Source organism: Streptopelia decaocto (genome assembly GCF_964273445.1).
Source record: "Streptopelia decaocto genome assembly, chromosome: 8".
NCBI lineage: Eukaryota > Metazoa > Chordata > Aves > Columbiformes > Columbidae > Streptopelia > Streptopelia decaocto.
In genome coordinates, this window is record NC_138662.1 from 21,747,200 (window position 1) to 21,853,425 (window position 106,226).

The window sequence follows — 106,226 nt, forward strand, 5'->3', positions numbered from 1 at the left end:
CCACCATCTGCCCGAACAGCCTGTCAGACCAACGCGAGGTGACCGGGACAAGGGTGGCCCAGGATGTCACCAAACCCAGCACCCGTCCTCTCCCGACTGAACCAAAGGTGCAGCATCGGTTCAGAGCCGGCGGCAACACAGAGCATGGTCTTTTTGCAGTAAGCAGTTTTAGCTAAAACACAATAACACCTGAACACATCAGTAATTTACACTTGGTCCTGTTTCTGCTTGCCAAGCTTTGTAAGCAGTCAAGATGACGAGCTACAAATATTTATGTATATTTTAATCAACACCTACAAACTTTTTCATTCAGCAAGTCACAAGGGTTCGAACAGAGGGGCTTTAAATCACGTCATTGCTGGAGGCAGCGGGGGGTGTTCGCCATGCCCAGGGACACGTTTCTACCCTGGATCCCACTTTACTTGACTCTCAAACGCAGCCGGGACACGGGCTGCGTTAGCAGCCGGTGACACTGAGCAGGTTCCTTTCAGCACGACTGGCCGAGCTGCCGTGACCTCACGCTCCCCATCTGAAGCACATTGCCAGCGCTTCTGAACAGCTCTGCTGTTGAGTGCTCCGGGAGAGGAGTGCACAAAGCTGGGCTCAAAGGCCTCTCTAGAGTGCACTCAATTTGCCTGCCTTAATCTTCTAATTATAGTCACTATTACCCAGATTGTCATTTAAGAACTCCTATAGACTGTTAGAAGAAAATGTAGACTTCTCAGGCACGAAGCTGAAGAGCTTAAATGAGACATGTAAATTACCGTACTGAAAGCTCACTCTGCAAGCACGGTGTTGTTTGACCAGGCTGGATCTCCCACGCCCACGCAGGGACGGGTAAGAGCACAACTACCCCAGCGCGGCACGGACGGTTCTGCCTTCAGACACTTTTCCACGACCTCCCCAGCACCTGCTGCAGCCCACAGGCTGGTGACGCCTCGCGAGACCAGGACGGCAATATTTGAAACACTGCACGAATATCAGTGCATTTATCCTCTTAATATTCCTGCAACAGAGACAGCATTTTCTGTTTGCACGGGCAGGAAAACTGGGCCACTCCTGTGCTCACTGTCAGCATCTAATTCCTACCAAATGCCTAGTACTCGTGCCCAAATTCTCTTTTCCGAGAGAAATTTTCCAAGGAAATTTTATCCTTTTTCCCCTTCCCACTTCAAGGCACAATCTCAAATGGTTCATTAAAAAGGACGGCATTAGTCTAACAAGATATGCGGTATTGCTTTCTCTCATATCCTTTTCAGAGACAGGACACACTGAAGAAATGTCACATTTCTACTTCAGGGGCGTCTCCGGTGATGAGGTGATGCGGTTGTAGCGCTTGGGGCAGACGCTGCGGCCACGCGGTGACGATGCGGCTGTAGCGCTCAGAGCAGGCGCTGCAGCCACGCGGTGACACCGAGCGCGACTCGGCCGGTCCCACCTCGTGCGGTCAAGGAGCAGAACACGTGTGACACGGGTCAGCGCGGGCGGGTGGCGCCACCAGCGCCACAAGGAAGGGACCCGCTGTCCAGTGTGTGCTGCTTCGCTGGCGAGTGCTTCAGCTGAGAACAGTGTGTAGTGGAGAACAGCATGGAATAAAATGTGCCTACATTGGTATAGAATACCCTGCTCAGCCTTTTTAATTTAAAGAAAGCAAAGGTTTTTTTAAAAAGTAATTAAATACATAAATAACATATCTGGAGATTGAGGTACGTTACCGTGAACTTGAGGTGCTATGTCCTGAGCAAACAGAGAATGAGCTCACGTGGGGCTTTTCACCCAGGAAAGAGCTGTGGGTTGTGGCACAAGCAGCCGATCCGGGGGGACGGGGCAGCGCGGGCGGTCGGAGCCGTGGCGGGGGGTGCACGGGGCAGACGGAGCCAGCGGCTCTGGCAGAGCCTCGTCCTGCAGCAACGGGCGAGGGCACGAGGCTCCAGCGCTGCAGGCAGCGCTCGGCTGCGGAGCTCCCTTCCTAAACAAGAGAAATGCCTTCTGAAATAAATACAAGACTTGTCATGAGATCATATGTTAGATGAAAACCAACAAGCCTTTCCACCAAGTGTTTACAGCCTCTAGCTGTTGATTAAGTAGTTTGGTTCCTCTATAGCACTGCTGGCAAAGGGGACGGTGCCCAAACAAGCTATTTAGTGTGGCAGAGGCAGAGAGGGGCTGCTTGCCTGGGTAACCTAACGCTGCCCTCTGCTCCCACCATCCGTCTGGTGATCTCTAATTGGTGTAATTAAGCTGTGAAGTAATGGGGCAGAACAGGAAGTTAAACTTTGTGAGTGCTACTTATTTGTTTCCTCGCAGTGGCTGTCGGGAAATGCTTCTGTCCCACATCTTCGATGCCGTCTGGTTCAGTACGCTAACCTGACCAAAATCACTGTGCTCTCTGTGCTTCGCCCTGGGAACTGCACAGCAGGGCTGGGCACCCCTGGCACCTGGACGTTTGTCCTGTGCTCCCGTCGCTCCCTCGCAGAGCGTGAGCCGGGCAGCTTTGAGCATCGCGAGCAAACAGATTGGCCAGAACGCACCGATGGCCCCTCTGGGCCACACGGCACCGGGGCGACATGCACGACCAGGCACTTTATAATGGAGACGGCGTTGTGTGCCAAGATGTTTTATGGCTGCTCTTACAAAATCCAATTTAAACTGCAATTCATCTTGAGCGGCAGTTTACAAATCAATGATCGGCATTTCCAGCTGACACCGGGGCCCTGGGAGACACTGGTGCACTTTGCAGCATCTTTCCTTCCGCAGGTCTGTGTGCTGCAGCACTGCCCCTGCTCTGCTGGGGCTGCGGATGCCGCAGGGACCCACGTCCCGCTGCGTTCGCGTCCCCCGTCCCTCCCCAGCCCCGTCTGTCCACACCGGGACCCGCTGCTGCCCCGTGTTTCAGTGCCCCCCGCGCCCCCCGGACCGCACACCGGAGCAGCTCTCGCAGGCGTCGCTGCTGTCGGTTGTCACTTGTCCTGTCGCTCGCCGGTGACAGCCCTGGCTCTGCTCAGCCGTGCATCTCGGGGCAGTCTGGTCTGTTCCCAGCTCCAAACCCAGCGGTTTGAGCCCGGCCGGGAGCTCCGCTGCGCCTCGCTGTCCTGAGAGGGCTGGGAACTCGGCTGCGGAGCCGAGCGCCTGCTCCGGTGTTCCCCAGCTCTAGTGCTGGTTTTGCCATGGCTGAAAATGCAACCAGAACACATCATACAACATCTCATGCATTGCCCACCCATCAAAAGTTCTCCTGATGTATATTTTTCCATTTCAAAAGGAATAAAATTTGATTTACTGCTGTAACATCTCTTTGAGAGGCCAAAAGATATGATCTTCAAAATCAAGGTAAGGAGCAAGCTGTATATTTGGATTATGATCCATATCATAGGCCAGTCACATGGAACACAAATAAATGAATCCCTGCTCTGCATGGGACACAAAGACCCATAATCTAGGGGAGTTCTTTTTAATTACCCCTCGCGTTTTCTTCGCAGGACAAAGGAGCATTGGCTGCTGCCTTCGGGGCACTGGGGACCAGAGGGAGCTCAGAGCCTCCCCAGTCGCAGCGCTCACAGCTGTGACCATGGCGGGGGTTCCGCGGGCCGGTGACACGCGAGCGGCCGGTGACACGCGAGCGGATGGTGACACGCGAGCGGATGGTGACATGCGAGCGGATGGTGACACGCGAGCGGCCGGTGACACGCGAGCGGCCGGTGACACGCGAGCGGATGGTGACATGCGAGCGGATGGTGACACGCGAGTGGATGGTGACACGCGAGCGGATGGTGACACGCGAGCGGCCGGTGACACGCGAGCGGCCGCCGCCCTGTTCGTGCCACAGGCCCCCAGGGGCTGCTCCTTCATGCAGAAACGCCTTGAAAGCATAAACTAAATCCTTTCACGTTTTTTTTTCAGTCTATTTCAATGTGTTTAGGGCAATGTAAATCAGCGGAAAAACATCTTACGTTTTTGCAGAGCAGCATGGAAACTTCCATGAAAAAACTGTTAGCGGCTGAGGGAGCCAGAAATAATATTTAGACTTTCTCTTGAACTGTTTTGAGATCGACACAATGAGTAAAATCACTCTGGGCATTTCATAATAAACCGATGCTGATCGAGTTAGACCTGACCTAAGGGCAGCATGAAATGCCAGTGACTGCTTGACGGGCAGCTCATCGCAGCCCTGGCTCGAGACAGGGACACAGCTCAAATAATAAGGCATCGATGAATTAGCCTTTGCTGGTTTTGGTCCCTGGCCACAGCAGATGCTGGTTGACGTTAGAAAGCCGTTGTTCTAGCACATGCGATACCTCCCATTTGGACACTGATGCTGATCCAATAAACATTATGAAAATCGTGACTAATCTCACTAGCTCCGAGTTATTCCAATATAAAAACTACGGCACTGATAAGCTGGGCACAGTCAGATGCATTGCTGCGTCTGTAATATTTTCCATTCTATTTGATCATCTCCAACAGCCCGTTCTCTCGCCAGCTTTTTGGCTCAGGCCTGTTTGGCTGCCTGGTTCTCAGACTAGGTGCGATTCCTTTTTTCCCCCCAAAAAAGCTGAACAAAATTAATTCAGCTCCTTATGGAAAAGCGAGGATGCTGGGTGCTTTGAAATAGTGCCAGCAACCCCCATAGCTGGCGTCCCAGCCCCCGCAGGCAGCGCTCAGCCCCTTGTTCCTCAGCATTTTGCATGGCCATGCAGAGGAAAAATGGGTGAAATAGGTGAAATACAAAGGCAAAAACGTCGATACGTTAATTGAAGTGTTTCTCAGTTGATATTTCAGCTTTCCTGCACAGATGAAGCTGTTTTCAGTGGAGGACTTGGGAGCACAGTCAATGCTCCTGCGCCTCCGCTGCAGACGTGTGTTACGCTTCCCGAGCGGTGGGTTCGACCCCGTGCTCAGCGAATCCTCGCGTCACCCACCGCACGTTTATCTCTTCATTCCGTGTCACCCACCGCACGTTTATCTCTTCATTCCGTGTCACCCACCGCACGTTTATCTCTTCATTCCGTGTCACCCACCGCACGTTTATCTCTTCATTCCGTGTCACCCACCACGTGTTTATCTCTTCATTCCGCCGGCTTAACCGCTGCTCATCAAATCAATGGGCTGTAAAATGGCTGCAACAAGAGAACACTGCGAACAGGCAATTTTGGCTCCCAGTCAACTCAGCCTATTTATGCCTGGATTTATTTATCAGCAGTGAAACTAAACAGGAAGGAGCAATTTAGAAGCAGAGCACCTGCAGAAATACCAGCTGGTGGTACGGCCAGGGCAGAGCCAAAGCTGCTGTGTGGCTGCTGATCAACAGCCGCCCCATCGGAGCCTGCAGAGCGTGGTCTGCCCGCGGCGCAGCTGCGACCCCGCGACCAGATCCAGATCCAATGGGACCGAATTGTGCAGCTCTGGGGGGGAATCTGCAGTTTTTAGTAAGGGTTGGTTCACATTAACCAGATATGGCCACAATAAGGTAAAGCACTTCTACTGCTGCCTCTGGTTTGCCTTTTCCCCCTAGAGTTCAGTCCTCTGAGAAGGGCTCTCACAGCAAACAGTGAGGACGTTTCCATTTGATACATCTAAAATAGGGTGTTCTTTTAATTCAGTGTCCAATGTCAGTGACTCCCCTTCCTGTAAAACTTAATAGATGGTTAATAGTTGTTTAATGTTTAATAGATGGTTAACAGTTGCTTCCCCACCAAAAATTTCACTGAAAAATTTTGTTCAGCTTTACCTGCAAAAATCAGGATACAGGAACTCTTGTGATATTTGCCCTTCTTTAATTTGCAATTTAGTCAGACATCCCCGCTAATTCATTAGCTACAAATTAACAAGCAGCAAATACATTCACACACTACCATGTGACCTAACAGTGAGGTGCTATAATTGATGTCCCTGTCCCCGGCTTTAGTGTGCCACTGTCTAATTGCAGGAGAAAGCTCTTCCGTACACTGTTACATTTATGGACCATGAGCCGTGGTGGCCCTGGACGTGCTGCTCTGAGGGACCCAGGTCCCTCCGGCCTTCCTGGGACAAACAGGGCTGAGAAGAAACCAAGAGAGAGTTATAGGAAGTTGGTACTTCTGAGGCTCCCAAGTGTCACCACCAGCCGGGTCCCCGGGCCGCTCTGCCCGCAGCCGCTGCGGAAAGGAGGAACATAACGGTACTAATTACAAACCTTTTGGAAGCATCATTCAGCGGACGCTCAGCGCGGCAGATGGTCACAGAGGTCATGCCCAAGTGTTCTTGTTCATTCCATAATGTCGCCATAAATTTGCACCTACTGAGCTGTGTTTCCTTCTCTGCATGAACACAGTGTGAGAAAAATGGCATTTTTTACTTAAACCGGTTTTCTGCATATTGCTCAGAGCTTCTCACTAAAAGGAAAAGCTGTTCCTGTGGTTGCTCCACAACAGAAAACTGCACCAGCCTCCGAGAAACCACCCGGGTCCTTCCCGCGGAGCAGACCTGAGCGCTCGCGACGCCCGCGGCACCGCGGGGCGTCATCCACATCCAGAGGGGCTCCGGGTAACTGAGCACGGAAACTGGATATAGGAGTCATCCCCCTCCCCGCTCTGAGATTCATCTGCCGCCGGGGAGCAATAGCGGAGCTGCTCAGGAGCGGCGCTGGAGCGTTGGATAGCGGGGCGAGCGGCGGGGACCGGGATGCGCGGGCACGGAGCCGGTGGAGAGCGGGAGCAGGACGAGGGTCAGGGGTCGCTTGGCTGCGCACACGCTGCCCGGGCACCGCGGGCGCCGAGCAGCGCCCCGGCCCAGCCGCGCAACGGGCAGCGCGAGGAGGACGAGGATGAGGAGCCGGGAGCGCGGGCAGGGCCGGAGCCGAGCGGCGTGTCCAGCGCCCTGTGACGCTGCTCCCTCGGCACCACCAGAGACCATCCCCGCAAACCCTTTCTCAATTTTTTTCCCAATCAATGCCGTCTGGGTCATTCAAAATGAACTCACAACTAACTGGGGGCTGATAGAAACAGCTTGTGGGTGAAGCTGTGGTTTGCTAAAAACACCTAAGACCAGAAAACCCACGTGAGTTGTTTTCTAACATTTCTTCAGTAGGTACTTGCAGCGCTGGCTCCAAGTTGCGCCAGGGTCGCTGCAGACGCCGGAGTCCACCGGGATGCGACCAAGCCAGGCAGCTGCAGCCAGCGCACCAACCCCGGCAGCATGGGGAGGAATTACCGTCACACTATGGAAAATTCCTGCAGCGCCTTTTGCAGCGAACCCCTTGGTGCTGCTGCGGGCCCTGCGGCTCACGCGGCCGGGGGTCCCAGCCCCACTGCCCGGTGTCACAGCCGCAAACCTCGGTTTCCCATCAGGAGGGTGAGACAGTCTCCAAGCACCAATCCCCAGCCTCTGACATCTTTTATAACAAAATGGGCTCTGCTTGGACCTTTGCAACAAGATGCAAACAGCTCACGCTTCCGACAGCTTGGCCTTTCATCGTGGCTAATTTGCACATTTGTATTTTGAATAACGCGGTGCCTGGCTGCTCAGTAATGAGATTTTCCACCATCGCGCTCAGCGGCTGACACGTTCTCTAGATTGCAGGATTTATTGTGGTTAATCAACCTCACTACTGGTGCTTCTCGTTTCATTCATCAGCTCACTTGTAGCAGTCAGAGCATGTTCTCTGCTATAAAACAGTTCGTTATCATACTGAAAGTCCCTTCTGGAGAAGTGAGCTAAGACCAACAAGAAATGGGAAAGCAGGTTCCTTCTCCTTCGCAATGCTCACCCGTGTTTTCTTTTTCCATATAACTTCAGGGAAGAACCAGCGCATTTGAGCGGCGTGTCCAGTGTCACCCCCTCCCAGCCCAGCGGCCGGGGGCAGCCCCGAGGGGCAGGAGGGGCCCCCGCTCCGCACCCCCTCACACATCCACCCGAACCCGTGGTTTGGGTGAATTATCGCTGATGAGTCGGGGTAAAACGCATGGAGGGTTTGACGCCAATGGTAAAAAACAAAGAGCCTCGTGTGTTGACAGCTGAAACACCAGGTAATTACTTAATTGACTCTCCGATTCCTGGCCCGCAGCACTCAGGCTAAAAGCAGCAGTGCATTAGTAACGCCGGCACAACTCCCTCCCCGAGCACGGGAAACAGAAACCGCGAGCGTGTCCTGTGGCAACACGATGTTTGGAAAACAGACGCCGTGTCCATTGGGTTGAGGGAACACGGGTGCTCGGGAAGGGAAAGCAACAACCCGAGCTGGCTGCCCAGCCCGGCTCGGCCCGGCGCGTCCCCAGCCCCAGGACGGGGTTTCGGGTCCCGACTCCATCCACCGGGACCAGTGGTCCCGCCGAGCCGCAGGGATGCTCAGCCCGGGCAGCACCGCGACCGGCAGCGCCGTGACCGGCAGCACCGCGACCGGCAGCACGGGAGCAGCTTTTTGTGCCAGGAAGGTTGTTTTCACGAAAGACACAGAAACCCTGGTGCTGAGGAGCCCCTGCTGGCCCCTCCAGCCTTTCTGCCGCAGACGTGAACTCGCACTGGAATGATACACACCCAGAATGTCCCGAATTGAGACACCCCCTCCCCTCACGGCCCCGGCTCCTGCGCCCCCACACTGCCCAGCGGGACCACTGAAGGTTTAAACGGCAGGAGGCAAACAAGTGAGCAAAGGAGTCAGAAGGGAATTGCAGAGAAGTACTGCCAGAATGGGAAAGTACGGCTTGAATGAAATAGCATCTCCAGGGCAGTTTAGCTGTCAGCTCTTTAAAGCATTTCCTAGCGCTTTTCAGAAGACAAACCACCCATAACATCATTTTCCAGAGCTTGCCAATACACATTGGCTTCTAGGAAGGGGATGAAAAAGAATCAAACAGATACAGCAACAGTTTGAAGGCAGAAATTCATCACAAGTTTCATGTCTTCACCAGCAGCGCGCAAAGGGACGGTCAAAGCTGCTCTGCCAAGAGCATTTATTGCTCAGCCCCATTGGGGGGGCACTGAGCCGCGTCTGGGGCCTGGGCTGGTGGCAGCACCGTCACCCGTCCCTCGGGAGCCCCCGGTGTCACGGGCGCCTGCACCAGCGGCAGAACCGCGGCCACCAGAGGCGGCAGAACCGCGGCCACCAGAGGCGGCAGAACCGCGGCCACCGCGGCCACCAGAGGCGGCAGAACCGCGGCCACCGCGGCCACCAGAGGCGGCAGAACCGCGGCCACCAGAGGCGGCAGAACCGCGGCCACCAGAGGCGGCAGAACCGCGGCCACCAGAGGCTGCTGAGCCCCTGGCAGAGCAGGCAGAGCGTCCCTGCCAAGCTCTGCTCTGCAGCACGGGCTCATCTCATCTTCAAAATCCCCCAGGCAGTTTGTTATCTTAATTAAGATATTTATCCTTGTTAAATAGAACTGAAGACATTTGCATGCCCACAGAGATCTCCTTATCCACACTGATGGCCGCTCCGGGTGGAATTAGGAGCTGCCAGGAGGGTGTCTGGCCTTTGGATGCTGACAACGGGTTTCATTAGATTTAAAGGGCTGGGATGAGTTTTGCTCCAGTGCTGGAGCTTCGTTTCCAAGACACAAACCCCACTGACTCTGCAGCATCCAGTCCTCCAAGCACAAGCCTCGTAAAGATTTCTGGGGATTTCTGGATGAAGTGTCTCTGCAGTGCAAAGCAATACTGGATCACCTACAACAGTTACTCTGATCCCGATGCGTGAGATGTATTTAAAATTCAGTAAATTCCATTTCCTGCACGTTGCTCTCATAAAACACTTAAAGTGAATCACTTCACCAGCTGTTTCCCTCCACCGGCTGGCAAGAGCAGCGATGCCGAGCCCACCAGGAGCGCGGCGCTGCTTTCCGGCCGCGCTGCGTGGCCAAGGGCTCCCGGCTGCACAGAGCCCTGCAGCGGCCGCAGGGCAGGATGAGGCTGCGGTCCGGGGCCGCCGAGCGCCGCCTGCGCTGTGCGTCCATAGCAGCGAGCCTGCAGGGGTTGCTCGGGGCAGGGAGGCGATGCAGCCGCCACACGTCTGCCCTGGAGAGCCAAGGGCTGGAAAAGACCTGCAAGATCACCGAGTCCAACCGTTGGGGCTGCAGTGCCAGGGAGAGCGGGACGTTGTTCTGGCAAACGCCGGAGCAGGGAGGAGACATCCAAAGGAAACATTAACATTAAAACCGCGTGCAGTCCAGCCACAAGTGACACAGGCGCAATTAATATACGTCCTTAGCAATTAATACATACCCTTCTCAACAAAGGCAATGCAAGAGAGCGTCCCCAAGCCAGGGCAGCTCCAGGAGCACCCACAGGGCTGTTGTCAGGGCTGATGGGCTCCCGGAGATGGGACGGGACAGCCACGCACAGCCTGCACCATGGCACGGTGCTCCCTTTTTGTTCCAAATATGGATGGAAAATCTTTACCTCATTTGCTAAAAGCACTTTATTGTCTTTACACAAGAAAAAAAATTAAAATGTATTACTAATTTGGATTATTTAATTCACTCAGCGAGACTGAAAGCACTTGCTGCGCTTCACGTCCAGGTTTGAAGCATTAATCACTCTAAATGCTGCTACCATTTCCTTTACATTTCATTTTTATGTCATTTTTTTCATTCATTAGCTATGAGCATGACAAGTGACAGCCTGCCAGCCTGCCCTCGGGTGCCCTGTTAGAGCACACACAGTGTTCACAGGGTGTCAGGGGTTGAAGGGCCCTGGAAAGCTCATCCAGTGCAATCCCCCCATGGAGCAGGAACACCCAGCTGAGGTTACACAGGAAGGTGTCCAGGGGGTTGGAATGTCTGCACAGAAGGAGACTCCACAACCCCCTGGGCAGCCTGGGCCAGGCTCTGCCACCCTCACCCCCAACAAGTTTCTTATATTTAAGCGGAACCTCCTGTGTTCCAGTTTGCACCCATTGCCCCTTGTCCTGTCACTGGTTGTCACCAGAAGAGCCTGGCTCCATCCTCCTGACACTGCCCCTTTCCATATTGATCCCCATGAATGAGTCCCCCTCAGCCTCCTCTTCTCCAGCTCCCCCAGCCTTTCCTCGCTCGGGAGATGCTCCGCTCCACCATCCGCCCGTGCGCGCCCCCAGCCCGGCGCCTGCTCCCCCAGTTGTCACCCAGCAGCGCGCAGCAGCGCTCGGGCGTTGCTAAAAGGAGCGCCCGCGGGTGTCCGGCGCAGATGGGGACATGAACCTTCACACTCAGGGGCATCATCCAGCTACACGATGGAGACCCCAGAGAGCCACGGGCTCCTCCCGAGCGCAGGCACGGTGGCTGCGGATCGCCGATCCCCGGCAGCACCTGCCGCGGCTGCCGCCACCGAGCGCAGGGGACGGGAACCGGGCCGGCTCGCCCGGCTCGTACTGCGGAGCTGCGGAGCGCGGCCCCGGGAGGAGCCCCCGCACCCGGGACGAGCCCCCGCACCCGGGACGAGCCCCCGCCCCGCCCCGGCCCCCGGCGCTGCGCGGGCGGCTGCTGCCCCCTGCTGGCGGCGGCTGGTTCCTGCGCCCCCTGCTGGCGGCCGCTGGTTCCTGCGCCCCCTGCTGGCGGCTGCCGGCACCGGCCCGCCCGCCCGCGGGGGTGTCCAAGAGTGGGGTAAAAATGACCAAGTGCGGGATTCCGGGGGGTCTGTGGGGAAGCCGTGAGGCGCGGAACGCCCCGGGACGGGACGGGGAGCGCTCCTGCCGCGTACATCTTTTGGTTGCCGACATAGAGTTTGGAACAAAATTCAGATAAGCGTGAGTCCTTAACTAACCTTAGGTAATTATAATACTAAAATACGCACTGCTTTTTGAATAATGACCATGATAATTACGCAACTAAATGTTTTAAACATGAAGCAATATGCATCAACATGACAATGTGCAATCACATGTGGCAAAGAAAACTGTTATTCACCCACATCTGCACCTCGTTACTGTAAATGTGAGCTGAACCGAGCCCAGCGCTGCGCTGGCTGCGTCAGCGCCCAGCTCTGCAGAGCCGAGATGAACCCAAACCCCTCTGCTCTGCGTGGCCTGGCCTGTTGCACCCCGAGGGAAGAACCTGCGCCACAGGGACAACGCCGGGACACGTGGGGAAACACTTACCGCAAGGAGCCAGGCAGCAGCACCGGGGGCTTCAGGCGCAGCCGACGCTGTTCCACAAGGAAACGCTGGCACCGCATGCAGGGCCTGCGCAAAGGGCCCCGCGCAAAGGGCCCCGCGGCCGCTGCCGCCCGGGGCTGCTCCCCCAGGGAAGGCGCCCAGGAGCCTCCCCTGGCACACGGAGCCTCCGAGGGCGAGAGACGGGGCCAGGGTTGGATCCAGCTGCTCCCTGGGGCGCGAGCAGCCCCAGAGCAGCCAGGGCTGTGCCCCAGCTACCTGTAAACCAGGCTCCCACCTGCAGCTGATCAACCCGCTCCCGGTTAACGCCCCATGCAGACACCGCCAGCTCTGCTCCTGCAGCTGCCGCCCATCAGGGGGGGATTGAAGGAATCTGGGTGGAATGAAGGAATCGGGGAGGCCTCTGCTCCTCAGCGCTGCCCGGACGGGGAGGAAAGCAAAGCCACGCACCAGCAGCAGAAAAAACAATGGAAAGAAACATAACACAGTGTCTGAACAAACTGCCAGCAGCAGCCGCCTCTCGTCAGCATGGGCCTGAGTGCACTCTGACTTCACTGGAGCTGTTTATTTAGATAGGCAGCTTTTTATCCGCTCAGCAGCAAGAAACACTGCCCAGCGCCCCGGCTGTCCTGGGGCAGCAACGGTGCTTGTCACTATTTGGGGAAGGGACGGTGTTTGTCACTGTGTGGGGCAGGGACGGCGTTTGTCACTGTTTGGGCAGGGATGGTGTTTGTCACTGTGTGGGGCAGGGATGGTGCTTGTCACTATTTGGGGAAGGGATGGTGTTTGTCACTGTTCAGGCAGGGACGGTGTTTGTCACTATTTGGGGCAGGGACAGCGTTTGTCACTATTTGGGGAAGGGATGGTGTTTGTCACTGTTCGGGCAGGGATGGTGTTTGTCACTGTGTGGGGCAGGGACAGCGTTTGTCACTGTTTGGGCAGGGATGGTGTTCGTCACTGTTTGGGCAGGGATGGTGTTCGTCACTGTTTGGGCAGGGATGGTGTTTGTCACTGTTCGGGCAGGGATGGTGTTTGTCACTGTGTGGGGCAGGGACGGCGTTTGTCACTGTTTGGGCAGGGATGGTGTTTGTCACTGTGTGGGGCAGGGATGGTGTTTGTCACTGTGTGGGGCAGGGACAGCATCTGTCACTGTTTGGGCAGGGATGGTGTTTGTCACTATCCGGGGCAGGGACGGCAGCTCTGGCCATGCAGAAGAGCTTTGCCCCCAGCAGCCCCTGCCGGGAGCCGGGGGGCTGCGGGAGCAGCAGCGGCCAAGGGTCCCCCACGTCCCAGGCCGCAGCGTCACCGCTTCGGGGTGACTCTCGCTGCTCCCCAGGCCGGGCAGCGGGATGGTCTCTGCCTCACCGAGGCCGCTGATGGAGGCTGGAACGTCACGGCTGCAGTGCCAGCGATGTCGCAGTCAGCAAAGTGGCAATCGGTCCGGAAGAATTCTGACAAGGACTGAATTAAGCATGAACAGGGATGGGATGAAATTAATAGTCACTTATCACTCAAGATCGTCTCTCTTGGGCAGCCCGCTTGAGTAAGGCCCTTCAAGACACGTGTCCAAGGCAAACCACTGGCTAAATAACGCTTGCTGGCTCTCTGGACGGCCATGTGCCGCGGTCACGGCCGCGCTCTGGCACAGCTCAGCTGAGCGCGGGCGCCGGCACAGGCTGCTCTGGAGCCCCAGCTGCCGCCAGCTCCGCAGCGACCGTCCCCTCACAGGCCGCGCTTCGTCCTTCATTGTCCTGCTTCTCTCTTCCCTGCGCGTCTGCCCAGGGCTGCGAGGAAAGACCCGTCTGTGCCCCAGCGGTTCCCGGACACGCACACGGCGGCACAGCCGGGCGGTCGCGCTGCGGGACTGCGGGACTGGCTGTGGGTACGGGCAGGGGCAGCCGGGACCCCGATGGCACCGGGCAGGGGCAGCCGGGACCCCGATGGCACCGGGCAGGGGCAGCTGGGACCCCGATGGCACCGGGCAGGGGCCGCCAGGACACGGCACGGGGGCTCCGGCCAACACCGCGGTCAACACCTCCAACCGGGGCTGTGGGGACGGGGGCCGGGGCGCTGCGGGCGCGGGGCTGGTGCAGGCAGGGGTGCTGAGCATCTGGCCCCCAGAGGAAGGAAACACTCTGAAACCACAGCCGGTGTTTTTGAGAAAAGTTAAGCAGTTTTATTCAACGGGATGAGTCCACACCCAACCAGAGGCTTCATCTACACAGCACCATCAGCACGCACGACAGACCCACTCGGACACGCCGGCTGAACGGCGTCCCAGCAGGCGTTACAGAGACAACACGCAGGAGGAGGACGACTGTCCCCGGGGCAGCCAGCGCGGTTCCTACGGCTTCCCGGTCCCCAGACCCTGCCGGACTGCGCCGGCCGGCCCCTCGGCAGCAGATCACGGTCAGGACAGCTACGGCTGCACCGCAAAAACCACAGCGCTGCCGCTTAACAGCCCAGGTTTACACAACGACCTCCCAGGTGCTCCTGCCTCCGAAGAAGCGCACGGCCCCCACCACCCCAGCACCCACGCACCCTGCAGAGCGCGCAGGAGTCTGTACAGAGGGGGCGGCAGCACCAACGGTGACGCTGAGCCCGGGAGGGAGGGGGCACCCAGCTGGCCCTCCAGACCCCGCTCCGGGTCGGGTCGGGGGGCGCAGGGGCCGCTCCTCGCTCTGCACGGCAGAGAAACCGGCTCTGCGCACACACGGCCCCACGGGCACCGCGGCCCCGGGGAGGGGCCGTGCCGGTCCCCGGCCCTCGGGCAGGCACGGGTGGCACTCACGGCGCCACCGGGAAAGCCGCGACCTGTCCCTGCGCCCAGAGGGACCGAGGGTGGGGACAAGTGCCACAGGAGACACAGGCGGGTTCCAGTTCCGCTGCCGTGGACGGGGTCCAGCTTTGTGCCCAGTCAGCTTACAGAAAAATACACTGCTGGCCTTGAATTTACAGTAGTTAAAACTACAGTTTGAATACCGTATTAAAAAGGGGTAGTTCATTCTTCAACAAAATGTCTCGGTTTTCTTTAAAAAAACAAAAAATAAAAAGGACTTCAAGAGCAATCCCGCCCAGCACAACACAACCGCACGCAGGGCGCCGCGGTGCTCCGGGGACACGGCGCCAAGCGGTTGTTCTGGTGCTCAAAAAGGCACTTAAAGATAAGAAAACAATTTTATTAAAAACCAACAACAAAACAAAGGAAACCAAAAGGCAATAATTTAATAGAAAGACACTGGAACTGGTACCGTATCTTCAAAAGTGAGAAGGGAGGAAAAAGAAAACCCTGATAAACGTGGGTTTGCTATCAAGTCATCTTTGAGAGTATATAAAACCAAACGCAACCCAACCCAGCAGACTGGCGATGGGAACGCTCTCCAGGAACTAAATGGACCAAGAAAAACAAATTACTGGCAACGAATCCACAGCTCCTGTGCCAAATGGGTCCTCCCCTCCCCTCCAGGGCGTTTGCTGGATCCTCACCCGCCCACACGGCAGATGTGGAACATCTGCTGCACATCTGCTGCACATCTGCTGCACATCTGCTGCCCACGGCAGCGAGCGCGGGGCAGCGGGCGGAGGCGAGGGACCGTGAGGAACACAAACAGCAACCGGAACCAGCGGCGGGAACTACAAACATCAACAACACGTACAGCAACACCATCTCCCCTCACAGCGTCACACGGAGGAACGAGGACAGGTTCACCACATACAGTACTTCTCCCCCACTGTACACTGAAAGGTTAGCTTTGCTTTTTTATTCCTTTTAATTATTATTATTACTGGGTTTTATTTTTACATTGAGCTACCTATTAAGTGAAAAGTTTTGGTGAGTGGCATTGGCTTTCACCTAATCCTAGCCTATTTTGTACAGTTTACACGTTAGCAGTGATTTCAGCGCGGAAGCGGGTACAGCGGTATTTACAGAGCGGGGCAGGGACACATGCTGCGGGGGGGGCCGGTGTCCCCGTGCACACGCTGCGCGGGACCAGGACGCGGAGGGGCCGCCAGTGCAGCTCCGCTGCGCAGCTGGGACCACGCGGCCCGTTCCACGCCGGCGGGACGGCACCGCGTGGGAGCGAGCAGACGGAACCCCGGTCTGGGACCATGCCGGCCCGTTCCACACCGGCGGGACGGCACCGCGTGGGAGCGAGCAAACGGAACCCCGGTCACTGCACGGAGACCTGCGCGAGGAGGACGAGCTGCAGGAGAAGCACAGAGCGTCTTGAATTCAGTGCTGGCAGGAGAGACTCCGTTATCAGACAAAGTACCATGCAATCCCCAGCGCTTTCTGCATATTTTTTTCTCTGGGTTAAATGTTCAGAGGGAAAAACAAAATGTAGATTATTTTGCATAAACTCAAACTGTTGTATTATATAGTACAGTACAGAAAGTGCAAAATATCGCCCCATCAGAGTGGTTCCGCCCCTGATATGGTCAAATATGGCTCATGCTTTTCATGCAAGAAGAGGCAATCTGAATCAAGACCCTCGTGTACTGCTGTGCAACTCCAAATGAGGGAAGCGCGCTGTACCGGAGCCTCCTCGCCTGTTCGGTCCCATCTGCCGAGATACCAGCAGGTGTTGGTTTTTAAAAAAAGAACAAAAGAAGTGTGTGAGGAACGAGAAACGAAGCGTCTCAAAACTGTACCTATCGATGCTTCCCCACAGGTTTGTCATAGTCCTTGTCCGTTCTGAAATCTTGAGGAAGATGGGGGTTCCGTGGAGCCCGCGCGCAGCAGCCATGTCACAGGCCTCCTGCGCTGTCCCCGCTCCCGCCGGTGCCACCGGCCGGGGTGTCACCGCACACACAACAGCATCCCGGGCTCGGGCTGAAGAGACGCTCCAGCCGCCTGACGCACTGGTGGTGATCGACCACCAGCTCTTCTTCCCCGGCCAGCAGCGAACACAGCCCACTGCATCTCCCCCACACCTTCTTCTTCTTAATGCCAAGAGGTGCAGAAAATAAACTCCAGGATTGGCCTCCTATTGCTCACCGCACAGCTGCTCCAGACCTCGCGCACACGCACGCACACAAACAGCCTGGAAAAACCAAATCTACCAACATCTCTAGAGAGGACATTTCAGAGTCAGTTTCTGAGGTAAATCTACTTTTTAAAAAAAGTCACTGAATTCTGTACACTGTTTTTAACAGATACTTCTACAGAGAGCGCGCACTCTCAGTGCCAGCACGCAGACCCGCTGCCGCCTCCCGCCGCAGCACTGCGAGTGCGGAGTGTTTCTGCATGATGGGTTGTGTGTACACACATATGTACCACACACGTACGCACATGAACACACGTATGTACACACGCACACGTATGTACAGCCATCAGGCCTCGGCCATGCACTTGTTCCCCTTCTGGAGAGTCTCCTCTTGAGCGCAGCTCCGATTCCCCGCTTTGCTGGGCCAGGCTTTGCGGAGCTGCCAGCCGCGCTGCCGCCATGCAGATGCTGGCTCTCCCTGGCCCCGGCTACATGGTGCCCGATTTATCGGCCGCGCCACTGGGGAAGAGCTTCTCGGTGGGGGTGACGGCGGGGCTGCCCACCCCCGAGCTGCTGCTGCTGCTGGAGCGGTGCTGCACCACGGGCCGCACCGGCCGCATGGGCGGGGGCCGCAGCTGGGCCCCCGCCAGCCGCGCCGACAGCGCCGGCTTGAACGTGGTCATCATCTCGGTGGTGGAGCTGCTGCTGCGGCGCATGGCGGCGTCGGGGTCCCGGATCAGGATGGTGTGGAGGGGGCTGGCGGGCTCCGAGTTGGCGGCGCCCAGCGGGGGGTTCTTCATGGGCTCCAGCGTGTCCAGGACCACGTCGGGGGCCTGCTTGGCCGTGTTCTGCCTCTCCAGCTCCCGCAGCTCGTTCAGCGCCGTGCTCATGGTCTTCTCGATGTCCTGTGAACGGCAGCGACAAAGGGATGTCAGCACTGTGCCGCAGCATCGCCCCGCTCCCCTGCACCCCGGGAGAGCCCCCACCCTGGCGTGGGTGTGGGTCTGGGGTCTCTGACCCCCACACAGTGCGAACTGTAGGGTGTCCTGTGCAGGGACAGGAGCTCAACTCCATTATCCTTGTGCATCCCTTCCAACTCAGGACATCCTAGGATTCTGTGACCTGAGATGGAGCCTTGAGACAAAGCAGGAGCTTCAGGAGAAGATGCGAAGCCCAAACTCTGGCCACACAAAGTCACCCGTTGTCTCCCAAGCGGTCTGGTCACCAGCTCCCTAGGGAGCGAACCCCAAACACCACGCGATGGGGTGAGCACCAGCCCGTCCCATCCCCACGGGACAGGCCATCTCCAATCCTCGCCCAGAGCCGAGGCTGCTCCTGCCCAAAACCAGCCGTCCTGCAGCCTCTGCCGGACATACAGACGCCGCTGCCCCCGTGCCCACGAGGCAATGGCACATGTGGGGACCGAAACGCACGTTTCAGGGTGAGCAGCACGACAGCAGCTCACCCTGAATGAAAGAGGCAGCGACGAGGCCGCTCCGCGGGTCTGTCCAGGACATCCCCTGGCAAGTGACCCAGTCAACTACGAGTGTCCATTTAACCGAAATTACCTCATTGCCTACAACTGCAGCACTGAGGGCCTCTTCACAAACACAGGCCCCGGCTTGGCTTCACTTAAATCTGCCTTAACTGAATTAAGGCCACTGGCTCAGAAAGAGACCAGCTGAAAAGTGACTTACGGCAACTGGATCAATTGTTTAAAGAGCAGCTCTAGTTAACTCTCCTCGCTGTCCTTGTGTAGGCGAGTACTTAATCTTATAATGTCTACAAAATGCTCAGTGAGCCTCAGATAATGTTCAGAGGATCAGCAGAAGGGAAATAATTGTAAAGTTAGCTCCAATTAATCCTATTAAGCTGCTCAGATAATGAGTGAAGTTACTCTCCCAGAGCCAGCCCTCAGGGCTACCACATCCAGCAGCCCTACGGACTTCAGGGTGACTATTGATTTATGGCAGCTGAGTGAGCATCTTTTCCAAGGCTTAAAAAAACAACCCACAAGGCCAGGGAATTGTTCGTGTTGTGCTCCATCGCCAGCATCCCCGTCCCTCGGGAGGCTCCAGAGCCCACGGCCGCGCGGCTGCCACCAGCCAGGCCAAGGACTCGGTGCACGCGGTGACCGTCCCCAGGCGGACGTGACACCGTGTCCCTGCTCGGGTCACCGCTCACGGCACCCACTGCGCTACCACCAGAACTTTGTAAACTAATCACCACGAGCGCAAGCTCTTGATGGACAGAGAAGCCGGGCAGAGCGCTGCAGAGCGAGAGGACGAGCAGTGCGGCTGGCGGAAAAGCAAAGAGACAGCGAGAGCTCTTCCTGCCATCATCGTTAACTACCCACTGAAAGCGGCTATTTGACGTGTCACAGCCTGCCGAACGCGGTGGCACGGGTGCGCCAGGTGTGGGCACGGCTGGGACTCCACAGCCCGTTCCACGAGGGACCAGCTCCGAGACGTCTCCAGGTTTGTGTGACCTGACGGACACCTCACGCAGGGACAGACCCGCAGCCCGTGCTGCAGGTACCGCAAATCTAAGTGACGGCCTAGTGCAGCGCTGGTGATGCTGGATGGCTGGAGGCGTCATATCGGGGCCATTTTGAGGTCCTAGCTGCAAACAGCCAGTCACAAACCTGAGGCACTTTTCTCCACACCCTGAGCATCAGTCCAATTGTGATCTGGCAAATCCAGTTTTCTCCTCCTAAGCTCCTTACAGAGCATCAAATGAAGATAATGCGCTTCCCTCCCTGCAGGAGGTAAGAGCTGCCAGTGCATTTTGGTGGTGGATCAAACGTTTCTGGAAACTGTTTTGAAGAAAGGAGGTTTGTGGGAGGAGGCAGCATCCCGTAACGGAGCAGCGGAGGCAGCTGAGAGCTGAGCAGCCGCTGGCTGCTCCTTTTCACCTTTAACTGTCACGGCCCGACCAGCACTGCGGTTCTGAAGTGTTCTGAGATGGAAGCGGCTCTGCGGCACGTCCGCAGGGACTCGATCCCTGGGCACCGAGAGCCACTTCACAACCCCCTTACCTCAGCGAGTGCTTCAGCTTCGAGAGATTTCTGATCTCCGAGACTACTGTGTCTGGTCGATCCACCGGCCGGTCTCAGCGGGTGCCCATCGGACAGGGCCTTCCTGTCCGGGAAATTGATGCTGCCCGCGCTGCCGAATGTCGCCATTCTGCGCTTTTCAGGACTCTCGATCCTGCCCCTGCTCAGCGGGATTTTGTGGGGGCTGCTGGGGCAGGCGGCGGCGCGCGGAGGAGTGTCGATGGCGGGGCCCAGCCCGCGGGGCGGGCTGTGCGTGTCCCCCCCGCTGCGGCGGCGAGGGATGGCTGCGCCGTCAGACCGCAGCCTCACTCTGCAAAGAATCCACCACAAGAGCAGGTCACCGTCTGCGCGACGGAAAGCGTCTGGCTGCATGCTGTAAGACAACGGCTCAGCTCGGGGAGCTCGGATCAAACCGAACTCCAGCCTTTCAGCTCCAGAAGACCAAGGCAAGAGGGAAGACAGACATTTTAGCCAGAGGCAAGAAAAGGGACAGCATTGTAGCTCCTTTGCTTGTTGGGATCTACATTAGCAGAGCACAGGAAAACCTGCAGCATGCTCACATTGTCCTGCAGCACCTACTGGAGCCTTCCCTTCTGCCTTGCCCTGCGCCGTACACCGAGTCCCCACACGAGACAGCGACCACCTCTGTGTGTGCACGAAAACGAGAGTTTCCTTACCGGCCCATCACTCCCCCAAAGCCATAGTCCACAATATGATCTGTTGGAGACTGGATGTCGTTCTTGGAGGAGGCTTTGTCGTCCAGCAGCGGCCCGCTGCTCGCCTCGCTGTCGGCCTTCTGGCTCAGGCTGTCGGAGAACGCGTCGTCCCTGGGAAAGGAGCCGCGTCAGTAGCGGCTCTGCCCCCGGAGAGCGGCCAGGCCAGCCACAGCGCGGGCCGAGCGCCACCGCTGCAGCAGCCCCGGGCCCAGCGCCACCGCTGCAGCAGCCCCGGGCCCAGCGCCACCGCTGCAGCAGGTCCGGGCCGAGCGCCACCGCTGCAGCAGGTCCGGGCCGAGCGCCACCGCTGCAGCAGGTCCGGGCCGAGCGCCACCGCTGCAGCAGCCCCGGGCCCAGCGCCACCGCTGCAGCAGCTCGGGGCTGCGCCACGGCCACCGCTTCGGGCAGCACCCAGAGCTCGGAGAAAGCGAACATCACGTCTCCACGTCCCCCTGTGCTGGAGTGGCCATTTCAAGGAGCGCAGCTGCAGCACTTGTGACAGAAGTGGCATCTGTGAAGGACCCCGGGACCGGCCCACGGGCCAGCGGGGCACCGGACAACACCAGCCCAACGCACACAGGGGACAAGGCCGATATTAAGCCTGGCTCGTGCCACTTTGAGGAGACAACGCCGGATGGGGTTCAGCACGCTCAAGTGCAGCATTTAGTGCTTGGCTTTATCAGCTTGAAGGAGAAACGATCTGAGCCAGCACATGGCGAGGCAGATGTGAGCGGCCCAGACTTCTCGCCAAAGTGGTTGAACCTCAGAAACGTGACCACCTACTGCAGGCGGCTGACGGGGACCCTGCGCAGGCGCGTGACTCACACCCGGATCAACACGCGCCGCTCCACTCACATGTCCTGCACCACGATGTACTGGTGGGGTATGAGCCCGTCCACGCCGTTGTGTCTCCCTTCCCACCAGTCCTCCGACGCCCGGTGGTACAGGAGCAGCGAGGCCCCTTTCTTAAAGGAGAGCTCCCGAGGAGAGCGCCCAACGTAGTCAAACTTCGCTATGGCTTCGATCTGCTCCACTTCTGCAAAGGAGAGAGGCACAGACGGAGAAAGGCTCAGCTCAGCAACCACCAGGGCACAATAAATCCTAGAGACACATCTCAGCAGAACAGCAGCGATGCTGCTGCCCCAGCTTCCTGAGAGCACCTTGCACCGAGTACAAACCATCTTCCATTTAACCTGATCAATTCTTTTTGTTCTTCCAGCCTTCCTGGAATTTCTCACAGACCCACAATCTACCAGCAGTTACAAAAAGCTACAAACCAGATGGGGAGTAGTTGAAATTTCCCTGCATGCATTTGGCACCATCACCAGCACTCCCATCTTCTACCTATATAGTGATTCCTTCGGTTACAGAACCCCATTATACTGCAGACTGAGAGCTCCTCAAGCTGTGTCAGATGCCATGATCAAAGCCCTGTTTACCTCCTCTCCCCTTCCTCATCCTGGAGACAGTCTGGCCTGAATTATTGATGAGTAACAAATTCCCCTTTGGGGATCCCATAGAAACGATGATCCCGGCGCTGGGCGGGCAGCTGCTCGGCATCACCCCCCCGGCCCCGCAGCCCTGCCCGGCGCTCCGCCTCACCGCCCCTCCGCTCTTCTCATTTAAGCTGCACAGACACCAGGGATTCACAGCGCAGGAGCTCAGGCCTGCAGTTCCATAGGGACGAGGCAGGACTCCCCTGCGGAGGCTGGGAGCACAACCCGGGAGGGGGCAGCGTGGCGGGGGCTGCGGGCACCCGCCGAGGGCCCGCGGAGCACCCTGCTCCACCGCAGGTCGGGCGCTCCGGGGGAACCAGGAGGCTCCCCCAGCCCCGGTTCAGCGTTGGGGGTGCATGGGGCGAGGGAGAGGGCCAGAAGGACATGTAAATTCACGAAATAAAGCTGCCCCTCTTCTCCACACTTGCACCACAGTTAATCACCCGGAAACTCCAATTGGAGCCATTAATGTAACCACTGAAGCACAAAATTGGCTAAACGGCAGCTTGCTCTCCATCTTCTAGTCCTGTCAGCTCCTGTCTGGGGCTGAGGGCAGGTCCCGAGCTGCCCGGCCCAGCTGCGCCCGTTGTCCCCCCCGCGGCGTCCCCAGCCGGGACGCTCTCCCGCCACCCTCTGGCCCCGGAAAGCTGCGGTGCTTTGCTGGGCCACACAAACACAGCAGCGCCGAAGCGCCGGACACCGGCGCAGCTGCCGACCCGACCAGGAGCCAAGCGCACGCTGCTCTCCCGCCCCGCCGCCCAGCCCAGCCCCGCTCACCGTCGTCGCTGGTGTGCGGCTCCGTGCCGTTGTCATGGTCGACCTCGTCAATGGTGCCAGGCTCGCTGTGCGGGCTGTCGCTGCAATGAAATACACCCCGCTCTCAAAGAAAGAAGGAGACTCTGTTCCCAAGGCACTCAGCAAACGTAAGGAAACTCTGGCCCCGGTGACACTTGAGAGAGTTATGGTTTTGGCTTTCACAGGACTGAGATGGTCGTTTTAAATCACAGCGGATCTCTGAACGCAGAGGATGGCAGACACTCCACCGCGATCCGCAGGCACAGAACATCACGTTCCGTTGCTCATGCATCTTACTTGTATTTGGAAAAACAAATACAAAGTGATACCAAGTTAAAATGTTCCACTCACTCACTCACAATAAGTTTTAGCATTTCCTCTCCCCTCACACCAGTCAGGACGGCAGCAGGTGATCAGCGCGGGGAAGAGCAAGTCTCACAACTTTACAAAACTTGCACACAAATCAGTTCAAGTCTGTCACAAATACTGGCTTGTTAAACAAAGTCAGATTAGAGTTGCAACATCCTCCAAACAAACGTGTAACATCACTGACACTTCAACATGGGGGTTTGTTCATGGAGTTTTCTATCCTGGTACCCCCAGAAGGGCGAACTGTGCAGCAGCGAGACGCGATGCAGCCGCACAGAGCCGACCCCATCCCTGGCTACCGTGAACTCACCCGCGTTCTCATGCTGGCAAAACAACAGGAACCGGGGGTTGGGGTTAACTCGGGGCTAAGGGATCCCATCAACCAGCAAACTGTGATGGAACTACGGGACTCGGAACTGGGTTAGAATTGACCTAAAATCCTGGTTTGCTCTGAACACACTTCTGTGAATCTGCAGCTAAAAGATTTTTTAATAAATATTAATATTCATATTGGAAACCATTTTCTCCTGAAGTTTCTACTGAGGTGTGTAATGCTGAGAAAAATGAAAACAACAACTGAGTGAAACTGCCTCTGTTTTCACTGGTCAGGCTAAAATGAAAAACAAAATTGATACATGCAAGTAGAAAAGAATTGGTTAAGTGTGCAAAATCCTCTTTGTTTTATGGAAGTATTGGTATCTAAGAACCACGCAGGCAGCCTGGTATGGAGTAAGATTCTTAGCCAGTGTAAAACAGCACAAGCACATCAAATATATGTCACTTGCACACCTAACTCGCAACAGGTATCAGGAATACAGTCCTAAAGGCACGTCCGGTCTGCAGAGGGGCCCATCCGCCCCAGGCTGTGCTCAGCCGCCCCAACACCCAGGCTGCGCCTCCCAAAGCTCAGCTCACAGCCCAGCCCTCGCGGATGTGCCGGGAGCCCCGCACAGCGCGGGTGCTGTCACCGGCTCCCTGTGGCGCACGGGGCCCTGGCTTTGGGTCCTGCCCGCAGTGACGTCCCGCCCCGTCCTTACCAGTACTCCTCCCCGCCTGTCATGCACTTCTCGTAGACGGGTCCTTCCAGCTCTCTGTGGCTGGGGAAGATGCCCTCGTGGTTAATGATGATGGTTTTGATGACCTCGTTGACGTGGGCCTGGCAGGACACGGGATCCTGCCCGTCCGGGATGTGCATCAGGGTGGGCCCGAAGCAGATGGCCAGGTTGTAGGGATCCATCATGTTCTCGTCGCTGTACTGTGACAAGCTGCAACACCAGCGTCAGGGAGCCGGAAACCCCCCCAACAACCCCCACTGCTCCAGAAACCCCAGCTCGGGGCTGGCTGCATCCTCCCCAAACACCCCACGGCTCCGCAGGGCCGAGGGAGCAAACAGCCCCCCCATGGCCATGCCAAAAAGGACTCGTCAGCAAAGATGGGGAAGCCCTGAGAAGAGGGAGGGCAAGGAGAACCTCGGTGAAAGAGGGAACAAAGGACTCACTGATTAAGGAAAGCAAAAAGGTATCTCATGACCACGATGACGGCCCGAGGCAGAGTGACGACGATCTGCTGGATCTGGTGCACCCTCTCGGTGGGGTTCTCGATTTCTGGAACACAGGGACACAAAGTGCATCTTTAAACCTGCTCAGCACAGACAACGCGGCACCAGAGGGGCTGCTCAGAGCCAGCAGCCCCCTCCGAAAGGGAAACAACGGCCCGTTCCCAGGCTTTACCCACTGGTTTGGCACTGAGGTGCAGGCAGAGAACCGAGCACAGTGCTCTTCTGCAGGTGAGTTCGCACGGACGTTCAGATTCAATATAAACAGCAAATAAACACATCTATGTGGTTTTGTTTTTAAAATAACTATTTCTGCATTATTTAGTTCGTTCCTCAACAACCACTGTATTTCTCAAAAGCCTGACTCAACACGGCACAGGAAAAGGCAGCACTGCTTGGCTTTCCAGTGCGGATCTTTCAATGAGGTTTTATTCGCGTTTCTTTTAGGGGTTCACCGGCAGGTCCTGGTGAGCTCTGCTGCTCCAGGCCCCAGCAGGAGCTCAGTGTGAGCGCAAAGCCAGCGCTGCCCACCACGGCAAAGCCAGCGCTGCCCACCGCGGCAAAGCCAGCGCTGCCCACCGCGGCAAAGCCAGCGCTGCCCACCGCGGCAAAGCCAGCGCTGCCCACCGCGGCAAAGCCAGCGCTGCCCACCGCGGCAAAGCCAGCACTGCCCACCGCGGCAAAGCCAGCGCTGCCCACCACGGCAAAGCCAGCGCTGCCCACCACGGCAAAGCCAGCGCTGCCCACCGCGGCAAAGCCAGCGCTGCCCACCACGGCAAAGCCAGCACTGCCCACCACGGCAAAGCCAGCACTGCCCACCACGGCAAAGCCAGCGCCGCCACCAGCAACCGCGGCCCTTCCCCAGGACGGAGGTGACAGAGCAGCCACCAGTGCCACCTCACCCCACAGTTAACGCTGGGCTGTTCATTCACCGGGAGCAGAGTCCCAAAGCCCCTGAGAGCAGCCAGGCTCTGATTTTTCCTCACTGTGCTGGCTCCTTCCTAATCACCATAAAATTCACTGACAACAGGTGGCTGGGCTGCCCTTTCTTCAAAATTCTGAGCAAAATTTGGCTTCAGTACATAGATGGAAATCTTTATAATATTTCATCTGGGAAATTTCTCCTTTTGAGGAATTTATTGATCCAGTGTTATTGCTTACTCTGTTCTCCACTTCTTCAGTTTGGTTTTACTGAAGAGAACACTTGTGAAAAATAAAATCTGGACAAAAACTTACAACAATAGGTATGTTCTGAAAGCCAGAGGAACAAATTGTCGTGAAGCACTTGCCTTTGTGACTTAGCAAAGCGTTTCAACTGGCTGTGATCCAGAGGAAGCAACGCAGCCTCCATCAGCCGCCCCCCAACAGGCACACCCTGAGCCACCGCTGCCAACAAAGCGCCTCCTCGACACGGCCGTTTCGCATGGGCCTTTGAGACGCTTCCAGCGAACTCCCTCCCCAGAGCTGGGATTGCTGGCCTGAGCTCAGAGATGGCTCTGCTGATCCAAAAGAGCCACAGCAAGACGTTTTACCTCTCCCCCGTCTCCAGCACTGCCAACGCACACCCTTCATGTCTTTTCTTACAGCCCTTCATACAGCACAAGCTGCTACCGGCAAAACTCAGGTGTCCTTGCCCCCTGTTTATCGCTTCCCTTGTCCCACCCTATTCCCTGAGAAGAGCTGTCACATGTACTTACTTATAGTAGATATCAAATCTTGAAACCTTTCCTTAGGAAAGAGGGGGTTTTCCAGTCCTCGGAAGTACAGCTTCAAGACTCCAGCCACTGAATTGATGTCACGTTCATTTTGATCGTCAGCAAGGGGATCTTCACCTGCCCAGAGAAGAGTGTTCATTTCCAGCACTACTGTCGAGCTGGACTGACACAGCAAGTGTTTTTCCCAGCTCGGTGGAAAACCAGAACCGTGCACAGTCCCGAGCGCCGTCCCGTGCGCGCGATGGCACCGCGACGCGTCTCGCCAACGAGAGTTCGACAACGTGCTCTGTCACACAGCATCGTGCTGACACACTATAGCCCTGCCTAGAAAACCCAGCATACTGTGGAGGTTTTCAACCTTTCCTGAAGATGAGGATGTTAGTAAGGGGTTCTCCCTCACAGTTTCTAGCCCAGTGAGTTTTGCATCAGAGAGCTGGGCAGATCTGAACCGCGGCAGGTAAGGGCTCAGCTGGAGGATGCACCCACGCCTCTGGAACGGACCAGACGGCTCCGGACAGCATTGCGCCCACTTCAGTCTACAAAAGGCTTCCGAAACCTAAGGGCTCTGGATACTGACTCCTCTTAAACTGGATACACAAATCCTCCAGCCTTTGGCAATCCCACCACTGCCTTCTCCATGGGCCTGGCCACCCGCGCCCTGTTGGACGCTCCGAGATGAAGCGCAGAGGCCGTTACCCCAGCTGGACCGTCCCTTCCGCAGCTCCGGGTGACAGCAGGGGCGTCTGTCATCCCGCCAGCCCTGCGCCCCGGCCGGCTGCTCTCACCAGAGCCACCGCACACCCCGCACCGCCAGCGGCACACGCACAGCTCTGAACGCCCCAAAACCACCGCACACCCCTCACAGCTGCTCCCCAAAACCACCGCACACCCCGCACCGCCAGCGGCACACACACAGCTCTGAACACCCCAAAACCACCGCACACCCCTCACAGCTGCTCCCCAAAACCACCGCACACCCCGCACTGCTGCTCCCCCAAACCACCGCACACCCCGCACTGCTGCTCCCCCAAACCACCGCACACCCCGCACTGCTGCTCCCCCAAACCACCGCACACCCCGCACTGCTGTTCCCCAAAACCACCGCACACCCCGTGCTGCCAGCAGCACACACACAGCTCTGCTACTCCCCAAAACTGCTGCAGCAGGAGGAAAATGGATCCCCAACATTTCATGGCTCTCATCTGAGGCTTTTGTGCCCTCAGTTAACAGGGATCTCTGTACCTCCCTCTACCTCTCACACTCTTTCCCCACGTGATGCTTTGCTACCTCGAGCTACCCAGAAGGGGATAAAAGGTCGTTGTGTCTCTGAGCAGAAGGGCCCTCAGCGCCGGATTTACACCGTGTCTGACCCCCAGCCCCCAGCAGCCCCGCTCCGCTCACGCGGCCACGCACCTCTCTCAAACGAATTCTTGATGTCGTTGACTTCCACCTGGGAGCCGGGGACTCTGAAAATGCCCTGCTGCTGCAGGCCTGGAAAAGAGCAGCGCCTTAGGAAAGGTCCTGTCACCGGCCCGCGACACCTTCTGCTGAACAACAGCAGGAACCAGCAGCCGTGCCCCCGGCCGGGCCCGGAGCACGAGCGGAGACGGGGGCTACAGCTCATTGCTGCTCGTGTTCTCCAGATAGAGCGCTGAAAGGGCTCCCGTTGGCCTGGGGCACGAACAGCAACTTCAGCCTCAGTAAGTGCTGACCAAATGGGAATACCTGCCCGCCACCCAACGCTGCAGCGCAGCCGATGCCATCGTAACGCTGCCCGAGCCCCGCGGCATCTCTGCCGTGCCCGACTGCTAACGGCAAGCATTCCACCTCCTCTGCAGAAACGTGATGTTACTGCATCTACTCACCATACAAATTGATGTAACGAATGCAGCTTTCTACTACAAGCGGAATAGCCTGACCTGAATCCTTCACGAAAGGAAAGAAAAAAGTAAAAAATTACTGGTTTGCTGGCAACAAAGCCCGAGAAATGCATTAAAGATTGCAAAAACAGAGATTTGAAAATCAGTGCCATTGAGTTTAGTAAGAGGACAGGCAAGAAAAGGAGGTGTTACACACATCAAGCCATCAAAAAGTGCTGAGTACACTACGTGCAGTCAGTTATGCACAAGAAGCGTTCACCGCAGTGTGTGACAGCCGCTCGCCGCCCGGCTGAGACCGGACTGATGCAACGGGACCACAGCTAGTCCATCGCAAAGGTGTAACGCGGAGCTGGAACAAAACTTGTGCGATACCTGTCTGACGAAACAAGCTTCCAGTAACAGAGCTTACAACAATATTGCCACCTAAGGAAAGAGCCATTGTCAGCAGATGCTAAAAAACCCCCAAACTCCACAGTACGTGACATGAAGTGCCTGTATCTGAACTGTGACGGGTTCTGGCTTTCGTTCCAAAGCTGCTCCTCTGAGTCCCCCCGTGGAAGGAGCTCCAGGGAACGTGAGCCGTGTCTGCCTAAGCAGACACTGACTCTCCCTGGGGCTTGCTTTGGTTGTGTTTTGCAGCAGAGTACAGCTGCATCTCTCTGGTTAATTTACTCCGCCTTGTAGACGGGCCTGCAGTAAATACCTGATTTCTCGTTCGCGCATTCCTCCTTCCTCTGAGAACACAAAAAAGCAGCAGAGTGGGAAAAAAAGAGAAGATTAAGCAAGGATAAGTTCAGTTAGAGGTAAGCGTCTCTTTCGGAGGCCACGAACGCTCAAATGCAATGGCAGCTCAGCAAGGTCCAGCCCAGGCCCTGGGGCTGCGTCCCCTCCCCACCAAACCCTGTCCCGCACCTGCACCGGAGCCTCGGCGCCAACAGCCTCTCGGGTTTCTGCCCTCCCTGAAAGGCCAAGGCCAAGGCCAGCCCTGCCCTAAGCCCGGTCTCCAGGACAAGCCCAGCAGCTCAGCACGTCCCCGGGAGTCCCTGCTGGGCCAGGACACCCGTCTGCTCAGAGGTTTCCCCCGCAGATAATTCCTCCTCCACAGTGCTGAGCAGGCTGGGCTCTAATGAGCATTACCTTTTTAAAAACCACTTTAAGTAAGGCATAATTACAAGTATTAAAGAGATTACCAGCTTTGTCAGCCCAGCCTGTATATTACTTGTGACTGCGCTGTTTATAAACACTGCCCTTAGGCTTACGCTTGCACTCGAAGAGCCTGTGAGAACAAATCGGAGCCTGACAATGCCTATTAGTTTACCTAATCCAACGGTTTGTCATTCCTGCTTCCTACGGTATTCTCACTAAGGCTTTCTCCAGCGCAGGATTGAACACCCTGAGCAGCGGGAGCGGCATCGCCCCTTTGGGACTCGGGCGGCCAGGCAATAGCGAGGCACTGTGCTTCGGAGAGCCGGCGGTTGGACAGCTGGAGGGATCCCCGCGGACATATCCCACCGCGCCTCTCTGCAGTTTTCTCCTCAAATCTCTCCTGGGTAATTTCCTGGGATGAGCCGGGTCAAATTCCCCCTGCCATCGGGACTGCACTGGTATTAATGGAGTTCATCTGAGTTTACCCCAGCCTGAACGAAGATGGCACTCTGGCCCACGTTGCTGTTATCGCCCGTCTCCCCAGCGGGCTCACCCGGCTGCACCGGCGGCACAGCCACCCCGCGGCTGGCACGGGAGCCGGCTGGGCTGGTCGGTATGGAGACGTTGTGTTTAGCACGCAATGGGTGGCTGTGCTATCTCAGTTCAAGGCTGACGGTCCTCACAGCCAGGAGACACTTTCGGGGACTTCTGAGTCATCTTATCTCCCTCCTCAGCCACGGGGGAAACAACCACCAAAGCGTGTGGACGAGGGTGGGTGGGGGTCTGCTGGTCCCGAGGGGGCCGGGCTGGGCTGTCCTTGCTGCCCAGGACGGGCGGGCGCAGCGCGGGACGATGGGGACGCCGGGCCAGGAGCAGCCTGTGCCGCGCGGCCGATGGCGCCGGCGTCCCCGGCAGCGATGGGGTGACCCGGGGACGCTGGAGGGACAAGGACAGCTACGAGAGAAACCACCACCGAGGCAAAGCAGGCACTGGCCACGCCGGCTGGTGCAGGGCAGAGACCCACGGGACAGGAAAGCCACCATTGCATTCAGAGCGTTCGTGAACTCCTACTGCCGGCCAGCAAGTACCTTAATGAACGTTTCCATATTGCCGTTAAAGAGCTTATGATTATAGACTGAGAGAGGCCTAGGTCTCCTCATTTTCTGTGGCTTAGGGGGAAGACATGGGGGCCTGGGAGAAAATGGAACAAAATAAATCAACAAAACACCAACAGAAATGCAACGACAGGGTGAGATCTCAAAGGTTATGACCGAGGATAACAAATGAACCCAGCAGAGCAGGGCAGGGCCAGCGGAGCCCGGTGCGGCTGCAGGCTGGGGGCACAGAGCGGGGAGCCCAGCTGACCCGGAGCTGCTCCCCACACACCGCACGCACTATCAGGCCAAGGTCAAGACTGCAGCCTTTACTTCACAGTCATAAATTCAAATTCATCTTGATCGTAGAAACATTCAACAGATATGAGCCAAACTACCCATTACTTCCCATCCCCACGATGTTCCAGTGTTTCCCTATCAGACAGACTCACCTCGGCCGCAGCCACCTCCAGCCCCTGACAAGCTGTTGCTGCGGGCCTGCTGAAGAGCCCTAGTTCCCACCATAAAAACCAGTCATCTCCCGAAACCAGACAGCGACAGAGCAGCGGCTGTGCCAACAACCGCCGCTTGAATGAACAACGGGGGGTCGGGAACGCTCTTCACGCAGAACTTGCTTCGCTCCAGCCAGAGAGCGTAGCGCTGCTCAACACGGCGTCACAGCCGCTCCGGTACCCACGATGCACAGATACAATCCTCTCCGAGATGCCAAATACCAAAACTGCTGCTCGGTGTTTGTGATAGTACCAGGGATGACATTTTACAGGTAAACAAAGGCGTTGGTGCTCAGCAGGACTGTTACACCTGCCTCCTACCTCCACCAGCCTGGAAAAGCACCAAGAGCAGCTGAAGAGCTCAACTCATTGCTTGACATACCCACAATAAGCCACAGCTGCCATGGAAAGCAGCGGAGCGTTCCTGTTTATTCCTACACGGCTCTCGTCCTGCTGACAGACGGCCAGACAGAGGGAAGCGGGCACGGTGAGCTCAGTCAACACACACGAGCAAACCCAGCAGCACGTCTGCAGCACAGAAAAGGCAGGTGTGCGCCTTGGTGTGACCCCACCCCTGCCACGAGTCCCCATCGGTCACCGAACAGACCGCAGGCCCCGCTGACGTCAGCACGGTGACAGACACCTATCGCTTCTGCAAAAGAGGCCATGGAAACCGGGACTTAGTGCGGTGACCAGGCCTTTGGAAGGCTCCTTCCTTTAACTCTATTCACAATTTGATTTCTTCTTCCAACAATGAAGGACATTAAGACCAAAGTGCCTAGATCTAGAAAAGCAGCATAAAATCCTTATGTGATTTCTGATCTGTCCTCTACCCCCAGGCTCTACTGATGTCTGCAGAGACGAAATCATGACTGCAAACAAAACCCAGTGCTGGGAGCCTCCATGCACAGTTGTGATCCACTAGTTCTTTAATCAGATGCCTTTAATTAAGCAATCTGGCTCTACAATCCTATGGCTTCTCAGCACTCCCTTGGCTGGTCCCTGGGCCCAGCACCCCGCTGCGGATGGAGCCCCCGGGAGGGGCCGAGCCTGCTCTGCCCACACTGACAGCCCTGCCCGGCACAACAGGGCGATGGTCTCCTTTGTTTTCCTTTCTGAAAGGAAAAGCAACTGCTGAAACCAAAGCAAACAAGCAGCAGGGATCTGTGCCATCACCCCTCCTTGGATCGTTCAGGCCCACGACACCACCGCTCCAGCGGCACCCACTCCTGGTAAACCAAGCGCTCGGGAGCGGACGCTGCCATGACTGCGCGGGGTTTGGTGCGCTCACCTCGCCAGCTCAGCACGCAGCCTGCCTGGCGCTCCGCAGCACCGCGGCTCACCCCGCCAGCTGGGCCCGCGGCCACCTGCCAGCAAACACCCCGGGACACCGCGGCAGGGCCCGGGGACACCGCGGCAGCGCCCGGGGACACCGCGGCAGGGCCGGTGCCACAGTCCCCTGCGGGCAGCAGCCAGAGCGAGCTGTCCTGCCGCCCCGTCCCCTGCTCTGCCCTCACCATCTGCTTCCACGCTTCTCACACAGAATGTTTGTGGTTTTTTTCTGGTATTACAAATTCTATCAAACACTGGAACAGGGTTGTAAAAAGCTAGCACGCAGGGAGGCTGTGCGTATTCTGGGGAGATGTTTGGAGGCTTTGCTGGCCACATCTTGCTGTTAGAAAGCCGGCACGCCCAGAGTAAGCCACCAGAGCTCTGCAGAGATGCATTATGGACTGGGCACAGATCAAAGCCTCCTCCTGGCACACTCACCCCAGCACTATCTCCTGCTGCAGAGCGGTGGAAGTCTGAACACAGGCATGCTCTGCGGGCCAGGCACAGCAGCCAGAGCTGGGAGAGGCTTCTGGGGACAGATCCAGGTCCCCTGATGAACGGGGATGGCAGGGAGCAGGGGGACACGCTGGTGTTGCACTGTCACACAACCCAACTACGTGACAAAGCACCACCCCGTGCTGACACAGCACTGCAGAGCCGCCCAGCTAGAAGTGACAGTGCAGCAAAAACCAGGGCCTGGTCACCATCACCCTAACGAGCCCACTGCAGGCAGCGCAGTTGGGAGCAGGGCAGGGACATGGAGCACAGGCACCACCCCCACGGGCAGCTGGGAGGCCGTGAAATGTGACCCCCCAAGCTGTGGCAGCAGCAAAGCAAAGCAGCCCAGCAAAGCAGCCCAGCAAAGCAGCCCAGCTCGGCGGCAGCGCCGCCTCCTCCCGCCGCAGCCAGCGCGCGCAGGGCAGCGGGAAGGAGCCGCTCACCTGGTTGTTCCGCATTCGGCTCTTTCACCTGTGAAGAAACACAAGTTTCCATCATCTCTGCACATCAGGCACCACCAAACTGTTTGAACACATTCACACAGGAACTCACACTCATTTCTGGTTCTGTAAGCCCCTGTAACGGCTTCTGGCAAAAGGAACGTGCCCGAGGGCCCCACAGGTCGGGCAGATGGATGCTATACAAGCCCCCACCACTAAAAGACGTATTAGAAATCCAAGATTCAGCCACAAGAGAGGGAAAGCATCTTCAGTTCCCACTGATAAAAAAGGTTTATCTGCAATATGAAGCCTGTTTTGTAAGCAAGCAGCTGCAGTGCAGGTCCCCTGCAAGGAGAGCCTACGTGCACCAGCTGGGGCTGGCCAGGGCCGGGGGACAGGGACAAGGGGCGGGGGGACACCCAGGGAGGCCACTGAGATGACGGATTGTCCAGCTGCTTGAGGGAGCCCCAGCAATGGCACCTGAACGCAGCGCAGGGTTCGGTTCCCCAGCTTTCCTGTGAGACAGCAGCCCGTCCCAGCCCAGCAGGCACACTCCACTCTGGCTGTCAATATTCTCATGCCTTCCGTGGACTTTTAGTGCTTGGATTTCATACCACCACTGATAAGGTCTGTTCATTTTTTAAAGTATTTGTCAATCCACTAAGAAAAACCTAAACTGATTTCACATGCTGTTTGTGCCTTTCTCCCAAGGCCAGGAAAGCTGAGTTAGTTTTCCTTTTTCTGAGACACACAAAAGGAAGCACTTGGCTGCACATGCCTCCTTCCTGCTCTCCCTGGCAACTGCGCGAAGCAAGCTGGCAGCAGCTCCGCACCGAGACAGTAAGAGTCCCGGTGCTCCGCAAGCCCAGGCTGCTTCTAATGAGAATCAGCTCATGCTGAAACGCAGTATTTGGTATTTCTGGCCTAAATATTTGCTGAACGCCTACATAGCAGGAGGATGCCGTGGCCCGGGAGAAATTCACAAAGTTTCACGTGAAAATCTTCCAGAGGTGCTTTTGTGCAGATCTAGAGAACTAAAATGCACTCTGAACACCCCCAAAGAAAGGTGGGAGAATAATAATATTCCAGGGAAATAATGATTCTGCAGGTGACTGGTTGAACTCAGCAGCAGCGGCCAACCACCGGCGCCACCGCTCGCACGGCTGAGACGGACAGACACTGGTGCAACGCGGGTTCGTGTGCCGGGAGCTCCCCCCGGACCCAGCCCTGCGACCCACCTTCTCCCAGGGTCTGCTTCAGCAAGTCGTGTTTAGCCTGCAGCTTCGTGATAAGGTTACTGCCATTCAAATACTCCTTAAATTTCTGGAATTACAAATAAAACAAAGAAGGCGTGTTAAGACTGTTGGCAGAAACAGCCCGTAGTTGATGTACACGCTCGCCTGGGGGCTGCTGGCGGGGCCGCCGGGCACACAAAGCGCCGCGGGGCTGAGCGGGTCCCATCCTGCGCCTCCTCGCTGCTGCGCCCCCCGCGGGGAACGCGCCCGGCTCCAAAGAGCCGAGCTCAAAGCGCGCTTGCTGTTGTCAGGCTCCTGGGCACGGCCTGCAACATCAAAGAGGCTTTCCCCGCGCTCTGCTTTGTGCAGACAGCGATGCAGAGCGAGAGCTCCCGCCTGAGAGCCTCCCCGGTCAGGGCCCGTCGGGCGCTTTACGCGCTGGGCGACACGGACTGTGCAGCACAGCTTCTCCTTCATTGTCACACCGCCTGGCACCGGTGACACTCAAGAGCAAGCGATTTCACAGATAAGAAGGAGGAGGGAGACAGAGATGGAAAATGAAAGGCAGACAACGGGAGAGATCAAATTGTTGCAAAAAGCATTAAAAAACCCAAGCACAACTCATAATGAAAACTGCGTTTTCCCCCCAATTTGGAGTAAAAATACTGCTGAGAGAAAGCAGAAGCTTTTTTGTCTATATGTAATATATCACAAGATGCTATTAACTTTAGTCTGTTAACCATGCTACTTCTGCTGACCTGACGGCCCATCACTTCTATTTCCAGTGCCCTCCCAGACCCGGGATCTGCCTGCAAGCGGAGCAGGGATGCGGAGGCAGCAGCGCCGCTGCCTCTCCCGGCACAGCGTGGCACCGCAAACCCGCTTGTTGCGGCTGCCGCCAGCACCCCAGGAGATGTGAATGACTGTTGAGTTCATCCCGCGGCCAAGGGCAGATCTGGCTGCGTGGGCTGGAAAAGGAAGGTTGGTTCAAAACTGCAAAGGCCTCCGGAAGAGGCGCTGCAGGGCCTGTGCCCGGCTCCTGCGGCACTGCCCGGGTTCGGTCACAGCTGCCCGCTCCAGCCGCTCCTCCAGAAGAAGAACGCGGCAGGCGCCGGACTGCCCGTCCCGAGCACTGCCCTGCCTGTCCCTGCCCGTCCCCAGCGCTGCCCTGCCCGTCCCCAGCGCTGCCCTGCCCGTCCCGAGCACTGCCCTGCCTGTCCCTGCCCTGCCCGTCCCGAGCACTGCCCTGCCTGTCCCTGCCCATCCCTGCCCTGCCCGTCCCCAGCACTGCCCTGCCTGTCCCTGCCCATCCCTGCCCTGCCCGTCCCGAGCACTGCCCTGCCTGTCCCTGCCCATCCCCAGCGCTGCCCTGCCTGTCCCTGCCCGTCCCTGCCCGTCCCCAGTGCGGCCCGGCCGCCGAGACAGGCGCTCCAACCCTGACCACACACAGCACAAAGAAATAGGCTGAACCGGTTCTTGCTCTTCACTAATGAGCACTTACAATGGGACTGGGCCCTAGCAATTAGTGCTTTGTGTGCTGTATTGCAGGAGATGAGACTCACTGTAAAATAGAACATTTCGGTTTCCTGCTGGTTGGCTCTCCTCTTGGCGATGTTTATTTTACTCATGTAAGTCTCTGATGCAGCTGATTTGACCGACTCAGTGGAGCGACTATGCTGGAAGGCGTCTGAGACATCAAAATCCTCCACCGTCAGCATGTCCTGCAAAGTCTGCATCGTGGCATCCAGGGTTTTCCGCACCTATCAGAGAGGAGGCAGCACGGTTTGGACGCAGGCTGGGAAAGGGACACATCTGGAGCCAGAACAACTGGCCAAGAGGCAGCTCCCGCTGGCCCCTGCTCCCAGGGGAAGGAGCCCCCACCGGAGCCCCCAGGAACCCCCGCACAACGGGAACGGCTGAGCAACGCTGCCCACGGGGCCAAACGCGACACCCGCGGCAACTCCTCACCTCTTCGTTCTCTATCTTGAGGGTGGCGAGTCGCGACTGCAGCTGGTGGTACCGCATGAGCAGCTCGGTCTGCACAGGCTGCTGCGCGCTGACCTGGCACACCTGAGACGGGACAGCGGGCAGGGGTCACGCACCGACCGGACACACAGTTAAACACCAAAATTATCCTCTCGGGCACCCACAAGCCCCTCGCAGCCTCCAGCCAGGCTGCGTCACCCCCGTTCCAATCAGCAGTGCCTGGACCTGGCCAGCACAAAGCGTTTTCCAGCCGGCACCGCAAAGCTGCCCTCTGAAGTCTCCCAATTACAGCAGGTAAATCAAAGCTCCACGTTACAAATCTGTTGGGCAGTTCTGCTGCGAATCAAACCACAGGCTTCCTAATTGGGAGAGATACGGAGCGAGAGGCAGACTGAGAGGAGGAGTGCTAATGAGCCAAGCGTCTCATTAAGTAAAGAAACACAAACAGCAACATGTGAAGACAGAACAGAGGGGGATAAGGAGTCAGAAATCATTTATCGGGGATGTTAAGGGAGGAGGAAGCCAGCGCAGGCCAGCACGCTACCTCATCCCCCATGTGGGGCTGGAACTCGAACTTCAGCGGCGGGCAGAAGACCTGGTTGCACATGTCCATGATGGTGTGCTTGTCGCTCCGCGCGTCCAGGTTGTCCACGGCATTCTCGATGATGTCCAGGCCCTCGTGGCGGGAGGTTTCCAGGTTGTACTCGGCAGACAGGTACGTCCGGAAGGTCCGAGCGAGGCTGGCGTGGAATCCCAGATCACAGCACTGAGAAACACCGAGGAAGGGTCTGGTCACACAAACGATCCCACCCTCCTTCTGGAGGACCACGCATATGTAAGACATCCAAAAAGACACTGTATGTCCCAGAGAACAGCAGCCCTGTCACACCGGGCTGTATTTAACCGCACAAAGGCAGGCGGACGTTCACACAGATGGCACTGCACGACGTGCCCTGCAGTACACACACATCCTCTTATCCTCGCCGGCACTGCTGCCTCTCTCACAACACAGCAACTTCTCATGCATAACTGATCATTCTCATGTTCACCTTGGGGAAAACGATAAAACTCTGAGCTAATTGCTGCCAAAATACTGTACGTTAGACAAAAGCCTGTTTTTAAACTCTCTTCTCGATATAATTGAGTTTGGCATGTTAAGTACAGCAACGGCACAGGCATTTGCTGCTATGAACGCCTGATCACGGCTGAGCAAAAAGCAACTCTCAGCAACCCCTGCCGGTCCGGAGCGGCGCCCCGGCACAGCACGGACCCGCGGGAGCGGGACAGGCACCCCGGTGCCACCAACGCTCAGAGACGTCGTCTGCGGGGAAAGGAGAGAGGGAGGACGCGGGAGGCAGCAGGAGCGCGGCCCACGGGCTGGGAGGAGAGCGCGGTGAGCACGGGGGCTGCCTCCAGAACCAGCACTTCTGGCTCTGGGACGGAGGAGAGGGCGCGAGCTCCTGAGACAGGATGTAAAGTTGGGTAATTCTGGCTGTAGCCTCTGTGAGGTGTTTCGTAACCCTGTGTCCCCCGCACACCCAGCGCTGCCTGGGGCACAGCCGGGCACCGCAGGCGGGGGCAGTGACACACGGTCCACAGCTCGACCTGCGGAGATGTACCAGGTGCAGGAGGGTTGTGGGTCACAGGGACACCCCGGTGGGACAGGGACACCCGTGAGAAACACCTCCCACAGCGTGCAGCACCACACTGACCAGCGCCAGCAAACTGCTCTTACCACGTGAACCGAGCCCAGGACAGCTTGGATTAGGCAGCTGAGACGCTTTGCTGCCGCGCAGCTTGAAGAGCGACCAAAGCCCTCACCTCACCAAACCCACCCCGGCACGGGGTCAGTGGCTTCAGCCCCAGCAGAACTGCCACCAGGAGCACCAGCGCGGCACAAAAACCTCCAGAAAAGAGCAGGAAGATTGCCAGCATATTCTTATTGACCCCAAATGAGAGCAGGTTTCCACAGCGGCAGAGCGCCGGCTGGGAGCTGGCGTGCCAGAGGAGCCTCCTCCGGCTCCCCAGCACCCACAGGCACGCTGAACCGACGCAGAAAGGCGTAAAAAGTGATTCTGCATCGGAACATCACTACTGATAAACCTGAAGTGAAACACAAAAGCTCAGCTGGTGCTACAAGCAGCTCCAACCGAAGACGTCGTCCTGTGCTTTCTGCCGATCCGAAGAGACAGCCCTCAGCTCAGATCGAGTCACAGAGTCGTCTTTGGTTTAGTCTGTGCGGAAAGCAGCAGTAAAACCACACCGGGCCGGCTCCTGCTCACAGACACTCGAGCACAGCCCCCCCCATCCAGCCTTTTAACGCAGAGAAAACACATGTGCAATAATGAGGATTTTTGCAGGAACTATCAAACAGTCATAATCCACCACTTATCCTGCTTCTATTTAGCTTCTAATCTTATTACTGGAAAATATGGGCAGTTAAGGACTGGTATAGCTCTGCCTTCACAAATCAGCAAGCACCACATAAAACAAGGAATCAGGGCAAATTTCTATTCACCGCTTGAGGAGAAACCTTGTTTTAGCGCGGCGAGCCCCTCCCACGGGACAGCCTTAGTGTGAACGCTTAGTGTGAACGCTTGTGCGAGCGCTCGGGGCTGCACAGAGGAACCCTGAGTTGGGATGCGGCCCCACAGCTGCCCCGGCCCCACGGCCGTGCGGGTGCACCCCTGCCCGCGGGCAGCCCGGGCCGGAGCGGGCAGGGCAGGCTGGGTGCAGGCAGGGCAGGTTGCGGTGTGAGCAGGTTCAGGGTGCAGGCAGGTTCAGGGTGCAGGCAGGGCAGGCTGGGTGCAGGCAGGGCAGGTTGGGGCCCAGCCCCCCGTGCCGACGCCGGGGCAGGACCTGCTCTCCCACCCCAACCCACCGACTGCAGTTCCGAGTCCTGAACACGGGATTGTGCTCGTTTCCCATCACACCTCCCAGCCCCTCGCCGTCGTTCTCCCACCCCCTTGGAAACTGGTGCTATAAAAAGAATTACAGCAGGAGAAAATCACTGCCACCGCTCGAGGCCGGGAGCTCCCGAGGCACACAGGACAACGGCTGAACAGCACAGAATCTGAGGAACTGGGGCTCAGGGTATTGCCAGCTGCTCTGGACGAAAAAAGTCCCTGTGCAAGCTCCCCTTGACCCCGATGCCGACCTCGTGCTGAAACAGCGGGAACCTGCAGTGCCAGACCTTGGCTGCTACCGGGAACCAGGGCAGGCGCTTCGCTCACAGCTGCGGCCCTCGAAGCCGCTGGTGACCAGCACCATGCCAGCTGCTCCACAGCCCGGTGACCAGCGCCGTGCCGGCCGCTCCACAGCCCGGTGACCAGCGCCGTGCCGGCCACTCCACAGCCCGGTGACCAGCGCCATGCCAGCTGCTCCACAGCCCGGTGACCAGCGCCGTGCCGGCCGCTCCACAGCCCGGTGACCAGCGCCGTGCCGGCCGCTCCACAGCCCGGTGACCAGCGCCGTGCCGGCCACTCCACAGCCCGGTGACCAGCGCCATGCCAGCTGCTCCACAGCCCGGTGACCAGCGCCGTGCCGGCCGCTCCACAGCCCGGTGACCAGCGCCGTGCCGGCCGCTCCACAGCCCGGTGCCCAGCGCTGTGCCGGCCGCTCCACAGCCCGGTGACCAGCGCCGTGCCGGCCGCTCCACAGCCAGGTGACCAGCGCCGTGCTGGCTGCTCCACAGCCCGGTGACCAGCGCCGTGCCGGCCGCTCCACAGCCCGGTGACCAGCGCCGTGCCGGCCGCTCCACAGCCCGGTGACCAGCGCCGTGCCGGCTGCTCCACAGCCCGGTGACCAGAGAACAGAGCGGGACTGCCGTGAACTCCCAGAGCAACACACAAAGGGGAGGGGAAATACTTCAAACTCCCGCTCCCAGCTCCAGAACAAATGGCATTTTCTCACCCCTCTCATCCCTTTGATGGAAAATAAATTAGAACCACAAATAACAAGTCTTAGTCCTTCTGCAGCGCCTTTCATCTGGAGAGCTCAAAGCTCTCTGTGCATTAATTCATTCAGCCTGGTAATACCCCTGCAACGGGTGGAAATATTACAGTGTCCAACTGGAGAAGCAAACAGCCCGGAGCTCGAGCAAGCTGGTTTGGGCCCAAACAGCAAGGCCATCACCCACCTGTGCGTGATTCACCCGGCGCAGCGCCGTGCGGAGGGGCCGGGCGCCGACCGCGCCGCCATTCCCCGCAGCCCGACGGCCTCGGGTCTCCTCAAAGCAACCGCCCGGCCCAGCGCTCTGTCCCCAGCGCCCACGACAACATCTCCCCAACAGCGTCCACCCAACAGCCGCGACAGTGCCTCCGGAACCACTCGTCCATTTTCGGCCGAGCGGGGAACGCTGCGTGGATCCCGGCGGGGGGGCAGGATCCTCCCGGCCCTCCCAGCCATCATCCCGTGCCCTGAAGCGTGAGATTGGATTATTTCTAATCAAAGGTTCTTTAACTATAAATATTACAGAGCCAAATATCATGTAGCCCTTTTCAAAATCTAGCCATAGTTAATGAACTCTATGGTCTCTGGAGCACGTTACTTTCTGAAGGATTTTTAACCTGCATTTTATTGTGCTCCTTAGTCTCTCTGCAGCACTTCACTTCCCTTCCCCGTGTATTTTCTTAGGGATGTTTCAATGTTGTTGTTTGCTGGTTTGGGTTTTTGAGGGTCAGGGCTTTTGTTTGTTTGGGGCTGGTGCGTTGGTTTCGTTTTGTTACTATGAACACATTGGTAAATTAACATTTCAAAGGACGTGAGTCAACAGTCAAACAGCTGGGAAAAGCAGCCCAAAGTATCAAGGAGAAATCATTTTTCTAAGGTAAAGCACTGCTGCTTTGTTGTACCAAGCTAATAAAGTTTATCAGACAAAGACTGATTATGGTCTTCAGGCTGTAAAATTTACAGACTGCACGACACTTCTAAATCGTAAAACAATCAGCACGTTTAGTTTAGCAAGGCAATTCAAGCGTCCGTGGAATCCACGAGGGGAACAAATCATTTACTGTGTGCAAACTTTGGCAAAAAAGGTAGTTTTGCCATATTATTAAAGCCAGGACCAGCAACATTTAAGAAACGTGTATTGGATTCTTTCAGTTCAATATAGTACGTCAAAAACAGCTCAGTGTAAATCGGCGTCATTAGTAGAGTGTCATGATTTATGGTTCCTGCTTATGAACAGGTAGCTGTCATTAACAACCTGAGTTCAGAAGAGCAATAGAAGTTCACCAGACCAGGGTACCGGTGTATGAAAAAACGGTGTCCCATTTCTGAATGGAAACCAAGCAAACGCACCAAGCAAACGCAGCACCGCCTTCCCATCGACTCCTCACCCACGGAAGCTCTGCGTTGAAAAAGATCATACAAATGTAATCCTTCTTCTTCTATCTGTTCTCCTAAGACGCATGAAGCTTTTAACGGCATACGGGTATTTGTGGTTTCATCACCCACTTCCCCGCGGTGCTGCAGCACCTCGCCCGTGGTGCCTGCGCCAGGGCTCTGCCGCTCTAGTATGCGCTGCCGCCGCGCGGTGCAGCCGCAGGGCTCGCCATGCACCGCGGCGGCTCAGGGGTTTGCTCTGCCCGGGACCCCGCACTCGGAGCTCTGCACCCTGAGCCTGTCCGGGGGTGTCCGACGGGGGAGCCCCGCAGCAAACACCCGCCCCAGCGCCACCGCTGCCTCCTCGGCCCTGCAAAGCTCCCAGACCCGGAGTGTCACCCCCCCGAGCCTCCTCCTGACCAGCTCAGGTGACATTCCCGAACTGCTGCACCGCGGGACACCCGCAACAAGGACACAGCAGCCCTGCGGTGACGGCACCGAACCCCGAGGCAGCCTCGTTCCTCCCATGGACGGCTCATTCTTTCCGTTGCTGCGCTGCTGAGCTCATTCGCAGTCCCTGCGGCACCGCGGCCGGGGTGGCAGACGCCGCTCCAGGTGCCAGCGCGGTGACCGCACACACCTGGCTCTGGGGCTGGCACAAAGCCCACTCAAAGGACAGCGTGGGAGGAACTGCTGGGCCTTTGTGGAACTGAAAGGCTCTTTATGCTGGAAAAATTGCTTCAAAACAACAGCGCAAGCCCCCGAAAGAGCCCCCCTGCTTGTATAAATCAGCATCTTTTCATCAAAGCCGGTGCTGCCAGGCAGAGCTGCCCAGCCGGCGATGTCCCCTGCAATCACGCGGGGAAAGGCCACGCGAACGCGGCGCTGGCCCGGCAGGCACGGACGTGCCTGGGCAACCAGCCCCGAACACGGGCTGCGGGACCTGCCCCAACAGACCCGAACGACCTGTCACTGGACTCAGCACCTCTGAGTCTCCCCCTTATTCGGGAGGCTGAACCCTGCACACAAACGCTCCCATGGTGCAGGACCGCGGGGGGCAAAACCCGAGCAAAGCCGAGCAAAGCCGAGCAAAGCCGAGCAAAGCCGAGCAGCGCAGCCGGTCCCACCGCCAGCCCGCGGAGCAGGCGGAGCAGCCCGGCTCCCGGCCGCACAGCGCCAGCTGCAAACAGACGCTTCTCACTTGCTCTGCTGTGCTCTCTTTTATCCTCATTTCTTTCTTTGCCCTTTCTCTAACGATACTATGCATTTATACCCATATTTTCCAGCCTCTGCTCTCCTGCCACTGCCGCACAACCTGGAGCTTTACTGTGGGCTGAGTCGAGCCAGCTGCAGATCTTTGATGTAACAATTTTGGCTGCTGCTTCTGCTTCTTAACTTGACCGAGCATCACTTGGCCATGTGAAAAATGGCAATGCCATCTGCCAGGTTTTCTACGGACTGAACAATTTGGCAGTAATGCATAATACTGAATTCCTCGGAATTCTCCTCCTCTCCTTGCTTGTTTGTCTCCGACACGGCACACGCACTAATCCCTCCAGAAGCTGCTGCTCCCAAGGGATGTACCAGAGGCTAAATAAGTTCTGGTGGATCAGTCCGTATTGACACCGCTACATTTCACTCCGCTCCATCTAGAGATCTTTCATGTGGCCACTTCAGAATATTCTGCAGCCATTTCACACTGAAATCCAGAGGGACGGATAAGCAGCTTTATCTCCACTTCACATATGTGGCCAAAGAGATTAACTTGCTCACACAGTTAATAACAGAAATGAGAGACGAACCCAGGCGTTTTAATAGAACACATGGTTCTTTGAGGGAAGAGGCACAACGGCATACTTTAAGCCCAGGTCTAATTTGATCCGTCTCTGTATTCTTCTCTTTGTAAAGGACAAAACAAAAAGGCGGCTGGAGACGGAGGGCGGGACGGACACGCTCTGCGCCGCGTCACGGCTCCTCTGATCGAGTTTTCCATTTCTCATTAAAACCGCAGCCCGGGGAGGACTCTCCGCCCTCCCCAGAGCAGCTGGGACCTTCTTTCTCGCCCGAGCGCGAGATTAGCACGACGGCTTTGTGACAAAGTCACTGCTCCGCGGTGCCGCCGAGGGCACGGGAAATGTCAATGCTGTCCCTGACAGATGACACTGAGCCGCCTGGGATTTGGGGGAAACGCTGCTAAATTAGCTGCTCCAGTGTCCTGACGGTTCGGATTTGCCTACAAATCAAAAACCCGCACACGGCAATTTGTGCTTGATGTGCAGGGTGCGCAGAGCCCCCAGCGCCCCCGCATCCTGACGGACAGCGCGGGCACCGCTCGCCGGCCCCGGGAGCCGCGGGGTCTGCACGGCTGCGACCCCCGGGCACCGCTGCGGCCCGGCCACCCGGAGGGAGCCGAACCCACCCAGGAACCGGCCGGGAGCCGAACCCACCCAGGAACCGGCCGGGAGCCGAACCCACCCAGGAGCCGAACCCACCCAGGAACCGGCCGGGAGCCGAACCCACCCCAGGAACCGGCCGGGAGCCGAACCCGCCCAGGAACCGGCCGGGAGCCGAACCCACCCCAGGAACCGGCCGGGAGCCGAACCCGCCCCAGGAACCGGCCGGGAGCACAGGTGCAATGCCCCAGCCCTGCTCCGAGCCCAGGGAGCTCGTGTCCCGCGCGTCCACAGCCCGGTCTGCAAACAGCGCTGTCCCTGCTGAGAGGCACCGTCGCCTTACCAGTGCTAAACCCACTGACACTGAAACACTCCCTTTAGAACTACATCTAGAAATACCCGCTTTCACTCTCCTTGCTGCGGCTCACGCGCCCACAGGAGGCCCCAGGCCACGGCTGCGCCAGCGCCGCGTCCCCCAGCACCTTCTACCAAACCCCTCTGGCCGTGCTCCTGCCAAATATATTGAATTTGTACAAAAGTCCGTTCAAATAAACTGCTCTTCCTTGTGGAGCTTTAGAATCAGGACACCCGTGTGCAGCTCGCACATCCAACACTTTGTTTTCTCTGGCGAACAGAATACGCAATCAGCGGAATTGAGCCGCGCGGAGCCGAACGTGCTCGAGTCAAAGTCCCCTGGAGGGGCTCCTGGAGCGCGGCACAAATCCATCTGCTGGCTCCAGGGGGAGTGCCAGCCAGGAGAGAACCTTGGGAGGAATAATATAAACAGCCAGAACTAAATGGAACTCGGCAGCTCTCCGGGAAATCAAAGTCCTCACAGCGCCATGAAAATAAGTCATTCTTGCTTAAAAACTAATAAGTGAGAGAGAATATACACAGCAAAAAGCAGAAACCCCACAGATAAATCAAGGTGCTATCATACCTTGCTGTTCAAATGTTTCCATAATCATGTGATTAGTCTTTCATTATGGCTAAATACATCTTAAATAATAAAGAGAACAAAAAGAACATACTGAGAATATTTTATCGTATCTCAAAATCTTGAATCATCAGGGGTTTTGCATCAGACTTACTTTAATTAATGCTTAGAAGAATAAATATACGTTAGTAGCTTAGTAAAGGAGATAAATACTCCGGCTCATTTTTAAATTGTACATTTAGATAATGACGAAGCCAGACTAACTCGGTACTTAGAGATCAGTTATTTATGTGCTTGTTGGAGCAACTCCAGCAGGAGGAAAGCGCACAGCGCAATCCACACCACTGTGAAGACGCCTATTAAAGGAAGAAATGGGAACCTCTTCTCTTGGATCATTTGAAAGCAGTTTGTAGCAGTCGCTGATGCACGCGAGTCCCAGTCCCTGCCGCCGCTGTTTGGTGCGCGAGCCGTGCGGGCACAGCCAGGCGGCGGCTCCACCGCGCTCGGCGGCCGGGACAGCCGGGAGCTGGAAACAAACACCTGCCTTCAACAAGGACAGCGAGGAGCACCTGATCCTCAGAAGAGTTTATCTGTTCCCAACACAGACTAATGGGGAGGCCAGGGGAAGCCCGGCCCCACACTCCAAGAGCTGTGTGCCCGGAGAAGAGCTGCAGGACGCCCGCCGGCGGGAGCCACGCGGGGGAAAGGCCCAGGGCTGCGCGGTCTGCAGGCAGAGCCGGCACCCAGACCCCAGCCTGAAAACGTTCGAGCCACGTCTGGTTTGTAACTGAAACACAGTTCAATCCAGAATCCCCTGTTATGTGCTCAGGAAAGCGTTGGGCTCAGGCTGGTTCATACCCTGCAGTCATAACAAAAAACTGCATCTTTTTTTCCCAGACACGGCTGCAAGAAGTTTATATGTAGCATAAATACGAATCACTGACTTTGCTGTGTGCTCACGTGGCCACCACAAAGCTCCAGAGCGGCTGGCTGAGCGCTGCCCACAGAGGCTGCGGACACCACGTCCCTGAGGCGATGCCGGCCGGCCGGGCTCCGCGCAGCCCGGGGCACCGAACGCGTCCTGCCCGGGGCACCGAACGCGTCCTGCCCGGGGCACCAAACGCGTCCTGCCCGGGGCACCGAACGCGTCCTGCCCGGGGCACCGAACGCGTCCTGCCCGGGGCAGAGGGCCGGACGGGATCGTCCGGAACGGCCCCTCCAGCCCCAACCCTTCTGCGGTTCTGTGACTCCCGCGTAACGGCAGCTCCAGCTCTGCTCACACACCCGCACCAGCGCGTGTGCTGGGGTAAAACACACCACAGGGAAAATATATCCAAATGTACAGCACATTTGCAGGCCCCAGTCAAACCTATTTTAAAGCCCCAACAAATGCCCCTTCATCACCAGCAACTGAGAGCACACTCCGGACCAAACGTGCTCAGGATGCAGCTGTGCGGGGTGCAGGGAGGCAGACTTACATCGATGAGGTCGGAGACGTCATGGATGTAGTATTTACTGACAGCGGCGTTGGTGGCGGCCAGGTTCAGCAGGTAGTCGTTCCGGGCTTTAGTACACTTCAGCTTGTTCTCAGAATATTTGGCTTGTCTCTGAAAAAGCAGAATGGAGCGTCAGAGTACAAACAGGATGCTCCTTTCACAGCTTCCCTTCTGCAGGCCCCGCAGCGCCCTGCAGCCTGGGCGGAACACGTTCACTAATACAATTGGTACTGGGTATGGAAACAGCACCCTTGCCAGGACGGAGCCCGCACCTGAGCGCCCCGGTTCCGCCAGCCCAGGCGCAGCCAGCGCGCCCCAGCACAGCTGCTCTGCCGCTGTCTCTGCGGTCGCGGCGCTTTTGGCATCAATCAAAATTACAGGGCCAAATTTTCCTCCCCAATACGCTGACATACATTTGGACTTGCTCCAGATTCGTGCAGCTGTATCGAAGTGGAGCCTGGCCCAGAGGCCCAAGATACAAAATATAGAATAGGACCCAGAATTCAAAACTCTGCAGGGAAGCGGATGCGCTCAGATCTGGGGCATTTGCTCAGGCAGATCACTGGTCTAAAGGTTCAACCCCTCAAAGCAGCGGCTGCCAGACAGCGTCCCAGCGCTGGGACAGGTGAGCAGAGCCGTCCCGGCTGCCAAAGCTATGGCTTTTTCTCCAAAACTAACAGAAAAGTTACAGTTTTGGAGATGCTGCGATTGTTGAAGCCAGAACGGAGTTAAGTGTTTTGACGAGCAAAGCCAACTAAACGCTGCACTTCACTCCCAGACAGTCTGCAGAGGAAGAATCACAATTATTTCATAGCGCTGACGCTTGTCTCGCCTGCCACGAGCCTCGGGCGGCAGGAGCCCTGGGACAGGAGTCAGGAGCAAACCCGGCCCGGCAGCGGCCGTGTGCGGGCGTGCGGAACCGTGCCGGGGCACACGCCGGTGCGGCGCAGCCTGGGCTCCCAGCTCCCGCGTCCTTCCCTCTCACCCACCTTCTCCTTCATCTTCTCAATCTTCTTGACGGAGCTGCGCCGCTGGGGCCGGTCCTCGTGCCGCAGCAGGTTCACGCTGATGTCCCCTGACTTGTTGAACTGCTTCTCCTCCTGCTTCTCCGCCTCCTTCAGCTTGCTCTCCGCGCTGATGCTCTCCGCGTGGTACATGTGGTAGGTCTTCATCACCTGGGGAGACGGGAGCTGCTGAGCCGCCTGCCCCACGGCCACACGAGACGGTGACAGCCCTGGGCAGCCGGAGCAGCCTCGGCCGTGCCTGGACGGTCTGCGGCCACCGCAGCATTAGGGAACCAGGTGGGAAGAAAAGCCCATAAAGTCAAGCCCACCACTAGCCCTGTTCCCAAACGGCACAGAGCTGGTGCAAGGACCGTCACCCGCCGCAGGGCAGGCTGAGGTGTGCCGCACGGAGCACCGGCATCCTCCTGCACCACCATGCAGGGACAGGACTGCCAGTGCCTGCACCTGGGACAAGGGCTCCATGACAAGAGGCTGCGAGGAGCCCAAAGTCAACCTGAAGTCACTTTTGACCCAACTCTTCTGTTCCTACACTCAAACCTGCTAAGCCAACCCACCAACATAAGCCCTGCTGCACCGTCCTGACAGCAGATCCCATCTGGAAGGTGAAGGAGCTGCAGTTCCCAGGCAGAAATGGAGTTTGTCTCTGATCAGCATTAAATTCTGTTGCTGCTGGGGTAAGCACAGTCAGTGCCAGGGCAGGCTGCAGCGACAGCGAGTCCTTCGCACTCAGGATCACCATCAGTGATGCTGATCCACTGCCAGGAAAACTCCTGCAGGCAAAACCTCCACCGCAGCCTCTCCTTGCAGATACAGAAGCCCAGAGGGCACATTGTGATCATTTTAATGGGACTGGCAAGAGGAACACATCTGCTCTCCTCTCTTTATGCCTTTAGTCACGTTGTCCCCTTTTATCATCTCCCCTGGGGATGAGGATGTTCAGTTTCACATCGCCTTGACAAGGCCGGAGATGCCGGCTCCTCGCTGCGGATCGGCTCACGCGAACTGCCCGGGGTGCAGGGCCCGGGGCACGGGAGCCGCCGGGGCACGGGAGCCGCCGGGGCACGGGAGCCCGCCGGGGCACGGGAGCCCGCCGGGGCACGGGAGCCCGCCGGGGCACGGGAGCCCGCCGGGGCACGGGAGCCCGCCGGGGCACGGGAGCCGCCGGGGCACGGGAGCCCGCCGGGGCACGGGAGCCGCCGGGGCACGGGAGCCCTGCACGAGCCCTGCTGAAGAAAACACAGAGTGTTCCTCGGCTGCAGCTGTCAGCAGGGGCCGGGAGCGTTTCGCTTGGACGAGGCTGGGCTGAACCATATGATCTCTCCTCCTGCCAAGCACAAACGTCAGCACAAACGGGCTCCAAGTGCCGCAGCGAAGCACAAATGTGCCACGGCCGGGAGCCGCGGTTCCAGGCAACTGCAAGGACCGTAAGCAAAGGCTTGTGCCTTGTTCCTGTGCTGCTTTAGTTCAAAATCCTGCGAAATCTAACACTGATTCAAACAGATTTCAGACTGTAGCTTCTGCAGTGCATCACAGGACACACAAAACCATTTCCAGGTTTTTCCTAAGGAGAAAGACAAGTGGATTCGCTGAGCCCTTCTCATCCTCGCTGTCCCCATCTTCTCCTGAAAAGCTCAGAGGAAAAGCCCTGCGCCTGGGTGCAGCGGGGCAGGAACCAGAGAGGCTTCTCCAGCCCCAGAGAGGCTTCGACAGCCCCAGAGAGGCCTCTCCAGCCCCAGAGAGGCCTCTCCAGCCCCAGAGAGGCTTCGCCAGCTCCCAGAGAGGCTTCATCAGCCCCAGAGAGGCTTCATCAGCCCCAGAGAGGCTTCGACAGCCCCCAGAGAGGCTTCTTGAGCACCGTTAATAGGTTGTCTCTGCTCCCCAAGGCAAGCGCAGTGCAGCCGGAGCCGCGGGACCCGCCAGGCAGAGCCACACGACACACCGCGGCCTGGGACCCGCGCCGGCCCCCGATGGCCTGCTGCTCGTGGTCTGGGAGCCGCGCCGGCCCCCAACGACCCACACTGGCCCCCGCCGGCCTGCTGCTCGTGGTCTGGGACCCGCACCAGCCCCTGCCAACCCCGCTGCTCAGGGCCAGAGGAAATGTCCCCAACAAAGGCCCTTTGTCCTCTGTAATTCATCCCTGCTTGAACCTGGAAAGGCAACACAGGAACCAGGTTTAAGACTCCTCGGAAAGTCTCTTTAATAAAGCGCAAAGGACCCAACATGGCCACGCCAAAATACTTTCCCCGGACTCCAGCACCTGTGTTGCTGAAACGGATTAAACAGCTGGCTGTGCCAACACGCTTGGAAATCCGGGGGATATGTCTGTTTGGTTTAATATCTGCCTTAACTTTGCCTGGGCAGCACCTGCACCGCAGCAATCGGCCCCTCGATCCGCAGCTCCCTCGCGCCCTCTCGGCATCGCGATCGAGCCGCACCGTCCCTGTCCCTGTCCCACAGCATCGTGTCAAAGAGAAACTGCCGCAGCTGCGTCCCAGGGACCTTTCTGCAAATAACTTAATTAGCTGCAGTGGAGGCAGAAAAATATGTTCCAATGTTCATTAGTTATTTAACAACACAAGTTGTGTTTTCCAATATTAGTACCAGGTTCTGGATAGAGGCCATTGCTGAAACACCAGCACAAATGGCACGGCCTGCTGCCCTCAGCTAGTGCGCCCGTTTCTAACCAGCTCGTGAGCAGGGCACAGATCAGCCAGCAGCGCTCGTTTCTAACCAGCTCGTGAGCAGGGCACAGATCAGCCAGCAGCGCCCGTTTCTAACCAGCTCGTGAGCAGGGCACAGATCAGCCAGCAGCGCCCGTTTCTAACCAGCTCGTGAGCAGGGCACAGATCAGCCAGCAGCGCTCGTTTCTAACCAGCTCGTGAGCAGGGGCACAGATCAGCCAGCAGCGCCCATTTCTAACCAGCTCGTGAGCAGGGCACAGATCAGCCAGCAGCGCCCGTTTCTAACCAGCTCGTGAGCAGGGCACAGATCAGCCAGCAGCGCCCGTTTCTAACCAGCTCGTGAGCAGGGCACAGATCAGCCAGCAGCGCCCGTTTCTAACCAGCTCGTGAGCAGGGCACAGATCAGCCAGCAGCGCTCGTTTCTAACCAGCTCGTGAGCAGGGCGCAGATCAGCCGGGGTCTGTGCTCACCGCCGAGGGTCCCTCGCGCTGACACCCCGCACAGCGCTCCCCACGGACAGGGAACTTCCCACAGCCCCCTCGTGTCCTGCTGCACAGGGAGCCATGGCTGCTATGGGTAGTTTTAACCTGGATAATGCACCTGTACATATTATTTTAATTAATACAACTGATTTCACAGTTACTAATCCTCTTCAACAACACCTAGCGACCAAGAATCTCCCCGGCTCCCATCACGGGACTCTTATGACGTCTCCACCTGCCTTTGGCTCCAGCCGCGTTATGGCAAACAAAGCCAAACATCACCCAGCGCAGTGTCGTGAACCACACAGCAAACCCCAAAGGGAGCGCTGGGGTCACCGCTGTTGCCACCCGAACCCTGCCTGGCTCCCGCAGAGAGGAACGCGCACGGTGCACAAAGGGACCCGTGAGCAGCGGAACGGACGCCGCAGCTCGGCAGCTGCTGCACTCTGCGAGCAGGAACCAAGAGAACGGAGCTGGCTGCAACTCACAGCCACGCTCTTCTGTGCAGAACTGGTCACAAGCAACTCCTACTTCAGAACGAAAGTCACCTACTTCCTATTTAATTAAAAGCAGTGTGGTTTGGGGTTTGGTTCTTTCCACACTGAGTCCACAGGGTGACTTGCATCAGAACAGCAACAAGGCTGAATTAAAATCAATTTAGGTTTTTTTGGCTTAAGTTTGAGACAGTGAATGCCTGAGAAGCCTGTAAGGATTATATCGTTTCCACATAGTGCACAGAATTCCCCTTTGGAAGGCTGAAAAAGCATCCGAGCCAGGGCACAGTCACACTGTGGATACACAGCTTGGCCATTGGCAGGACAAACGACTTCCTTGCGCTGGCGGCAGATAAATGACATTTGACAAAGAGCAGCTCAGTGTCCCCTCAGCTGGGGTCCCTGTGCCGTACCCGGTCACTGCGGTGACACAGGGACACTCCAGAGCAGGTCAGACCTGGGCTGGGGTCCCTGTGCTGTACCTGGTCCCTGTGCTGTACCTGGTCACTGCGGTGACACAGGGACACTCCGGAGCAGGTCAGACCTGGGCTGGGGTCCCTGTGCTGTACCTGGTCCCTGTGCTGTACCTGGTCACTGCGGTGACACAGGGACACTCCGGAGCAGGTCAGACCTGGGCTGGGGTCCCTGTGCCGTACCTGGTCACTGCGGTGACACAGGGACACTCCAGAGCAGGTCAGTCCCGAGGACGCCCAGCGCTCCCCCAGCACACACCGATCTCCCCACAAGCCCCTGTGCAACTGAGCCCCTTTTCCCTGGTGTCCCAAGGACACCAAACTGCTGTGTCCCACAGGTGACGCTCCTGCCCCGTGTCTGGGTTCTGGGAACACCAGTACACAGGTATTACAGTCAGCCCAGCTCTTGCCAGTCTTCCTTTGTTTTGCACCTGTCATGCTGCTGTTGTAATTAATCTTAATTAGTCACCGCCACTAAAATGGCTTGTGACATTCAGCCATCAACAACGTGCTCCCAAATCCCACGCAGGCTTTTTAACCCGCCCTGGCCGTGCACCCCCACTGCAGGTCTCACCGCACCAACCAGTGCAGAAACAAACCTGTGAAGAGAAGATGTACGGCAGAAATTTCAAATCATATCATTCGTACCCTTCTGTTTAGGCCTATTTTTCCAAAGATGGAATAAAATTATTGTTTAGGAATAAACCTACTGCAGCGTTATTTATGTACCAGTAACAGACACAACCAAAGAAAGCAAACCTATTGTCTCCATTTTCCAGTGCAAGACAGCCTTTATATTGCTTTGGTGATCCTAAACTACAAATAAAATTTAAAAACACAATTGCTACAGGGCAAGAGCCAGAAGCAAACACTGTTAGTGCCCAAAGTGCCCGAAATCCTGCCCGAAGAGCAGCCCTGGATAACGGCGCGTGTCTCACCGGACACGGCAACCGCTCCGCGGGAGGGGCCCCGCGCACACCCCAGCCCAAAGCTCCGCGTGCTCCAGCCCGAGCTCGGTCCAGCCAGCACCCAGAGGCCACCAGCGCCTGGCAGTGACACCAGTGACACCGAACGGGCCTCGAGGCACCGCGGAGCGCTGGGGACACCAGGGATCCCACCGGACCATGCCCAGGACACCTCCTAGGGGACACAGTTACGTGATGCCCGCAGGGTAGGGCCAGCTCAGCACTCACCGTGTAAAGCTCGTTGGTGACTTTCAGGAGCTCTTCGTGCATCTGGAGGCCAATCTCCTTACTCTGGAAGACAACAAGAGGAGTGGTGACTGCTATGCTCACAAGGTGCATTTCTGAGAGGAAAATACATTTTGGAGGCAAAATCATATGACTTCCCAGTACTACAGAAAGAAGAAATGAGGTGACAGGCTTCTCCTGGCCCGCTGCGGTCCCGGCGCTGCCGGGGCGCCGGCCCGTGGCACCGCAGAGCAGGCTGGGGACCCGGCGAGCTGGCGGGACGGCCGCATTTCAATTCTGCGTGTTGTTATACAAGAAACAAGCCTGCAGCGTGAGAAATGCCCCGGGGCCAGAAACCCCATCCAGTATCTTTCCTGCTCTGGGAGCTGAAAAGACATCAGACAGCTGCCAATCCACAATCTGGGGTTTGTTTGTTCCATTTCTAAACATAACACCCCAAACCCAGACGGCCTCCTCTTCCAACAGGCCCGCGACAGTGAGGGTTCAAAGTAAACTAGCGATTTGGTTCCCTTCCATTTTCTACAAATCCTTAACAAAATAGAACGTGTGATTCCAAACACGAACACGTGCAGTACAGCAAATCCTCGCAGCATTTCAGAACGGCTGCGTTTCTGTTTGAGGTCGCTGTTTGTCCATGGATCACCCAGCCGGGGTTTCAGAGACCACGACCAGGAACGCCACCGCATTTCTTGATCCCGCAAGCACAGGGTGAATCCGAACGGCGGGCAGCCCGCTGTGCCCCCGGGCCGGGCTCACTCCGCCCTCGCTCTGTGGATCCCTCCCGCACCTTGGGGGCCGTTTCAGGCTCAGACTCGCAGCGCGCGCAGAAGCCGGGCAGCTCCACGGCCAGAAGCAGTTTACAGCTCGACTCTGCCTGTTCTCAGCAGCACCCGTGTTTCGGGGGCGGGCAGGCGGTCGCTGCGTTCTCCGCACTGAGCTGCTCCGCGTCTGCTGCATTAACTCCTCTGTGCAACCTGAGTTACACAGCAAACATTTGTGGGTGCACAAATCGCTTGGATTTGCGCTCTCCAGTCATACGATCTACCTTGATTTAATAGACTTAAATAAGACACCTGTTGCTGGCCTTGCAACTTCCAGTGCAGTTGGATATTTCAGAACGCAGGTTCCTGGCGCTGCCCAGCCCAAGCATTTCAGGTTTGAGCTTCACCTCGGCCACAACCCGCCCTCCTGATCTGTCGGCAGTAGCTCATTTGCTCTGTTCTGACCTGAGCGAACCAAAGTCTTTCTCGAAAAGGAGATATATTACGAAACAGCTGCACCACAATTATATAATAAAGTTTCCAATTTCACAACCACAAGAGCTCAGCAAGCTCCGGAGAAAGTTCACTGTGAGTGCAAGAGCTCCCAGCACCTTCCTCCCTCCGCCGAAGCCTCCGGCGCCGTCGGGAGCGCCCTGGCAGCCCAGAGGGCAGCGCCCACCCCGCAGGGCAGCCGGGCAGGGGGTGACAGCTCAGCTCTGCCCCACGCTCGCTGCCTCCCCTTTTGTAACAGAAATCGCACGTGTGCGCTTACGGGACACGACGCCAAAACGTCCTTCCCGTTCCCTGGCACCATCCGCAAGCCCCACACGCAGCTTAGCCGCCTGCTTTGTGCCTTCCGCGCCCGCTGCAAACCAGCTACTCGCAGGGACAGCAACGGCTCCGGTTCAGCTGGTCTATTAAAATTCCTGCTGCTGCAGACAAAATAGGGGAAGAGGCAAGACAGACTACTGGCAACAAAAAGCGCCTGTTTTACAGACAAAGGAAAGAACTCCCGTCCAGACAGACACCGCTTCTGCATTAAATCTCCACCCAGGGCACTGCGGTACGGGGTGCAATTAAATTCACTGTCACGGAATGTAATTAAACCTCTCACTGGGGAATAACGCAGCACGGTTGTTTCAGCCGCAGCAACGCGCTCTCCGGTGTGTCATTTCCTGCGCTCCGCGCCTGCGGGAAGCAGCAAACGTCTTGCAGCAGGAGGCAAGAGGGGAGACGTGACCTGCCGGGGTTTGTCCCCGCCGGGGGACACGCTGAGGTGTCCTGGTGACAGCCTCGCTCCGACAACAGATCAAGCCAGGTCTCCGCAGTGACATCTCCCCACATCTCGTTTACTGGCAGCCTATTAGCAGCATTAGCACACCTCAGTAACCTCCTCCTGCGCCAGGACCGTGACTCACGCTGGGAGCTCGGGGAAATGTGCCCGGTTTGAGTTTCTTCCTCTCCCGGCCGGGCCGCAGGACGGGGGCGCTCGGGCCGAGGACGCTGGTGCCACGTGTTTTATCAAAAGGCCCAGTAACGGTGTCACCTGTGGCAGCGGCGGTTTCCGTACCCACCAGAGGACAACTGCCCTTTGTCACTGCAGCTACAACCAGCCGCTGCCACGGGTAAGGGACACCGTCACTGCGCCATTTTTTAAAAGCGCGGAGGCATTCACCGTGGCCGCGGGCGCCACCCTCGCCGCCGCAGCCGCCAGCGGCGCCACCGCAGCCCGTGGCAACAACCAACGCGCTGGACGCGGGGCTGGGCTCCGGCAAACTCCCGCTGTGGAAACCGGCACGGGCGAGAGGTGACAGCAGCGCCACAACACGCGCCCCGCGCCCCCCGGAGCTGCCGCCCCCGCCGCGGCGCCGCCTCAGACGCTGAACTCTGAGCCATTGCCGGAAGGCAGACACGCGGCTGGTTCAACCGCTGGGATAAAACAAGTGAGGGGCTGGATCGCAGCTGTGCACAACTGTATAGCTGCAATGTGCAGGGGCTCAGCGAACAGCACGAGGTCAGAGGGCGAGCCACGTCATACCCTGACGTGCTCACACATCCAAAGCCAGGAATTCCCATGTTCCACATCTGGGAAGGGCAGAAATGGAAGGGGAAGAAAGAAAAGAAACCACTGGATGGGAATAACTGCCCATTTTGTAACAAAAGAACTATTAAAGTCCAAATCCAGATTCCACTCACACTTTGTAAACAGTTCCTGCCCTCACAAACAGCAACTGGGTTCATCTCCGGGCTCTGCCCCGCGACCGCCTGGGAGAAGCCCACAGCCCGGCACGTTTCTGCAGGTAACAACAAGTAACAGCTATGACTGGGATTCCTTCGGAGGCGATTCAGGAATGGACGGGTAACTGACCCCTGTCCCCGAGCAGGGAGCAGCGGCTGCGGGTCCCCAGCACCCGCAGAGCCGCCCTGTCCCCTCCCATCCTGTCCCAGTGTGGGGACCCGGCCCGCAGCGCCCCGCAAACAGGGTCACCAGCGACTCCAGAAACGTGACGTCGCTTCTGCTGCGGCTCTGAGAACCACCCACAGCTCCCACAGGCGGCTGCTGAGGCCGCTGGGAGCCAGGACTGGCTCAGCTGGCCCCAGAGCTGGGCCTGGCTCAGTTAAACGTCTCCAGCTCGCCCCTGAACGCTCGATACCCGCAGCTCCTCCCGTCCCTCTCGTGGATCTGGGGGCTCTCCGGCCGGCGGTGAGGGGCGTCGGAGCGATGTGCGGCCAAACGCGGGGACTGCGCTGCCGGGAGGGGAGCACACCGCCGCGGTACCAACAAACCGCAACTCCCAATTCACTGCCGAACCGCCCCCGGCTGCCAGGGAGCCCAGACACAGCGCAGCACCCGGGTCTTCCCGGCAGAGGACCCTGCGCTGATCAATCGCGTCTCAATTACTCCCATCCCTGCAACTCCAGATCGGAGGTCCCTGCTTCTTTGCTGAGGTTGTTCACATTGACATAACGACAGCACAAAACAAAACCTTCCAGTTCCTCCCTGTACCCACAGCATGTCACAACCCATTAATGGATTCAAGATGGGAGGAATTGAAAGTGACATCTCTGGAAAAAAAATGTTCCCCTAATTTACCATCAAAGAGCAATCTGCACGAGGAGCGAGCAGCTGATCACAACCGCTGACGCCTGTGACGCCCTGGAGCCGCCGCTCGCCCAGCGGTTCCGCACGGCCTGCCCAGGAGCTCCGAGCACCGCGCTCAGCACGCTCGAGCCCGGGCGATTGCAGAGCCAGAGCCACGTCCCCAGCTCCTGAGCAGCGTCCCACCAGCGGCCGGGCTGGGCGGCTCAGAGCCTTTGGGCAGGACGCTGGAGCTCCCACGCTGCACCCAAGGCCTCTCCCCAAACCCTGCGCAACGTGGGGCGCGCGGCCCCGGGTGCCTCTGGGGACAGTGTGCAGCAGGTTACAAAGATAAATAACCTGAGTACCCGCAAAAGCATCAGCCTCCCTGTCCGTATTGCAAGCAAATGATGACACAAAATGGGCCTTTTCTGTGATTCAGCTGTGACTTAGCAGAAAGTCCTTTTACCTTTCTCTGCTTTTTAACAATGTCGGCTTTTTTGTGCCCCTTTAGACTTCCGGGCGGGCACAGTCGTGTAGAGCTCCATAATAACCTTCTGGTTTAGACTAAAAGGCGAGGACGGCTCCTCACGAGCAGAGCCCTCCAGCGCCGCTCCATTACCTTTTTGAAGAGCCTGATGACATCCTCGCTGATCTGCGACAGCCGGACGATGACATTGTTCAGGAAGATGTCGTTGAGGGTGGCGTGATCTCTGCTCTCCCGCCGCGTCTGCGTCAGCACCAGGTACCAGCAGTTCACAGGGGAAAGCAGGTGCTGATCTTTCCTGCGAATTGGGGGTGAATCAAAAAGGTCAAGAGAACAAGTCAAAAAGGAACGTAGTTTTCAAATGAATGCTGTCAGCGTATCAACGCCGCCGGCCTCCCCCGCAGACAGGATCTGTCCTGTGTTAGCCACGCTTAAGACTGTTGTTAAACTGAACGGAGGCTGCTTTCAAAAACTTGCACATATTCACACATTCACACTTATTACAATTTTCAGCACTGGTTTGAGTTTCGCACATCCAGCTCATGCTTCCTATTTCAAAGCTGTGTTTCAAAGCGTTTCCAGCTGGTTTGCCCGCTGCAGCTCCGCACGGCCGCGCACAGAAACACGCGTCCTCTGAAAGCTGCACGAACGGCGCTCCCGGGCTCTGCGTCCGAGCCCGAGCTGCAGGCACATCCACGTGCAGCATCAACGCTGACACGTAGGGACCGGGCTGCACCAGACACCGGGGTTTACAGCACGGGCATCCCTTTATCTGCACAATCAAACCAGTGCCTGGACTCAAGCCTCTTCAAAAATAACATCTAGGGGCTTGACCCTTGAGTCCCTGACTCGTGTTTTTATTGTACTGCCCAGAGAAGCACACAGCGAGTGTAATTCGGGCAGCACAGGTCAGTAACGTTGTGGTGAAAGCCTTGCAAGAAGACATTTCTGGTTCTTTCTGTGAAGCCTGCGCGAGGTCACCATGATGCTGCTCAGTTTGCTGCACTCTGGCTGTGCAGCCCCAAACAGACCCCCCGTGCAGGAGCAGCACCCGGCCCACGGCTCTGCGCCGCTCCGCCCCACAAACACCCGCTTACTTGAACTGGTGCTCCCTGGAGCTGCGGATCTTGGAGGAGAAGCGCTCGGCCAGTTTCTCCAGGCTGCGGGAATACTCCAGCTCGATCTCCGCCTTCCTGCGGAAGAACTCCTGCAGGTCCTGCAGCAGCTGCAGCCGCGACTCCGACTGCTGCTCCAGGCACTTGAACTGCTCCACCAGCTGCGTGCGGATCTCTGCAACGACCAGACACGGGTCAGCCCTGCGCCGTCCCGGCAAACGCTGCGCGCGGCTCCGGCTCCAGCTCCAGCTCCCGCGCCACCCGCGGGGGATTCAACAATTGCTAAAGCAAACACGTTATCTTTCCAAGCGAGAGCTGAAGAATTTCATTCACCAGTCTCATATTAAAACCTTTTTCTTTGTCAAAATAAACAGCTGCGTAAGTGCACGGAGCGCAACCCTCAGAGCTTTTCAATTGCCTTTTTGAAACTAGAAAACGATGCTTCAATTTATCTACAGCACTACTGAGATCCTGTATTCTTCGCATACAAACTGACACATTATTTGTGACATATGATCACTTGCATGCCTACAGGGAGGCTGACAGCACCGTAAATCCACACTCCTCTCACCCACGTCCCCAGCGCCGGGTTCACCAGCAAATCAAGCTCGTATGTAACTCAAAGGCTTAAAAGCCTTTCAGACTCGCCAGGCTCAGCTCACAAAGCACCACGACTTCATCTGTTCTGGGTTTATTGCTTCCTCCTCAGGACACTCAGAGCTGTGACAGGCACAGGGCAGGGAGAGGAGCCCCGGCGGCCCCGCTGGGCCCCCAGCCAACACCCATCCCCAACACCCATCCCCAACACCCATCCCCATCACCCATCCCCAACACCCATCCCACGGGCAGACAGACCCGCTCTCCCGTACCCAGTAACCTCAGCCACTCTAACTCTGCTCAGCATCTTCAAGTTATCAAAAGACTGTTTTACTCCTTCTCCTCTTTCTATGCCAGGGTTGTATTTCGCCTTGACCAGCCTCACGTTAAGGACACTTCTCTCCCACAGTAAAAGACAAATTGCACTTTTTCCAGCTCCCCCCTCTCACCCACAGCAGCCGAGGCTGCAAGAGCAGCAACTGCTACAGGAGGGAACGCTGCTCGTGAGATGCAGGCGGGCCCTTCGCCCTCTGCAGCAGGAGCGGCGCAGCAGGAGCGGTGCAGCACACGGCGCAGCAGGAGTGGTGCAGCAGTGCAGCACACAGCGCAGGAGGAGCAGTGCAGCAGTGCAGCACATGGCGCAGCAGGAGCAGTGCAGCAGTGCAGCACACGGCGCAGCAGGAGTGGTGCAGCAGTGCAGCACACAGCGCAGGAGGAGCAGTGCAGCAGTGCAGCACATGGCGCAGCAGGAGCAGTGCAGTAGTGCAGCACACGGCGCAGCAGGAGCGGCGCAGCAGACGCGCCTCGAGCCGCCCCCGGCGTGAGCAGCGTGCTGCACGCAGCCCTGCGGAGCGCGGCGGGAGGACTCAGCCTGCACAGGAAGGAGGTATCGAAACCGGTAAAGCTCTTTGGCAAGAGGGGCTCGACCTCATCCCCGGTTCCTTCTGCAGGTTGAGCACGGCGAGAGGACAAACCGTAACTCAGCACAGCAAACTGACAACACCTGCGCTGCCCGAGCGCACACACACAACGTCACTGCGGGGGCACTGGGAAGCTCAGTGACCCGAAACGAGACAATACATTGGTGCCATTCTAATGCGCGAAATAATCTTGACTGTGCATATATCTACATAAATCCATATACAAGCACCTCCACAGGCGGGGCAGACCAGCCCCACGGACCCACGGACCCACGGCCGCACCGCGGCCCTACCCAGGCAATCACTGCTCCACACCGGGTGCTGAACCGAGACATTAGTAATGATCATGTGAAGCACGGACGGAAATCACAGAAGACTCATGGACAACGTCAAGGTCTTTACGTTTGTGAGGATCCCACAAGGAGAAGGTTAAAGTTGCCATTCTGAGAATCTAGTGCTTTTCAACACTTCTTCATAGAACAAGCGCCGAGGGAGCCCGGGCCACCCCAGCCCGCCAGGTGAGCTCAGAGCTGCAGGAACGGGGACACCTGCAGCCACCTCGTTAGCAGGTAAATTAACAACGGCAGCAATGGGACTGGAGGCCACAGGCTGCCTGAAGGTCACCACAAAAGCTCCTTGGAAGTAACAAACGCTGAGACCTCCAAAGTTCAGTCACCTGAGGCGGGACCCTCCGTGGGCGCTGCTTTTACAGCACTGCTGGGTGCTACTGGTACTCGGAGAACACAGCACAACTGCTCGTCAAAACGCACCCGAGGCTCACACGGGACCTCGGGGTGGGACTCAACATGCTGCTTTGGCCACCAGCAAAGCCATTTTCCGCTCCCAAAGCCTGCCTGGATAACCGTGTCAAACCAAAGCCTGCTTTGTGACCCACCTCACCCCCGCAGGCGGGGGACGGGGACACGGGGACGGGGACACGGGCAGGACCTGGCTCACAGCTGTGCCGCACAGCACCCTGACACCAAAAACAACCCCGCTAGGTAAAAGAATGGAGCGAAAGAAATTCAAATCCCATTGCAAAAGCGCTCTCAACTAACTGGTGTCAGAGCATCTTGGCCTTTACTCCTTCACCAAAACACGCAGCATCCTGCTCCTGTGGCACCAGGCACCAAAACACGCAGCATCCTGCTCCTGTGGCACCGGGCACCGAAACACGCAGCATCCTGCTCCTGTGGCACCGGGCACCAAACACGCAGCATCCTGCTCCTGTGGCACCGGGCACCGAAACACGCAGCATCCTGCTCCTGTGGCACCGGGCACCAAACACGCAGCATCCTGCTCCTGTGGCACCGGGCACCAAAACACGCAGCATCCTGCTCCTGTGGCACCAGGCACCAAAACACGCAGCATCCTGCTCCTGTGGCACCGGGCACCAAAACACGCAGCATCCTGCTCCTGTGGCACCGGGCACCAAACACGCAGCATCCTGCTCCTGTGGCACCGGGCACCGAAACACGCAGCATCCTGCTCCTGTGGCACCGGGCACCAAACACGCAGCATCCTGCTCCTGTGGCACCGGGCACCAAAACACGCAGCATCCTGCTCCTGTGGCACCAGGCACCAAAACACGCAGCATCCTGCTCCTGTGGCACCGGGCACCAAAACACGCAGCATCCTGCTCCTGTGGCACCGGGCACCAAAACACGCAGCATCCTGCTCCTGTGGCACCGGGCACCACGCGGAGACAGAGCTGCACGCTGGCAAACACCAGTTCTCCATCCCCTCTCCTTCCCCTTCACACTGGTACACAGACATAAATGGATTCACTTCCCTTGCAACAGCACTTTCTACAGGATAGAAAGGTACCAGTTTCGTAACAAAACATTTTTAAAACCTTCACATTCCCCTGCTGACAAGAGTTTCCTTCCCACGCGAGGTCAGTGGAAACTTCATTACACCCCATATGGATCTGACGTGCCCACTCCTGCTGGTGCCAACGCAGGACTCGCTCTACAGCTCTGCCCTCCTGAGCACGTTTGATACACATCTGAAAAACAACAACAGATTTGATCTCCAGTTCTCTTCTCACAGTGGACTACAACCCGAGGCGCTCTCCAGAGCGGCTCTAAACAGCCCTGGCAATGCACAGAAATACAGGCAACATCAATAAGGCTTCTCCAATCTTCTCCATTTTCTACCTCTCCCTATTTTTTTCCCAGATCTGAGCTGCTGCTGCTGCTCATCTGCTCTTTGTACCTGGCCCAAGGTTTGTCCTTGTCTCATACGGGGTCGCTGCGGGCAGCTCAGACAGCAGCAGAGTGCCTGTGGCTGCCGGAGCGCTCACCCGCACCCAGCAACGGGAACTCGCTCTGTGCGGGACCTGCAGCCCCACGCTGAGCTCCCATCACCCGCACGCCCAGCTCCCATCGCCCGCACACCGAGCTCCCATCGCCCGCACACCGAGCTCCCATCGCCCGCACGCCCAGCTCCCGTCGCCCGCACGCCCAGCTCCCGTCGCCCGCACGCCCAGCTCCCGTCGCCCGCACGCCCAGCTCCCATCGCCCGCACGCCCAGCTCCCGTCGCCCGCACGCCCAGCTCCCGTCGCCCGCACGCCCAGCTCCCGTCGCCCGCACGCCAGCTGCGAGCCCCAGCATCCTGGGACAACCCAGGCTCCACGATGGCATGCGGGTCCCACAGTGGCGAGGACGGTCTGGGGCATCCAGGCATCAGAAAGGCACATCCCAATTTTCACCTACGGAATGTCCTTGTTTCCCCCACTCCCGTGACACGTTGCTCGGACACGTTCTCGTCTCCCCAGCCGGGGCAGGAGCAGCTCGGCGCGCAGAGCCCGAGGGCACACGGAGAGCCCACCGGCCCCAAAGCCGCTCAGCCACCCGCCGTCATGCGAACAGACAGGGCCGCTGACCCGGGCGCTGCTGCTGCACGCTAAATGGAAAAGCTTGGCAGCAAAAAACAAAATGAAGGGCTGCTGGCATCATTAATGCAAAGACAGAAGCAATAACGGAGATGTTCTTCAGAGCTCCGAGGTCTCGGTGAGTCAGCGCTCACAAACAGCCCCCCAGCGGCACTGTCGCCCCGGCTCCTGCCCGGCTCCGCTGCTGTGTCCGCAGGCACCTCCTCTCCATTAACGCGAACCTGCTCTTAAGGAGCCTTTCCAGATAATCATGGAAACGCACGGGCAGGCAGAAAAGCCTTTTTCAGCACTTGGGGCTGGCTGCCCAGGGACAGGCAGGAGCACTCAGGACACCGTGTTCTCCCGCCCGCACAGGGCGCTGCAGACCAGCCCCACCAGTGCTGTGTGAGCCCACCCCTCCCTCCCCCAGCCCCTCTGACCCCCCAGCGGTGTGAGCCCACCCCTCCCTCCTCCAGCCCAGCTGTGTGAGCCCACCCCTCCCTCCCCCAGCCCCTCTGACCCCCAGCGGTGTGAGCCCACCCCTCCCTCCCCCAGCCCCTCTGACCCCCAGCGGTGTGAGCCCACCCCTCCCTCCTCCAGCCCCTCTGACCCCCAGCGGTGTGAGCCCACCCCTCCCTCCTCCAGCCCCTCTGACCCCCAGCTGTGTGAGCCCACCCCTCCTTCCCCCAGCCCCTCTGACCCCCAGCGGTGTGAGCCCACCCCTCCCTCCTCCAGCCCCTCTGACCCCCAGCGGTGTGAGCCCACCCCTCCCTCCCCCAGCCCCTCTGACCCCCAGCGGTGTGAGCCCACCCCTCCCTCCTCCAGCCCCTCTGACCCCCAGCGGTGTGAGCCCACCCCTCCCTCCCCCAGCCCCTCTCCCTCCTGCGCTCCAGACCCAGGAGCGGGGTCCCAGGACCCCACCCCGGGCTCCTGCCGCGGCCCGGGCTGCACCTCCATGGGCGCCAGTGGAATCCAGACCAGAACCCACATCTTCACCAGCGCTGCTTGCAGCAATGTTCTGGCCAGCAGCACCGCTGTGAGCTGCAGCAGTCCCGTCCGTCATGGAGCAATTAACAGGCCTTTAATTACAACCTTCAACCAAGCACCAACTACATTTCCTGTGTTTGACAAGTATCTCTGCAGTGCCTGACCCCAAACTCTTAAACTTGGGAAGACAGAGCTAGAAAGCGAAGGGCCCTCATGGGAAGAGATCACCCATTGTGACCAGTAACTGCAGGGAGGGGTTCGAAGCGTCAGGCACTGCTCCTCCCCGACACAGGAAGATCCGCAGCTGCTCAGACGGTGTTTTCCAGCAGCCCCCGGTGTCAGCGCCCGACAGCAGAGCAGCCCTGCAAAAAGGGCCAGGAACGCCTCCAGGGAAGGCTGTGATTTGGCCACTTTCCCATGTAAGTGTCACCTGCAGACCCACAGCTCTGTGCCAGTGGGGACGGGGGTGCTGCGCCCGGTGCCACCGTCCCACCGGCCACGCTGAGCTGCAGCACGAGACCAGCGCAACGACCAGCACCCCGGGATTACGGCACAAAGAGGCTCCCCAGGAGCAGCCCACGCGAGGCACCGAGATGAGACGAGACTCGGGGGCACTTCCATTGAAGTTCTGGCAACACGGACCTTCGGAGATCCCAGCGCTGGTGCAACCACCACCCCAGCAAGACCAGCCCCTGCGCCCCAGGGAGCTCTGTATTCAACGTCCCCGTGTGCCACGGAACCTCCCCAGATTTTGTCCTGACCTCAGGAAAGTGCTGCTTGGGCTGATGTTGACACCTTGGCCAGGACATGTTTTCCCCTCCTCGGCTGCTGACCTCGTGCGCTCTGAGCGAGGACGATGCTGGCAGCCCCGCGGCGGCCGTGCGCAGCCGGAGCGCACACCCTGACACACCGTGACGCAGTGCTTTACAAACAACAAAGTTATTTGGGACGCACCGTGGCCAATTCCAGCACTCACCAGAGGAAACGTGCCGATGGGGAGAGGTCAGCAGGAAGACAGCAGCCCAGCGCCAGCTCCTAACACGCCGCTTCTTCAACCCGTCCCACCCTCGGCTTACCGAAGGATATTTTCCATATGGTCTCATTTTTTTAAATATAACAATTAAACTCTAGATGAATGCCACTAGATGAACGCAACTTTTACCAGAGATATTCCTTATTATTATTCACTTATTCCTTGTGTCCTCACACAGTTCACATATTCTCCTGGGCAGGAGAATCTCTGCATTTCAGGTGTTTACAAACACCATGTTGAAATCCCAGTCCCAGCTGAGGCAGCGGCCAAACTCCCACAGCTGCAAGGGAGCTGGCGCTTCATCCCTTGGCAGCACGGGAGTGAGACAAGCTTGTTCTCCAGCAGGGATTTTGCAAGTCTGCACAGTGAGCCCTGGCTCCAGCGCCGCGTCCCCCAGGCGCTGGCGAGGGCCGCGCTCCCCCCTGGCACCAACCACGGCGGGCGCCAGCACAGCGCCCCGGGAACCCCGCACAGCCCAGCGCCCGGGAACCCCGCACAGCCCAGCACCCGGGAACCCCGCACAGCCCAGCGCCCCGGGAACCCCGCACACCCCAGCGCCCCGGGAACCCCGCACAGCCCAGCGCCCCGGAACCCCGCACAGCCCAGCGCCCGGGAACCCCGCACAGCCCAGCGCCCCGGGAACCCCGCACACCCCAGCGCCCCGGGAACCCCGCACACCCCAGCGCCCCGGGAACCCCGCACAGCCCAGCGCCTGGGAACCTCACACACCCCAGCGCCCCGGAACCCCGCACAGCCCAGCGCCCCGGGAACCCCGCACAGCCCAGCGCCCCGGGAACCCCGCACAGCCCAGCGCCCCGGGAACCCCGCAGACCCCCACCCCCCAGCTGCAGCCTGTGGCTGGTTCCCCACAAGCAAACACCCCCCGCTGGAGGCACTGGCGGTTCTGGCACACCACGCCAGCCCCGGCACGGGGTCCCGCGGGGCCCGGGCCAGGCTCCGGCTGCTCAGACAGGGCCAGACAAAGCAGAGGTTTCTCCAGCAACAGGCTGCGATGAAGGCTTTCCCAGACCTGCTCCTCCTCCTCGCCCACGCGCTCCCCGTGCCCGGGCACGCGGGACAGCAGCGCCCGCTGCCCCCAGCACCCCGGCTGGCCCGGGGCAGCGCTGGGGATGCCGAACCGCCCGTCCAGAACAACGCCACGGCGGATCCTCCCAACAGGGACAGCCCTGCCTCCAGCATATGGTTCACCCCACTGATTTGTGACAAGTGAGAAAATGTGCTTGGCAACAAAAGCCATTATTTGTCTCACAACTGGGATTAGACCCAATAGTTTATTGCAAATATAGCACAGCAAGTCAGGCTCACAGGAGAATCCAATTCTTCTACAAACACGGAACATACTAAGAATACCATTTGACTCACAATTTCTTTTATTCCCCCGTCAGACTACTCATGTGCTGTCTCACTAAAAGCCCAGCCCTCTTCACCACACAATTACCTCTCGTGCATTTTCTAGTGCTTTGTCATCCTGTTTTTCGAGGGAAAGCAGCGTTCCCCTTGGGAGGGCCCTTGCACACACATCTCGCGCACCGCGAGCCCGCACTCGTCATTAAAACCCCAAGTGTGCTGTGACACCAGCCAAAGCCACCTGCCCCAGGCCAGGCAGCGCCAGCGCGGCCAGAGCCCCAGGGAGCTCAGCCCCACGGACACCGCGGCTGGATGGAGAGGGGCTCCAGTCTCCAGCCCCCGCACCCCAAGCAGTAACCGACAGCAGAACCAGTCCAGTTCATGTACCCCAAACGCTATCACTTTGGAAGGAGAAACTGTCCTGGAAACACAAGGTTTTGCTCAAACCCACGTGTTGGGACTGAGCCCCAGCACGGACAAGGCCGAGTTATCCTGAGCGTGCAGCCGGTGCTGCACTGTGCTGCACAGCCGGTGCACCCCGAGCCCCGCAGCCCCATCTCCAAAGCAGCAGGATCCATCCCACCGGCCCCTCCCAGCACAGACAGCACCCGCCCAGCAGCGCCAGAACAGCCACGCTCCCCTGCAGGGTCGGCCCCTCACCTGGGAGAACCCCCTCGCCCGAGCCCCGCGCTCTGTGCAGGGAGCAAAGACACGGGCAGCTTCTCCATGTCTGAGAACACAGACCAAAGGTGAGGAGGCGGCAGTCGAAATAATGAAAACTAAGCCGGGCGAGCACTTCAGACCGAACGAGCCGAGGCTCTCCTGCCAGACCCCGCAGGAGTGGACCTCGCGGGGCTCTTCACGCGCTCCACGCACACGACTGCGGCACCTGTCACGGGGGACTGTGACCCCAACCTACCGAGGTCACCGCCAGCCTGTTTCCCTACAAACCGCCTCTGGATGCGGCCGGGGAGCAGCCGGCACCACCAGCAGCTGGGAGGAACAGGCGCTCTGGGTGCAGCAGAGCACCCGCTTCTCTTCCACGGGCAGAGCCGTGCCAAGCGCCGCAGCTCTGCCCTGTGCCAAGCGCCGCAGCTCTGCCCTGTGCCAAGCGCCGGCAGCTCTGCCCTGTGCCAAGCGCCGGCAGCTCTGCCCTGTGCCAAGCGCCGGCAGCTCTGCCCTCTGGGCACGCGCGCGCGCTCCCCGGGCGGAAACGGAAACCCCAAAACCAACCAACCAAACGAACCCAAACAGCGTTTATTCTGAACTCCAGCGGAGCCAAGACCAAAACTTTCCACAGATCAAGACTGTCTGACAACAAATATAATGGCATGTTGCAATTATGCTAGATTTAAAAACAGAAACAGAACTTCAAACCACACATGCATGCACCAGATGGAAAGCGCAAGCGAGCTGACGGCACCCGGACAGACAGACACTGGTGACGGCACCTGGACAGACAGACACTGGTGACAGCCCCCGGACAGCCAGCCAGCCAGCGCTGGGCGGTGCGGCTCCGGGGAGAGGAGCACACAGCACACGCTGCTACCCCTGGCACAGACAAAAGGCTCTTTTGGAATTGCCTCCTGACTATAACAATTAGCAAAGGGAAATTATTTCTTCAAACAAACAAAAACTAAATTAAAAGAGCTGAACTCCAGAGTCAAAATATCTTTTCCTAAGAAAAATAAACTCAAGCGTGGACAAAACCCACCCACATAAGCCCATAAGCAACACTGGTTCTCAAGCGAATGTATTGCATGTTTCTCCATGGGGCGTCAGCAGCTCTCGCGCACCTAGTGCCAACCCCGAATGAATTCAACGCGCTGCTGACCACACTGTTTCCTAAAGAACCTGGCGAGATGTTCAGCTTTATTAGAGAAGAAAAACAGAGCGGAATTTAGCCATTTAATACCCTTTCTTCCACTAACTGAAGCAGCATCCCGGTCCCATGGGGAGAACCGTAGAGCCCTCTGTGAGCAGCAGGAAGGTCTGACGGGCAGGGCGGCGCGAGTCCCAGCCCGTCCGCGCGGGGCCCGTCCCGCCGCGCCCGGTGCCGCGCGGGGCCCGTCCCGCCGAGCTCGGTGCCGCGCGGGGCCCGTCCCGCCGCGCCCGGTGCCGCGCGGGGCCCGTCCCGCCGCGCCCGGCGTGTCCGCCACTTCTGACACAACGGTCACAGCAGCCACGACGGCGGATGGAGAAGCCAGAGACACGCGGCTGAAGCAAAGAAAACACAGGACCCAGGTACCAGACCTGACAGTCGCCACCAGTACCAGCTTTGGCAGAACGCATCAAAAATAGAAATTAAGGTAAAAATCACAATATAAGTAATTCAGAGTCCCAAAAGTCCCTTACCACCTCAATTAGCTAGGCTCTAATATTTAGACTCTGGAAAAAAAGCTATTAGTCCACCTAAAACCACCACCAGGCTTACTCCAGGACTGCTGCTGAAGGCAGAATCCAGCCCAAAGCAACTGCGGCAAGAGCGTTCAGCCAGTCTCCTAAAATAAACCCACTATTTCCAGCGCCTCTGAGCAGTCTGGAACCAACGTTAGCGGAGATGCGGCTGTTTAAATGGAAAGAGGCGAGAGGAAAGCGACGGAGAAGTGAAACCCGCCCCAGTGCAGGAGCAGGAGCACAGCCGGGCTCTGCGGGACATGCTGCAGCCCTGTCCCCAGCCCTGTCCCCAGCCCCAGGACCGGCTCTGGGACCGGCTCCGGGCAGCCGGCTGCGGCCGCAGCCACCCCTGCAGCACGGAACCTGCTCCGGAGCGGTCTGCCGGCAGAGCCCTGTGCCAGGCCGCGCAGCAGCCGCACAGCCGGCACGGGGCTGCTCCCCTGCACCCTGTGCCACACAAACTCAGCACAGCAACCCAAACTGGGCCCGTCCCCTTCCCCTCTCCAGCAAGAGAAGCCCGTGCGCGGGCCGTCCCTGCAGCGGTATTTACCCACGGCGACATGCGGCTGACCCTCACTTCCAAGCTGTGGTTTACCACAGGAGTGCCACTGGGACCAGACAAGATTCGGGAGCTAAATTTAGGCAGCAAAAATGCATATTATCATGTTTCCTCCTGCTTTGTAAGGAGACCAGCCGGGAGCAGGTCGGCATTTCTCGGAGAACAGCAGCAAAGCAGGTTACAACCAGGCAGGGCCGCAGTGGAACGCCAGCGCGGCGCAGGGCAACGCGAGTGCGGCGAGCACAGGAGCATCGCGCTGCTCCGCGGTCCAGCTCCTGCTCCACGTCCAGCCCAGACCCTCGACTGCTCCATCTACCTTCATCTGCAGGTAACATGTCAGCGGACCCGGCCCGGCCCGGCCCAGCTCTGCAGGCTCCAGGCTCTGCTCCCGGTGCAGCCCACGTAACACACAGGGACACCAACACCGACCCGGCGAGAGCAGCCGCATGGTGCGGGAACCGGCCATGCCCCGGCCGCAGGCATCGCCTGCTCCTCCTCCTCAGCAGCCCTTGGCGCCTCCTGTGTGCTTGTGAACAGGGACACGGGCAGCTGGAACCCACCCGCACAGCCTCGGGAAGAGCTGGAGGCGACGCCGCTGCCCACACGCCCAAAAGAGGGATAACAAAACAGTACAGCATGGGAATAAACAGAACCTCCCTCACCCTGCTTTTCCAATTCCAACCGCAGCCGTGACTGGACACAAAGTGAGGAACCCCCTCTCGGAGCAGCAGTGCCCAGCAGGGGCCACGCTCTTCACACAACTGCAACACCCCTGGTTTCGCAACTGACGGTTACTGCAAAAAGGAAGGTGAAAATGGTGCAATTGCACAGAAGAAATTGCTCAGTGAGAGTCGCCGCAGAGGAAGAGGAGCCGGCGGAGCCCCACGCCGAAGCCCAGGCCCCGCAGGACGTCCTGGATGACGAGCAGCGGCCCAGCTCAGCGCAGCAGGAGGTTCTGACCCAGGGTCCCTCCAGACCTCCGCAGCGCCGCTGTGCGCTGTGTCTGCGCCTCCAGTTCCACGAGAGCACTTCGCAAAGTGACACAGTGACTTGGAGAGAGGGCCCAGCGACGTGTCCACGAACCCAGGGGCTCGCACGGGACAGGACGTGCCCTGCGTGCCCCTCGGGGCCAGCAGAGCTGCGCTGTAAGATAACTTGCAAGCACAGACAATAAAATAAAGACCATGTCCAACTGCCAGGAATAGGGGCTTTTATACCCTGAATGCCCCTAACTGACGTAACTGGAGTTCTGTGGTTTGGGGCTATTAAGATGCAAAAGAGAGTATTCAAACTCAGAGAAAGCAAGAGAACTGTGCAAGAATGTGAATCACTCCCCGAGTCACTGACATGGAATAAAGGAGAAGATCATTAAATGGCTCACTCCAGCATCTCACATTCCTTAATCCAGACATGGAAAGATTTCACAGATCATTAAGAGAGCGGAGCTTTACAATCAGTTACTGGAGTTCGCCTTGGCCATCCACACAGATAGGAGCCACCCGACTTCTTATACAGCAGTACCAGGATAAGACATTATACACAGAATTCAGATTGGATTACCCAGCAGGGCTGTCTGGCCTCAAAAATCTGTGTGTTCATGAATCCACTGAAACAATTTCCTGCCAGGCTAATGCTTTACACCTCTACAAGCACTAAAAATACATAATAGTTCCTCAAAGGACTTTTCATCTAACACCTCAAAGCATCCCATAAATTGTAATCATGTGAGCCTCAAATCTCTGAGAAGCAGGGATGGGCACGGGCGCTCAGCACGCACCGCAGCGCTCGGGATTCCAGCAGTTCCGCTCTCCAACTCGGGACAGGTTTGGGTGCCCATTCTCATTCGCTGGTCTGCTTTCAGTTGAACTCAGTTTTAGGGTGAAGGAAGAGCTGCTGTATCTCACTACCGCACTGCAGAAGGTAAAGAACACGTGATAGAGAAACCAAGAGCTGTGGGGAGATGATCTCCAAAGGGCTTTCCACGCCAGACGGGACCCTCGCTCACGACTTCCATCCCGCAGCGCGGCCCGGCGCAGGCTGCAGGCGGCCCGGCACAGGCTGCAGGCTGCAGGCGGCCCGGCGCAGGCTGCAGGCGGCCCGGCACAGGCTGCAGGCGGCCCGGCACAGGCTGCAGGCTGCAGGCGGCCCGGCGCAGGCTGCAGGCGGCCCGGCACAGGCTGCAGGCGGCCCGGCGCAGGCTGCAGGCGGCCCGGCTGCACCGCTGACACCGCCGTGCTGGGAGCACCGCGCTGCGCAGCCACCACCGCGAAACGGACAGAACCGCCCTCGGTCGCTTCACTTCTGTAAGAGTCATCACATCCTCTGGTACGAAGAGATCGCATTAGTGCCTTCTGAAGGAAGGAAGAGCAGCATAAAGCATATTGTCTCCTCTCACCATCTTCCCCAGCATCCCGGGCTTTATTTATTAGTGGGCACAGAACCAGATGGTTATAGATACACCATACAAATGAAAGCACAGAAATAGCCTGGCGGAGTGCAACAGTGCTAATTCCCAGCCAGGAAACAGGAAAGGGCATTAGTGGTACCAGGGCCCTGGGGCAGCTCCCGACAGGACAGAGTCAGCAGCAAAGGCCATTGACGTGCACCCACGGACACGGCTTTTCCCGAAGCACCATGTGAACAGAAAGGGCCTCCAGCAGCTGCAGCGCCGGCTCCCACCAGCTGTGCCTGCAGGTGTCCAGCAGCCCCTCGCCGTCCGACGCTCCCCGGTGAGCTCCAGCGCCGCGCTCCCGCCGGACGATGCTCCCGCCACGCCTGCGTCCTACCACACGTGCCCGGAGACCTGGATGGAAGCGTTCCTGCTGCTACGGCACTGCTTCAAACAGAAAGCACCTTCCTCCTTTTCTGCTCACGTGCAGATGTGCGGAATTCTCCAGTTCTTCGAATTTATATTCCTTTATACAAGGCAAAAATCAGGGGCTCTCAGGCTGACTGAGGTACCAATCACGTAATGACATTCACTTAAAAAAAGTAACCGTCATCCCAGCAGGGTGAAGCAAATCAAGATTTTAATTTGTTCATTTATTCTAACTTCTGCCTACCCAGATGCACATCCAGCCCTTGTTCAAAACTGCTGCACGTGTTAACCTGAACGTGCGGGTCCAGACCCAGCACAAAAGCAAACCCAGGAACCCCCGTGTTCTTTATGTGAACTGCTGGCTGTGCGCAGGGACACTGCGGGCCAGCGCCAAGGGACACCGCGGGCCAGCGCCGCGGGACACCGCGGGCCAGCGCCGCGCCGAGGGACACCGCGGGCCAGCGCCGCGCCGAGGGGCAACGCGGGCCAGCGCCGCGCCGAGGGGCAACGCGGGCCAGCGCCGCGCCGAGGGGCAACGCGGGCCAGCGCCGCGCCGAGGGGCAACGCGGGCCAGCGCCGCGCCGAGGGGCAACGCGGGCCAGTGCCGCGCCGAGGGGCAACGCGGGCCAGCGCCGCGCCGAGGGGCACCCGCACACCCCGCGGGCTGCAGGCAGCAGAAGCACAGTCCTCTGCATGCAACAGACCTGGGGTCTGGGGCTTTTAATAGATTCCTCCTGAAGCAGATTGCTAATTGCTCCTGATTTTTGCTCTTCTAAAATAAGCTCAGACTGCAATCTGCATACATGCTGCAGAAAGACTAATGAACTGCCCGCCCACCTGAAGCAGGCAGGGAAGGCAGGGACGGGTCAGCCCAACACGCCGCTGCCACGCCGTCCGGTCACCGCTCCGTCCCAGACCCCGTCCCAACCTAGAGACGCAGGGACATGGAGCAAAGGACACGAGGTCCAAATTCACAGATTTCAGCACATCAGCAGAACACCCTCCGTTTGCATCAGAGCCTGCATGTGCCTGCAGGGCTTGGAGCATCCCTGCCCGTCCTCCCCTGGCCTCGCCGGCCAGAGCCACGGTGGCACAGGCCATTCCCTGTGACACGGAGCCGCGGTGGCACAGCCCGTTCCCTGTGACACGGAGCCACGGTGGCACAGCCCGTTCCCTGTGACATGGAGCCACGGTGGCACAGCCCGTTCCCTGTGACACGGAGCCACGGTGGCACAGCCCGTTCCCTGTGACACGGAGCTGGAGCTATGGTGGCACAGCCCGTTCCCTGTGACACAGGACTGTGGTGGCACAGCCCATTCCCTGTGACATGGAGCCAGAGCCGCGGTGGCACAGCCCGTTCCCTGTGACACGGAGCCGCGGTGGCACAGCCCGTTCCCTGTGACACGGAGCCGCGGTGGCACAGCCCGTTCCCTGTGACACGGAGCCGCGGTGGCACAGCCCGTTCCCTGTGACACGGGGCCGGGGGGCTCCGGGGTGCTCCAGTGTGGGACGGGGCCAGGAGGCGAGGAGGGGACACAGGGGGACCGCCCCAAATGAAGCAATGGATTTTTACCTAAAATAAGCAGCACTGAAGCGAAGAGCGAGGGGAGGCTGCGGAGCCCAGGCCGCAGGGGCGCAGGGCCGGGGAACTGTCAGTCCCCGCTCGCACAACTCACCGGGCAGGGCGGCAGCTCCCACTCCTGGGAGCAGAAGGAACAATCACGTAATCACGTAAACAACCCTCCTTGCAAGTAAACATTTCACGTAACACATTTAATGACTTTTATCACCAGATAATCTTCAACAGCAAAAGCATATCAAAACGCTGTTCTCTAATCTTTCTGAATTGTCAGCCGTGACTGTGACAACTCCCAATGCAAACCCAGCACTGCTCCAAAGCCTCTGCCAGTCGTCGCTGCTCTGACTCGGCGTCCCGACACGAGAACACGAACCCTCCGTTCCCCGCTCTGCGGGAGGACCCGGGTGCTTCACACCGACCAAACCTGCGCTGCTCCCGCGGACCAGACACTCGCTGTCGTGTCACGGCAGGGGAACTCAGGCACGAAGCCTGAAAGCCCTTCATTGCCAAATTATCTGTCACACAACAGCACACACAGTCACATCTGCACAGAAAGCCCTCAGTGAGCACCAAGCAACTGCACACGCAAATCAGGTCCCACGCTTCAATGTCCTCGTTACTGCACAGCCACGGCAAACGCACACGACGCGCACGTGAGGGGCACACGCACCATCCCACAGGCAGGGACGAGCTGACAAACATTCACACTGAACTCAGTCCAAGGTCACACTAAACTCAGTCCACCTGTACAGCCAAGGGGCAACACTGCAGTGGGGCAGGACCGCGGTGCCCAGCGATGCCATGTCCCTGTCGCGGTGAATTCCTCTCCGCCTGCCCAGACACCAGGACAAGGCGTCTTTACCTTCAATTCTTCACCATTTGAGTTGGTAAAAAAACAGCAATGAAAGCATAACCAATGCAGAGGCTTCCCCCACACAGAAAGGCCCTGCAGCAAAGCGGGGTGACAGCAACGGTCTCCTCCAGACAGTTCTTGGAAATGAAACCGCCCAGCACAGGAGGCAGAAAACCGCTGTGCACACACCCCCGCCTGCGGGAGAACACGGACACGGCGCTGCCCCGTCCGGCGGGGTCAGGGACCCTGCTGCTGCCTGCACTGTGCACCGACGGCTCAACACAACACGGAGCTTCCAGAAAACAAACCAACCAGCCCCCAGCACATCACGTTCCATCGGCCTCCTGCCCTGTGTCCAGAGCGGGCAGCTCCCGTCCTCCCCCGGCTCCTTCTTGCTGCAAACACAAACGACGAGCCGTAAGGATTAGCCAAAAACATTGCCATATCTCTCATGTTCCATATATTTCCTCATTCTGCTGAGTGTTTTACAGGGAAGATTGCCTTCACAGATCCCCCAACCCTCTCCCCTACATAAGTCTTTCTACTTTTAAGGCTGCTGCTTGCTTTCCACGCGTGTGTTTCCCACGGCTGCTGCCCCAGCTCCAGCGCTCGGCACAGGTGACGCGTGGGGGCGCGGCGAGCGCCGCTCTCCACAGCCGCCATCCTGCATCCCGCCAGCTCCATCGCCACGGGCAGCCTTGTCGGTGCTCTCCACACATGGCAACGCTGACGCATCGAGCCTTTAACCACTCTGCCCCTCCCCTGTCAGCTGAGAATGGGGTTCAGCCGTCCCCGCTTGCCTTCCCCCTCGTTCTCCATTCCCCCGTCCAGCTCCGCTGTCCCAAGCGCTGCCGGCCCGGCGCGAGTCCTGCTGAGCAAACAGCACCGCTGGAACCCAGCACGGCCTCCTCCGACATCCCCCCATCCACCGCATCTGCTTGTTAGGAACAATCAAAAGATGCCACGTCCCATGTAGTTCAGCCAGGTTGGCCTGGCAGCAGGACAGCCCGCAGGCCCCTCGCCGCCTCCCGGGAGGTGCTGCTCCGGGCCTGGGTGCGCTGGGTGCAGCGCTGGGCGCCGGAGGCGGTCAGACCCAACCTCTGCGTCTCTCAAAACCAGCACACACCACCAGTTGCTGTAGATTCTCTGGTTTAAAGCTCTGCTAAATTAAGGGCTTATTTCCAGCTGTGAACCCTCTCCCGAGCGCTGGAACCACAGATGTAAAAGCAGGAGCGGGGACTCGCGCGGGCGCCGGCTCCTCCGCCACCTGCAGAACAAGGCAAGTCTGAGTCACCATTTCAGCTTTTCGTGGATCTAACAGAGGACCTAAAGGAAACCAACCATTTCAGTCTATACTAAGCATCTCGAGAGCACCTTGTAATTACCGTTCTGACTCTCCCCGGTCTGACAGCTTCTCCAAACACGCTGCAGATCTGTGGGCACAGCCGGAGCCTCCCAGCTCCCTCCCACACTGCACCCCAGCTGCAGCATCGGCCGCCGGGCCGACATCCCCCCTCCGCTGACTCACTGCTGCTCCTTGCTTATTGAGAAGCTGCTTCAACTACATTTGTTTTTGACAATACCACATTTATCACTCTGACATGGAATTCTGACGCTTTGCTCTTCCAAAGCCGATACAGAGAAGAGATCCTTCACGTGTTCCTGTGCGGACAGGTGGGGGCCCGAGGCACGTCCCCGTGGTGCAGTTCCCCTCCTCCTCGCACTTCAGAAGTTCAAAGGAACAGGACGTGGCTAAATCTGTCAGAAATATCAGCAGTTTGGGAGCACAGCCGGGCCCACGCGGCGCATTCATGAGCAGAGCAAGAAGTCACTGAGCTGCCGCTCTCTATTCCGAGCTGCTTTTCAACCCTCTCCCCTCTATTATCTTTGCATCTGGTCTTACGTTGCTTATTCACACTGCACTAATATTGCCAACACTAACTTGGGCTAATTGGAAAGAGACTAAAGAAAGCAATTAAAACAGTGTTATGAAGAGGGATGAAGGATTTTCCCCAGGTGGGCCAATTAGAACTGATTGACAAATACATATATATAGATGAAAAACAAAGGTATTTGCATTTCCTATGCATTCACACTAAGAAACAAGGGTCCGTTCAGAAATGAAGTTTCTTCAACAATCAAGTCCTGTTCCGCCCGCCTTTTTCGGAGCACAACCCCAAACCCTGGAGAAGACCTTTGCCTAACAGTCTAGCAGCTACGCAAAAACTGCCGGGATTCGGCATTTAGAATATACGGTCAGATCTCACGGGTTTGAGTCCCAAAGTACAGGAAAACATTGGCAGCCTTTTTGTTTCAGTTCTTCCTCTGCTATTGCACATCTATGCCTACCAAATCTTTTATAAATTAAGTATTGAAGGACTTTTGGTAGAAAACTGTATTTTCCTCATATCCTTATGCTGTACACAGACTTTTTAAAATATAAAATTATAAGCAAATGAAGGTGGCAACATGCTGTGACTGTTTCTCACACGAATTCCTAACTTCACGATTACCTCCTGCCATCAGCGCCGGGAACAGCCAGCAGCCTACAGTCGCACAGGAACAGTGTTTTTCCTGTAGCACAGTCTCTGCGGCGGAACAAGTCCTGACACAGCACAGATTCAGAGCGCGTCCTTACGTGGATCTGGCAGCACAAAGATGAAGCAGCGAACAAATAAACTTCGGGGATTCACTTATTTAGCCATCAATAATGGATGCGGAATGTGCTACAGCGCATCCACGATTTGCAGCGGAGCACACAAAACCAGCCCGAGCAGCACCCAGCTCCGTATCTGCTGACACACCTCGTTATCTGGGACTAATCAAAGCGCCGCCCCCCCCGCACGTGAGCGCGGAACCAGCACCGCGGCGAGCGCTCCGGAACGGACACCATGGCAAGAGCGGGACCAGCACCGCGGCGAGCGCTCCGGATCGGACACCGCCCCTCGGTTACCACAGCTCTGCAACGCCAGCAGAGCCATCCGGGAGCTGCATTGGAAACAACCCGCCGGTGTCTGTTTTCTGTGCGAGAGCGCGGGTGTGCGCGGAGGCCCAGCGGAGGATGGTCCGTGCCGGTGCACGGCCGCGGCGCCGCAGCCGTCCCGCGGTGCCGCCGGCAACTGGACCGGTTTGTGTCAGCCAACCGCAGAAACGAGCCCTAACTGCTGAGGCTCAGCAAGCACTGAGCCAACACAGGGCACTATGCTTCTCTCCCAACACACGCACGACACCCAAAGCTCCACCCGCGCTGCGGCTCATCCCACCCTCTGACCCAAACGTCATCTCGCGCCTCTTGCCCCTGTCCCAGGATTACCCACTCAGCACCTCTGCCTACCAAGGCACTCTTAGCTCATCTCAGCACGTTCGGCTTCCAGAGCAGCATCTACCCACTGCAACCCGGAGCAAAACACTTAGGATTTGTTTTCAGGCTGCACGTTTCACATGACACTGGGTTTTCATCTTCACTGCCTAGTTCGAAGTCAGGAAAGACCCACGGTGACGCAGGGACAGTAAATGTGACAGCACTGCCGCGATGTGGGGCCTGTGCACGAGCACCCAGAGGTGCGGACCCAGACCCGACCAGCCGCGATGCCGAGGGGCTCAGTGCCCCGGGGCAGCAGGACCCCGTGTGCTCCTCAGCTCCCTGAGAGCAAAACCGCTTCAGAACTTAAACCCACCCGCTCAGGGACCAGCGAACGACTTTTTCATGGTGGAATGTCCCAACACGTCTTTTTGTCCATTTTCATACTGTCACCTCATATGATGATGTTTTTGCTCCTTGAAGAGCTACAGAAGTGAGATGAAGAGCATGAATGGGGTTTAGCGCCAACCTTAGCACCAACCATCAACCTGAGTTCAAAGAACTGCGGTTGGAAGGGAAAAGCTGGCCGCGATTGGACATGGTCTCTTACATAAAAAGGCACCATATTTCTTTTGTGTCATATCCTCATGCACTTTGATGTATTATCATTCCCTGCTCCTCTTAATTGCTTTTCAAAAGTGATCTAAACGAACACTAATTGGTAAAGGGTAATTATTCCTATGAATAATTAGTGCATGCTAATAAATGGAAAACAGGACAGAATGCCACGTTTTGCCAGCGCCGGCAGCTCCCGTGCGGCGCAAGGGCAGCTCCGAGCACGGCTCCAGCGCAGCGCTGTGCAGAAACACTGACCCGGCTCCCGCCGTGGGTTCAGCGCCACCCCCCCGGTGCTGAACGCCTCCCCTCCTCCCAGCAAAACCCCACGGCAACGCGGATCCAGGCGCCGTCAGCCCTGCGGGGATGGTGACTCCAGCACTGCCCTGGGCAGCCTGTTCAATGCCCACAGCCCTTTGGGGGAGAAATTGTTCCTAAATCCAACCTCAACCTCCCCTGGGCAACTTGAGGCCGTTTCCTCTGCTCCTGGCGCTTGTTCCTGGGGAGCAGAGCCCGACCCCCCTGGCTCCAAGCTCCTTTCAGGTACTTGTAAAGAGCTTCTACTCAAGCTCGGGCTCCCTCTAAGAGCTGACAGCTTCTCTTTCTAATGTAATTCCCAGTCGCTGAGGCCAGGCCATGCATCACTTATTACAGAGTCACCGCAGCACACAGAGCACAACAGCCGATGCAGCTAACGAGGCTGCCTTAATCAGTGTGATAAGAGCACATGCTGACGAGCCCCGGCACCGCTGCACGGCCACGACGGGAGCTGTGACGGCCTCACCCATCACCGCCACACCAACCCACCCCGCAGGTCCAGAGAACACAGATCGCGCTTCCTCCTCTCATACAAAGGGCAATAATGGCTATAAAAGGAGATTTATGCCACCTTCTCATTCTTTGCTAAGCAAAGTAATAACACTTTAGCCCATGTAGCTATCCGGTTTCACACAGGATGCCTGCTCAGTTTAGCACACGATAGCACAGATGTCAATCTGGTTCACAGCAGAGTCCAAACGGGTTTAGATTGGCTCCATCACGCACCTGACGCCTCCAGGGACGGCGCAAACGCCGCCGCGGTGCCAGGGCTGCCGCTCAACAAGGGATTTCTGCTCAGCCGGGGACCGGGGGGACACGGGGACCGGCGGGGGGGGGACACGGGGACCGGCGGGGGGGGGACACGGGGACCGGCGGGGGGGGGACACGGGGACCGGCGGGGGGGGGACACGGGGACAGCTTCCACAGCTTCCATGGCGCGCGGAGCCGTCGGTTGTGCGAGGGAGCTGAGCGACTGGCCTGCCCGAGCTCCAGGGGAACAGCGACCGGTCAGCTGCTCTTCTCAAAACAAAACTCGGTTTAAGTACTGGGGAAAACACCACCACCGAGTACCCGGAAAGAGCGAGCAGCCCGAGCGGGAGGATGTCGCGTCCTGTCACCGCAGGTCTTCAGCACAGATTAGATGAGCATCTGTCAAAGATGTTTACGCTGCCAGGAAGATCTAAGGATACAGAAGACAGACAGTTCTTAAGGGAAATAACACAGGGTTTAATAAGCTAATGGATAGAACATCAGTTTGAAGAGGTGAGGGTTGAAAAATCTCTTTGGCTCCCCTTGCAAACACCCCAAAATAACTGTTATTAGTACAAAATGGATACAGCTAATGACGCCGTAGTGAGATAAGGGTGAATCTCCTCCCCGATCAGCCGGGGCTGGGCTGAGCACACAAAGCAGCAGCAGCTCTCCAGCCCTTCAGCGTCTGGACGGCCTGTGCTCATTCCCTTCTTCGGGAAAACCACACTTAATGGCCTTTGGGGAGCTAATTAAGCAAAAGGTGCTGGGGACAGACCCGCGGAGCAGCGCAGGCAGGAGAACAGCTGAGACCCTCCCAAGCAACCTTGTTTTGCTGACAACACTGGTGATTCTAATACCGAAATTGAGATTTATACTTCCATTGAAATGTTTTAAAATGTAAATTATTAATAAAAATACCATCACCTCAGTGAAAAGGTAGAAGGTTACATGTTAATATTTCCCCAAAATAGTGTCAGTGTATATGTTATGTGACTATATCTTGTTAGGGATTAATTCCACACTCAAATTCAAGAGCCTTTGACTGAAATCAGCACTGAAACTGAATAAAACAAGGCAGGGAAGTGGCCCAGTCCTGTTTTACTGCCCAAACTAAGCAATGTGCAAATACTGAAGCACATTTAGCCATAGATTTCATTAATACTCATAAGCAAGTGAACTTTTTAAAAATGCACGGTTTTCAATCCTAACAATTTTACTGTAAGCACCAAGGGAGTATTTCGCTGCCCCTCTCCCAGCAAAAAACGTCACGAGATCCCTTTACACATAAATGATGTGCAGTAAGTTGCCTCCAGCTAGGATATCCTATTAACTGCTGGTAAGGAACAGCTGCATTACACAGAGCTGTAATTATGTTTTAAGGAAGAGATCATCACAATGGAAATAAGATTCTCTATTGGACAGAAAGCCAGGGAACAAAGCAGCGCCGGGGCGGGCGGCACTAACACCCACACACACACACACACCCACACGGGTCTGCAGGGACCTCTCACGTCCACAAAGCACCGCGAGCGGCCGGGGCCGCACACTCCGCTGCCCAAGACCGGCAGCAACCGCCGCCCAGCACCGTCAATGCCGCTGTTTGCCTTCATCCTTCTGTCAAAATCACATTTTTCCCCATGGAGCAGCGTATCTGCGTTTTCCAGCAATAAACTACAGCCTGTTAAACAGGAGAAAGAAAAGGGAAGGGGGAGGAAATCAAAGGGCTGTTATTTGTCTCTAACGAATTCAAGAAAATTTCTTATTAAAAAAATGTGTCAGCAGCCCAGCCAGTCGCAGGAAACGGGCGCTGCCCGAGAATGGTGGGAAACCCCAGGTCACAACACAGACACCAACGCTGGCATGACAGCAGCTACTGACTTTAAAACGCCCCACAGCAAAAGCTCACGGTCACAGTCACTAAAGCCCTGAGCCAAACCAGGGTTCAACTGCCACCGCTGCCGCTGGCACGGGAAACGCGGCACCGGAGCGGGCACGGCAGCTGCCACCCGCTTGGGAAGGCCTGTCACCAAAACGGCCACCTGGAGCCAGCGAGCACCGCTGGCCAGGGCCGCCCCGCTCGGGCAGCTCTGCACCGCGCGGCCACCACGGCCCGTGGCACCGCTGCCGGCCTGCCCGCGGCACCGCTGCCGGCCTGCCCGCGGCACCGCGACAGGGACAGCGCCCCAACACCCAGCGGCCGGGGCGTCGACTGGCCCTGCAGAGCGGGCAGCAGCCCCTGGGCCGCGGTGGGTCCGGCTCACCCCGGGCCGCGGTGGGTCCGGCTCACCCCGGGCCGCGGTGGGTCCGGCTCACCCCGGGCCGCGGTGGGTCCGGCTCACCCCGGGCCGCGGTGGGTCCGGCTCACCCCGGGCCGCGGTGGGTCCGGCTCACCGCCCCACGCCCCACACGCTGCCCCCGCCGCAGCCCCGGAGGGGAAATGCAGCGCCCTGGTCACACCCACACTGCAGGACTAGCTCACCATTATAGAAAACGTTTGGTTACTATGGCGACGGGGAATATAAAAAGCTCCGATTCGTGTAAACACAGGTTTTCATATGCAGATTGCAGCATTCTGCACTTCCAGTTCACACTGATTGATGAATTCCCAGTTATTCAGCCAGCCACTGAAAACGAGTGATTATTTATAAATCTAAAAGTTCAAGTTCAACCCTAGATAAATCACAAACAAAAATAGGTCTGAATTTATCTCGTATGTTATTCACAATGACTAATTCCCTCACCTCCAGTTTTACGGCAAAAACCTCGTCAGGCTAATTTCAATTACTTAATTTAGGGGGCAACTCTTCCCTGTTTCCCTCACAATCAATTTGTTTCCATACGTGTGTCTGTTTTCTGCCCTTTGTGGATAAGACATACAGTAAACAAGGAATAGAAGCTTTCAGTTGATGCTTCTGAAACTCACTCTACTCAGCTCCGAACTGCTGGCCTGAGGGTGCAATCAGTGCCCATTCATAAGGGCTCAGGTCTTCTTTAAGCTGCAACCGAACATTCATAAAAGCAAAAATACTCTGAAATGGTTCTGGGTACCAGTTGGGATGGTTTTGAAGTTTCATCCACCCTTCTCCTCTTCTGAGCCTTTTCAGCGCCGATTCCCAGGGTCGCGCAGACGTGAGCGCGGTGCGGCCGCCGCATCGACCCTCGTCCGGTCGCACGCCCAGACCCGCGAGAGGCTCCCACGATACAGCACTCACGTTTCACCTCTACTGGTTCTACATGGGGTTTGTCACTTTCCACATGAATCCCCTCTGTCCTCGAGGAACGTGTGCAGCAGGCCGTCGATGTCAGCACGGGAACCCTTCAATGACTCCGCGGCAGCAACGAAGGCCTCACATGATCCTGGCAGCGATACCAGGCAGTCCACAACCAGATGGATGTATTTGTAAATAAGGCAGATCAGTTTTGTCAGGTTGTAATTGGTTTTAGAACAAGCAATTCCCATGATGACAAACAACAATTAAAGAGCCCAGAGCTCCCACAATGTGCAACGCTGAACGGGTTTTGCGAGAGGGACGAAAGCAGAGAGGAGCGATGGCAGCGCCGCCAACACCACAGCCCCGCTGCCAACACCACAGCCCCGCTGCCACCCTGGGACGGGCTGCGACGCACGCAGGAGCAGGGGACACCCCGCAGCCCGGCCAGGGGGTGCCGGGGCACACCGAGCCCCCCCGGCCAGGGGGTGCCAGGGCACACCGAGCCCCCCCGGCCAGGGGGTGCCGGGGCACACCGAGCCCCCGGCCAGGGGGTGCCGGGGCACACCGAGCCCCCCCGGCCAGGGGGTGCCGGGGCACACCGAGCCCCCCCGGCCAGGGGGTGCCGGGGCACACCGAGCCCCCCCGGCCAGGCTGGGACCTGCTCAAGCTGCATCCGCAGCCCCAGCAGACACCTTGGCAGTTCCGAACCCGCAAAGATCAGCTGCCCTTCCAGCTGGGCAAGCGAGCCGCACGGCGACGGCCGGCTCACAGGGAGCACTGACCCACCGGGAAACGTCAGAGGCTTCGCACAGGATGGTGCTGCGGACAAGGAGTTTCTTCCAGCGAGCTCTGGACACGTACGGTACATGTACGGTAAAGACCCTAAGAAAGCTAAGGAAGAGTCAGCAGAGATTTTTTTCTTTCTTTCCAAGGCAAATTGCCACCAAGAATTTCTGCAGGTCAGTCTGGGTGGCCATAAATGTCTTTTTCGTTGTGTCTATGAGGTGCGCCATGGCCAAGGACACTGCAGCAAACTGTCCCCAGTGACAACGTGACCAGCCTGCACACGAACGGCCGGCACTGACGAGACGACAGGCACTGGAACCAAGGGGGTGGCCGCGGCTGGCCCCTGGCTCTCAAGGAGAAGGCCCGTGGCTGTTGCCACGGCCAACCGCCGCTCTCGCGGAGCTCATCACCGCAGCTCTGCCGCAAGCTGCCTGCCAGAGCCGCTGCGCCTCCTCCAGAACGAGAGCTCGCTGCAGCCCCGCTCCACCGCGTTCACACCACAGAGCCCGTCCTGCTGCGCACCTCGCCTTAACACGCTGCCCCAAACCCTCAGAACGCCGTCCCTGCTTGTGACACCGCTCAGGTGTCACCCACTCCACGAGACACCACATCAGTACACCCCTTCTGTGGGCGCTGCAGCCTCACGGCTCCAGACACCGCTCCAGCCACCGCTCCAGCGCAGACCTGGGTCCCCTCAAGTCCCCAGCATCAAGGACATTTCCCAGGCACGTCCGTACCTCAAGGTACCGTGTGTCTGCAGGCAGCACCACGCACAGTGAGCTGGAGACGTGACATCGGTCCAGAGCCTCAGTGTTATGTTTCTGAGGTGAGTGGGAGCACATTTGGGTCTGGAAACAGAAAACGGGCAGTGAACGTTCCTGTCTGGCTGTGTAAAGCGAACGTTCCTGTCTGGCTGTGTAAAGCGAACGTTCCTGTCTGGCTGTGTAAAGTAGCTCCCAAGGACGGTTCTTGAATCTCTTTTTTTTAATCCCTAATGAAAGTGGGAATCTGAAGAAGTTATCCTCCGGTTCTGTGACCTGACAAACTCTCTCCTCCGGCCGGTGCCTCGGGGGTTCACCATCTGCTCCGCTCCCGGCTGACACGGATCCCTGCTCGCCGCGTTCCAGAAGCGTCTGTAAAGCACACGAGAGCGCAGCCCGTGTGGTCAGCAGGACAGGCAAACCACCACCGCTTCCTTTCTGCTCTCCCTCCCACTCACCCTTAGTTTGGAGCCGACCTCCGAGATGAAACATGGTTGTTATTCCAACAGTATCTCCAGCTGCCAGCCCACAAGAACAATGACTGCACGAGCACGCTTTGTTATGGTTTCACTTTCAGGAGTTTATAATATGACATTTTCACTTAGAGTGTGTTTGCCTATTGTCTCTTTAGGGATTCCAGCAAGAGTAGGTCAAGAGCACGGAAGCACCGCGCAGGAAGAGCCGCTTTGCAAAACATGAATCACTCAGAACCATCCAGCAAGGACGTGACAGAAAACCACACACAAAACAAAACACCAGAAAATGCTTCAGAAGAGCCTGCTGCTCAGAGTCGGCTTCCAATCCTCTTTATATACTCCAAGTTGAAACTGGTTCAACGCTGCTACCTATTTTTGTTCTGGTTTTGCCACACCTCCTCAGGTTCTTCTGAACTATCTGAAAAATACAACTGGAGCAGAGCTCCTGCAGTGTGCCGGTGGAGACGCGCCCGGCCCGCGCCGGGAGCACCATCCTGCCCACACCGGGACCGCCGTCCGGCCCGGAGCGCCGTCCTGCCCGCGCCGGGAGCCGCGAGGAAACAGGCAGCGGCAGCCGAGCCGCGCGGACCCCGGCGTGACCATCAGCACAGATCAGACGGCTTCTCCACCCCACACAGCAGCCAAGCCTCGAGCCGCGGGCTGCAGGGGAGTCACACAGCCCACCCGCTGCCCGGCGGCGCACGAGACGTGTCCGTCCCAGCCCGTTCCTGCTCCGGGGCGAGGCGCGGAGCTCGGGCACCGGCTGCTGCTCCCGCCCGGTCTCCGTGCCTGCGCACCCCCCGCCCGCCAGGCACAGCTCCCGCCTGCCTCTCGGGAGCACCGCAAAGTACCATCATTAACGCTCTTGAACATTTTGAAAGTATTACATGGGTATTTACAGAGATGCCGGAGTTATTTAATCCAGTAGCCTCTCTCAGAGCATTGCTCCGATGCTGCAGGGGAAATGGTAATGCATCCAGCCAATTGTGTAACGCTCTACATGGGGATAGACATTATTTTCTGATCTTTAGCAATCACATTCAACCCTGAAGCATGATATTTGATTGTGCTGAGCTCAGCATGCTTAACTGTACATAATATTGACTGTAAGAGTACTCAGCCCTTTTGAAAATATACCTGTCTCCAAAAAGAAACAACCATCAGGCAACACTGCAAAATAAAAACACATGACGATATTGCAGCCTGTACTCGGTAGAGCTGAACCCTACTGAGCAGCAACGTACAAGTAACTCCCCAGTGAGCAATTCCCCCCCCAGCACACGACACACACCGAGGTGCCCAGCGCGACACCCAGCAAGGTCCGGTGCCTCCAGGAACAGGAGCAGATCCGGACAGACCGCTCGGGGCAGCGCGGGGCGAGGAGCGGGCGAGGGACTCGCCGCGGCCTCCTGCCCGGTCCATGGCGGCACGGCACAGCAAGGGCACCGAGCGCCGCGGGCCCGAGCCCATGGGCAGCATCCCACCCATTCGAGGGCTTGCTCCAAACCCACAGCGCCCAGGTCGACACTGCAGAGTCATATTTTCAACCAAAACTATCTTTTGGCCAGAGCAGGACGTCCCACCCCTCAGCGGCCACTCCGTGCACGCTGTCCCTGCAGAGGAGTCAGCACATCCTCCCAGATAAAACCAGCTGCCTACAGTAACGTTTTCTTTGCGAGCCCAGTACGTCCTCGCCAACTACCAGCCCGTCTCCTCCCAGCGGAGGTCACTGCTGGTGAGCGCTCCCGAGCATCCCTCCAGAGACAGCGCGCCCCGCGCTCCCGAGCATCCCTCCAGAGACAGCGCGCCCCGCGCTCCCGAGCATCCCTCCAGAGACAGCGCGCCCCGCGCTCCCGAGCATCCCTCCAGAGACAGCGCACCCCGCGGTCCCGAGCATCCCTCCAGAGACAGCGCACCCCGCGGTCCTGAGCATCCCTCCAGAGACAGCGCACCCCGCGCTCCCGAGCATCCCTCCAGAGACAGCGCACCCCGCGCTCCCGAGCATCCCTCCAGAGACAGCGCACCCCGCGGTCCTGAGCATCCCTCCAGAGACAGCGCACCCCGCGCTCCCGAGCATCCCTCCAGAGACAGCGCACCCCGCGGTCCTGAGCATCCCTCCAGAGACAGCGCACCCCGCGCTCCCAACCATCCCTCCAGAGACAGCGCACCCCGCGCTCCCGAGCATCCTTCCAGAGACAGCGCACCCCGCGCTCCCGAGCATCCCTCCAGAGACAGCGCACCCCGCGCTCCCGAGCATCCCTCCAGAGACAGCGCACCCCGCGCTCCCGATCATCCCTCCAGAGACAGCGCACCCCGCGCTCCCAAGCATCCCTCCAGAGACAGCGCACCCCGCGCTCCCGAGCATCCCCCCAGAGACAGCGCACCCCGCGCTCCCAAGCATCCCTCCAGAGACAGCGCACCCCGTGCTCCCGAGCATCCCCCCAGAGACAGCGCACCCCGCGCTCCCGAGCATCCCTCCAGAGACAGCGCACCCCGCGCTCCCGATCATCCCTCCAGAGACAGCGCACCCCGTGCTCCCGAGCATCCCCCCAGAGACAGCGCAACCCGCGCTCCCGAGCATCCCTCCAGAGACAGCGCACCCCGCGCTACCGAGCATCCCTCCAGAGACAGCGCACCCCGCACTCCCGAGCCTCCCTCCAGAGACAGCGCACCCCGCGGTCCTGAGCATCCTTCCAGAGACAGCGCGCCCCGCGCCCTGCAGACACAGCTCCGCAACCAGCGCGGGCCACGTGCTGCGACAGCGCAAACCTGGAGCGACTCCTCAGCCTTCGAGGGCAAACAAGGAGTTCAGGGAAAAGCTAAATATACCGTCTGCTCTCGGCAGGATGACCCTACAGACAGTGTTTGTTCCTTCACCAGCTGACCAGCCAGACACAGTGTCTTTCCGCACTGTTGCACAGCTCCAGCGTATCGCTCCCCATCAGAGACAGAGCGGTTTGCAGAAGCTCAGCAGCACCGTGTCCCCAGCCGTGTCCCGCTGCGCCCCAGGCCCATGTTCCCAAACGGGATCCGCGGCACGAGCGGCACGGCGACCATCGCCCCCAGCAGCGCCGCCCCGGCCCCCCCTGCCCCGCAGCCCCAGCCCCGCTGCGCTGCCAGTGCCGTGGAATGACAGCTGGCATTGCTCCTCTCCAGATCAGATCAAACTGGATCTTTAACATTTCAAACACTAACAAGCTATCTTGAATAAAACATCATTTGGGCTCTTCCCAAATATTAATTAACCTTTTTTTCACACAGAGAAAATCCTGAATTTTCTCTAGAGCCTTTGGCAACACAAAAGCTTCAGACTGCCACACCAACAGTTTGATCTCTAGTTCTTACTCTCTTGAGTTCTTCTGTAATCTCCATGATTAAATTATAGCATCACAGTTAAATTTCCCTGAAGAAAATGAAAAGGGGGGGTGGCAGGTTCAAGCACAGACTTCTTCCCAAGAAACAGTTCATTCAAAGCCATGAGGTCACCAACGCTGGAGCGCGGCCGTGCCTCCGGCAGCAGGACCGTGTCCGAGCCACCAGGTGATTTTGAGCTAAGAAATCTGTTATTTGAGCCACCTTCTCTAAACGAGCCATCCCGAGCAGCAGAACGCCGGCTCAGGCTCCAACCACGCCACAGAACAGCCTCAGAACACAAATAACCCTGCAAACAAACAAAGCTCATCAGTGCTCCAACACCCCACAGAAGCCAGTCTCTGGGGCTCTATGACGGCAAAGGGGCAGGCGCTGCGGTCTGGGACAGGACTCGCGCTGCTGACGCTGCGGCACGGCGCTGGAGCCCAGGGGCGAGGCTGGGCCAACAGAGCAGGGAGCGGGAACCAGGGTCCCTCCCTCCTCATCTCTGGTCACTTACATGGGTTTGTATCCTGCTTTCTTTCTAAATATTTACTCTTACAATACAAGCAAGATACTAAAACACCACCAAGTGTCACCGAAGCCCCCCAGTTAGCTTTGCTACCCAGATAAGAGGCAAAGCGAGAGGCACGGGACGAAGTGCCCACCCCGGGGAGGCGCAGCAGGACCAGAGCTGCTCTGCAGACCAGCAGGGACCGGCTGCCAACCAGGGTCCCACCGCGGGAACAGCCTCCTCAGCTGTCCTGGTACAGACACGAGCGAGAGACTGCAGGCGATTCAACTCCACAGCCGCTCTAGCAGAAAATTACTGAGCTTCCTGCACACCTGCCATTGCGACAAGATGGAGCAACATTTCACAGAGCTATCTGGAGGAGCAAGACACATTAGAGTGACTGCAATCCCCCGCCACATATAGGACTGTTCCTCCCAAAGGTCTAGGTGAAAAAGGAAAGTAACATTTCTTTTTTCGCCCCTCTTCAGGGCTATTCTTCAACTCCAAAGGAAAGAACAGTGATAGACACTAATGCAAATTCTTTCCTGAAGGTGCTGGGCAGAGAGCGGCTGCGCCGTGTTACCAACGGCTCCATCTCCCAACGACCGGCCTCCAGCACCTGCTGTCTGCACGGAGAGCTCCCAACGGCTCCATCTCCCAACGACCGGCCTGCAGCACCCGCCGTCTGCACGGAGAGCTCCCAACGGCTCCATCTCCCAACGACCGGCCTCCAGCACCCGCCGTCTGCACGGAGAGCTCCCAACGGCTCCATCTCCCAACGACCGGCCTCCAGCACCCGCCGTCTGCACGGAGAGCTCCCAACGGCTCCATCTCCCAACAACCGGCCTCCAGCACCCGCCGTCTGCACGGAGAGCTCCCAACGGCTCCATCTCCCAACAACCGGCCTGCAGCACCCGCCGTCTGCACGGAGAGCTCCCAACGGCTCCATCTCCCAACAACCAGCCTGCAGCACCCGCCGTCTGCACGGAGAGCTCCCAACGGCTCCATCTCCCAACAACCGGTCTCCAGCACCCGCCGTCTGCACGGAGAGCTCCCCGAGGGCCGGCTCAGCCCAGCTCCGGCGGGCAGGAGAGCACAGCGGCGCAGGCGCAGGAGCAGTTCTGCCATCCACACTGGAGCGCGGTTTAGAGGCAGCTCAACAGCAAAGGTGTGTAAGGAAGAGAACCCCGCAGCCATCGCTCCGTCCCGGTTTCCAGCTCCCTGGTGCCCCCAGTCCCTCCCAGGCAGGGGAACTCACAGCAGTGCAGACAGACAGACACCCCACAGCCACGTCCAGACACGCGAACCGCAGCCCAGAGGCACTGTGGGTGCCCCCTGACCAGCCTGCGCCCCCAAAGCTACACCTGGAGAACCACCTTTAGCAGAGGTGAGGATGGAAGCACCAGCTTCCCCAGGGAGTTCTAACGCCACACCTTCCTACCTATCTTTGTGCTTAAAACAAAGGGCAAGATTCAGAATGAAGTGGATCATTTAACTCAAAGGGCACGATTTAAAGCCTCTCCCTCCCTGCCATGGACGGGACCCTCAGAGCTGCCTCCTCATGGACAGGAACGACGCTGGGATGAAAACCAGGCCGTGTGTCCCCAGCCTGGCACACGCGGGCCGCAGTGCCGGTGACAGTCACTAACGGTGCCATTCCTCAGGTAGCCCCACCCCCGGGCCGCTGAGCGCCCGCGGGCACTAACGGAGCCGCAGCGCTGCGCGGTGAGAGCGCCGGCCCGGCGCAGCGCTGGGCAGCACACGAGCCCCGCGGGGGTGTCACTTCCACGCGCCCCCGCTGCCCTCCCAGGCCGCGTGTCGCAGCCGCGGTACAGCACACGAGCCCCGCGGGGGTGTCGCTGCCCTCGCAGCGCCGCGTGTCGCAGCTGCGGTGCACAGCTGCCTCCCGCACAGCTGCCCCAGCCCCAGAACAGGGACACGAGATAACTCAGCTCGGGCCAGCTTGTCAGAGAAAAGTTTACCAGTCCGGCTCCTGGAGACGCGAACAGGCTGAAGCGCGCCCAGCAAGGGCAGGGACGCAGCAGAGCGGTGCTGTGGACGGGAAGCCCCAAGGAGGTCACCAGTGACAGGTACAAACCATTGTTACCACTGTCACCGCATGGGCTCACCCTGGTTACACACTTCTGTGTCCTCCCTTGCTGCTATGATACATACCAATAAAACACACAGAGGTGGGGCACACACAACACAATAGTTGTTAGTATGAAATATGCATCTTTTTGAAAGAGGAAGGGTTGCTGGCAGCTCAGCAAAGGGATTAGATCAGCACTCGGGATTAAATAGCCACCCAGGCTGTAAGAAAGAGATGAGTTCACGCCGGTTTTGCTGGAGAGGCGTCACCCGCTCGAACCTCGCGCCAGCACCACCCGCGTGGGGTACAGTGCTGCTGAACGCACCTCGGAGGTGACGGCTGTTGCTGCTGCGGGTGACAAACAGCTACTGAAACACAGCCAGAGAAGAGCAAAGAGCTCACCCCCCACCTTCACCAGGCCAGCGAAGGGGAGAGTAAATCCTGCTCCTGGCAGGTGCTGGAACTGTGCACACAGAGCTGGAATTATTACCCCTTGCAGAGGCTTATAAATATCTGCTAAGCACCTGAAGCACATTTGGTGCTGCGCTCTTATGGCCCTTAGAACCCCTCACCTGGAACCAGGACCAGCTACAGGCCATGAATAAGCGTTGGAAGAGGTTTTTACTGTTATCAGGAAGAAGGGTAGACTGATAAATAACGCCTGCTGCACCCAGGTACCTGCCAACTGTTAGAAAACAGCCCGGCTTACAAGGATCAAACCCCTGTCTTTTCCATGAATGCGGCCGCTGGCTCTCAGCAGCCTGATGCCTTGTTGGATCTCAATTTTTTTAATGCATTCAAAGAAAGCCACGTCAATGGCAGCAATCTGAGCGACGCTGTGGGGGCGGCGCGGGCTCCCCCGGGCAGGGCAGGCCGTGCCTGTGCCGCAGGCCGTGCCGCGGGAGCAGCCCTCGGCTTCCATTCCGCACAGGTGCTCCCACGTGAACCCGAGGGTTTAAGAAGCACGGCTGCTAAATGTGACTCCTGCCCCGTCCTGCGGGTCAGGCCGCGCTAACGAGCTTTAACGCAGAGCTCCGGCTTTGCATGTCTCGCCGCACACAGCACAGCCGCAGCTGCACCGCGAGCGCAGCCCGGGGCGCAGCGCAGCCCAGCCCCGCAGCGCAGCCCCGCAGCGCAGCGCAGCCCCGCAGCGCAGCCCAGCCCCGCAGCGCAGCCCAGCCCCGCAGCGCAGCCCAGCCCCGCAGCAGTGAGCCTGCGAGCCTCCCGGCTTGGCCCCTGGCCGCTTGCTCTGCCGGCGGCTCCATCTTCAGCAGCAAAGCAGCGCTCTCCTCTCGTCCTGCCGGACACCTCCACTCCGCTGAGTTCGCCTGAACAGCTTCGGCTGGGGCCAAAGAGCCGCATCTGGTGAGAAAAACACACCTTGGCGATGTCACCCGCCTTTTCTAAGCATCACCCCACATTCGGTGAGAAAGGCCGGCACACACAGCCAGGCCAGCCAGCTCCCGCCCAAACAGGGCCGGGCACCCGGAGAGCTGCTGCTTGTGGAGATGTCTTGGCAAGGAACAGCAGCCACGGTGCCTCGGCACGCTCCGCTGCCACCGCCTGCGAGGCGGCGCCGGTGCCGAACCCACAGCACCCGCCTGTGCCGAACCCGGTGCCGAACCCACAGCACCCGCCTGTGCCGAACCCACAGCATCCGCCTGTGCCGAACCCGGTGCCGAACCCACAGCATCCGCCAGTGCCGAACCCGGTGCTGAACCCACAGCATCCGCCAGTGCCGAACCCGGTGCCGAACCCACAGCATCCGCCAGTGCCGAACCCGGTGCTGAACCCACAGCATCCGCCTGTGCCGAACCCACAGCAACTGCCCAGTGCCGAACCCACAGCATCCGCCAGTGCCGAACCCGGTGCCGAACCCACAGCATCCACCTGTGCCGAACCCACAGCGACTGCCCAGTGCCGAACCCACAGCACCCGCCAGTGTTGAACCCACAGCGACTGCCCAGTGCCGAACCCGGTGTCGAACCCACAGCGACCGCCCGGTGCCGAACCATTGGAGCCAATGATGGCTGGTTGGGTGCAGGAACCTGCTGACTCAGCTGAACCATCCCAGCACTCCGGACCACAGCTTTGCAGGAAACGTCTCTGATAGATTCCGTTTGTTTCCATTAGAGACTGCCAGTTCATCTCTATTATGAATCACATCTATTCTCCTCCTCAGCTCCCTGTGCGTGGCCCACACAGGGGTCAGCAGGACCTGCGGGACCACGCTCAGACCCACCGAGCACACACAGAGGATGAACGGAACACAAATGAATCTGTATGTGCATCAACCAAACAAGGAGCGGTGCTGAGCGGTTACTGTGAAGCACCAGACCCATCAGCACCCGCTGTCTGCGGTGGCCGACTCCACCAAAGCCGATGGAGCGACGCCAGCCGTGCCAGCTGGCCAGCTCACACTTCCCCACGGCTTGTTAAGCAAGACAATTAAGCCCATGGAAATTTTATACGTTTCTGTGATGAATATTTAGCAGTTTCCTACCAGCCCACCCAAAGGGATGGAACTCTCTTCCCTTTCGCACAGAACCACTTCATTACATGGGCTGCCAAGCCTCAAGCCGCGATGCCCCCTCCGGCTGGGAGCCAAACCTCCCTCTCTGCAAGCGGGAACCCAGAGAATCATCTGGTACGGAATTGTCCCAAAGCTTTCTGAACAAAGTGGAAAGAGAGCAATGGGTAGGAAATGAGAATATACATAGAAGAAGGGATGCATCTCCTGCAATAGAAACAGCAAGATGAAGCTAACAAGCAATGATAAATTAACCTACGCCGCAGTTCTCCTATGGAAATGGGAGAGCACGTATTGGTTTTCTTTGGCCCCAGGTTTGCAAGCCTTTTGACTGTTTTTATACGCTACATCCATCAAAACTCCAGTTCTGTCACCAATGTACACAGCAGCTGGGAGTCCCCGAAACACAGGAAACGACCCCGCCCGCTCCGCAGCCCCTCACGCCGCGAGGCCACGGCCACCGCCGCGAGGCCACGGCCACCAGGCCACGGCCACCGCCGCGAGGCCACGGTCACCGCCGCGAGGCCACGGCCACCGCCGCGAGGCCACGGCCACCAGGCCACGGCCACCGCCGCGAGGCCACGGTCACCGCCGCGAGGCCACGGCCACCGCCGCGAGGCCACGGTCACCGCCGCGAGGCCACGGCCACCGCCGCGACCAGGAGGGGCCGCTGACTCGCACCGTCCCGCTGCCAACAGCCGCCAAACGCACCACACAGCGACCTGGCTCTGCCGCGGCTGGAGAGCGGCTCTGGGAAGCAACACCAAACATCAAACCGCCAATCAACACCGCGCTCCGTCTTCTGCAAGATCCACAACGCTGTGCCACAGACAGCTGCATCTACCTAATTAAAACCGGTTAGTTTTGCTGCATTAAAGCAACAAATCATGCATTTGACAGCAATGAGGAAAAGACATTTATTTATCTTCCTGGCTAGATAGACCAATTAAAACTGTACGTCTGAAAACACCCACTTTAAATTGTGCATCTAAGGCTCTACTGTGTTCTGCAAGTAGCTTCAACGTGGCAGTTGTGAATATGCAGCCACATCTTTATTGGCATTTACTTTTAATGCCATCGTTCCTGTCTGAAAATCTAAGACAGACAAATAAGAAAACCGGCCCCCCAAAATATCCTTCAGTTTTCCTTCTGGCACTGCCGGGCACGCGCCCGCGCCAGCCCCGCGGCAGCTCGCGCCCCACTGCCCACGGGGCACGGGAAGGACAGACCCACGGCAGCTCGCGCCCCACTGCCCACGGGGCACGGGAAGGACAGACCCACGGCAGCTCGCGCCCCACGGGGCACGGGAAGGACAGACCCACGGCAGCTCGCGCCCCACAGGGCACGGGAAGGACAGACCCACGGCAGCTCGCGCCCCACGGGGCACGGGAAGGACAGACCCACGGCAGCTCGCGCCCCACAGGGCACGGGAAGGACAGACCCACGGCAGCTCGCGCCCCACGGGGCACGGGAAGGACAGACCCACGGCAGCTCGCGCCCCACGGGGCACGGGAAGGACAGACCCACGGCAGCCCACGGACCGGCCACCGCGCAGCCAGGGGCCCGGCGGCGCGGGGATCGGCAGAGGGGACACAGAGGGGTTCCCCACGCTGCAGGGACAGAGGGGACACAGAGAGGCCCCCGCGCTGCAGGGACAGAGGGGACACAGAGAGGTTCCGCATGCTGCAGGGACAGAGGGGACACAGAGAGGTTCCCCATGCTGCAGGGACAGAGGGGACACAGAGAGGCCCCCGCGCTGCAGGGACAGAGGGGACACAGAGAGGTTCCCCATGCTGCAGGGACACAGGTGACACAGAGAGGTTCCCCATGCTGCAGGGACACAGGTGACACAGAGAGGTTCCCCATGCTGCAGGGACAGAGGTGACACAGAGAGGCCCCCACACTGCAGGGACAGAGGGGACACAGAGAGGTTCCGCGTGCTGCAGGGACACAGGTGACACAGAGAGGTTCCGCGTGCTGCAGGGACAGAGGGGACACAGAGAGGCCCCCGCGCTGCAGGGACAGAGGGGACACAGAGAGGTTCCGCGTGCTGCAGGGACAGCCAGCCTGCAGCAGCCACAGCGCAGCCACTCCTGAAACCGGAGCGGCCCCCGCCCGAAGCCTGGGCACCCCCATCGCCGCCAACCGCCCCACCGTGCCCTGGCTACCAGCCCCGGGCTCTGCAACGCCCGGCCGGGGCACGAGCTCAGCCCCACAGCCCGTCCCACAGCATCTTCAGGGCCACTCCTGCCCAGCCCCAGACAGGCAGACACACAATTCTCCCGGGAGGGAAAGCAGATACAGAGTCATTACGGCTGATAAATCACCCTGCACACAGAGATTATTCCCCAGTTAAACTCCACTTAGGCCAATCACGCTCCCCACACGCCGCGGGCCCATCGATCCTCCTGCCGGGCGGGTCGCGCAGGGCTCTGCTCCCGCGCCGCAGCCACCGACAGCGCCCAGCCCGCCGGGCCCCCGCGCCGCAGCCACCGACAGCGCCCAGCCCGCCGGGCCCCCGCGCCGCAGCCACCGACAGCGCCCAGCCCGCCGGGCCCCCGCGCCGCTCCCGGCAGCCCCAGCAAAAGGCCTTTCAGCAAATTTCCTAAAAATCAGTCAAAGCAACATCATTTTTTCCCCCACCACGTTATTTATTGCCAGTTGCCTGTCAGGCTCCATGAGTAACATTGGGCAACCGAGGGTTTTTGTGCGGTCGGGCACTGCTGGCTGGTCGTGGCCTGCGGGAGCCCAGGCGCTGACCCCTCCGGCGGCCCGGCGCGCGGGGTCCTGGTCCTGCTGCGCCGCGGCTCCCGGCGCTCTGCGGCGTCTGCCCGCCGAACGCACCCCTGCCCGCCCCCAGACGCACCCCTGCCCGCCCCCAGACGCACCCCTGCCCGCCCCCAGACGCACCCCTGCCCACCCCCCAGACGCACCCCTGCCCGCCCCCAGACGCACCCCTGCCCGCCCCCAGACGCACCCCTGCCCACCCCCCAGACGCACCCCTGCCCACCCCCCAGACGCACCCCTGCCCACCCCCAGACGCACCCCTGCCCACCCCCCAGACGCACCCCCTGCCCGCCCCCAGACGCACCCCTGCCCGCCCCCAGACGCACCCCTGCCCGCCCCCCAGACGCACCCCTGCCCGCCCCCCAGACGCACCCCTGCCCACCCCCCAGACGCACCCCTGCCCGCCCCCAGACGCACCCCTGCCCACCCCCAGACGCACCCCTGCCCGCCCCCAGACGCACCCCTGCCCGCCCCCAGACGCACCCCTGCCCGCCCCCAGACGCACCCCTGCCCGCCCCCAGACGCACCCCTGCCCGCCCCCCAGACGCACCCCTGCCCGCCCCCCAGACGCACCCCTGCCCACCCCCCAGACGCACCGGGTGCTCCTGGAGCGCAGCGCGGGGTCTCCTGCCTCTCTCCCCGCTGTTTTCTTGACCACACCACGGGGACCACCACTGTGCTCAGGTTTCAGCCCCATCCTCCACAACAAGACATCATTTCTTCAAGTTTCCATCTTTTCTGATCTTCGTATGTCAGCTCTTCCCTGCCAACATTTTGTTTCAATCAGTCTCCCTCACTACTTCTCCATTTCAGTTTTTCTCTGGAGATGCGGGTACCCTTCTTCATCAGGGTAGCAGGGTTTAGATATGAATGAAATAGCGACTCAGTCCCTGAAGGAAACGAGCAGAGCACTGGGATAACGAGGCGGCCACACGGACGCCCTCGGCGGGGCCACGCGAGACCAGGGCACGGGTGGGTGTTCGTGGTCACTGCCACAGCGCAGAGGAACGTCTGGACGGTGACAAACCCTCCCCGTGTCGGGTTTTGCTGGCAGACGCGGATCTGTGACGTTTGCACACGCGGTCCACGACTGCCCAAAGAGCCCGCGCTCGGCGGGCTGTCCTCCCCGCGTCCCGCCGAGTGACCAACCTGGGACGCTCCCCCAGACCCTCCTGCCCACCACAGTTTCCTCCACTGTCCCCATCTAACGATGGAGCGCGGGCAGGGACAGCCCTCGCAGCAGCTCCTCCGGGGCTGGGCGTTCAGCCTCCTCCAGCGCTTCAGCAACACGGGAAGGTCAGAGCCGCCCTGTCCCTGCAGGCAGGTGACAGCGAGGATGGCGCTGTCAGGATGGAGCCACGAGCACCAGAGCCCCTTCACCTCACCGAGGTCACCCCAAAAGCAGCTGGGGCCTGTGACAGACCTGGCGTGTGTCAGGGACGGAGCTGCCACCCCCTCGGAGGCGGCAGCAGGTCGCACACGCAGGCGCTGGGTCCGGCTGGGCCCCAGCCCAGCTCCGGGCGCCGCTAAACCCCCACCACATCCAAACTAACCTTTGTTAGATCAAAGCGCAGGCCGAGTACCCTCAACCAGTAAACGGCCATTTCTGGAGGTATAATTAGGCACAGAATAGTATCAAGGAAATTATTACCAGCCCATCAAACTCTGTCTGTGTTGCAGCTGCCCAGAAAAGCGGCTCAAAACGTGATTGCTGTGGTGCAATAAAACAGCCTCACACAGAACCCAGCATTAACGGCCCAACATATGGAAACCATGAGGCTACAGAAGTCAAGCCAAGAACGATCACGGCAAACGAGTATTCCAGTTACAAACAACAACAAGGAAAAACAACGCAGGAGATGTCTGCAGCAAAGCTTTTGGAACAGAGCAGAGCCGGTCCCGCTCCAGCTCCGCAGCCTCCAGCGCCTGAGGCTGGAGCCACCGGGCCCAGGACAGCTCGGAGAACACGGACACACGGGGCAGCCCCCACGGATAAATGCAAATGCCCTCCTGCGAAACACAGCAATACCACAGGCTAAAAGAATATTTCATCTGCTTAACTGCAGGGTGCAATAACATCAATTTGCCCAAATTACACCCGAGCACAAAGGTAATTGGCACCGAGCAGAGCATGTTGTGACTGTTACATCACTCTTCAAGCCAACTACAAAAGACTGAAATGGAAGAAAATAAACAGTGTCACCAAATCAACAGCCAGCCCCTTCCCAAGCACCTTTCCAAGCCCCTTCCCTGCAGCAGCTCCGCGTGGGACACGGCATCGCCCACCCAGACAAACACCCAGACCCCGCGTGGGACACGGCATCGCTCAATGAGACAAACACCCAGACCCCGCGTGGGACACAGCATCGCTCAATGAGACAAACACCCAGACCCCGCGTGGGACACGGCATCGCTCAATGAGACAAACACCCAGACCCCGCGTGGGACACGGCATCGCTCAATGAGACAAACACCCAGACCCCGCGTGGGACACGGCATCGCCCACCGAGACAAACACCCAGACCCCGCGTGGGACACGGCATCGCTCACTGAGACAAACACCCAGACCCCGCGTGGGACACGGCATCGCCCACTGAGACAAACACCCAGACCCCGCGTGGGACACGGCATCGCCCACACCCAGGGACCTCCAGAGGGAGCGGGAGGGCTGCTCAGTTCACACATCCATGGGTTAATTTACAGAAAAGCTGTTCTGTGGTTTTCATTAACTCTGTCTTAACCAGAGACTTAAACATAACAAAATGGTGAATGGATACTTAGAGAAAATGAACAAGCGAAGGCAGACTGGAGCCAGTTTTATTTAATGGCAGAAGAGAGTTTAAGGGGGCAGGTTAATGAGAAGGAATTAAGCAGTTAAGTATCCTCCAGCTGAAAGGGGGAACAGGAATCATCATCAACTAACAGAATTAGGAACTGTTACAATAACGAACTGAATTACGAACTGAAGTTACCCGAAAGTGTCAGTTAATACAGTTTGCTACCAATATTAAAACCCCTATTTTTCTAGCACAGAAAAGGCTACCCAGACATTTCTTTGTCTGACCTGCACACTAACACGCTCAGCCTTTCACCGGCCTGCAGGCATTTGTGATGTTTCAGAGGGTACCAACTTTTCCATAAGTCCAACTGTAATAAAAATTAATTTGGAGCCTGAAACTTGATGCTTAGTGGTTTCAACAGACATGGCTTTTAATTATATTCTTCTTTAATATTTAGAAATAAAGCAGCCTGCTTCAAAGCTCTTTCTCCTGCAACACCGGGACTTGCATAATAATGATTATGTCCCTTGAAATCGCCGGGCCCGATGCGCGGCGAAGTTCCTTACATAAGACCTGCAAGATCAATGTGCTTCCTCCCCGGGAGGTCTCCAGCGAGCCCTCTACAGAGCACCGAGTGAGGCGGGTTCCCAGCCGCGCTCCTGCCGCCGGAGCGGCTCCGGGGCCGCCGCAGCGCGGGGCGATGCCGCGGGGCGATGCCGCGGGGCTGCGGAGCGGAGCGGGCACGGCCCCGCACCCCGCGCCCACACGGCTCCCGCCGGCCCGGTCTGGGTTCAATAACCGCCAATTACGGCCAGTCCGCACAAGTTTCCCCTCAGCACCGGCCCCGCACGGCGGCACCGCGCCCGCCCCGGGACCAGCCGCGGCCGGGCAGGGACGGCCGAGGCCGCCGCGGCCGGTACCTCCTGCCGCCGGCCCCGCGATCGGACCCCCGGAGCCGCCGCACCGGGGCGGGAGGTGCCCGCGCCCGGCGGTGCCGCAGCGCCCGCGGGGGAGGCGCGGGGAGGGGACGCGCCGGAGCCGCTGCCCGGGAGCGCAGCCCCCGCCGGCCCGGCCCCCGCCCGCCGCACACAAAGGCGGCCCCGCACCGAGCCCCCCGCCCGCCGCGCCGCCCCGCTCGCACCTTTAACCTGCGCCTCGTAGTCGGCGATGATCTCTTTGTCCTTCTTGAACTTGCCCTGCGATGACATGGTGCGGGAGGGCGCGGGCTCCGCCGGGACACCCGCCGCTCCGCGCTCCGCACCGCCGGCCCCGCCGCCGCCTCACCCGGCCGCGGCCCCGCCGCCCGCGGCTGCCGTCATTGGCGGCACCGGGGACACCGCGCAGCGCCCGCAGCGCGCCGCCTCAGCAGCCCCGCCGAGCCCAGCCCAGCCCAGCCTAAGCGAGCCGAGCGGAGCCGAGCGGAGCCGAGCGCAGCCGAGCCCCGCAGCGCCGCCAGCCGAGGCGGGGCCGCGCCGCTGCTCCTGCGCTCAGGTTGCGCGCGGGGCGGGGCGGGGCCGCCGTGAGGGGCGGGCGGGCGTGCTCGCGCCCCGGCTCCGCCCCCTTCCCGCCCCTCTCCCCTCGGCGGGGCCGGGCCCGGGGCGGCGGGCACGCGCGTGGCTGCGGGGCCGGAGGGCGCGGGGCGGGGGGCGGGCCCCCGCGGCCCCGCTGAGCCCCCGCTGCCGGGCAGCGCCGCCGCCGGCCGCCGGAACCCCCCCCGCGGTGCCTGAGCCCCGGCAGCCCGTGATTGGTCACATCCCGCGTTCCCCAGACACCCGGTGGGGTCCCCGCACCACCGCAGGACCCCACCCGCGCCGTGGGGCTGAGCACCGGCCCGGCCCGGCGCTGCGCACGGAAACCCAGGGGAGCAGGGGCTGTTCTGCGGGGCGGGTGACAGGTACCGCAGGTCAACAGTGACACGGAGCTGGCGGTGGTACCCGCGGTGGTACCCGCAGCGTGCCCGCTGCCGCCCCGCGCTGCTCCCCGCACGGCTGACCCACACAGCACAAATGCGGCTGCAATGGATGGACCGACAGAAAAGCGATAATAAACACGAGCACAGCGACATGGGGGTCGTGGTGCGTGTTCAACCCCAAGGCCGTTCAGCTCGCGCAGGAGCACCTTGTGGGCCACTCTGTCCCTTAGAGCCGCGTGGGGAAAGCTCCCGGTCTCAGAACACACCAGACCCCAGCTGTTCAGACAAGAACCAGTTTGCCTGTGCTCTCCAGCACACACGGAAGAGCCATTTTGGGGAGGGGTGCCCCTGCTCGGTCCCCTCCAGAGCTCGCCTGACGCTGTCTGCAGGCTGACTGCGCAGGCAGCGGCTCCTTCCCCCTGCTCAGCCCTCAGTACGCTGACGCCGCCTCCCTGGTCAGTCACTGAAATACCTGTTTGAGGAACGTCATGTCTGGAGAAGGTGTGATGCACTGTACGTGCCCCTCTGTTTGGGCCAGGCCCCCAAGCACCATGAGAGAAGCTTCTGCTCCTCTGAAACCCTGCCCTGGAAACCTGGTTTTCCAGCGCTGCGTTTTCCCTCTGAGGTTTGGATGTGTAGGGGCCCCGGGGGCAAAACCGACTGCAACCCGAAGTGGGATCCAGCCCAGCTGCTGCCAGAGGGACAGGCTGCCACGTGAAGATGCGACGCAGCCGGGGGGCGGCAGCCCCGTCCCCGCCGCCCCTGGCCGGGGAGCAGCGGCGATGCCCCCCACCCCGGGAGCAGCCTCCCCGCTGGGAGCGACAGCTCGTGTCCAGGGCGGCTGAGGTAGGGCCGTAGAAGGTGGAAAATCTCTTCTGCATGGGCACCATTTCTGCAGAAACAGCCTTGCACGTGACCGCAGCACAAAGCTTCACGGACATACGGGGAGATGGGAGGGAAAACCCCTTTGTAAAGCAGGGCTCTGATCCTGATGAGTTCTCCAGTTTCATCCGGAAGCTGTTTGAGAGAGGGGCAGCACTTGAACAGATTTGTCACCTTTTGTTAACAATTAGGAAAAAGCGAAAGAAACATTTATTCTAGCAGAAGCAGCAATACTATTTAAGGCTCTTCACCAGGGGCTTTCTGGTTGAGTAAGAAAGAGTAGCCGGGCCCCAGTGCCATGAGAACACCCCCAGGCTTTGCCAGCGATGAGTTTTGGAAGCGGCTCGGCCGAGCGGCGGCGCTGGCCGTGCCCCGTGGGCCGGCGCTGGGAGGGCAGAGCCGCCCCGGCTCCTCGGCCACCCAGCCGCGCTGCCCCCGCCGCGCTGCACAATGGGGCCTTTGTTGGTGTCTTGTGTGAGTGAATTCAGGGAGATTTGATGATTCACAGCTATTCTGCCAGCCTACAAAAAATAAACTAAGCCTATTAAACAAATAATTTACCTAGCCCTAGCAAGCAACTCAGAAGGGCATTCTGCATTTCCAGCAGCCAGCAAACACCCAGCGAGGAGGGGACAAAGCAAGCGCTGCCGGGGACGCGGGGGCGCTGAGCGCGTCACTGCGCCGGCGCTCGGACCCCCGGGCAGCGAACCTCGGGGGCACCCCGGGCTCCGGGAGCGGGGGCAGGTCGGGCAGGAGCAGCTGGCCAGGGGCTGCAGGACGAGCTGCGCTGAATGAGGCCAAACGCCGCATGCGAGGAGGTGGCGGCAAGATGAACTCATCTCTGAAATTTTGCTGAAGTCGGGTGAGGAATTCCTGGTGGTGGCCAATATAACAGCTGACATGGGGAAATGGAGGAGAGATCGGAGATCTGTTGAGCTCCTAGTGGCTGCAATAAACGAAAATAGAAAACTAACACAAATTTGTACAGAATGGGAAGATTTTTCACTGGGAGGGATTCTGTTCAGAAAATCAGACGTGTAACAGACCTGAAGAGAGGAGCGGGTTGAGCGGGGCCAGGGGCTGATTCCGGGTGTTCGAGTCAGAAACAAGAAAATAGTTGGACATTGTAACTGAAGAAAGGAGAAAATGGGAGCGTCTTGGGCATTTTACTGGCCGTAATAAATCACCTATCAGACAAAAGATTTGGCAGATAAACCTCAGTCCGCCACAGAGAATCCACACAACCGTCTCCGTGAACGTGCTGCTCCTCTGCACCCTTCACACAGTTCATCTCTGCTCCAAAAGCAGGAGTTCGTAGTAAACTTGCTCCACACAAACACCGAGTGCTTGGCAGCACGGCTCTGGTGGGAAGCAGCAGCGGCAGCCGCATTGCGCCAGCGAGTGACAGCAAGTGCCAGCCCTGTGCCAGTGAGTGCCAGCCCTGTGCCAGCCAGTGCCAGCGAGTGCCAGCCCTGTGCCAGTGAGTCCCAGCCCTGTGCCAGCCCTGTGCCAGCGAGTGCCAGCCCTGTGCCAGTGAGTCCCAGCCCTGTGCCAGCCCTGTGCCAGCCCTGTGCCAGTGAGTGCCAGTGAGTGCCAGCCCTGTGCCAGTGAGTGCCAGTGAGTGCCAGCCCTGTGCCAGTGAGTGCCAGCCCTGTGCCAGCCAGTGCCAGCGAGTGCCAGCCCTGTGCCAGTGAGTCCCAGCCCTGTGCCAGCGAGTGCCAGTGAGTGCCAGCCCTGTGCCAGTGAGTCCCAGCCCTGTGCCAGTGAGTCCCAGCCCTGTGCCAGCGAGTGCCAGAGAGTGCCAGTGAGTGCCAGTGAGTGCCAGCCCTGTGCCAGCCAGTGCCAGCGAGTGCCAGCCCTGTGCCAGTGAGTCCCAGCCCTGTGCCAGCGAGTGCCAGAGAGTGCCAGTGAGTGCCAGCCCTGTGCCAGCCAGTGCCAGCGAGTGCCAGCCCTGTGCCAGTGAGTCCCAGCCCTGTGCCAGCCAGTGCCAGCGAGTGCCAGCCCTGTGCCAGTGAGTCCCAGCCCTGTGCCAGCGAGTGCCAGTGAGTGCCAGCCCTGTGCCATCAAGTCCCGGCCCTGTGCCAGTGAGTGCCAGCCCTGTGCCATTCCTGTGCCATTCCTATGCCATCAAGTCCCAGCCCTGTGCCATTCCTGTGCCATTCCTGTGCCATCAAGTCCCAGCCCTGTGCCAGCAAGTGCCAGCCCTGTGCCATCCTTGTGCCATTCCTGTGCCAGTGAGTCCCATCCCTGTGCCATTCCTGTGCCAGCCCTGCGCCAGCCCCGCGGGGCCGGGGCTGTGGCAGCCACGCTGGGAGCCCGGCGCCCGGGGCGCGGGAGGGGCCGCCAGGGAAGCCAGAGGTGTCCGAGGGTGACCCCCGGGAACATCGTCTCTCAGGGGGCGGCCGTCGGGACGCGACAAGATCTGCTGCGCACGGCTACGGACACCGTGTCCCAAAGCAGGGAAGGGAACACACAAGTTACCTGCGTGTGGAGCGCGGGGGGAACCACGTTGTGTCCCTTTGCAGCGCGGTTGGGACCTTATAGTGCGGAGCTCCCTCTCTGAAAAACACAAACAAACCACAGCAAAACCACAAACCAACCAAACGAATAATCGAACAAAACACAGACAGAAAAAGAGCAGCACAGGCCACTCTATAATAGGTGAATCCCAGCAGCAGTTACTTCTCGTAACGTTCACAGGTACCGAGAGAGCCAGCACTGAGGTTCTCTAACACCAAGCTGGGTCACAGGACAGGGTTTGGTTTCTCGCCGATCGGTTCGAACGCGTGCGGCCGCCGCTGTGGTCCGAGTTCAGCACCCGAGGACGGTAACGAGCTTCTATCGGTCCACAGTTCGGTGGTGAGAGAACAAAACCCAAACAATCATGAGATGGTGTATTAGTGTCGGGATCTGGGGTATTCAGAGATCACTAAGAATAAAGAAGCGGTGGTGTCTGAAGAAAAATAATCCAATCATGAATTAATGGTCTTTAATAAATATCGGCGTCTAAGATCTTTTATGGAATTTCTACTTAAAACAGCTTTTTAAAAGGAAGGATTACATTATAATTCACTTTGTGACACTTTGAACACAGAATTTTTAAATGAAGGATGGGATGGGATGGGATTTAATCACAATAAATACTTCAAGCTTGAGGTATAGAGAACCCAACAGTAACTATGGCAACGCGGTCACTCCAGTAAGGCTAATGCAGATTATTTCCAGGGCAGTAGCCTTGTGTGTGCTCAAGAAGCAGCGGTAATGCTCGCTTGGAGCAGCGCCTTGTTGAAGGAAAATGCTTTAGGCAGAAGCTGTTTTGCACTCTTTGTTTCCAGCCTCGGACTGTAAGTGTTTCCTGATACGCAGAACGTCCCCAGGGCAGCCGTGGGGCGCAGATCAGATACATGGGGGCGCAGATCCGATCCGTGGGGGCGCAGATCCGATCCGTGGGGCGCAGATCAGATCCGTGGGACGCAGATCAGATCCATGGGGCGCAGATCAGATCCATGGGGCGCAGATCAGATCCGTGAGGCACAGATCAGATCCGTGAGGCACAGATCAGATCCGTGAGGCACAGATCAGATCCGTGGGGTGCAGATCAGATCCGTGGGGTGCAGATCAGATCTGTGGGGCACAGATCAGATCCGTGAGGCACAGATCAGATCTGTGAGGCACAGATCAGATCCGTGGGGCGCAGATCAGATCCATGGGGCGCAGATCAGATCCGTGAGGCACAGATCAGATCCGTGGGGTGCAGATCAGATCTGTGGGGCACAGATCCGTGGGGCGCAGATCCGTGGGGCGCAGATCTGATCCGTGGGGTGCAGATCAGATCCGTGGGGCACAGATCCGTGGGGCGCAGATCCATGGGGCGCAGATCGGCCGGCGTTGCCGCGGTGGGGCAGAGCCGCTGCTGCAGCAGCTCCGCTGCCTGAGGCTCCCGGGGTGCTGGGGCGGTGCCGGCTCCCCCAGCCTGGCCTGGCAGGGGTGCCGAGCTGTTTGTTAAAGCCCTGCGTGACTTCAGACGAGGACGAAGGGCCGCAGCATTCCCCAGGTACCCATCCCCAGTGAGGCAGCTCATGCGACGTGACCCCAAATCTGCCCCTGCCCCGTACCACGGTTGATGGAGGGACGGGGGACGGCCTTTGCCTCTGGGAGGCTGCCGGACTCATTGCAGCCCGTCTGGGAAGTTGCTGTGGAGCCGGGTTGGTGACAGCAGCTGTCCCAGTGCACGTCACCGCAGATGCGGGCTCGTCCTGGGGCTCGTGTCACCTGCAGCGCAGCGCCGAGGGCAGCCGGACTCGGGTCGCTCACACAGGAGAGCGCTCGGGCTCAGC

At 58.6% G+C, this 106,226-nt stretch overlaps 1 protein-coding gene across 3 annotated transcripts; it reads right to left on the bottom strand.

The window, feature by feature from the left end:
- Window positions 1–14,212: 14,212 nt before the first annotated feature.
- On the bottom strand, window positions 14,213–100,529 carry SRGAP3 (SLIT-ROBO Rho GTPase activating protein 3). 3 transcript variants are annotated; one of them, XM_082060158.1, is made up of 22 exons: window positions 100,237–100,529; window positions 58,815–59,007; window positions 57,853–58,015; window positions 53,373–53,435; window positions 48,014–48,199; window positions 47,007–47,135; window positions 37,418–37,639; window positions 36,856–36,957; window positions 36,450–36,647; window positions 34,891–34,975; window positions 33,656–33,683; window positions 30,865–30,967; window positions 28,616–28,676; window positions 28,164–28,241; window positions 26,733–26,867; window positions 24,979–25,084; window positions 24,518–24,745; window positions 23,094–23,173; window positions 21,676–21,856; window positions 20,782–20,931; window positions 20,087–20,414; window positions 14,213–17,954 (listed from the first exon to the last, which is right to left on the bottom strand). In XM_082060158.1, the coding sequence occupies exons 1-22, from the start codon at window positions 100,301–100,303 to the stop codon at window positions 17,538–17,540; spliced, it is 3,303 nt and encodes a 1,100-aa protein (XP_081916284.1). In that variant the 5' UTR covers window positions 100,304–100,529; the 3' UTR covers window positions 14,213–17,537. The 3 variants fall into 3 exon arrangements, 2 of the variants coding, with proteins under 2 accessions (XP_081916284.1, XP_081916285.1); XM_082060159.1 differs by lacking the exon at window positions 20,087–20,414 and having other exon boundaries at window positions 17,784–17,954; XR_014184784.1 differs by lacking the exons at window positions 14,213–17,954; window positions 20,087–20,414; window positions 20,782–20,931; ... (3 more) ...; window positions 24,979–25,084; window positions 30,865–30,967 and having other exon boundaries at window positions 26,811–26,867.
- Between the last annotated feature and the right edge of the window lie 5,697 nt (window positions 100,530–106,226).

Excerpts from the sequence above, each read along its gene's own strand:
- SRGAP3 (XM_082060158.1), bottom strand. The coding sequence starts at position 100,303 with ATGTCATCGCAGGGCAAGTTCAAGAAGGACAAAGAGATCATCGCCGAC. Across the intron at positions 37,640-47,006 it reads ACGTCTCCGACCTCATCGAT|TGCTGTGATCTGGGATTCCA; the intron begins GTAAGTCTGCCT and ends GGTGTTTCTCAG. Across the intron at positions 36,958-37,417 it reads AGCCCCACATGGGGGATGAG|GTGTGCCAGGTCAGCGCGCA; the intron begins GTAGCGTGCTGG and ends GTCCCGTCTCAG.